At 44.8% G+C, this 144,179-nt stretch overlaps 3 protein-coding genes across 7 annotated transcripts; 1 reads left to right on the top strand and 2 right to left on the bottom strand.

Moving 5' to 3' along the window:
- Positions 1–75,501: 75,501 nt before the first annotated feature.
- Positions 75,502–94,275, bottom strand: ATPSCKMT (ATP synthase c subunit lysine N-methyltransferase). 3 transcript variants are annotated; one of them, XR_008662144.1, is made up of 6 exons: positions 93,939–94,275; positions 89,789–90,075; positions 85,285–85,422; positions 84,007–84,057; positions 81,508–81,744; positions 76,296–76,434 (listed from the first exon to the last, which is right to left on the bottom strand). XR_008662144.1 is itself a non-coding variant. In XM_055307960.1 (5 exons), exons 1-5 carry the CDS (start codon positions 94,036–94,038, stop codon positions 76,234–76,236), a joined length of 777 nt encoding a protein of 258 aa, XP_055163935.1. In that variant the 5' UTR covers positions 94,039–94,052; the 3' UTR covers positions 75,502–76,233. The 3 variants fall into 3 exon arrangements, 1 of the variants encoding a protein (XP_055163935.1); XR_008662143.1 differs by having other exon boundaries at positions 76,327–76,434; positions 81,436–81,744; XM_055307960.1 differs by lacking the exon at positions 81,508–81,744 and having other exon boundaries at positions 75,502–76,434; positions 93,939–94,052.
- Positions 94,276–94,349: 74 nt separating this feature from the next.
- Positions 94,350–107,487, top strand: CCT5 (chaperonin containing TCP1 subunit 5). The gene is made up of 11 exons (XM_055307959.1): positions 94,350–94,526; positions 97,116–97,176; positions 97,667–97,831; positions 99,316–99,514; positions 101,124–101,316; positions 101,396–101,545; positions 103,879–103,998; positions 104,659–104,844; positions 105,418–105,555; positions 106,031–106,211; positions 107,210–107,487. The coding sequence occupies exons 1-11, from the start codon at positions 94,422–94,424 to the stop codon at positions 107,335–107,337; spliced, it is 1,626 nt and encodes a 541-aa protein (XP_055163934.1). The 5' UTR covers positions 94,350–94,421; the 3' UTR covers positions 107,338–107,487.
- Positions 107,488–111,799: 4,312 nt separating this feature from the next.
- CMBL (carboxymethylenebutenolidase homolog) lies at positions 111,800–135,003 on the bottom strand. Of its 3 annotated transcripts, none has more exons than XM_055308333.1 (6): positions 134,840–134,995; positions 121,857–122,090; positions 119,737–119,844; positions 115,757–115,899; positions 113,572–113,663; positions 111,800–112,548 (listed from the first exon to the last, which is right to left on the bottom strand). In XM_055308333.1, the coding sequence occupies exons 2-6, from the start codon at positions 122,069–122,071 to the stop codon at positions 112,369–112,371; spliced, it is 738 nt and encodes a 245-aa protein (XP_055164308.1). In that variant the 5' UTR covers positions 122,072–122,090; positions 134,840–134,995; the 3' UTR covers positions 111,800–112,368. The 3 variants fall into 3 exon arrangements, with proteins under 3 accessions (XP_055164308.1, XP_055164309.1, XP_055164310.1); XM_055308334.1 differs by lacking the exon at positions 134,840–134,995 and adding an exon at positions 124,773–124,796; XM_055308335.1 differs by lacking the exon at positions 119,737–119,844 and having other exon boundaries at positions 134,840–135,003.
- Between the last annotated feature and the right edge of the window lie 9,176 nt (positions 135,004–144,179).

Genomic DNA, 144,179 nt, shown 5'->3' with positions numbered 1-144,179 from the left:
CTAAGCAAAACCCAGCCACCTGCCTGTCATTCTACACTGATAAGGATGGCAGCGAGCTCTGTGGTTAGGAAGTCAATGTTTGCGTCCTCCCACCCAAGATTCTTATGTCAAAGCTCCTACCCCCAGTGTGTCTGTCTTCAGAGTCGGGGCTTCTTTTTTTTTTTAATTTTTTAAATTTAAATTCAATTTGCCAACATATACTATAACACCCAGTGCTCATCCCATCAAGTACCCTCCTCAGTGCCTGTCACCCAGTCACCCCATTCCCCCACCCACCTCCACTTCTACAACCCTTTGTTTTTTTCCTAGTTAGGAGAACTCTCATGGTTTGTCTCTCTCTCTAATTTTTCCCCACTCAGTTCCCCTCCTTTCCTCTGTAATCCCTTTCACTATTTCTTATATTCCCTGTATGAGTGAAACCATATGATTGTCCTTCTCCGATTGACTTACTTCACTCTGCATAATACCCTCCAGGTCCATCCACATCAAAGCAAATGGTGTATATTCATCGTTTTGATGGCTGAGGAATATTCCACTGTGTATATAGACCACATCTTGTTTATCCATTCATCTGTCGATGGACACCGAGGCTCCTTCCACAGTTTGGCTATTGTGGACATTGTTGCTATAAACATTGGGGTGCAGGTGTCCCGGTGCTTCACTGCATCTCTATCTTTGGGGTAAATCCCCAGCAGTGCAATTGCTATTTTTAATTCTTTGAGGAAACTCCACACAGTTTTCCAGAGTAGCTGCACCAGTTCACATTCCACCAACAGGGCAAGAGGTTCCCCTTTCTCCACATCTTCTCCAACATTTGTTATTTCCCGTCTTGTTAATTTTCACCATTCTCACTGGTGTGAGGTGGGATCTCATTGTGATTTTGATTTGTATTTCCCTGATGGCAAGTGATGCAGAGCATTTTTTCATGTGCTTGTTGGCCATGTGTATGTCTTCTTTGGAGAAATTTCTGTTCATGTCTTCTGCCCATTTCATGACTGGACTGTTTATTTCTTGGGTGTTGAGTTTAATAAGTTCCTTTTTTTAAAAAAATTTTATTTTTTCATTCATGACAGTGAGAGAGAGAGGCAGAGACACAGGCAGAGGGAGAGGCTGGCTCCATGCAGGGAGGCCGACATGGGACTCGATCCCAGGTCTCCAGGACACACCTTGGGCCAAAGGAAGGTGCTAAACCACTGAGCCACCCAGGCATCCCTAATAAGTTCTTTATAGATCTTGGATACTAGTCCTTTATCTGATATATCATTTGCAAATATCTTCTCCCATTCTGTAGGTTGTCTTTTAGTTTTGTTGATTGTTTCCTTTGCTGTGCAGAAGCTTTTCATCTTGATGAAGTCCTAATAGTTCATTTTTGCTTTTGTTTCCTTTGCCTTCATAGATGTGTCTTGCAAGAAGCTGCTGTGGCCAAGTTCAAAAAGGGTGTTGCCTGTGTTGGAGATGGGGCTTCGAAGGAAGCATTTCAGGTTAAATGAGGTCATAGGGTGGGGCCCTGATCTCACAAGATCAGTGTTCTTATGAGAGTCACTTGGTTGCTCTCTCCCCACACACATGCTCACAGAAGACAGGCCAGAGTGAGAAGGTAGCCACCTGCAAGCCAGGAAGTGAGCTCTCACAAGGAATAGAATCCACTGGAACTCTCCCAGGCAGGCCCTGAGTGGGTCTAAAGCAGATTCTTTATTAAGAGACTGTTTCTTCAGGTAAGGGCCCCCAGAATCTTAAGTAGTGAATGGGAGTGGGGGAGGCAAAATGCAGATTCCCTGACTCCCCAAAAGGTTCTTCTGATTCAGTGGGCCTGGATGGCATCCAGTCTGTCCGTGGCTAACCAGTCTTCTACCCTGGTGATTCTGATGAAGGGATCTCCCCAGCACACTTCAGCCAATGGCAAAAGTAAGAAAAAGGAGCCCAGGAAGGAAATCCATGGAAAGTGAGTTTCTTGGCTCCCAGCCAGAGAGTGTGTGGCCCTTTGCCCCCGCCTCCACACTGTCCAAGAAGCCTGAGGTAAGGCAGGCCAGGGCCAGTGCTTTGCCCCAGGAGATCGCCAAGGAACAGAGAAGAGCATCCTCTGCCTTTTCTTCCACCATCCCAAGCATGAAGCTTTCACACTGTGATCACAAGATGGCTGCTGCACCTCCCATCATCTTGCCTGTATTCCAAGCAGAAAGAAGAGGCATTGCCTTCTCATCTGTTCAGGATTGCCCTCCTATGGGAACTCTGCCTGTTGCTTTGAGCGTGTAACCTTCATCACATGGGCAGCCCTAATTGCAGAGGATGCTGGGAGATCAAGTATTTTTATGTGTGGATATAGCCAACCCAAATTAATTTGAGTTTTTTAAGTAAAGAAGGAAAGAGAGAAGCTATGTCCCTGGCATGGTGGCCACAGGTCCATTCTCAGGTACATAACAGATTTTGTTGCTATCATGAGTGGGGTTATTTTTTCCTATTGTAATTTCTAATTAGTTATTGTTAGCATAAGAAAAATTACTGATCTTTATATGTTCAACTTACATTCAGCATTCCTACTAAAGTATTGACTAATTATTTACCAGATGATTCATTGGTATTTCAAATTTAACAATTTAACATCTGAGCATACTAATAGTTTTGTTTCTCCCTTTCCTATTTCTTTTCTTGAAATTTGACTAAGATATGTAACAGAGCAGCAGTGACTTTAATCTCGTTTTATCATTAAAAATGGTGGCTCCTATAGGGTATATATTCTTTATTAGTTCAGGGGGTTCCCTTTGATTCATTTTCTGGGTGTTTATATGGTGAATGAGGTAGGGATGGGTACCATCTATTGTTAAAATCATGGATTTATTTTCTTCATTTAAGACAGTTAAACATACTGATAAATATTCTCTCCCAAACCAATCCTACTCAAGATGTATTATTCCATTAATAAACTGTAGGATTCAGTTTGCTAATATTTTCATTAGGGCTTCTGCATGGATATTCATAAGTGTAATGACTGTTTGGTTTTTTTCTTCTTTTCTTGTAGAGTTGGATAATAGAGTTTTTACTAACTTCATAAAGTGGGTTAATTAGCTTTTCCATATTTTTCTTCACACTGGGACAGTTTCACCAGATCTAGGTTACTTTGTCCTTGAATTATTTTGTAGCACTGACCTATTAAACTATATAGACTCGGCACCTCTTAATTGATCTTTGTGTATCATTTCCATTTATTTTATGATTATTTTTCTCTATTCAAGTTTTCTATCTGTTTTGGGGTCAAATTTGATTATTTATATCATCTTAAGAAGTTTTCAATATCAGCTACTTTCTTAATGAATTAGTATAAAATATTCAATTCTTTAATAGTTCTTAAGGGTCAAATATATCCATAGACCTTTTCTGATTCCTTATGATACTTATCTATGCTTACTTTCTCCTACTGAGTATAATTGCCTAAAGTTTGTCAATTTCATTCATCATTTCAAAGAACTTGCTTTTGGTTTTGATGAACTCTGGTGAACTTCCTGGTTTTCTAGTTCACTAGTTTCTGCTCTTATTTTCATCTTTTTGCTTTCTTCAGACGTGTTTTGCTGTTTCTTTTGATAGTTCCTCAAGCCAAAAGCCTAGCCTATTTCTTTCCAGTCTTTCCTGTTTTTTTTTTAATTTATTTATGATAGTCACACACACAGAGAAAGAGAGAGAGAGAGAGAGAGAGAGAGAGGCAGAGACATAGGCAGAGGGAGAAGCAGGCTCCATGCACCGGGAGCCTGACGTGGGATTCGATCCTGGGGCTCCAGGATCGCGCCCTGGGCCAAAGGCAGGTGCCAAACCGCTGCGCCACCCAGGGATCCCAGTCTTTCCTGTTTTTAAACAAATGTACTTCTGCCTACAAATTCTCTTGTGAGGGCCCCTTTGGCTTTATCTCACCAACTTTATTTTTTTTAAAGATTTTATTTATTTATTTATTCATAGACACACAGAGAGAGAGAGAGGCAGAGACACAGGGAGAGGGAGAAGCAGGCTCCATGCAGGGAGCCCGATGTGGGACTTGATCCCGGGTCTCCAAAATCACACCCCAGGCTGCAGGCGGCGCCAAACCACTGCGCCACCAGGGCTGCCCTCTCACCAACTTTATATGTAGAACTTTTACAAGTCATTTGGGTTTAGTTTCTTCAAATCCTGTTTTGATTTTCTCATTAAAACATGAATTATTTAAAAGGTATGTTTTAATTTCCCAATGTACACGGGCAACATTCTGCCTCTCCTTTGTTCTGGTTATTACCTTCATTGCCCCCAAAGGATAGGACTCTATGACTCCAGCCTTGGAAACCTGTGTGTTTCTCTTTGTTGCCACGGGCTTGGTTAATTTTTTATAAATGTTCCAATGTATTTAAAAAGAATGAGTAAAATAAATAAATAAATAAATAAATAAATAAATAAATAAATAAATTTTTAAAAATAAATAAAAATAAAAAGAATGAGTATACTCAATTGGATGTCACATTAAATTCTTCAAGTCCTTGATATTCTTATTAATTATTCATTTATCTGATCTGCCCATTTTTGAAAAGTATATTTGTTGCCTGGGGCTGCCATAACATATCACCACAAAGGTAGCGGCTCACAGCAAAAAGAATTTCTCCTCTCATAGTTCTGGAAGCCAGAAGCCTGAAATCAAGGTGTCACAGGGCCACCCTCCTCCTGAGACCCTGGAAGGATCCATCCCCCACCTCCTCTGGCATCTGGCGGCAGCCTCATCCCTCGCTTGAAGCCACATCACTCCCATCCCTCCCTCTGGCTCCACATCACCTTCTCCACATATATCTGATCTCCCTCTGCTTCTGTCTTATATGGACACTTGTAATGATCCAGGATGACCTCACCTCAAGAATCTGAACATAATTACATCTGCAAAGATGCTTATTTTCCCTAATAAAGTAACACTTAGATGTTCCAGGGACTGGGACATGAACATATTTTCAGGGCCACCTTTCTGCTCACTACAGGAAGAGTGTGTTAACATGTCTTCCATTCTGGGTTTGTCAACTGCTCCTTCTAGTTCAAGGAAATTTTGCTCTACATATTACAAAGATGTGGTAGTAAGTGTCTACAGTGTCAAAACGATTATCTCTCCTTGGTGCATTTTTACTTTTATTAACATGAAATGTCTGTCTCTGTCCTTAATACCTTCCATCTTGAGTTCTAATTTATCTGTAGGTATATCGCTACATTATCTTTTTAAATTAATTTTAAAACTTCGGAATCATTTTGTTTCAGCCTGATTTTATTTCATTTTAATATCATCACAACTGATAAATCTGGGCTTATCTCTGCCATTAGGATGCATTTTTCCTCCTCATCCTCTTTCTCTAGGTTCTTCTCAACCCTATCTTCCCTATTCTTGACCCTATTCACACCTTTGCCCTGCTGACACCACAGGCTTGGATGTTTTCAAGTTCAATTACAATGACCAGGGTAGGTTTAGGTCATATGAAGAAAGTCGTAACTCTCCCCAAGGCACACGTATCACCATTCTTTCCAGTATGAGTTCTGAGAGCCATGTGAGTGACCAGTTTCATTTCTGTTTTGCCAGAGCCACTGTTATTTGCAGCCCCAGCAACGAAACCACTTGCTTATTAAGAAATTTCAGGGGAACTTGCTATTTTAAAAATGCATCCAATCACACAGCTCTCTTGTTGAATAATAATAATAATAATAATAATAATAATACATTTTAAAGTATCCTGCAGACACAGCCAAAGAACATACACTGAAGGTGAGCTGGGAAAGGTGCTAAGTTTCAAGGGCAGCAAAAGAAAGCCAAAGGAGCCCTGTCATTTGAAATTGTCATGCACTGCCTTTTTGTTAACCAAGCTGTGGCAGAACAGATTCTGAAGAGGACAGAGTTACATAAGGGGTCAGTGTGCTCAGAGGGAGCAGGACCACAGAGGCAAAGTGCATTTCTTCGCCACCCAGAGCAAGTATTCTTGGCTCAATTCACCGGCAGCTGCTGAGCTAGTAAAATCCGAGGAAAGAAGAAACACAGTGAATAAAGAAGACAGAAATGAAAGAAGAGAGTGCAGCCAAGAGAATCTCCAGATAAGGCAGAGGCATTAGAGAGAAAAGGAATTTATAACCTAGAGAATACACTTAGCTGGGGCTTTCTCACATTTCTACTATCTGTGTTAAACTCATCCGGGTTCAAATAAAAGAATGCTCTGTCCCAGTCATTATTCATGTTTCTTTTAAAGGCAGAAATTCCAGCATAGGCAATTTCGGTGGGAACTGAAACTATTTATTTACCGGAGTCTTGCTTACAACTATTGTATCCAGGCAAGCACAAAAAAGATCCAGCACACGCGGAAAGCGGGGTTGGTGTCCTTTCTCCTGTGAGTCCAAGAGGGCCCAGCCTGACTCAGAGTGAGCGCGGTTATAAAATCTCAGCAAGGCCAAGGGCAAAGGAAGGACCACTTGGCGAAGGAAGCCATAAACCAGACGGAAAGATCCCGCGCCCCACACTTTCCCAGAACATATTTTCAGGTCTGGGGTTTAAATCACTCTATGAACCAGTTTCCACATCTGTAAACAGGTGACAGGGCAGCCACAAATTCAGAGCTGCTGGAAGGAGAACCCCGTAAGGTGATGATTAGACAAACCAGCTGTAGGAAGCACTGGGTAGGCACGCAGTCCCCTCACCCAGAGACCCAGCACCCCACAGCTCTGCCCAGTGGGAATAAGGAAGGGGGTCGGGAGTCAGAGGACAGTGAAGCTCTGGGCCCTGCCTGTCACCAGGCTCCCTGAATGGCCAGGGCAGGGCCTTTCTCATGACAGGAATCCCAAACCATGAGACCAGGGACAAGCCGACACGTGCCGTCTATGCACTGGGGAGCAGAGCAGGTGCTTCTTGCAATGGACTGTCCATCTGACTCCAGAAACCCTCAGTGAGGGACAGAAGAGTAGCTGGGTAGGGACTGCGAGCTGCCTCCGTCTTCAGTAGGACCAACAAGCTAACACTACACGACACTGCTCTCTCCAGTGTGTTCTGGGCAGGTCCTTCCAGAACATTCTCCAGACTTCTCCGGGAGACCAGGCTGCCTCTGGTGTCCTCAGGGCCCAGGTGTGTGACCCCCTGCTGCCCCAGTCTCCTCTTTAGTGTCCCTACAGCTCTGCCTGGCCCCCCACCTCTGACTCCAGGGCTGAACCATCCACCTCCTTCCGTGAGGACTCGCTGGCCTGGGCTTCCATGATGGACATTAGTCATTTGCAGCAGCTAGGCATCATGCCCCCTTCCTAGTATAAGCCAGGTCTCCTTCTAGGGAAGCCCCTCTCCCACCCGCTGCCTCCCTTGTGCAGCTGTCGTAGGACAGTAAACACAGGTGCTGGCGGGTCCCTGGCTGCCCCCTCGGAGCTCTGGGGAAGCTGACAGCCAGGGCCTGGTTTTCACCAAACCCATGGGAGGTAGGAGGCCCACCTCAGTCCCTTTTGCCATCTCCCACCCCATCTGATGCAGAAGCAGCCATGGCCCAGGACTCCCCAAAGGAAGGGGCCCCGCACTCCCATGTGAATCTCGGCCGGCAGCCAGGAATGTCTCTGCTGGACTTGCACAAGAAAGCAACTTCCACTAGGTCCAGCCATTGAAACGTGGCTTTTTACTTGATACATGAGCTAAAGCTGCCCTAAGAACCTAAGGTAAACAACAAAGACACCAAAAAGTGGATGGTTCTAAGAAGGAGAATTTGTCCCACTTCATGCTGTTTTGCTTTGAACATTCCACACTGATTTGTCTTCCAGGTGTGGTAGGATCTACATCCAGTCCCCCTACCCGCCCCCCACCAAAATCTCTCCCTGGTTTTATCTGAGGTCACAAAGCCACAACCCCCCAGTAGTGCTGGGCCATGGCCTTGGTTGATCCCAGCCCTGGGGTCCCATAGGAAGGCGCCTTCCCGCAGGCCCACCCAGACCCTCTCCTGGGCTGCAGGGGCTGCCAGGACCCTCCGTTCTCCAGTGGGCCTGGGAGGGCAGGACCCAGGAGGAGGTGTTGGGGGCACCTCCACCGGGAGGAGAGGAAGACAGCGAAGGCCCCGGGCGGTCGCGTGGACCAATTCGGTCCGGGAAGTCCAGCAGCACCGCTCCTCGTCCTGCCAGGCTTCCTCACGCCCCGCGGCGCCCAGGCGCATGGCTCTCTGAACCCCTGCTCCACCAGAAGGGCCCACGGTCACCAGCAAACCACTGTGCTGGGCTAAGCCTCCACCCCAACTCCTGCGAGGACCGTACCACTGGCCTCTCTGCGAACACCTGCCCCGGACGGCTGCCCAAGTCCCGCACTCTCGCCAGCCGGCCCAGAGTCCCTGTCTTTGCCCTGAGAGACACCTCCAGCCCCAAAGCCATGGAGACCCCGGTGACGGGCAGGCGGTGCCTCCAGAACCTTCCCTGCTCTCCTGCCGCAGCCGGGGCACCGTGCTCTCAGCTCTCCGTCTCTCCACGGCCACAGGGCCCGACATCCCAAGCACAGGCCAAGGACACATCACTGCAAAGGACAACTATTTGTCCAGCTATTCTTTTTTTTAATTTCTGCATATTGATTTTGTATCCTACCACTTTACTGAACTTGTTTATCAGTTCTAACAGTTTTTTGGTTGAAATATTAGGGTTTTCTATATCATGATATCTGCAAATACTGACAGTTTTATTACCTCTTCCTTTACACTTTGGAGACCTTTTACTTCTTTGTCTTGCCTGGTTGCTCTTCAGGCCCTTCTCTGGTAAACATTTATTGAGCGCCTGCTGTGAACCAGGTGCAGTGCAGGCGCCCAGCCCCAAGGACGGTGAGGCACCCATGTCCCTGCTCTCAGGAGACTCAGTTGTGAAGGACACTGGGGAAGGCGGTGACAGCACGAGCTTTATCAAAGCCTCACACAGGGTGGGCAAGCACAGGGACAGGGTGACTGTAGCGGGCACAGGGGACCCCAAGACTCCCACACACACGGCCAGTCCCCACCTCATGTTCAGGGTGCCCGGGCTCATCACCCCTCTGCTGCCCTGTGTCATGGATTGAGTCAAGCAATACACCTCCTTGGCATGGCACCAGCACTCCCTTGGCCAGGGCCTATGGATGAGGGCTCCATGTCCCGTCTACACTCGTCCACCTCAGGTCCCCAGGCTGGAGGCACTGCTGAGGATGGCCTGTCCACTCCCTGGGCTGCCCCTGGGGTTGAGTCCCCCCACTACCCCTCGTTTCTCAAGGCGCCCTGTGCATAAGTGATGCCTTCTTACGTAGGAGAGTGTCCCACACAAATCGAAGCTTCTCAAGGCAGGTGTTTCCATCTGATCGGCCACACTGGGACAATTGCATGATATTAACAATAATAAATTCCTAGAAAAGGGAAAGGAAGAGAAAGACACAAAATACACACCCAAATATTTTATGATTGGCCTCAATAGACATAATGTCACTCTATTGACTTGCCATAAGGTTTCTAAGCACTGTCCGTTCTGTGCGTCTCACCGCAGAAAGCACAGCAGGTGCACCCCAGGGCAGCGCCGCCTCAGATCCAGGCCCTCGTCCCCTCACTCAGGAGTCGTCACCGCTGTTCTCAAGGACCACAGAGCTGAGGCACCGAGACAGGCATTTCCCCTCTGGCCCTTCAGGCAAGGGTGCTGCCCACCCTGCGCTGGCCCATCTCAGGACCCTGTGGGCCCATGCCAGCACCCCTGGTCTCCCAAGGTCTCACCTCCCTCTCCGAGGACAGTGAGAGCATTACAGCACTGGCAACAGCGACATCCGAAGCACTAGTGTCCCCAGCCCCTCGGGCTGCTGCAACTAACTCCACACTGGGTGCCTTACAACCACAGAAGTGCCTCCTCTCCCAGGTCTGGAGGCCAGGAGTCTGAAATCAAAGTGCTGGCGTGGCCCCGCTCCCTCCTTGAGGGGAGGATCCTTCCTGATCGGCCCCCCAGCTTCCTGGGGTACCCCACCATCCTCAGCTTCTGGCCACATCACTCCAAACTCTGCTCCTCTTCTCACAGCCCACTTCTCTGTGTCTATTTTTCCCTCTCCTGTCTCCAACAGGGGCACTGGATTTAGGGCCCGTCAGGATTACCCAAGATTATCTCATCTCAAGATCAACTTAGTAGCATCTGCGATGACCCTGTTTCCAAATAAGGTCATATTCACAGGTTCCTGGGGTTACAACAGGAACATAACTATTGGGGGCCACCCTTCAGCCCACTACATGGAGTGTCTGCTCTGTGCCAGACGCTCTTCCCATGCTAATCTCAGCCTCTTTAGACGTTTATAAGAAAGGACTATTGTCTCCAAAGTCAAGTAGAGAAAACAGAAGGTGCCTCCAAGGATTGGTCAGCAGAGACAGTGGGCAGCGGTAGTCCAAGGTACTGCTAGCCCATCTGGCACTTTCCCGCGAATTATTAAAAGGGACCCCCACACTTGACAGGAGGAGCACTGGGTGTTATCCTTATGTTAGCAAATTGAACTCCAATAAAAAAAATACAAAAAAAATTAAAAAATAAAAGGGACCCCCCCCTTCTTCGAGACTTCCACCAAAAAAAAAAAAAATCATCATAGTATGCCAATCATTGTTAGAACAAGGCATTTACTGCCACCTGCTGGAAAACTTTGGTAAAATACACAAATCGGCCATATCTGTGATGTGAGTGGTGCCCCCTGGGAATGGGTTACCATCGTGCAATGCACAATGTGCACAACAGTACAGAGCAGCTCTGTGTGGATGATGAGGCCAGATGAGCAACAGAGGCCAAACCAATCAGAAAAGCGGGATCCCAGGGCGTGAGGGGGCCTCTGGGTAGAACAAATGGTGCTGGTATCAGCTTCTGGCATCTTAACTGCCGGTGGAGAAGAGTGAAGCAGAGGCCCAAGCAAAAACGTCCTTTCATAGACCCCATGGTCTGAAAGACTCCATTCTGGGAGAACGTGCCGCGTTCCTGGCCTCCCCCCTCACTGCTCTCTGGCTGCCGCTGGAGCAGGGCCCTCCCTAGAGTGTGTGCACGACACCTGTGTGAGTCTCAGAAGCAAGTACAACAGTGTCATACAGAAAGCTGAGACTTGAAGGTTGTCTATCTGTTGACAAGCCCAGAATGTAAACTGCCTGGAGGCAGGGCCAGGTCCACATTTTACCCTTGTCCCCAACACATCACGAATAAAACTTCCAGCACCACCTGAGAACTTGGACAAGCAGAGCACTATCCCAAGCCCCAGACCCCAAGGACCCCTGCTGGAAGCACCTTCCCCCACTAATATTCCATTCCTCCCCAGGGGCTGAGCCTGGCCAAGGCTGAAAATGCCACCCAGGCCCACACTGCCCCAGTGAGCACCTCTCCCCTCATCTCCATGTGTCTATTTACCCCCCTTATCTGCCTTCATGTGAGGGTGACAAGATGCCCAAAGAAGTTCTCTGTTATCCTGGGCCCTGGCTGGGCTCCAGTTCCAGGAAGGTGGCCAGCCAGCAGCTCACCCCCACTAGGTGGTACCACACTGCTTTCAAGGATCACTGTGATGTCAGGCCGCTGGAAAGGCGCTGATGTGCTAATTTTGAACATTCTCACTCATGTTGAACACAAGACAAGTTCAGGGCTCTGTTCCTCAAAGGGTCACTGCTGATGGTTGAACTTGAATTGAGTGTGCGCAAGTCTATGAATTGACTCTTATCCATTGGTGTTCCCACCACACTGTAGCCTCTAGGCCACACACACCCTGGGGGCAGCTGGGGTGGAGGCAGGTGTCTTTACCCTGGCATGGAGGAGGGTCACACGAACTCCTCTGCAGGCTCTGGGTCACAAGTCAGGCAGTCCTAAGGGCTGGCCACCCCCACCTCCACCTAGGGCTTTCCAGACTATTGCCCCATAACACCGTGGAGCTCTTTTCAAAGTCCCCTCCCAGCTCCAATCAATGTGGTGACATAATTCTCTTCTGGGTCAGTCCTTTTTTTATGTTATTTTCTTTTCCTGTTAAATAACTTTTTTGGAGCGCTTTTTGGTTCACAGCAAAACTAAGCAAAAAGTTCCCATGTACCCCCACACACAGCTTCCTTCCCCATCAACATCCCTTTTTAAAATGTTTAAGTCTTCTTTAGTATTTTCTCACAAGGCAAAAGAAAATCAACAGCATGATACACTTCACAAATGGGTGCAGAAAATCACGAGAACAGCTAAGCACCTACAGTAATCCACATACACACGCGAGTTCACGCATCATGGCTAGGACATGCAGATGCTATTTTTACACACTAATAGGTTCTTGGACAATTCATGATTTAACACGGTTCACGGTTATCAGAGAATACCTAATGGGTTGTCTCTGGAATAGCTCAAGGAGGCTATTTACAAAACTTGAGATCGACTTTTTTACAGAAGTGACAGTAAATAGAGTGAGGATCCTTGGTAGCTATACTTTCCTGCATCAATGGAAGCCCCACAGGATGAGGGATGGATCCTCTGCACCAATGGGTACTCTTCTCACCCCATCCCTGGGTATAATCAACACTGTGAGATCCCATCCTAGGAATGCAGTGATAAGTGCCTGAAGAGTTCAGGACATGGTTGGAAGATAGACTGTTCTAACTACACGCTATAAAATTAGTACATTTAGTGTGACCAGAAGCAAATTACCATTCAAGTTTGACTGTGTCCTCTGAGTTAGGTTTGTATCTGTGGTCATCATCGACAAAGCACAATGTCCACCGTTGTGAGAGGGTCCCTGGAAGACAGCGGTCCTGGATGGCGTTATGCACGATGCAGTGTCATGAGTATGGGTATAGCCAGCCTGCAGTTAAGTGGGCTAGGGAACTGTGGAGGCAAGACAGGCTGCTCTGTTTCAACGCATATCGTTCCAAAGAGCCATGCTATTATGAGTAACAACTTGGGAAACTGGGAATTTTAGAGGAACGGTGCCTTTGACAATAACGATGATTGACAAGAGATGATGCCTGGAGGGAAGGAAGAATCATTAGGTGCTCTGACTGGGGAGTAAATAAGTGCATAAGTATCTCTTTTCTACCATAATTCTAAATTTTCGTTGATAAATCAATACACCTCTGTGGGCCCATACATTTTATAACACATTTTTTTAAATTTTTATTTATTTATGATAGTCACACAGAGAGAGAGAGAGAGAGAGAGAAAGAGAAAGAGGCAGAGACACAGGCAGAGGGAGAAGCAGGCCCCATGTACCGGGAGCCCGACGTGGGATTCGATCCCGGGTCTCCAGGATTGTGCCCTGGGCCAAAGGCAGGCACTAAACCACTGTGCCACCTAGGGATCCCTTATAACACATTTTTCAATCACACCGTTAATATGGACAGGGGCCCCAAAGGAATATTTGCCTGGGATCCCACACAACCTAAGGGAGGCCCTGGTAAGTACTACAGCAAATACTGTAGGGATGAGAAAAGAAATTAATGGGCTCTCTTGTGCACTGTTGATGGGAATGCAAACTGGTACAGCCAACATGGAAAACAGTATGCAAGTTCCTCAAGAAGTTAAAAATAGAATTGCCATATGATCCCATAATTTCACTATGGAACATATACCCAAAGAATACAAAAACACTAATTCAAAAGGCTGTATGCACTGCTATGTTTATTACAACATTATTTATAATAACCAAACTATGGAAGCAGCCCAAGTGTCCATAGACTGATGAATGGATAAAGAAGTGGTACACACATACACACACACACAAACACTGGAATATCACTCAGCCATAAAAACAAATGAAATCTTGCCATTTGCAGTGACATGGATGGAGCTAGAAAGTGTAATGCTAAGTGAAATAAATCAGTCACAGAAAGACAAATACCATGTGATTTCACTCATATGCAGAATTTAGCAAGACAAATGAATAAAGAAAAATAGAGAGAAAAACCAAAAAACAGACTCTTAACTAGAGAGAATTGATGGTTACAGAGGAAAGGTGGGTGGGGGGATGGGTGAAACAGGTGATGGAGATTAACAGCACACTTAACCATGATGAGCACTGATTATATATAGAATTGCTGCATTGCTGTATTATACACCTGAAACTAATAGTTAACATTCCAGTATGTTAACTATACTGGAATTAAAACTTAAGAAAATATTTTTTAAAAAGAAATTAATGGCTTCAAACATGATTGCTGGGAGAAGCCCAGAGTGTACACCAGAGAAAAGGCAGAATGAGATAATAGGAATGAGACTTTTTTCAAATAATAAAGGACTGATGGCACGCTTTCTATTTAAGAGTAGTTACATTGTCCCACATCTTATATTTTGGATGAGAAAAAGAAAATCAGCTCTATTGCTTGTCAGAAAATAAGTACATTGAGATTTAGAAAGTATACACATGGCTGGGACATTTTCTTTTCTAATAATATACCACCAACCTAGCCAACATAACCAATAGAGACATTAATATAGGTTTAAACAAGTGTATCTCCTAGGCAGATCCTTAAATTCCTTTAATTTTACACTAGGATATAAAATCGCTCATTCTAATGGGTTAGTAAATGCATAGTCCTTCAGAAACCCCATTGACAAAAACACAACATAGGCAGAGGGAAATATACTGTTATTTCTGCTCTGGCTATATTTCCATTCCTAATAACAATAATGAACTTGAAGCATTGTATTTGCATACAGATAGGTCTAGATTCCTGTTCTGCCGCGCCTGTACAGTTAAGCATGTCACTGATGTGCACTTCCCAGCCTCAAAACACAATTTAATGACCACTTTATGGAGAGTCGAATTACAGCAATGTGTTTAAGCATTAGGGCTGTGGCTTTTCCAAAAATTGTTGGCAACAGGGCAGAGTTCTATGGTGCATAAAAGTCGAACGCAAAGTTCTAAACTGTTATAGCTCATTGACTATAGTTGTTCCTTCAATTTCTTAATGTCCCCATCCATGGTTTCCTGCCACCCATTCCATTTCTGTGACACTGTTCCTTCCTTCCTTCCTTCCTTCCTTCCTTCCTTCCTTCCTTCCTTCCTTCCTTCCTTCCTTCTTTCCTTCCCTCCCCACTCCTTGCTCACACATGTGCAAACAACTGCAGGTCGTGCACAGCCCTGGCACTGGTGCAAATACAGCAACACACAGTCCCTATCCTCCAGCAGCCCAGAGTCTATCTTAGGCTGTCGGGAAGACAAATAAGCACAATACCATGTGAATACTGGTGCATTTCAACTGCCATGAGAACAGGAAATGGGATGCCTGGGTGACTCAGTTGATTAAGTATCTGCCTTTGGCTCAGGTCATGATACCAAGGTCCTGCAATCAAGTCCTGCATCAGGCTCCCTGCTCAGCAGGGAGTTTGCTTCTCCCTCTACCCATCCCCACTGCTCATGATCTCTCTCACGCGCGCACTCTCAAATAAATAAATAAAATCTTTAATAAAAAAAATAAAACCAGACCTTTGCAAACACGAGTTCAGCAGGCAAACATTGGGATGGGGCACAAGAAACGGTATCTCCAATTAGTGTCAAAATACAGAAATACATTTAAGAACAAAACAAATACACAAATATACGACTTTCCTAAGAAACGAGGCCAGGTGACAGCTGATGTGCCTGAACTGAAGGACAGGATGAGGAGCTGAAACGCGAAGGCCAGATGATGAACATTCTTTAATGTGAAGCCAAGAGGTCATCCTACAAGCAAATGAGGGCCACCAAAGAGTTTGTGTTGGGTTGGTTGTTGGTTATTGCTCTTGTTTCTTCGTGGGAACAAAGAAAAGAAAAAGAAAGAAAAGAAAGAAAGAGCAGAGGCAAGGATATCAGCTAAAAGGTCATCACTGTACTTAGGCATAAACCCCAAGTCCTGAATGAAGGCACTGATAGAGACCAGTGGCTGGCTTTGAATGACATTTAAGAAGAAGACTCACCAAAGGCTTGGCATCCAAATGTCAGGAAGAAGAGAGAAATGGCCACAAGGTTTCAACCTTGAGCCAAGAGACAAAAGACTGTTCCATTTTTTTAAAATTTGAGAATGTAAAAGAAAAAACAGAATTGGGGGGGGGTCGGAATAGTTTTTATCTTCAACATGATTTTGAACATCCGTTGGAGAGGTCCCAAGGTCAAGTTGAGGCAGATGAGGCTGTAGGTAGGCAGAATCAGCATGGGTCCCATGGAGAGAACACAACCCTGGAGTAGTGGCTTTGCCAGAGAAAGCCAACGCTGAGATCCCAAAGAGGGAGGCCAATTTAGATATCTTAAGGAATGCCAGGAGGTAGAATCCTGAATGCAAGACCTTAAAATATTTTTTAAAGAGCTATTTATTTATTTATTTATTTATTTATTTATTTATTTATTTAAGAGAGAGTGCACAAGCAGGGAAATGGGCAGAGCAAGAAAGAATCTCAAGCAGACTCCACGTTGAGTGGGGAGCCCAACATAGGGCTCGATCTCACCACCCTGAGATCATGACCTGAGCTGAAACCAAGTGTCGGACCTTAACTGACTGAGCCACACAGCACCCCTAAAATACTTTATTACTTTAAAGACCAGACATTTTCCTTTATTGTAAAATGAGATCTTCAAGATTGCTTCCCTAATTTTAAAACCCTCAATTTATTCTATCCACCATCTCTTTGGAGGTATGAGATTGAATTTTTTTTTTCAAACATCCTGTCATTCAGACGGCTTCTCCCTCAAATCCCCAAATTAGCCTGAATTGATGAGGCTTTACTATAAAAAGCAATCTTCAGCTGACATGCAGCATCGTGTAGGAGTTAAGAATCTCTACTCCAGAGTTTGCCTGCTGGAGTGAAAATTTGGCTCTATCACAAAATTATTGGGTGATTTTAGGCAAGTTAGTTAACCTCTCTGACCCACATTTCTACATCTATCAAATGGAGGTGATCGTCATAGCCCATCCATACTCCAGTAGTGAGGTACACAGATAATCTGGCTATAGGATGGCACAGAGTGAACACTCAATAAACACCAGCCATTATTGTCCTGCACTATGCCCTACAGACACTGCCAGAGTATTGTATTTGTATTTAAAAAGGAGATATAAGCTGTCTTTTTTTTACATTCTATTTAAGAAATTCTTGGGGAAAAAAAAATAAAAAAAAATTTAAAAAAAAGAAATTCTTGGGGAAATTGTTAAAAAGTAAAGTCAGTTATAAAATAAAATAAAAACATATGCTTGCTCAGACAAATAGCCAGTCCTTGTTTCTGCCTCCCTTGCTCTCTAGGGAAAAGGGAGCCATGGTGCATCTGTGCCATCAGCAGCACACTCACTGCTGCTGACTCACTGCTAAAAGAGAGGAAAGCTCATGACTCTAAATTCTGAATCTTTCAGACAGTCCCACCATTTTCCAAACATTGCACCAAAATCATGAAATACTTTAAAATCAATAAAAATGAACTTGGCAGCAGAAGGCAATTACTCATACATTATCTGAAAACAATAAAGTAAAATATACTGGCCATTCAATTTTTAGGATTATACATATTACAGGTAAGTATTTATTTTTAGCTGCCTGTCCCCCTCTTTCTCTCTTTTTGCTCCAATTGTTAGTTTCAGAGGGTCATATAGAGTTCAGTTGTATAGAGAAAGTACTAACTGCTGAATGGGTCTGTCAGGCTCCTGTATTTAAGGAGATGGAATTGCATATTACAAGAAAATGATTGTTCAGCTACCTTTTCATTAACAATTTGTCTAAAAGGAGACAGACTTAACTGCTTCCATTGAAGTTGGGAAGCAACAAATTGAATGTGCTCCATAAGGATTATGTCATACTTCAAACATATGGTAAGCTACAAACCCCAAGATAGCACACTAGGAAATGGTGGTGGGTTCACTGTTGTTTGGTGGCAGTTTAATTGAACAGCCATAAATACTAGCAAAAAATTAAAAAAAAAAAAAGGAACTTGTCATTATCTGCACAATCTCAAGTGAAATACTGTAATGATTTTCTTTTATATATATTTTTGGTCCCTGGCACATTAAAGAAAGATTTCTTTTAGGGGCCTATACTGAAGGTTATTAAGAAAATATCAGCTACTCAGTGCCCAGGTCGGTTTCCTGAAATAGCTTTCCATGTTTGAGTGCAGAGGAGACATCCAAAGGGAGAAGAGAAAACTTCAGAATGGGCCCAGGGCTAATGCATAAGGGCTTCCCTGAGTGCACCCCAACATGGAGATCCTGGGACAAACAGGTCAAGCAGGCTTGCTTCTGTTTGTCCATAGAACAGAAGTCCTGTCACTTCTCATCCTCATCCACAATGCTCTACTTTTTTTAAAAAAAGTTTTTTTAAGTAATCTCCACACTCAGAATGGGGCTCAAGCCCACAACTCCAAGAACAAGAGCCACAAGCTCCACTGACTGAGCCAACCAGGTGACCCAACAGTGCTCTGCCTTTTTAACTCGCCAAATGATGACATTACTTTAGACATTTTCAGAAATCTTTGTGTTGGTGTTGTTGTCATAACTTATATGGCTAACAAGGCAACAACAGGTAAAAGCCCCAAAACCCCAACTGTGGTTTCAAGGGGTCCAGATTTATTCTGTTGTAGCTCTAAGATCATCCACCAGGAAATGCACTCTAGCTCAGTCATGGAAATATTACTCGTTAACACTCATTGTATACAGTGTTCACATGCTCAATGCCAAAACAGCTGTTCTGGGCAGCTCAGGTGGCTCAGAGGTTTAGCACCACCTTCGGCCCAGGGTGTGACCTGCATGGAGCCTGCTTCTCCCTCTACCTGTGTCTCTGCCTCTCTTTCTCTCTGTGTCTCTCATGAATAAATAAATAAAATATTTTTTTAAAAAAACAGCTGTTCTAAAAAAAAAACAGCTGTTCTATTCTCCTACTTAATAGAAAGAGTATTACTAATTACTGCAAAGGGAAAAAATACATATATATACTAAAAAAAAAACAATTTCACAAAGAACAAGAGAAAACCATGGAGGCTGCACTGGATAAAGCTGGTTCTAGGGGTCAGGTATGGGAAAAGCAGAGCATTGCTAGAGAGAAAAAAGGAGAGGTTGCTAAAATAATATGTTGATAAAGAAGAATACAGATGGGCCAAGAGGCACATGAAAAAATGTTCAACATCATTAATCAACAGGGAAATGCAAATCAAAATCACAATGAGATCTTACCTCATACTAGTCAGAATAGCCAGTATCAAAAATATAAGAAATAACAAGTGTTAACAAGGATGTGGAGAAAAGGGAACACTTATTCATATTGGTGGGAATGTAAATTTGGTGCAGCCACTGTGGAGAACAGCATGGAGGTTCCTCAAAAAATTAAAAACAGAAATACCATATGATCCAGTAATTTCCCACTGGGAATTTACCCAAAGAAAACAAAAACACTAAATCAAAAAGATATGTATCCCTATGTTTACTGCAGCATTATTTATAATAGTGAAGACATGAAAGCAACCCAAGTGTCCATTGATAGACAAATGGATAAAGAAGATATATATATATATATATATATATATATATATATATATATATATACACATACACACTGTGGACTATTATTTAGGCATAAAAAAGATGAGATCTTGCCATTTGCAACAACATAGATAAACCTACAGACATAACATATAATTTCATTTGTATATGGAATCTAAAAAACATAACAAACAAATAAAAAAAAACAGAAACAGACCCATAAATGCACAGAACTGATTGATTGCCAGAGGGGAGGAGACAAAGGGATGGACAAAATGTGTGAAGGGAAGTGGGAGATACAGCTTTCCAGCTATGGAATGAGTAAGTCATGGGAATAAAAGGTACAGCATAGGGAATAGAGCCAATGGTATTATAATATTGTATGGTGACAGATGCTTGTGAAAACAGCATAATGTACAGTCTTGCTGCAGTGGGTGAGCCTGGGTGGCTCAGCGGTTGAGTGTCTGCCTTTAGCTCAGGGTGTGATCCTGGAGACCCAGGATCAAGTTCCACATCAGGCTCCCTGCATGGAGCCTGCTTCTCCCTCTGCCTTTGTCTCTGCCTCTCTCTGTGTCTCTCATGAATGAATAAAAAAAATCTTTTTAAAAAATTAAAAAATAAATACATAAAAATAAAATGGTTAAGATGGCTAAAATGTGGGCAGCCCAGGTGGCTCAACGGATTAGCACCACCTTCAGCCCTGGGCATGATCCTGGACACCCGGGATCAAGACCCATGTCAGGCTCCCTGCATGGAGCCTGTCTCTCCCTTTGCCTGTGTCTCTGCCTCTCTCCCTCTCTCTGTCTCTCATGAATAAACAAAATCTTAAAAAAAAAAAGATGGCTAAAATGTGTGTATGTGTGTGTAACCTAACACAAACAATTTTTTAAATAATCAACACAGGGATCCCTGGGTGGCGCAGCGGTTTAGCGCCTGCCTTTGGCCCAGGGCGTGATCCTGGAGACCCGGGATCGAATCCCACGTCGGGCTCCCGGTGCATGGAGCCTGCTTCTCCCTCTGCCTATGTCTCTGCCTCTCTCTCTCTCTCTCTCTCTGTGTGTGTGACTATCATAAATAAATAAAAATTTAAAAAATAAATAAATAAATAAATAAATAAATAATCAACACAATGTCCTAAAGGTGATAAAAGGGAGAAAATAAATTTGTGATAAATGTAGGTATGTTTCAAGACAGAAATGCTGAAAGAACACAACCCTAGAGGACAGAATGCAGGAATCAATGCTTGCTATCCTTAGAGTCTTCAAGGACATAATAGCCACAGAGGCAGGTGGACAGAGGTGGTAACTCCCTGTAAAGTTACAAGCAAAATGATTTACCTGGTGGCTGCCTTCCTGGAGAGTATACAGGGCATATCACACCTGTGCATATAGAAAACAGAGTTTGAATATTTTCACCATGTGAATGTCCCAGGTGACATCTGAAAGTCTGACCGGACCCAGCAATCCTTCAGTGGGCAGTACTGCCTCACCCACTGCAGGATGCTAAGTGCTCCTAGACCACAGTCACCTGATGCTAGCAGAGCCCCTCCCCCTCACAACACAAAATGCCCCCTCTAATTCCCTAACATAGCACCCCCAGGGAAAGCCACCCTAAGCAGAAGGCATTGAGTGTTGACAACTCAACCACGAGACCCAGCGAGAAAATCAAAGGGTAGGGCCTCTTATTTGGGCTCTGTCCCCTGCCAGTCACACAGCTCAGGCCCCACGCCCAGGCCCTCGCCTGAGGGAGACTGTCAGATGTCTCAGGACACAAACAAAGACTCCTCTTGGCAATGCCATCTCAGGACAAAATCTAGATCATGTTTTAATTTCTTTGACACTCAGTTTATGCCCTCCCCTACACATGTCTGTGTCATGGAATTTTATTTACTTAGGACTTGTGAAAATAAAGGGTTGCAGCCTCAAAGGACCAAAGCACTGATGGTGAGAATGAATGTGCTGTCCAACCAGTGGGGGAACCATCTCTGGTCTTCCTGATGATCCCCCAGTAATCCGGTGCCTGGAGCCCCCCACTCTGCCAGCACCTGGCACTGCTCCTGGATGGAATGCTATGTCCCTGCATTTTCACTTGGTGAATTGTGCAGCCCCCAGGCTGAATGGGACTCCCCGCAGCTATGATGGCACAACAGCCTCTCCAGGCTTCCCCCTCACCACCACCCGCCACAGCCTGTCCAGGGGCTAGAGGCGACAGAGACAAAGGGCCTAGAGAGGAATTACATCAAGGAGACAATGGCGCTCAAACGCTGATCAGAGCTTGTTAACATCCACATGCCCCACGTGTAATAAGGGAGACAAGGGGTCTCCTTCCCGAACTGAGGCCACACAGGAAGGATCTTGCGAGGTTCTGATGCCAGCAGTTCCCGCTGCCCTCGTGCAATAGCTTAACACTCCTGCAAAGGCGAGACCGCATCCCTCGCCCGAGCAGTTCCAACTCAGGATGCGACACAGGGGGAACTGCGGCATCTCTGAGGATCTGGGCTGGGGCCGGGAGCGGATTGGCAGCAGGCAGCACAAACGTCCTCCCAACCAAATTGCCCACGGTCGGGAGGCGATCGGGGCAAGCGGGTTTCATATGCCTGAACGACCAAGAACATTAAAAACCATAAGCAAGTTCTGTGTCTAGACAGAGCCCTGTCTAGGAACCGCGAATGAGATGCAATTTTCCACTTAGCAGAGCAAGTACACAGAATTCAGTTTGGGGGCGATCTGTATTCTATTCAGTTTCCACAATAGCATTCAAATGTAGGCAGGGACAGAGGAATCTATCTTCCCACAAATTCCCTCCCTAGGGGCCCGCTGGCTCACGGTGGGTTCAGCGCTAGCTAGATGGGCGGCAGGACAGGCGACAGCAAGAAATCACCGCCACAAATTGCCTTGTGGAAGCCCTGGTGCTAGAGCCGCTGGCTTCGGCTGGCTCCCGTAATTGCAAAACCACTGCCAGAAAAGGGATCACTAACCTGCAAGAAAAAGGGCCTCCCCAGCCACCCAAGGAGCAGGTCTTGCTCTAGTCCGGAGCAGGAAATCATCTAACGTATTTCCTTGAACTAAAACATCCTGCCATTCCATCACATTCTATCATTTCTGAGTTTGGAATGTTTTGACATCAAATTGTACAATTTAAATGGTATTTCATTCTCCTCCTCATACATACACACATGCAAATACCTTTATTAAATTGATCGTGTATTTTGCCATCAGTCATATCTTAGAGGAAATTCAGTAATTACCATGATTTAACACCTATTCTATAGAACCAGAAGCAGAAAGCGAAGCTGAGAAGCTAAGTGTTGCTTCTCACTCACATCCATGTTATCAAATGTCTTCTGTTCACATCTCGGCCACCCAGGAGTTCGGCTTCTGGAATCCCCAGGAAGGTAAGCCTTCCCAGGAGACCTGCTTCAAACCTCAGGCCCCGGAGCGACAGCGCCCGGCCACGCTCTCCCCAGGCAGGAGCACCCAGGCTCTCGGTGGGTGTAGGGTACACTCGCAGGCCAAGCCAGGTGAGAGGGGTAGTCACACCCCATGTCCAATCTTCCATTTTGGGAAAGGTGAAGCCCTGGCCACACTGGCATCTCCCTCTGATGGGGCTGGTGGACGGGGGTCATGAGTTAGATGTGCAAGGGCTAGCCGTGCGTCCCGGCGTCCCTCCAGCACTGCAGAAAGCCCGGCAGCCACCTGCTCATCCAGCAGCCAAGCTTCATCAGCATCCAGGGACAAATGGTGTATTTCTTGGAAGCAAGTGGCTGTCTGTGTTGGTCTTGGAGAGGAGGTATCGGAGAAGTATGATGACAACCTGGTCCTGAGATAGAGCCGATCAGCAGGGAGTCGCTCATGTGTGGTGGGTCTACCTCTGCCTCCCACCCTCTCACTGCTTACCACCCTTCATGGTTATTAAACTCAGTTCCAAAAAAAATAAAAAATAAAAATAAACTCAGTTCCCTCACCTTGGGACCCAAAGTGGCTCACCAAGAAAGAATCATTTCTTTTCATTGTCTTGATCCCAGAATTCATTAGAAGTTTTGTTTTTGTTTTTTCCTAACCAATCTAGGGCTTTCATGAGAAGCAGCTAAATGTGGAACAAGGTTCTGAGAGCTTTAGGAAATGCTAGAAGCATCACCAGCTGTGGCTGACACACTTGAAGAGTCCAGTGGTGACTTGAGAGCTGAGGCTTGGTGCATCCATTTAAGGACCTGTTAATAGTCTGAGCGGTAACACAGGGGAGCTGAGGAATCTCCATTCACCACAGGAACCTGTGTGAGCCAGGCATCTGTCAAAATACCCACAGAAGCCAACTCTCAAGGTCAGAAACAAGAAAGGGCACAAAGTGAAAAACCAGACATTATCAGGAAATGCAGTTTTACTACAAAGAAGCTAAAGGAATATATAAGGCTAATACTTGAGAGCCTGAAAACTGCATTGCTTCCCTGTTTTGTTTTGTTGAGGGAAAAAATTAAGTGGCAAAAACCTACATTAAGTTTCACAAACTTTGTTTTTAAAATGTAATTAATAGCATAGTGTTTAAAGGCATATATTTCATAAAATATAAAAATGACCACATGCAAGCCCATCTATGGCACACTATGGTCCTAGGTAGAGATCGGATTCTGGAATAATGAAAGGGCATTAGTCTGAGTAGAAGCTAACTGGATGTGGAGTGATCCAAGGTGCTAAAAAAGAGTGGAACCACAGGGAAGTACTTGAGGACAAAAGCCATCCACCAACTAGGAGCCCCTAACTGGGTCGCCACTTGAGTAAGAAATGAATGTCTACATGGTAAGCCCTGAAATGTAGAGCTGTCCTTGTTCAGCAGCTAGTGTGGCCCTAGTGAACACCAGCTCTACCCCTACCAGTACCTGATCTTAACAATGCTTCCTGGGTTCTCTGAGCCTCAATGTCCATCTCTGTAAGATAAAAATAATAATACTCCTTCACAGGTGTGTTGTGGTGATTAATTGAGAAGGGAATAGGGATACGAACCTGGAACACTGTAAGTCTTCAATAAAGGTTTGGATTTATTTGTTCTTTCCAAGGGATAAAGACTAAGAGTGACCAGGAGATACAATGAGGTAAATAAAACTTAAGAGCATCACTATTAACAACAAAGAGCTTACTCAGGGAGGTGCCTGGGCAACTCAGTCGGTGAAGCATCCAACTATCGACTTTGGCTCAGGTGATGATCTCAGAGTCATGAGATTGAGCCCTGTGTCGGGCTCTGCAGTGGGCATGAAGTCTGCTTAAGATTCTCAAAAAAAGAAAGAAAAATAAGGAGAGGGAGAGGAAGAGGGAAAGGAGAGGAGAACTTACAGAAAACAGATATAAGGGGGGGGGAATAAAAAATTTTAAAAAATAAAAAATAATAAAAATAAATTTTAAATTTTAAAAACATGTAAAATACGTTTAATGCAATCCCTATCAAAATACCATGGACTTTCTTCAGAGAGTTAGAACAAATTATTTTAAGATTTGTGTGGAATCAGAAAAGACCCCGAATAGCCAGGGGAATTTTACAAAAGAAAACCATATCTGGGGGCATCACAATGCCAGATTTCAGGTTGTACTACAAAGCTGTGGTCATCAAGACAGTGTGGTACTGGCACAAAAACAGACACATAGACCAATGGAACAGAATAGAGAACCCAGAAGTGGACCCTCAACTTTATGGTCAACTAATATTCGATAAAGGAGGAAAGACTCTCCCCTGGAAGAAAGACAGTCTCTTCAATAAATGGTGCTGGGAAAATGGGACATCCACAGCAGAAGAATGAAACTGGACCATTCTCTTACACCAGACACAAAGATAAACTCAAAATGGATGAAAGATCTAAATGTGAGACAGGATTCCATCAAAATCCTAGAGGAGAACACAGGCAACACCCTTTTTGAACTCAGCCACAGTAACTTCTTGCAAGATACATCCACAAAGGCAAAAGAAACAAAAGCAAAACTGAACTATTGGGACTTCTCCAAGATAAGAAGCTTTTGCACAGCAAAGGATACAGTCAACAAAACTAAAAGACAACCTACAGAATGGGAGAAGATATTTGCAAATGACGTATCAGATAAAGGGCTAGTTTCCAAGATCTATAAAGAACTTATTAAACTCAACATCAAAGAAACAAACAATCCAATCATGAAATGGGCAAAAGACATGAAGAGAAATCTCACAGAGGAAGACATAGACATGGCCAACAAGCACATGAGAAAATGCTCTGCATCACTTGCCATCCGGGAAATACAAATCAAAACCACAATGAGATACCACCTCACACCAGTGAGAATGGGGAAAATTAACAAGGCAGGAAACCACAAATGTTGGAGAGGATGTGGAGAAAGGGGGACACTCTTGCACTGTTGGTGGGAATGTGAACTGCAGCCACTCTGGAAAACTGTGTGGAGGTTCCTCAAAGAGTTAAAAATAGACCTGCCCTATGACCCAGCAATTGCACTGTTGGGGATTTACCCCAAAGATTCAGATGCAATGAAACGCCGGGACACCTGCACCCCAATGTTTCTAGCAGCAATGTCCACAATAGCCAAACTGTGGAAGGAGCCTTGGTGTCCATCGAAAGATGAATGGATAAAGAAGATGTGGTCTATGTATACAATGGAATATTACTCAGCCATTAGAAACGACAAATACCCACCATTTGCTTCAAGTGGATGGAACTGGACGGTATTATGCTGAGTGAAGTAAGTCAATCGGAGAAGGACAAACAGTGTATGTTCTCATTCATTTGGGGAATATAAATAATAGTGAAAGGGAATATAAGGGAAGGGAGAAGAAATGGGTAGGAAATATCAGAAAGGGAGACAGAACATAAAGACTCCTAACTCTGGGAAACAAACTAGGGGGGTGGAAGGGGAGGAGGGCGGGGGGTGGGGGTGAATGGGTGACGGGCACTGAGGGGGGGCACTTGACAGGATGAGCACTGGGTGTTATTCTGTATGTTGGTAAATTGAACACCAATAAAAAATAAATTTATTAAAAAAAACATGTAAAATGAGGCATGTGCTTCCTTCCATCTGAAAGCTTTTTTCCTTTGACCAATTCTTAATGTTGGGGCAATTTGGAATTGTATAGTGTAGGATGTGAAGTAGGAAAATGATTGCTTAAGACCAACTCTTCCTCTGCCTGTGGCTCACATGCTGTTCTTCCCCATTAAACTGAACACATCCTAAGAGGGCAGACAGGAACTTTCCAGAAGAAAGGCATGTGAGCAGAAGTGATACATGCCACTTGTTCCCCCACTCCCACCCTATTCTCTCCCCTTCTTGCTTGGTGGAAGTGCCAAGAATTAGGGTGACCCTGAAAGCCACATAGTGAGAACTGCAGATCCATTGTCCACTGAAGTCCCTGAGTGACCACATGCAACAGAGTTGCCCACCAACTTGAACTACTATAAAATCACTAATATATTAAAATTCTGAAGTTTGGGGTCTCTTTGTTACAGCAGCTAGTGTTACCTTAAGCAATGCAGACTTCCCTATCTTTGTATGCCCTATCTTTGTATGCCCAGAGCATGGCTCTGTTAGTGGTTGAATAATAAAAATGCAGCATCTATACCCATGAAGCAGAGCTACCCAGAATTGCTCCCAGTCCTAGGAAAAACAAAATAAAATTTTACTCCCCATTATGAGGAAAAAAGGTCATAAAGAAATGAAAACACTGGAGTCAGCAAGTATCTGGCCGGGCCATCTGAAGTGCACATACAATCTGGAAAATATCAATCCATGAATGCGTCATCTGCTATTTCCTCCTCCAGCGTTACCGCTCTTTATTCAAGTTACAAAATTCCAAAACGTCTTTACAAACCACACCTCCACCGCTCAGCTCTGTGGTTGAGACTGACTCCACCTTCCCTGCCTCACCCCCAGACTGGCAGACTGGCTTAAGTCAAATAGCTTATTCAATCCCCCTAGGCATGGAGATTGGTCTGGGCAAGATCTGGGGCGCTAGGGTCTGGCCGGGGTATTGAGACTAGAATTGAAAGCATGAATTCAGTCTATCTACTGAGATAGCAAATGTGCAAAAGATATTCCTGAGATACGGTCACATGTACGCGAGCAAAACCCCCCCGTGGCTTTCCCATGTGCTCAAAGAGGCAGGTCCAAAATTTATCAGTCAGTGCAGCCTTCGTGGAGTGATCTACCATGTCAGGGAGGCCTGGGGCCCAGAATTCACCACTTTGTACTATGCAGTTTGGGGCCACATCAGCAGACAAGACCCTAAGCATTGCCATGAAGAGACTACAATACAGTTAGCTGCGTACTCCATGTCCCATGTCCTACGAGTCATTGAGCCTGCAGGAGGCCAGGTCAGGGCCCACCACAATCCACTCTTTTGTGAAGATCTAGATGGACAATTCTTGTGCTCCGCCGTGTTCTGCTGCTCCCAGTGACACAAACAAGTGTTACCAGGACACAATAGGATATTGCAAAAAAATAATAATAATAACCCCAAACTCCCAAAACTAAATTAGCATGTGCTATTACAGTGTAAACCCCTGTTGTGAATGGGTCAATCACACAAATCCACCAGTGAGCATATGGACTCCAAAGTCCACTGGGGTGTGTGAATATCACTGACAAAGAAGTCACAGTTATGTGGCATCACCTGCAAGGCAGCTCTTCAGGTTCTCCTAATCAGACTTCTCTCAGTGGAACCCACTTTCAAAAACATGTGCTTGAGACCATCAGCCCCACGGAAGCTGCAGCACTTCTAGGATAATGGTGCCACACAATGTGCAATAGGCTCACATCTGGTTTGGCTGGGCCAGCCCATTCACCCCAATATTATCTGTCTCCTAAGGAAACAGCTGGTGGAAATCACCAGCTCTACCCATGACAATTCGTCTACCATGAGAACTCTACTTCACGGTCCTTGCCGTCTCTCTGGCAACCAGGATGTAGTAGGTTAAATAGTGAAAAAAGTCAGGACTACTCCAAAACTAGAAGGTGACCTTTTTTGGACAAAAGGGTCTTTGTAGAAGTAATTAGTTAAGAATCCCAAAATGAAATTATCCTGGATTGGGGGTAATCCCTAAATCCAATGACTGGTGTCTTCATAAGTAGAGGAAGGACACAAAGACTCCCAGGCCTCTGTCCCCATTGAGCTAGTAGTCAAGGGTCCTCCAGGTCTCACTTCTGGGACCTCTTTTAGATCAGCCTCACCTACATCCAGTGATGGCTGGAAGATGACAAGCTAGATGACCAGGTGGCTGGCCCCTTCACCTTGGCAGACCACCCACCACCACATGCCCTAATGCCTCAACAGAGGATCCTCACAGGGCTGGATGCTCAGAGCCACCAAACACCCTGGGCTCCAGGAGGCCACCCCAATATATGGGGCTCTTGCCTTTATTTCCCTCCTTCTTCATTTCCCAGTAAACTTGAAGTCGTCCTTTTCAGTCTTATTAACTATGCCGAAAACTCATCCTGACCACACCATCTATCCTGGGTTTGAACACTGGCAAGAATTAGGACCAGTCTTAGTTAAGATTGCTTTCATCATGGTTCATCAGGAAACCGGCCATTGAGCAGTGCCAAGGGCATGCATGAGATATGTCACAAAGGGTCAGGATGCCCCCCAATCCCCCCCAATTTCTCATGAAGGCACCTAATGCCAGCATCTCCTGCAGCAGAGTGAGCTTCCTCCAGGCCACAGGAGCTCAGAGCCCTTGCTTCACAGTGTGAGGCTGGCAGAGGCACCACGTCGGCACTCCAGGGTTTACCTGGCCAAGAGCATGGAATGAGTGATTGCAACACCAACGTTTCCTCTTCCACAGTCTCGTGCCCCCACTGCAGGCCCAAATGACCCCCACCAGACTTCATGGAAGTAACAGCTGACATTTAGTAGATGCTGACACATGTGTGGATTACATGGATTACATCCATGGATGTAATCATCACAATGATCATTATTACCCTACTTTTCCATATGAGGGAACTGAGGTACGGGGCAGCTAAGTAACTTGTCTATTCCAACTCTCCTTAGACTTGGAAGTTGGGGACACGTGGGTCTCCCAGACTCGTCCCTGTTGGTTTGGGGCATCCCTCAAGTATCCTGTCTTCAGAAATGTCCTTGTTCAATCCATCCTAATTTTCCAGAAGTGTCCTTAAACCTCAGGAAGTCACATCCAACACTCTTTCCCTCCTGAGAGTACAAACAGGAGTGCTTAATTCCATGAACTGCTCTCTCCCCTAAAGGAAGACAAATTTTGCTTCTCCCTAGACTATTCTGATGTCCCTTCCCAGAGGCACGTCCGACAGGAGGATGATTTGGTCCTCTGGTCTCCCCAGCATCGTCACCTTCCCTGGCAAGGTCTCTAGTGAGCCCCCTTCAGAGATGGACAGAAGGTGGCCCCGAGGCCCAGCAAGCTGTCCAAGTCTCCAGTGACTACACAAATGAAACGATGCACTGGGGTCTAGAGCAGGTGAGGCTTCTCCATGGTGGTGCTTAGAGAATGCAGTCACACAAGGGTTAAGGCTGGCCATACCCTGAGCTACTGCAGCAAGGAGTGCCTGTGCTGAGGGCCAAGGAGGAAGAGGGAGACAGGTAGCTCACCTTGAAACACTCCCCAGGGGATTCTGATGGCAACCCACGCCCATGTGAGCTCCAGGGATAAGTGAAATCTCACCTCCTAATCTGTGATTCATATTTTTTGTTTTTCTGATGACAGGAAATAGTACATTCTCTATTAAAAAGTGAGTGTGAAGTAGAAAGAGGAAAGCATCCAAAATCTGCCCCTCCCTCCCAAAAAACCTCAAGTAACAGGTGGGTGTATATCCCATAGAGCTTTCCTAGACCTATAGAAATACATAGGTATATGTATTGTTTTTAGAGTATTACTAGATTATTATTAGATTAGATGACTTCTAATCAACCACTTAGCCAAGCCATCATTGGGTTATATACAAGCAGTAATTTGGTTTTATAATATACTGAAAGTGCAAATTAATCATTTACTATATATTTAAGGGTAGGTCAGTTTTTCAACAATGCTCTGGCTTCTGGTATTTTCCTGATAATTTTCTTCACTATCGACCTCCACGTGGAGCAGAATTGTTCCTGTTCCCTCATCTCTGTGCGTAAAGGTAATATAATTGAATGACACGGTCAGATGACGCAGATTAAACTGAGCCAGTCACCTCCTGAAGGACAAGAGTGTCTTCTGAATGTTGGCATGTCACTTACCTTACCTGTTGCTTGCCTTAACAAGATGACAGTGAGCCACAGTACCTTCTAGTTGAGGACGGCTGATGGTACTCCTGGTTCCAGAGAACAGATCAGGCTAAGGGGGTGACAGAAAGCCCTAAAATCCACAAGTTCCAAGAAGTCTCTCCTTCCCCTATTAAAAGGTTCACAAAGCCATGAGAGCACGCACTGTGATGCCCAAGGGCCCAGCTGGTGCTGAGAATCAAGAGCCCACAGTGGGGATTGAGAATCTGATCAGAACACCACCATGCCCCAAGGGCAGGCAAGATGCTCACTTGTTATGCCTCAGACTCTCCCCTTGGCTGAAATAACTACAATTTCCAGCTAGGTGGCCAATTTTAGCCACCATTAACCAACTGGGTGAATATAAACTCTCTTCTAGAAAATATATTCTACATATTTTTTTCTTTTAAAATGTCATGTTGCGTAACTATCTGTGCTGGACAGGTGAGAACACTGAATGTCTGGATTCTAGTGCCAAGTCCATCACTTATTAGGTATAATTTGGTCAAGTGGCTAACATCTGAGGCTTCCTTACCTATAAAATGGGAATATAAATACCTCTCTCGGAGAGTCCTTATTAGAATAAAAGCAAGCAGAATACTTTTTTAAAAAATACAATAAAACCACATGTAAAGCTGAGGATCTATAAATCTCTGTAAATGGCAGCTTCTTCCAAAATAAAAGCATGTCCAGGAAAAGTAGGCTCAGCATTCAGGAGTAGGAACACAGAGCATGGACAGAAGATTCTCCAAGAGAGACAGCCACTCAAGAAAGGAGACACCTAGTAGCATACCTGGGAGGGCCTGCAGAGGGGACCAGCCCCAGGTTCAAGTCCCAACTCCCCACTCCACCACTCCTTAGCAGTACAACCACCAGCAAGTGGCTGAGCCAAGGCAAGCTTCCATATCCCCATCTGTAACAGGAGTAGTAACAGCACCCTCCCCTGAGGTAATTAGGACAATGACTTCAGGCCATGAATTTCAATGGCTAAAAACAATTAGCAAAACATTGAAGATTGTTGAAACTGGATGCTAAATCCAGGGAGGAGCATCTTACTGTTCTCCTTACTTTTTACACATTTGAAATCCTCCCTAATAATTTGCAACCAAGTTCTTAAAATAGTCCTCACACATAAGTGCTTACTACCCATTAACTCTTATGTAGCAGTTAAGAGAGGAAGCTGTTGCATGTGGTTCTTGGAAGTTGGAAGATCATGGACCCCTCTGAGAATGTGATGAAAGATATGGACGTACTTCCCAGCAGTACACCACCACCTATGCCCCACCTTGTACACAAAGCCTATCTGGGACCCATGGGGGTTCCACGGATCTCAGATTAAGAAACTCCGCCCTCCCATTATGGGAAAAGGCAGAGCTGCAGTAATTCCCTGCCATCCTACCCATAGTTTCCTAACTTCCCTTAGGTCAAAGTGTACTAGAAATCAGAAGGAAAAGGGACTGAAATGATGGGCCAGTCCTCACTAGGAGAACGCCCAATCTAATACATGCAATGAACATGTCTCATCTCTATGGTTGGTATTTATTTTTCTGCCTCATGTAATTTATCTGAACATGGAGTCCTTTTTTTCCAGCCAGAGTATAAAAGAAGTTTTAGCTTCATAATCAAAGGTGCTTGAAATTTTGGTATACCAGTATTACCCATCATATTCTTGAGTTGAATCTTCTCCACAGCAATAAATCTCAGAAAAAAATAAAAGATGATGCCGTATATCATTTCTGTTCAGTACTATTCCTGGTTTAACATATGATTTTTATGTCTTTGTTAACATTTTTCATCTAGCTTTGTGCAAATAGATGGAAAAATATCTAAGGTGGTACAATATTTAACTGTAATATAAAAGCTCTTGGTAAAGCTATAAGCAGGAATAATCGGCTACAAATATATCTTTCAAGTTGAATAAAATAGTTAAAGTTTTAGCTGAACTACCAATTTGGAATACAATTACAGCCCAGTAGTTAGCAGATCACTCAGAAATGGCTATTTTAGTGTTCTACTCTTCAGATTACAATGTGGAACTTTCAGCAATAAAGGGCAGTTTGAGGAAGTGAAAAGTTGTAAAATGGGAAATGTAGCACATCTCGCATGAACAAGAGGAAAGGGGAAGTGTGGGGGCATTAAATGGGACTGGGATCACTGTAAAATTCTAGGAATAGCAGTGTCTCTGATCTGAAAATCCCAAGGGGGTGGACAACAAGGGAAAGCTGGATGAGTTAAGTTTTAAAAAAAAATAGAATAAGTACTCTGAAATAAATGTGGAGGAGAGGAGCACCTGGGTGGCTCAGATGCTCTCAAAGGAGCATCTGCCTTTGGCTCGGGTCATGATCCCTGGCTCCTGGGATCAAATCCTACATCAGGTTCCCTGCGGGGAACCTGCTTCTCCTTCTGCCTATGTCTCTGCCTCTCTTTCTGTGTCTTTCATGAATAAATAAACAAAATCTTTAAAAAAAATTTTTTAATGTGGAGGAGAAAAGTACAAATGACATCAGCTAAAATCAAACTCGGGATTGTCAATGGGAATTATCAATAGCATGTCACTATGGCAACAAGTGTGAGTCCAGGATTATTCACATTACCATGTAAGAGTGGTTCGATACTCAAGAGGAGTTCATCAAATGATGATTTGTTTAAATTTGGTCAATTTCCTGACTGAAGGTACTTCCTGTGTTCCAACCCAAAAAAGACAAAGCTGAGCTCCAAACACCTCCCACCGACAAACAGGAAAAACAATGTTAGTACTCTGAGGACAGAGTCCTGAAAACCCCAAGGGAGGCACATCTCACTTCCATGGCGCTGAGCAAAGCCATCACTCACTCCAGAAGGAAATATCATCTCTCTCTTCCAAGGCTGTTGGAAGTTCTAAAAACCTCCACAGAAAGGACAGCCCAGAGCAAAGGCTGTCAGTACCTCCTTTGTGAGACACTCAGAATCACAAATGATATTTACAATGACACAGACTTCTCTTCACCAGCATCAGATGTAGACAGACAATGGAATAATATCATTGAAATGATTTTTAAATAAATAGAATTTTATCCCCTCAAAAGTAAAGGCAAAATAAACATATTCTTAGAGGAATGTAACCTTTATGATGGACCTTCTCAAATCTGGGATATAATCACAAAGAAACTGAAACTTAACATCCATTTTCATCTCATTTTTGCTTTAAAACTACTGGTGGACAAGTTCCTCTTCTACTTCTAAACAAAAATACAGCCCCATAAATGTCCTGGTCATTGTTAGATTACAAAAATCTAAAAAGGCACAAATCACAAAAGATCAATATCACTTTTTAAATATCAATTCTCGGGCAGCCCAGGTGGCTCAGTGGTTTAGCGCCGCCTTTGGCCCAGGGCATGATCCTGGAGTCCCAGGATCGAGTCCCACTTCGGGCTCCCTGCATGGAGTCTTCTTCTCCCTCTGCCTGTGTCTCTGCCTCTGTGTGTGTGTGTGTGTGTGTGTGTGTGTGTGTGTCATGAATAAATAAAATCTTTAAAAAAAAAAAAAAAAAAGAAGAGACATAGAGCTTTCCCTCTCTCTATCCTACTCCCAACTCTCTCTTTCTCTTTCCCATGTGAGGACTGAATAAGAAGATATCCATCACATTCCTAGAAGTAAGGTTCTTAAACTTCAATAAAAGGATAAGTGCATCCCAAGAAAAGCAGTGGCACAATGGCAGTATCTGCAGGTACTGACACTGGGAGACTCTAAGTGAAATGACTATCCTGCACTCCTGCACCTTTGCCATCAAATCAACAAGACCAATCAATTTATATAGAGCCCTGATCACCCTTTAAATGCCCCATCCTTAAAAATTAACCACCAACCCAGGATCTATGGATACATGAGAAAAGGCTCTTTATTACTCCACTACTGCTCTGTTTGCAGATGATATGATCTCATATACAGGTAATCCTAAAGACTCCACCAAGAAAGTGGTTAGAACTAATAAATTCAGTAAAGTTGCAGGATACAAAACCAACATACAGAAATCAGTTGCATTTCTATATACTAACAAAAAAATGGTAAAACAATTCCATTTATGATAGCATCAAAAACAATAAAGTATGTAGGAATAAACTTAACCAAGGAGGTAAAGATCTATACACTGAAAACTATAAGACTCTGATGGAAGAAACTGAAGAAGACACAAATAAATGGAAGATATCCTGTGTTCATGGACTGGAAGAATTAATATTGTTAAAATATCCATACTACGCATAGTGATCCACAGATTCAATGCAATCTCCATCAAAATTCCAATGGCATTTTTCAAGGAAATAGAAAAAAAAATCCTAAAATTCATATGGAACCACAAAAGATCCTAAATAGCCAAAGCAATCTTGAGAAAGAAGAACAAAGCCAGAGACATCACACCTCCTGATTTCAAACTTTATTATAAAGCTATAGTAATCAAAACAATATGGCAAAAAAAATATATTTTAGTACTGGCATAAAAATATACATACAGCACAATGGAATGGAACCCAGAGCCCAGAAATAAACCCACAGGTATACAGTCAACTAATATTTGATAAGGGAGCCAAGAATACTTGATGGGGAAAGGATAATCTCTTCAGTAAACAGTGTTGAGAAAACTGGATAATCCCATCTTAAAACACTCACAAAAATTCAAAATGGATTAAAGATTTAAACACAAGAACTAAAACTGTAAAACTCCTAGAAGAAAATATAAGAGAAAATCTCCTTGACATTGATCTTAGCAATGATCCTTTGACATGACACCAAAAGCACAAACTACAAAAGCAAACATAAGTTAAGTAGAACATCTGAGAGGTTCTGACCTTGTGGAAAGTTGGAAGAGTTGACTGAGCATGTAGAAAGATAATGTCAGAGAGATGAAAGAAGACAGAAAAGGGAGAAAGAAAAATGGCAGTTCCCAATTGAAGGAACCAAACATGCACAGGAAAGGAGATAAAATCACTAAGACATAATTTGGCTCATCTGTAAACAAGATTGACATAGCTAAAGTAATGAAAACACTGACTGTATAATCTCTCCATCCCTGAGGTGGGGAAGAGAAATGTGTACGTGTGAGAGTTATGTAATAGTGTAACATCATTTAATCCTGATTGTTTTTAATATAAATTCAACAGTAATAACACGATCATCTAAAACTAAAAGTCAGAAATAGCAGTATAAGCACTATCTTTAGAATTATAGCAGTAAGGAAACATAAGAAAATAGCAAAAAAAAATTGGGGGGGAAGCATCTGCTGATGGGGTGGGGAAGGATAGGGAAGGGAATGTTCTTTTTCATTATAGATTGTGATGATTAACTTTCGATGTCAACTTAACTGGGCTAAGAGATGCTGATAGCTAGAAAAACATTATTTCTAGATGTCTGTGAGAAAAGACAAAAAGATTAGCATTTGAATCAGTAGGCTGAGTAAAGAAGATCCTCCTCACCATGGTGGGTGGGCATCATCTAATCTTTTGAGAGCCTGAATGGAACAAAAGGCAGAGGATGGATGAATGCACTCTGAACTAAGACATCCATCTTCTCCTGCCCCTGGACAACGGTACTCTTGGTTCTTGGGCTTTCAGACTCAGAGTGGGATTTACACCATCACGACCCCCACCAAGCTCAGGCCCTCTGACTTCAACAGAATTACATCACTGGCTCTCCTGGTTCTCTGGCTTGCTGATGGCAGACTATGGGACTTCTCAGCCTCCTTACCATTTGAGCCAATTCCTATAATAAATCTCTTCTATTATATATCTATATATATCCTACTGATTCTATTTCTCTGGAGAACCCTGACTAATGCACAAGTGAAACACTCTCAAGCTTCTGCTGACCTCCCAATCTTTTACAACCCATTGGTCAAAACAAGCCCAGCTTCAGAGTGGGAGAAAGGTAAAAAGTTACAGGGGGCAGGTGGGGCCATTCAGTGGGTCATTAATGGGATCAGCCTACCCAATGCCCCACTTCATGGATTTGTTGCAAAACCAGAATGAAGCTACCATAACAAGACTGGAAAGGTAGATGGATAGTCAAGAACAGAGGAATCTATGATGGGTGTCTAAGCTGAAATATCCAAGGGACACAGCCAGCCTGCTCTGGCCTCTTCTCTTAATTTTCTTTGAGCTAGAATGCTTCATATTTAGGTAAGCTTGGATTTTGACAAACACCAGGAGAACCGTTCATGGATCTAAGCCTGGAGTTTTCAAACTTTGCACTCTGTGGCCCTAGAAGTAAGAGGGAAAAGGAGGGAAGGTAGGTAGAAGGGAAGGGGATGCAGCAGTTGAAACACCTCTGTTCGACTACAAGTTTGTTTTATGTTTTGCCTTCTGGGCATCTGCAAGTGATTTGACATGATCCAAGTTCAAAATCCACTCATGTAAGTACTGTCTTTAGTGCCAGACTGTGAGGAGAAATGGAATCCACCTGTGGACTCTCCCAGTGTCGATGGGCAAGTGCCATACATGACAAGATACTAAGAGCCCCAAGGAGACAGGCTCACAGAATCTCGGAGGATAAACAACTGTGGATTTGGAGCAAAGGCTCTAGCTGCAAACTTAGTTTTCATATTTCTCTCAATAAAAGTGCTGCTACTTTAATTAATAGGCTATAGATGGTTCTAGCAAGGAAGTGAGTAGAAAGGTCAGAGAGGTACTTGTAGAAAGATGGAGGGTAGCAACTGATATAAAACCTTATCCAAATTTGTTCCTCGAACCTGGGCTTCAAATGCTTCATCACCAATCCCTAGGATGCAGGAATGTAACTGGAGGTCAATAAAGTGCTCTATCCCAAGTCCGTGCAAGTATTGCTCACCACGTAATTTCAGTCAGGAACAACTATGAAATCTGTGGGACTCAGTGCAAAATGAAGATGCAACTTTCCTTGTTCAAAAACCATTAAGAGTTTGAAGTCAGAATGTTAAAGCAAGCATGGGACCCTGTGGGACTGCCCGGGGGGGAGCCCAGGTAGCCAGTCCTGATTTCCAGACCCCAGGAAGACTTCTACTGGTGATGGGTGAGTAATAGCTTGCTGAGAAAGTGCTTACAGACTCTTATCTCCCTCCCTTTCATAGAAACACGGTCAATCCTATATCCTGGGTTTTCTTATCAAATAATTGCACAAAAACAGTAAATGAATGGGAAGGATAAACATTTCTAAAAGAGGCCACCTTTTCTCCTGCTATATTCTAGAAAAAAATCATCAACTATCTGCTGCATGTGCCCTGCAGAGAACACGAAGAGAACAAAGAGTGGCCCAGCCTTTAGTTTTAGGCCTTATCTCTAAAGGAAGCCTTTATCTCCCTTAAAGGAACCCTGGGCATCTGTGAGAAGCTGGGAGAGGTATTTTGGGAACAGGGAGTGTTCTCCCCTAAGAAGCTCTTAAAATCTTTCTCTGTAGGCAGTGACCTGCTTAGACTAGAATGTATGTCAACAATTCAGAATCACTTTTTTTTTAAGATTTTATTTATTTATTTATTTATTTATTTATTTATTTATTTATTTATTTGAGAGACAGAGAGAGAACACAAGCAGGAGGAAGGTCAGAGAGAGAAGGAGAAGCAGACTGCCCACCAGCAGGGAGCCTGATGCAGGACTCTATCCCAGGACCCTGAGATCATGACCTGAGTCGAAGGCAGATGCTTAACCAACTGAGCCACCGAGGCACCCCTAGAATTACATTTTTGTAGATCCCCACATCTGGATATATTTTTAACTGTAGGTGGACAGTTTTTATATGCACATAAATCTTCACCCTTGGCTCATAACCCCCAGCAGATGGAAACGTGTGTTGAGCCTAAGTCACAGAGGCATAACTTGGGAGTGGCTACAAGCTTCAGCTCTGGGGACAGACATACTTCACAAGCCAGCTCTACCATTTTCAATCCCTGTGACCCTGAGTAAGCTAGTTCATCTCTATAAGACTCAATTTCCTAATCTATGAAATGTGGTGAGAGCAGGCAAGGATTAAATGAGATGCTACCTGTAAAACTCATACACAGTCTGGCATGTCATCAACTCAACAAATGTTGAGTCTCATCATTGAGCCATAGATCCCACAGGGCCACTTGGTCTGATGTGACATTCTCAGGGATAGACTCAGGAGATGTAAAACACTTGGTCCCCAGATCTCCCAGGGATGTCCCTTTCTGAGTCCAGGGATGCTACTGGTTTGACACCTGCCCCTGGTCTGCACGTAGCCCCTCTGCCCCTGAGATAGCCAGCCACCCGGACCTTGAGGAAAGAGCTCTGAACTCAGCTTAGCCTGCAGCTGTGATAGTGGCCTTCACTCAGGCTCCTCTACTCTGTCACCTTGCCCTCCCCAACCCACTACCAGGCCAGACTTCCCAAAATACAATGATTACAGTTCTCTGCTCAAAACCCTATTCCTTACTACCTTGGCCTGATATTGAGGGGCTTCTATAAAACTCCCTCCTACTGGACTGATCTTATTTCTCCTTCTGCTCCACATCATCAACCTCCCCTTGGCAGCCAGTCTCACTCTGCTATGAATAGGCCAGGCTCACAGGCAACACACTTTTTGAACTTGGCCACAGCAACTTCTTGCAAGATACATCTAGGAAGGCAAGAGAAACAAAAGCAAAAATGAACCATTGGGACTTCATCAAGATAAGAAGCTTTTGCACAGCAAAGGATACAGTCAACAAAACTCAAAGACAACCTACAGAATGGGAGAAGATATTCGCAAATGGAGTATCAGATAAAGGGCTAGTTTCCAAGATCTATAAAGAACTTATTAAACTCAACAGCAAAGAAACAAACAATCCAATCATGAAATGGGCAAAAGACATGAAGAGAAATCTCACAGAGGAAGACATAGACATGGCCAACAAGCACAGGAGAAAATGCTCTGCATCACTTGCCATCCGGGAAATACAAATCAAAATCACAATGAGATACCACCTCACACCAGTGAGAATGGGGAAAATTAACAAGGCAGGAAACCACAAATGTTGGAGAGGATGTGGAGAAAGGGGGACACTCTTGCACTGTTGGTGGGAATGTGAACTGATACAACCACTCTGGAAAACTGTGTGGAGGTTCCTCAAAGAGTTAAAAATAGACCTGCCCTATGACCCAGCAATTGCACTGCTGGGGATTTACCCCAAAGATACAGATGCAATGAAACACCGGGACACCTGCACCCCGATGTTTCTAGCAGCAATGTCCACAATAGCCAAACTGGGAAGGAGCCTTGGTGTCCATCGAAAGATGAATGGATAAAGAAGATGTGGTTTATGTATACAATGGAATATTACTCAGCCATTAGAAACGACAAATACCCACCATTTGCTTCGATGTGGATGGAACTGGAGGGTATTATGCTGAGTGAAATAAGTCAATTGGAGAAGGACAAACATTATATGGTCTCATTCATTTGGGGAATATAAAAAATAGTGAAAGGGAATAAAGGGGAAAGGAGAGAAAATGAGTGAAAATAACAGTGAGGGGGACAAAACAGCAGAAGACACCTAACTCTGGGAAACAAACAAGGGGTGGTGGAAAGGGAGGTGGGCAGGGGGGTGGGGTGACTGGGTGACAGGCACTGAGGGGGGGCACTTGACAGGATGAGCACTGGGTGTTATGCTATATGTTGGGAAATTGAACTCCAATAAAAAAATAAATAATAACTCCCCCCCAAAAAAAAATAATAGGCCAGGCTCACAGCCACCTCCAGCACTGCCCCACCCTACAAAGTCTGCCCCAGTCCTCACCTGCCCAGCCTGACCTGGGGCTGCCCGAACCTCTAAGTGGGATGTCTGGAATCTATAACTTCTGGGAAGCATTAGAAAGAATACAGTTTAACCTAGGACTCTCTGTTTCCCTTTAATTCATGTGGAAATATTAGGTTGGATACCTATCACACTCATCATACCAAAATAAATTCCAAATGGGTCAAAGATATAAATTTTTAAAAATCCATAATATTGTTGAAGAACACATGGGCAAATTCCCTTATGTTCTCCAAGTAAGGAAGGCCTTCTTATGCATGACACAGTATCCAAGAGCTATAAATGAAAGATTTTTAAATCTGAGTAAACAACATTAAAATTTTCTGCATAGCAAAAGAAAAGTGCCAGCCCAGGTATATGTTTGCAGCCCTATGACAAAGGGCTCCTATAAATCAATCAGTAAAGGTGCTCCAACTTCATATAAAAATGGGCAAAGGACACAAGCAGACAAGTCACAGGGAAACAGATGATTTTCAAAAGTATGGAAAATCCTCAATCTTATTTCAGAATACAAGCTGGAAACTACAATAAAATATCAGTTTCCATTACCAGTTTAGTGAAGATAAAATTTTTGTTTCATCCATTATGCTATCACAACCATAAGGCAAGAGGCAACCTGACAGATGCTGTCTTAACACTCTCGGCTGGGGATGTAAATTGGGACAACCTCTCTGAGCAGCAATCAGGCAGCACAATTAAGATTTAAAGTTCACAAGCCACCACCTGCTTTGGCATCATAAAAGATAGAAGGGGGCTACATCCCCAGCACTCCCCCCCCCACACCCCAACCCCCAATACCACCCCCCACCCCGTCCCAGGGCAGTTCTGAGTTCCTTCTCTAGCAAGGAGCCCTTGCAGATGAGGGACACACTGGAAGGTGGGAGATTGGTGCTCCAGGCAAGCTCTAAAGACCACCCACTTGGCGCTGCACACAGAGATCCTTGATGAGAGCTTCAGAGGTGACTGGGAACCAGAGCAATTTTGCTAAGCTTGTACGGACCACCCACTCAGGGGCTTCCAGCTGAGATTGCCATTTGCATCCTCCCTGACCTTCACTGCCCTGCAGTGTTAAGGACATGTGTGCCCTCCACTCCCTTGAAAACCTTTCACCAGAACTTTTACAAAGACTGGCTTCTATTTCTCCAACTAACCCCTGTCACACATTTATCTTTGGGGAATGTATCCTACAGGTCGACTCACACATTTATGAAACCGCATATACGCCCCCGAAATTCACTGTTTTTAATAGCAAAAGATTATAAACAGCCTAAAAGTATATCAGTGGTAGATGATTTAAAATACCATGATACCCCATATGACAGCATGCCATTTCTCACCAAAAAAGCACCGTGCTTCATGTATCCATACAGATCGGACGCCAAGATGAAAAATAATTAGTTTATATTTATGCTCCCACTTGTATAATAAAAAAATTTCAAAGAGTATCACCAGGCATATACATAAGAAACCAGTGGCCATGAGTACCTCTGAGGAAAACTTTAGGGAATCAGGAATGGGAGGTAGAGTTATATTACTCCATCTACCCCTTTTACTCCTGAATGATCTAACATGTGCATATAGTTCAAACATGAAACTACTAATTAATAGTATGTTACATAATCATTACAAAATGGCAGCAAGACATCAACAGGACACTATGCTTTCTTCCCTTTCCCTCTCTTTCTGTTCTTTATTTCTTCCTGAAATGTAAAACAAATTGGAGATAGGGAACCTTCTTTCTTGTTAGAGTACTTTGGAATAATGTCTATTTGCCTTTTTGGAGATGAATTTCCTACATTCATTTATAGTATCTAACACTTTCTCCTCAAACCCCAAAGATGAGGTAGAAACTAGATGGAGTTTTATGTGCTTCCTTGTCTTATTCTAATTTAGGATTACTTCAATTGCAAATCCATGCACTTGATCTTATTGAGCTGAAGTGACTACTGTCTTTCAGTTGATAAATTCTAGAAAATGATTTGACTGTTCCATATCTTCTTAAAAAAGAATAAACAAAAAGGAGACAACAACTCAGGAAGAAAACACATTCTTTAAGTTTCTCACCATTCCTGCTCTTGTCTAGAAACGAGTGCCTTAATGGGTCCTCTCTATTAAATGGTGACTGTCGGAATCCCAATAACACTATTGAAACTGGAGTTCAATATCATGAGCCCAAAAACCTCCAGCTTCAAGTCACTATCCACACACCAGACCTCACATGATTCATCACACAATCATAGCTGATATTTTAACTTTCTATTCCAGCAAAAAAGTTCTTCCTTCCTTCTTTAGATCCCTATAATACTGTCTACAACTTAAGTAATTATTTTAGTGTCACCTAAGTTTAAAAACTGGCCATTCCATTAAGGTGGGCACTTGATGAGCACTGGGTGGATGAGCACTGGGTGTTACACTATATGTTGGCCAATTGATTTTAAATAAAACGTTTTTTAAAAAGCTGGCCATTCACCAATATATTCAAATATATTTGTGTGCTTATTTTTAAAATATTATTACTGCAATTATTAATTCCTAGACAGCAATAATGAGAAATTTTGTGGCTCTTTCTGATATTTCCATGTAATGAACAATGGCTATGTTTTATTCTGCTTTATATGTAGTACCTCCTGTCTTCCCAGCTACATGAGTCAGTAATCCCACCTCCGTTTTTTTTACTTAAACAGTTTTGAGCTGGGTCTCTCTCTTCCAAAGGTAAGTCTATGCAGCCTTACACACCTCTCCTCTGAGCCATTCTGCTAACTCAGCTCCTAATCAAACAATCCTCCTCAGAAGTCACATCATTGCTCCTTCCCTCACACCCACTCTGCTTCAGGCCCTAGACTTCTACCTCAGGGGCCTTCCCTGCTTATCCAAGTGACATTGCAAGAGACAGAAGTCACTTCCAAGAAGCTTAAGGAAAAAGACATAATATTACAAGATACTATGGGTTGAATTATATCTCCTCAAAAAATACATCCAAGTCCTAGCCCCAACACTTGTAAATGAGATATTATTTAGAACTAGTCTTTGCAGATATGATCAAGTTAAGATGATGTCATTAGGGTGGGCCTTAATCCAGTATGACTCTGCCCACCACACACACATACACACACCTTTGAGATTCTCTGCTTTTGGAAGTATTGTTGACGATCAAGCATCATACAACAGACAACAGTGCATTCTGTCCTACAAAATGTTTTAAGCTTATCTCAACTCCCTATTATAACAACATACCAGACTACATTCATAGAGTTTTATCAATGAGTTATTGGAATTATATGGGGCTAAATTCCTTGTAAATCTCATTATGCATAAAGGCATACAATGGGTATTCCCCAGGCATTATACCTTGGTTTTACAAATGTTAGCAATTCATGAGTTACCGTTCCTTGTTCCTGGTTTGTGGTTCATGTTGAAACTAAACATAATCTGAAGATTCACTGACAACTCTGCTTTCTTGCTGTCAACTGTTCATGCCCATTTCTTGCAACTCAAAGTGAATGGGACTGACCTTGTGGGTGGGAGGCCCGGGCTTGCTCTGACCAATGATTACGTATAACCCATGCCTTACTAAAGGCAACTGAGTGGAGAAGAGTGAATGGTTTTAAGAGAATCCATAGCCATTACTTTAAATTAGTTAAAGCATGTTCTTCCCACACTGATTTGATAGGGTCACCTATCAAATACAAAGAACAGCTCAGTGATTGATGGGCATCCTCTGATGTCACCTCTACTTCTCTACCTAATGAAGGACAAACTTCCAATATATTGATCATATTATACAAATACTGTGAAATTTTTGGAAATTTTCCTTCTCTTATCATTGATTAAATCAGTTGAGATAGACCGGGCTATGCCACAATAATAAACAATCCCCAAATCTCAACAGCTGTAAACACTATTTCTCACCCATGCTCATGACTATTGTCAATTGGCTGGAACTCTGCTACATGTCATTTGCATTCAGGGACACAGGTTGACAGACACTCTACCATCTGGAACATCACAGATGCTACAGCAGAGGGAAGGGGGGGTATGGCAAGCTTAAGGGAGTCTGCCTAGACAAAACACCTGTCGCTTCTGGTCACATTTCATTGGCCAAGTGAGCCACATGACAAAACCTATCTTCAAGGGGTCGTGGAAACACAACCCTCACAGCTGAGGAGTCCTCATGGTAACTGCAATCCACCTCTCTGTTCACTAAATAGCTCAGTTTTCTTGCCTTAAACAAAATTCACTTATTCCCTCCCCCAAGAAAGACAACTTCAAAGTCCCATTCCACGGATCAAGATCTCTGGGTGATGCATGGCAGTCTCTTCCTCAGGAATTGTATTAGTCTGCTCAAGCTAGCATAACAAAGTACCACAGACTGTGGGGTTTAAAAACCAAAGTTTATTTTGCACATTTCTGGAGGAAGCTAGAAGGCCAAGACCAAGGCATAGCAGGACTGGTTTCTCCTGAGGCCTATCCTATTGGATAGGGACCCCACCCTTATGACCTCACTTATTCTTAATCACCTCTTTAAAGGCCCTATCTCCAAGTATAGTCTCATGGGGCATTAAGGCTTTAACATTTGATTTGGGGGGACACAATCCAGTCCATAACAGGAGGTGATATACAGTGACTAAACTGTGCTTGGATGTGGTTCTTCTTGTTCTGGAGACTTATGAAATAAGAAGACAAGTTATCTACCTCTCAGACACCCAATCTACAAAGATAAAAAAAAGGGAACAGACAATTCTGCTGTCTGGAAAGAGAACATAGGAGAGACACAGACACACTGGTCTTTAGTAATTCTGAAATCCCCCAAACAAAGACCTTGGGGCCTAACCTCATGAGGAATATTAGCCCCTAAATATGCTCTCCTCAAGAACTCTTATTATCCATAATCCTCCATGGCCCCTGGTTTCCTTTTACAGTATGCTATTATGCTCTTTGATACCTCTGAAGTACACATTAGGGAATAGGCTCAGCTTGAAGACTACATAGCTTGCTCAGCCCACTTCCTGCCCTAAATATTTGGGACCTCCAGGATCATTTCCAGTCATTAGTAGTTACGATCTCCTGTAATTCAACTTGGTGATTCTTTTGGAAGCATACCTTTTGCAATTACATCAACCCCTTACCTGATTCCAGAAAAGTTCATCTGCTAATAGTCATGCCAATAGTTACCTGAGAAACATATCTTACTTGGATCTTTACTCCAGTAGAGAGGTTTTAATAATGCAGAGGTTTTAATAACATAGTGAGAGACAAGGAAATATAATCAGTTGAATGGTTTTTAACAGTAGGCAAAGAGGTCATGCCCTCTGCTGCAAGACTCAGATTTAACATTTTTCCATTAGCAAAGGCTCTCTCAATTTTATCTTCTGCTGTTTGGAGTCAGTCTTTCCAACATGGCAAAGCCTCAATTTTCCCATTAACTCCTGATCAAAATCCAGCTGATTCTTTTCTGACCTTGTCTCCTGTGATACATGATCAAACGCAGCCAAGAGAAAACAGCACGCATTGCTAATATTCTGTTTTCCTGCCTCTTTCTCTAGATCTACAAATTCATTAGGCATATAATCTGCCTAAACTATTAGTTGGACAATAGTTTAACCAATTTTTTTTGCCACTGCATCACATGGATTGTCATCTTTCCAGACTTTATAAGAGTTTCTTCACTGCCTATAATTTGTTGTTCAAGCCAATGACAAATTACAATTTTCTTGCTATGTTAGCACCCTGCACCTGGTAGCAGTTTCTGTTATCAGTCAAAATAAGCTAAATTAAGCTACAGTAAGAAAGAGTTTCCATGGCTAGAAGAAATAATTATTTCTTATGTTACATGTCCATTATGCATCAGCTGGTGAGGCTCTGCTCCTTATCACCATGATGAAGGAACATGGTCTGACAAAAACTCTACCATTTGGAACTATTATGGCAGGAAGAAATAAAGTAGCAATTGGCACACTAGCTCTTAAAGATTTCTGTCCACATTTTATTAACCAAGTCAAGTCATGTGGACATGCCTAAATTCAAGAGGTAGGGTAAATTCAATCCTATCGTGTACCTGGAAAGTAGAGTACCAAAATAATAGTAAAAATGTCCTTACAATTATCACATTCAGTTTTTTAGATTGAGATATGTAAGAATAAGTTCCAAGAAACTTTACAAAAGACCATACCCAAAAAGACCTCAGGAACATCTTACAGAACTAGTGTACCTTGACATATCCTTTGGGGGAAATGGCTTTTGCTCCTAATAATACAATTCAGTTAGTGAACTGATTCTGTGTTTTGTCTGTTTTTATTTCTCAGGTGAATTAACTCTAGACTTGGCTATTTTAAAGGATTCGAGCCATGAAGTCCCAAGAATCACCTGTGACTAACTAAAGCAGGGCATCTGTGTGTCACAGAACCACCTGCCACCTTCATATTCTGCATGCCCATCTCTTAGGGAGACATCTGCCACCTAGCAGGAAAAGACTGGAGGCTTCGTGTAGATCATAGCCTCTTCTGCTATCTCGGACAAAGGTATGGGCACAACACTCCACTTGTCCTTCGGGTGTTCCTTTCCATAAAGACTCCCTTGTTATTCATATTAATGCAGTTTTACTCATGGCTATAAGAAGGGCTATCTACCCATTTATGTCTAGTTACCATTTTGTGTGTGACTTTAGAAATGCAAGACTGATTTACCCCCCAGCACTATACTGCATTGTGAACAATTTAACGTCTGATACACTCTCAGGAATGAGTTTGTTCTCTTCCTGTTCTCTTGCCTTGTTTACTCTGAGAACACTGGGAGCCTACTCAAGAAAGATAATGCTCCATGGTTATGTCTTCTCTGGGAGTTGCAAACAAACTCCATCAGCCTGCCAAGCATACGTACGCTATTCCAATGTGAAACAGAAGCTTTGCTGATCAGTGAACAGAACAAACCACAGCTGCTAGTTTAGTTCTGGCTTGAATCAGGTGTGACTTATGCCATCTCCAAAGGCTGGTTAAGGCTCTGATTCATGCACGAACTCCCCAGTCCATATGGGGCAAGCAAACTCAGCTTGAGCTAAAACTTTCTATTAGAATTTAATAGAGCTCAGGAAAACAGTGCCCTCATGCCAACCCATGGCCAGTTTCTGATGATTAATTAAATAGCATCCTTTAAAGCCACACACTTTTAATCTCTGAAGAAGCAATCTGACTTGCTCATAGGTAAAATCTGTGGAGAGCTACCAAGAGTTCTCTTCCCAAGCAACTACCATCTCCATCTCTTTAAATGAAGGCATAAGGGGTACCTGGGGCAGCTAGGTTGGTTAAGCATCTGACTCTTGATTTTGGCTCAGATCATGGTCTCTGGGTCGTGAGGTTGAGCCCCACATTGGACTCCACACTGGACATGGATCCTGCTTGAGATCCTCTCTCTCCCTCAGCCCCTCCCTTTCTCCCTCTCAAAAAAATAATAATAATAAATAAATGAAGGCATGAATCTCTGGAAGTCTTCTTCCTTGTATTAATATGTCCTCAGGATTAACTCATTAAGCCTACACTTCTCAAACTTCTCCACTAAGGTACATCTACTTTCAAACTTCCCTACTAAGGTAGCCCTAATAGAAGGGAATGCAAGAAGCACGCCTGAAGAGGTATAAAATTCCTTTGAGGTTGTTTCTGTTTTATCTTTTAAATGGAAATAAATTTTCTGCTCTACTCCACAGGTATTATGATTATTTTAATATCATACTGAATGCTGACTGAATTACTGTGTGACTTGGCACACATCACTTTCTCAATTTTCTCTCACCCAACATGAGGGATACCCTAAGACCCAGCAATTGCACTATTGGGTATTTGTCCCAAAGAAGTCCCTTGCAATTTTATAATTACTGGAGATTATTATGGGAAAACTCGCCTTGTATAAGCATGGTTTTTGTAGAGTCTGAAAACAACCAGACTCCTAAAACTTTTCTGGGCATCCAGAAGTAACTTAAGGATGCTGGAAGGAGGAGAGCCTTGAAGAAAGGAGACAAGAGAGAAAGAAACACCATAGGAATGGCAGGGTGCTGAAGAGAAACCCATAAAGGGCGTTAAGGTGAGAGCAGACAGGCAGAGTGCAAGAGCGCACCTGGCATTTCTGTGATTCTGATTACTTGAATGTTTCTCAATGGCTCATCTCATTAATTCTGGTGGTTGTGAAGTGCAAGCTTTGTGTGTGTGATAATCCTATGGGTGCACAAGACAGAACAGGAAAGCACAAGTTCATTCAGGGGAAAGCCAGTCTGTCTTCTGCAGTGAGGAATTAGCATCCAAGGTTGAACACTTAATCCTCTCTTCCCTCCAGGACTGTGAAAATGGGAAGTGGAAGACCTGTAAACATTGCCATCTGCCACAAAGCATTTCTTGACATCAGATTCCCTTCGTATAAATGAAATACTTTGTGCTTCTTGGCAGAATGGTGTTATTTCAGTGCAACGTGTAACTCACCTCCGTGCAGGGGAAGGAGCTGCTTCTAACTAGATCACAGAAAAGACAGGTGAGTACCAAAGGGTAGACAGTGTTTATGGCAAGACTCTGTGTATGCCATGTTGATGTCAAGATTCTTACAATTACCCCTATAACTCTCCCGTGAATTTGGTTACAAATCACTCAGTAATTGAATATCCTCTTCAAGATATCACAGCTGATTTAATGAGGGCCAAATCCATCATAACAGATTGTGTATCTGAGCTGTTGGGTTTTTTTTTTCCCGTTGTTTCATTTTCAAAGATTTTTATTATGGTGAGATATTTGGTAATATTCTTTATTAGGCTGATAAGTTTTGAATTGCTTTTCATTTTATTATCACATTAGTTCCTTCTTAATGGTTTTACTAGAACTCAGAAGTCTCCCAAGTTTTAATAACCTCTCTTTTTTCAGTACTTATAGTCGTAGAATTAATTGAATAAAATCATGATCCTTCACTGAATGTGTCACTGGGCCAAAAGAAGAAAACTCAGTAGGAAGAATCAGACCTTGAAGAGTGAATGACAATTCATCTTGCTACAGATTTTTCACTTGGGGACTTTCATTTGCTAACAGTAACACAATTTCCTTCCTTTCCCCTCTAAGAATACCCTTCAGACTGAGGAATGCTTTGGAATTCTCTGAACTGAGGTTCATTAAAGTGAAACTTATTAGATACCAGTGGACTTGTTTAAAGTATATGAAAGGACATCTTTTTATTCACCTACAAATACTCTCTTTATAGTTGGCTCTGTTTAAAAGAAAGATGACAATGAGATGAACTCTAAGAATTAGCAATTAGCAAATTTTCTTCAGGTCTTATTTTCATGTTCATCTTTCTTGATCATGGTAGTAGCAATTCTTTTAAAAATAAATAGCTATTAATTAAAGTCCTGAGATCAAATCACTTTTGTTAAATCAAAATTAATTAACATAAATTAATATTTTAAAAAAATGCCAGATATAACAGGCTCATAAAGAACAGAAATTTTAAATAATCTTTTGTCTTAGACTTTAGCAAACAATGAGACACTCAAGAGGAAATCAGTGGCCAGGTTTTCAAAAAGGAATAAATAATTAAATGCCCCAATAACAAGATTAAGAGTTGGGCAAATTAAAATCGCAGTTTAAAAATTTGTTATCCAAAAAGATTCACTATCAAATGAACAATTATTTTGGATGATCAGAAACTTCCACTCTCAGTTAAAGGGTTAGTATCCAAGATCTATATTGAACTTATCAAATTCAATACCCAAAAAACAAATAACCCAGTCAAGAAATGGGTAGAAGACATGAACAGACATTTCTCCAAAGAAGACATACACATGGCCAACAGACACATAAAAAAATGCCCCACATCACTTGGCATTGGGGAAATACAAATCAAAACCACAATGAGATACCACCTCATGCCAGTCAGAATGGCTAAAATTAACAAGACAGGAAACAACAGATGTTGGTGAGGATGCAAGCTGGTGTGGCCACTCTGGAAAATGGTATAGAGATTCCTCAAGAAGTTAAAAATAGAGCAACCCTATGACCCAGCAACTGCTCTGCTAGGTATTTACCCCAAAGATACAAATATAGTCATCTGAAGGGGTACTTGCACCCCAATGTTTACAGCAGCAATGTCCACAATAGCCAAACTGTAGAAAGAGCCCAGGTGTCCATCAAAAGATGAATGGATAAAAGAAGATGTGGTGTATATGTACAGTGGAATATTACTCAGCCATCAGAAATGATGAATACTTACCATTTACATCAACATGGATAGAACTGGAGGGCATTATACTGAGCAAGGTAAGTCAATCAGACAAAGACAATAATCATATGGTTTCACTCATATGTGAGATATAAGAAACAATGTGGAGGATCATAGGGGAAGGAAGAGAAAACTTAATGGGAAGTCATCAAAAAGGGAGACAAACCATGAAGGATTCTTAACTCTAGGAAATAAACTGAGAGTTGCTAGAGGGGAAGTGATGGAAGGATGGTATAATTGGGTGATGGGCATTAAGGAGGGCATGTGATGTGATGAGCACTGGGTGTTATACACAACCGATAAATTACTGAACACTACATCTGAAGCTAATGATCATACTATATGTTGGCTAATTGAATTTAAATTTTAAAAAACTTCCACTCTTACCAATATGTAACTGATTATGTACATTACAACTGAAGGCTCTCTACAGCAGCAAATTAGAACACTATCTTCATGTCAAAATTCCGCTTCTAAATCTAACACATAATAGATATGCAATAAATGTCTACTGAATAAATTTTTTTTTCAGTTAATGGTTTTAATCAGTTAAAAGATACGTGAGTTCATCAAACATAATTCCTTAGTCTAAGCTATAAATCTTGTAATTAGTCAATTATTGATGGATCTGATTTTTAACAATTTATTTGGGAAGGTGAGTTACTTCTAAAGATAATTAAATAAGCAAACTATTAAGGCAATAACCAGACTGTGATGCAAACTATTAATATATTGGTCCTTGATGTATGTAAAACTAAATATTGATTTTATTCTCTTCAATAGCATTAGGTAACCAGATGGCTTCACTGGTGAATCTATCAAATGTTTGAAGAAGACATAATAACATCAATCTTTCACAAACTCTACCAAAAAACAGAAGAGGAAACATTTTCATAACTCATTCTATGAGTCCGGTATTATCCTGACACAAAAATCAAAGACATCACAAGAAAACTACAGACCAATATCCCTTATGACAACAGGCATAAAAGTCCTCAACAAAATGCTAGCAAACTGAATCCAGTAACATATTTAAAAAATTATCCTCCATAACCAAACAGGATTTATCCCAGGATGCAAGTTTGATTCAATATGTGAAAATCATTCAATGTAATACATCATACTGATAGAATTAAAAATAAAGGCCATGTCATCATCTCAAAAGATGAAGAAAAAGCATTTGACAAAATCTAATACCTTTCATCACAACAACACTCAAAAAACTAAGGATAGAAGATTTTATCATCCTGATAAATAGTATTTATTTAAAAAACCCCACAGGTAGCATTATACTTAATGCTGAAAGTCTGAAAATTTTCCCCCTAAGATTAGAAACAAGACAAGGATGGCTATTCTCACCACTTCTATTTAACATTCTAGTGGAGGCTTTAGCCAGAGCAATTAGACAAGAAAAAGAAATAAAAGCATCCAGGTTAGATGATAGGATCTTGTGCATAGAAAATCCTAAGTGATTCATAAATGCACTATTAGAGCTAATAGAAAAGCTCAGAAATGTTTCAGGGCACAAGATTAATATGCGAGAATCAAGTGCATTTCTACACACTAGCAGTGAATAATCTGAAAAGGAAATTAAGAAAATTCCATTTACAATAGCATAAAAACCAAAATGCTTAGGAATATGCTTAACAAAAGAAGTGCAAGATTTGAAGAAACCACACAACATTGTTGAAAGAAATAAAGATCTAAATAAATGAAATAACACCCATTTTCATGACGGAGTATGTAATATTGTTAAGATGACAGTATTCCACAAACTGCTTTTCAGATTCAACGCAATGTCTATCAAAATCCCAGCTGACTATTTTTTTCTAACATAAATTAACATGCTGATTCTAAAATTCATCTGGAAATTCAAGGAGCCCTGATTAGCCAAAAGAAGTCTTGAAAAAGAAGAAAGTCAGAAGACTCACACTTCTTGATCTCAGAACTTACTAAAAAGCTACAGCAATCAAAACTGTGGTACTGGCATAAGAACAGACTTATTGATTAATAAAATAAAATTGAGAGTCCTGAAATGAAAACATACGTTTCTGGTCAATTGAGTTTTGACAAGGGTGCCATGATAATTCAATTCAGAAACAATAGTCAACAAATGGGGCTGGGACAGCTGGCTATCCACTTGCAAAAGAATGAAGTTGCAACCTTATGCCATACAATATACAAAAATTAATTCAAATGGGTCAAAGACCCAAATGTAAGAGCTTAATCTATTAAACTCTTAGAAGAAAACATGGGAGTAAATATGCACAACCATGAATGAGTCAGTGGTTTCTTAGATGAGACACCAAAGCACAAGAAATGAAAAGGCAAATTTATATCCACTACAATGGGTACAATCAAAAAGAGGAGAATAACAAATGTTGGTGAGGACACAGAAATTGAAATACTCATACATTGGTGAGAATGTACAATGGTATGGCCATTTTGGAATACAGTTTGGCAGTTCCTCAAAAAAGTTAAACACAGAATTACCACATGACCCAGCAAGAGAACTGAAAACACATGTTTTTACAAACACTTGGACATGAATGTCCATTGCAGCATTATTTATAATAGCCAAAAATGGAAACAACCCAAACATCCGTCAACTAATTAATCGGTAACAAAATTGGACAAATCCATACAGCAGAACATTATCTAGCCACTAAAAGTAATGAAGTGCTGCTGCATCCCACAACAAGGATGAACACTGAAAACATGATGTTGAGTGAAAGAAGCCAGGCATAAAAGGACACAGATTCTATGATTCCATTTAGGTGAAATTTTCAGAATTGACAAATCCATGGATACAGGGAATAGATTAGTGGCTTCCAAGAGCTGGAGAGGCAGAGGATGGAGGTCACTGCTAATTTCTGAGGTGTAGAGAATATTCTGACAGTAGATAGTGGGGATGATTGCACAACCGTGAATGTATTAAAAACTACTCAATTGTACACTTAAATTAAAAAATAAATGCTCTAACAAAAAGTACAAGTTCCTTTTTAAAAAAAAAAAAAGCATCAGATAAAATATTAAGATATGTGAGGGGCGCCTGGGTGACTCAGTCGGTTAAGCATCTGCCTTCAGCCCAGGTCATGATCTCAGGGTCCTGGGATGGAGCCCTGTGTCAGGCTCCCTGCTCAGTGGAGAGTCTGCTTCTCTCTCTCCCTCTGCTCCTCCTTCCTGCATGCCCTCTATTTCTAATAAATAAATAATCTTTTAAAAAATAAAATAAAATATTAAGATGTGAAAATGTGATTATGTCCAAAAAATTATATTAAAAGTTATAGCTCTACACCTGAAACTAATATTACACTTATGCTAACTAGCTGGAATTTAAATAAAAACTTGGGAGGGAATAAAAGATGTAAATGTTAATAAATTTATAAGTAGGAGGATTTAAAAAGTTACAGCAATTAGAATGAAAATACTAAAATTCATATTTTGCTTTGTCACATGTTTTCTCTAAATAGAGAAAAAATTATTAATACTTTTTTCTTTTTTTTTAATTCCAGTTTTTTTTCTTTTAAGATTTTTTTTTAATTTTTTATTTATTTATGATAGTCACACAGAGAGAGAGAGAGAGGCAGAGACACAGGCAGAGGGAGAAGCAGGCTCCATGCACCGGGAGCCCGACGTGGGATTCGATCCCGGGTCTCCAGGATCGCGCCCTGGTCCAAAGGCAGGCGCTTAACCGCTGCGCCACCCGGGGATCCCCTTCTTTTAAGATTTTATTTATTCATTCATGAGAGACAGAGAGAGAGAGAGAGGCAGAGACACAGGCAGAGGGAGAAGCAGGCTCCACGCAGGAAGCCCAACGCAGGACCTGATCCAGGGACCCCAGGATCACGCCCTGAGCCAAAGGCAGGCACCAAATCACCAAGCCACCTAGGGATCCCCTATCAATACTTTTCTATATCATATCATGTTGATGTAAAAATATGTCACATCATTTCTGTAAAGGCTAATAAAATGATCAAAAATCATGGTCTTTCTTTTTATCGGGATAATTCTAATAAAATATTCTGCAATGATTTTTTTTTCAGTAGGAGGTAAATCACATCCATTCACTGACTATGCTCCACCTTCTCCCTTTCCTGAATACGTTTTACCATTTTACAAAATATTTGATCAATTAAGTTTAAATAAAGTACCAGCCATGGTTAAGACTAGTATATCTCAACTACTGAGAATTATTTTTAGTTTCTACACCTTGCATGTAGTGTTCATTGATTCATCACAAATTTCACATGGTCCCTTTCAAAAATACTGTGTCTTGTGTGTTTAATATTGGAAAAACAATTGCAATCAGGCCAAGGAAATAACTATAATCTAACGTTTATTAAAAAAGGTCAATCTTAAAGGATAATTACAGAGATATGACTTAATTATCTCATAACCTCAAATGGTTTCAATTGACCTACAAATCTGAAGATCAATCTGCTATTCTTTATAAAATGGCAGTGGAAAACATTAGAGAGGCTCCTGAAGGCTGAGAACACTGGAATATAAAATTTCCATTATGTTCAGCATCATTCTAGCACAAATGCTGTGGATATGTAATAAATTTTAGAGGGCAATGATTATATTGGATTTGAATTGTAATGATCAAATCTATCAGTTGTTATCATAATAGACTTCTTAATTACAATATATTACAGCTATAATGTTTAGAACACCTTTGGTATACGAAGCCAGCTTTTCACAATTCTTTCATTAGTCATGAAAAGGGAAGGAGAAATCAGGTACTAATATCTCCATTTCATATTTTCAGTAAGAAAATGTCACTACACATTACAAACATTTTTAAGAGTAGGCCAGGTAAGAGAGAAAACAAGCACAACAAGCAAATTAAGCCATGTGGCCTCTACCGTTTAGGAACTAAAAATTATTCCTACTCTAAATCAAAGATTTTTCCAAACACATTGAGTGTGTATGAATATAGCACTGCCAAAACTAGTATGAGTCGCTGTGTGTTGGAATCACGTTTCTAAATAACTAATTCCAAGAAGGTGAAGAAAGACTGGAAATGCTCTCTTGAAACCATAGAATGAAAAAGATAACAGGGGCGCCTGGTTGGTTCAGTGGTTGAGTGTTCGATTCTTGATTTTGGCTCAGGGCATGATTTCAGGGTCCTGGGATCTAGCCCCACATCAGGCTCCATGCTCAGTGGGGAATCTTTTTGGGATTCTCTCCCGCTCTCTCTCTCTCTACGCCTCTACCCTCCCACTGTCTCTAAAGTAAATAAATCTTTTTTAAAAATAGATAACCTTTTCTACAAAACTCTATTAAAAAGTTATTCATAAGGATTTTAAATTGTTAAAAGAAGATGTTTTGAAGATAAAAGAGGTAGAAAGAAAATCCTTAGAGCTAGCTAGGCCTATCTTCTCACCATCCTATCATCTATTGTCCCTACAACTAGACAGAATTTTGCATGAATATAGCCTTACTCGGTGTCCATCAAAAGATGAATGGATCAAGATGTGGTCTATCTATACAATGGAATATTACTCAGCCATTAGAAACGACAAATACGGGATCCCTGGGTGGCGCAGCGGTTTGGCGCCTGCCTTTGGCCCAGGGCGCGATCTTGGAGACCCGGGATCGAATCCCACGTCAGGCTCCCGGTGCATGGAGCCTGCTTCTCCCCCTGCCTATGTCTCTGCCTCTCTCTCTCTCTCTCTCTCTCTCTCTCTCTCTCTCTCTCTCTCTCTGTGTGTGTGTGTGTGTGTGTGACTATCATAAATAAATAAATAAATATTTAAAAAAGTTTAAAAAAAAAGAAATGACAAATACTCACCATTTGCTTCAACATGGATGGAACTAGAGGGTATTATGCTGAGTGAAATAAGTCAGTTGGAGAAGGACAATCATTATATGGTCTCATTCATATGGGGAATATAAAAAATAGTGAAAGGGGAAAGGAGAAAAATGAGTTGGAAATATCAGAGAGGGAGACAGAACATGAGAGACTCCTAACTCTGGGAAACGAACAAGGGGTGGAGGAAAGGGAGGTAGGCGGGGGGTGGGGGTGACTGGGTGACGGGCACTGAGGGGGGCACTTGATGGGATGAGCACTGGGTGTTATGCTATATGTTGGCAAATTGAACTCCAATATAAATACATAAATACATAAATACATAAATACATAAATACATAAATAAATAAATAAATAAATAAAATGAATATAGGCTTAGGATTCAGTAATCACACCACTTTTGCACTTTTTAAATTTCTTTTGATATTTATAAAGGACGGTATATTTGTTTTAGTGGTTATCATTTTATACATACATATTTTTATAGAAAGGCAAAAGAACTGCAATAGCCAAAACAATTTTTTAAAGATTTAGTTATGTATGTATGTATGTATGTATGTATTTATGAGAAACACAGAGAGAGGCAGAGACATAGGCAGAGGGAGAAGCAGGCTCCCCACAAGGAGCCCAATGTGGAACTCGATCCCCCTGACCCCCGATCACGCCCTGAGTCGAAGGCAGATACTCAACCATTGAGCCACCCAGGAGTCCCCATAGCCAAAACAACTTTTTAGAAGATCAAAGTTGGAGAGCTCACCATCCACTTTCCAGACTTATCATAAGCTAGTGCTTAAGACTCAATGTTATTGAAGGAAAAGACACAGAGACCAGTGGAACAAAGTAAATAGTCAAGAAATAGACTCACAAACATAGAGGATGGCCAAGAGACAAATGAAAAGATGCTCAACATCACACATCATAAGGAAATGCAAATCAAAACTTCAATGAGATATTAATTCATACCTGTCAAAATGGCTAAAATAAAAAATGCAAGAAACAACAGGTGGTGGTGAGGACGTAGAGGAAAAGGAACACTCGTACACTGTTGGTAGGAATGCAACTGGTGTGGCCACTGTGGAAAATACTATGGAATCTCCTCAAAAAATTAGAAATAGAATTACAACATAATCCAGTAATTCCACTACTGGGTATTTACCCAAAGAACATGAAAACACTAATTCAAAAAGATACAGGTCTCTCCATGCTTATCGCAGTATTGTCTACAATAGCCAAGTTATGAAAGCAGCCCAAGTGTCCATTGATACATGAATGGATAAAGAAGATGTGGTATATAGAGAGAATGGAATATTACTTAGCCATAAAAAATGAAATCTTGCTATTTGCAATGACATGGATGAAGCTAGGGTGTATTATGCTAAGCGAAATAAGTCAGAGAGAGACAAATACCATATGATTTCACTCATATGTGAAATTTAAGAAACAAAACAAAGGAAGAAAAGAGAGACAAAGAAACAGAATCTTAACTCTTAACATCAGAGAACAAACTGATGGTCACTAGAGGGGAGGGGGGAGGAGATGAGGGGAGCAGATGATGGAGATTAAGGAAGGCACATGTCATGATGAGCACTAGGTACTGAATAGAAGTGCTGAATCACTATATTGTACACCTGAAGTTAATACAACACTCTATGTTAATTATACTGTAATTAAAATTTTAAAAACTAAAAATAAGCAAAATGGATTCACATATATCTTGTCAAGTGATTTTAAACACAGATGCAATGGCAACTCAAAAAAGGACAGTCTTTTCAACAGACGCTGCTTAAACAATTGCGTAGCCATGTTCAAAGAAAAACCTTCATCTATTATCTTACCCTGTAACAAAACTCAACCTAAAATGGATCATAAAGTCTAAAACTATAAAACTTCTAAAAGTAAACATAAGCAAAAATCTTTGTAACCTTAGCAAAGATTTCTTACATATGACACCAAAGCACAATTCAGAAAAGATCAATTAAATTGGACTTCATCAAAATTAAAACCTTCTACTTTGCAAAAGATGTTCTCAACTGAATGAAAAAGAAAAGCCACAAACTGAGAGAAAATATTGGCAAAACACATGTAGCATAAAGGATTTTGTATCCTAAATACATACAGAACTGTCAAAATCCAATAATAAGTAAACAAGCAACCCAGTTTTGAAAACAGGCAAAATATTTGAATAGACACCTCAACAAATAAGATATGTGGGTAGCAGATAAGATTACAGGGAGACGCTTCACAAAATGCAAATGAATACCCTAATAAGAAACCAGAACAAGTCTATTAGAATGGAGGAAAGAAAACTGAGAAAAGCAGATGCTAACGAGAATGCAGAGCAATGGGAATTCTCATATACAAGAGTCTCTTAGAAAGTTAACATACAAGCCAACAAGCCCACTCCTAGTGACTTACCCAACTTCAACAAAATTTGCGTTCAGAAAAAAAAGCCTGTATGCAAATGTGTATAGTGACTCTATTCATAATCATCAAAAACTGGAAAAAATCCAAATGATTTTCTCCTGGAGCATGATAACGTCAGCTATCATGCTATGAATGGATACATTCATCCAGTGGAGCCCTACTTACCAAAGGAAAAGTAATAAACACCTAACAACGGGGGTGAATTTCAAATGCATTACTAAGTGAAAGAACCCAGACACAAAAGGTTATATCCTGTATGATTCTATGTGACATTTTGGAAAAGGCAGACTTTGGGGACAGGGAAGAGATGAGTAGTTGTCAGGGAACAGAAGTTGGATGAGGCACTGACCACAGTGCGGTAGGTGGGAATGTTGTGGGCACTGGGGTCATTCTCTGGCTTGACCGTATGGTAGTTACGTGACCGTAAATGCATTTGTCAAAACTCACAGCGCTAAAGACCAAAAAGGGTGAATTTTTCTGTATGTGAATCCTACCTCAATTTTTTAAGTGTCTAGCTTTCCTACTCTACCATTAACACCTTAAGATGATGTTAAACATTCCTACATAGTACTAATACATGTCATTGTTATCAGCCTATACTTAGAGGAGATTTCTAGTTTCTTAGGTCAGAATATTGTCTTTTCTGAACAAAAGTTCGTCTGAAAGAAATCTATATATAAAACCCATTTTAAAACTTTGAAACTGGGGATCCCTGGGTGGCTCAGCAGTTTAGCGCCTGCCTTTGGCCGGGGGCGTGATCCTGGAGTTCCGGGATCGAGTCCCACGTCGGGCTCCCTGTGTGGAGCCTGCTTCTCCCTCTGCCTGTGTCTCTGGCTCTCTCTCTGTGTGTGTCTCTCATGAATAAATAAATAAAAGCTTTTTTTAAAATAAATAAATAAATAAATAAATAAATAAATAAATAAATAAATAAATAAAACAAGACTTTGAAACTTTCTCCTGCTGTGAGAAAAAAAAATTGTAAATAGCAAATCACTGTCCTTCATCATTTCCCTCCACATACAAATTGAGCACTAAAATCCTCTTTCTTGTTTTTAATTCCAGCAATAGTTCATTTGCTGCTGAGAAAGAATTCATCATAATCAGTCTGAATTATTTTCCTGTTTGCTAGTGGTCTGCAGGATTTGACCAACAGTCATATGGATAATTTGAAATATTTGTTTGTTCATATCCATTGTCTTCTGTAGCAAAGTAATTTTTTACAAAAAAAAATAAAAACCTTCTGTTTTTATGGAACCTTTCTTTATATGGGATCAAAATTCATGTCTTAAAAAGCATCAAGTAAAAGCCTGGACAAATAATCACCAAACTATTGAAGATACAAAATGCCGACAAGTGAACCAAAGTGTGAAGCAGAATAAAATGCAAATCCATCACGTACTTATCTCATCCCAGAGAACTGCTGAGCACTCAAGCTTTTTTCCTTCCCTTTGCCTAACTACTAAGTGGGTGGAAATGTTTTCCTTTCATTTACTAAAAACAAAAATGATGCTACATCAGCAGATAGGCTACAAAATAAAACATAAAAAAACAAGATGATGCCTAGTTAAACGTGAACAAAACAAAACGACCAGAGACTTCATTAGGGCGTGAATTTTGCAAGCAAAAATTGCATTCAGAAAAATTAAAATGTGGAAGGAAAAGCATAAGACCCCATCAAGGACAGAAGGAGCACGGGGTACAAGGTGCAAGAGAGATGGGATAGAAAACAGGAAGATGAAGGTCAGTGGGAGGAAGAGGGTAACCAGCTCAACTGAACTTGGGGGGGGGGACTATTAAATGGAAAGTATCTTGTAAATTGTAAATAAAAGCAGAAATGTGTAGTAAATGTGAAATTCACCGTTCTATTTTGGGAACCCAGCACCTCTAAAGTACTTAGATTTTAATTGACATCTTAAAAATGAAAAATTGTGAGTAGAAAGGCATGTTCTCTCAATTAGGGCTTTTGCTAAGGAAAATTTTTCATTAGAAATTCCGAGTTTAGACTGATTTACTCAGGAGGAACCTAGCGCTGCAAGAATTCTAGTCATAAAAAGCAAAAGGAGGGGATCCCTGGGTGGCTCAGCGGTTTAGCGCCTGCCTTGGGCCGGGGCGTGATCCTGCCTGGAGTCCCAGGATTGAGTTCCATGTCAGGCTCCCTGCGTGGAGCCTGCTTCTCCCTCTGCCTGTGTTTCTGCCCCCACCCCCATGTCTATCATGAATAAATAAAAATCTTTAAAAAATAAAATAAAAAATAAAAAACAAAAGGAAATTAAAAAAAAAAAACAGGTGGGCAGCAAAACGTATCCTAATTTGGGTTTTTGTCAGCCCACAGAGAGAGACAGCCCTGCCAGTGAACTGCTCTAAACGACTCCGTGTTAGAACGACACCGCACCTGGGGAACAGACAGGTGGTATGAGCGGCCCGGCTGGGGAGGTTGGACATAGCGCCGACGCAGGTACCAGTGAGAGAGGCCATCCAGGGACCCACAGACCCACGGCTGCACCTGGGGGACCCGATGCCCGGCGGAATTGGGACCAGGAGTCGCCAAGTGCCGGGGGTGCGGACGCGGGGGCTGCCACAGCTGGGGGGCTGGGGGGCTGTGAAGTGTCAGCGCCACGGGATGGAGAAGCGCCGGGCACCTGCCCACCTGCCGGGCTACGCCCCCACGGCTCTCAGGGGGGCAGACGGATGGACGCTGCCTTCTGAGCACCAAACAAGGCACGATCAAGAAGCAGAGCAGGAGGGAGTTTGTGGAGGAGAAGCATGTGTTTGTTACCTCGACTGTGGAGGTGGTTTCAGGGCTGTGTGCATAGGTCCAAAATTCATCAAACGGTACGCATTAAACATGACCAGGTTTTATAGGAGGTTTTTGGTTAGTTGGTTTGGTTTGGTTTTTATGGTATATAAGTTATGCTTCAATAAAGTGTGAGTTTTCTTAAGAAAGAAGAAAGAAAAATCTGGGAAAGCAAGTAATGCAAGTCAAAAGAAGAAAAGTAGAGACTTCAGGAGACAGCATGGATTGCCAGGAATGAATTCTGGAATCTTTTCTTTTTAAAGATTTATTTATTTATTCGTGAGAGACACAGAGAGAGGCAGAGACACAGGCAGAGGGAGAAGCAGGCTCCCCACAAGGAGCCCAATGTGGGACTCGATCCCAGGACCCCGGGGATCACACCCTGAGCCAAAGGCAGATGCTCAACCACTGAGCCACCCAGGCGCCCCTGGAGATTTTTTTTTTTTAAACTAGTACACCAACACCACTAGGTTGAAATAAAGGGAAAACAGCAGAGCTGGACTTCAGTAAGACATGTGTCCACTCTCCCCTGACATCCTTCACTCGCAAATATTCATGGACTGCCTAAGGCATGCAGGCATCGTCCCCCGGCTGGGCACACAGTGATGAAACCCATGTGAAGGTGACATCTGGCTACACACTCATCTGCATGTCCTTACAGTCAGATCAGAGCATCACAGAGTAGAGTATAAATTAATGAACAACCACCTCCTGTGAGCACTGGCCCACGGAGCAAATGATATACTTTACAGGATAGGGAGGTCCCAGGGCTCTGTCTCATTCAAAATTTGTGGCTGTTTCTTTCAAATAACATAGATGAGAACACTAATTTCATGGTTATTGAAGTTGTATGTGGTATAAAGTACACAGAGACAAGCAAATAATTGGATGATCAAATTAGGATCCAAAATCCCTTAAAATCCTGTGGCAGCAGGGCAAATCTAACATGACAAAACTTAAAAGGAAAAGATTTAAATCTTTCACTTATTTCAAAAATATCGCACATACTTGAGTCAAAAAATAATAATAATAACTCCAGGGGTGCCTGGGCAATGCAGTCAGCTGGGCGTGTGACTTTTGGTGTCCATTCAGGTCATGATTTCTGGGTCATGGGATCAAGTCCCATGCCGGGCTCCATGCTCAGCATGGAGTGTACTTGAGATTCTCTCTCCCTTTCCCCCTTTCCTGCTTATGTTCTCTCTCTCTCTCTCTCTCAAATAAAAAAAACACAAATCTTTTTAAAACTCCACTGACACAGTTTATATAAGAATATAAGAATAGTATAGTATAGATGACTTATCAGAAGCTTAAGGAAAAGTTCCATGTGAGTTGAGTATCAAGCACCAGTCTAAAGACAAGTTCAGTGCAAGGAAGGAGTTGTCTGTTGCCCTCTGCCCTGGTTGAGCCACACCTGACTCTGTATCTGGCTCCAAAACCCACACCTCAGAAAGATAGTTTAAAAGGGAGTTCCGGTGCAGCCCGGTGGCTCAGCGGTTTAGCACACCTTCAGCCCAGGACCTGATCCTGGAGACCCAGGATCGAGTCCCCTGCATGGAGCCTGCTTCTCCCTCTGCCTGTGTCTCTGCCTCTCATAAATAAATAAATAAATAAATAAATAAATAAATAAATAAATACATACATACATACATACATACATACATACATACATACATACTAGCTAGCTTCTGTCAAGAGGAGAGTTACCAGGCTAGGGAGGGTTGGTTTGTATAAATAAAAATGAGAATGGACAGGAGAGAGTCCTCCAAATCTTTGGATTTTGGATTTCCCACAGAGGAAACATTAGATTTGTTTGGGGTGGTCCCCAGGGGGCAAAATTAGGGCCAGCATGTGGGAAGTGCCAGGGAGCCAGTTTGTAGCCAGGTATACAGAAGGCATTTCTAACAGGATGCCCTCAGGTAAAATGAGCTGCCGTAAGAGTTAGGAGTGAATCCCAGAAGGCCCCAGGAAGGGACACCATAACCAAAAATGAAATGTTTCAGACGGGAGTTGATGGTTATTTAGAATCAAGAACCTAAAGTTTCCATTCGGCACTATTTGTGTAGGTCACCTTCTAGTCTACCCAGGACGTCCTTTCTTACACAATACAAAAAAACAAAGAAGAACATGTCGTGGCTTCTAACTTACTGTTCACAATTTGGTGCTAGGCACAACCAGTTCTAAAAGTCAACACCAAACTCTCAGAGAAGGCAAGAAAGAGCAGTGAGAAAGGACGCCAGGGGCAGGAAGTGGACATGGCTGACAGCAGCCAGGGAGAAGTACGGAGGGGAGGTGTCCCGGGAAGAGGCTCTCCCCTAGAGCTGGTCACACACCCTCCACACGAGCCCACAGACTTGCCCCCACCACCCCCTACCCTTAAGTTCCTTCTAACTCTGGGGTCATGCAAGCTACTGACCTAAACCTCACAAATCCTGTGCTTCTCTCTTCCCACTTTATGATAATGATGTGTATCAGGAACAAAGGGGAAAACACACACACACACACACAAACAATATTTAACCAGTAATACAAGTCACTGGAATTCAGTTCCCCACCTTCACAGAAGTTTAGCCCTGAATGCTGACGAGTTTGACCTAAAACACACTAGCACTCAGGTGTCCCAGAGTCTGACCCACCACTGTGTGTGGTCATACCAGCTCAGCATGATCATACCAGTTGGGCATGTTCACACCAGCTCAGCATGGTCACACCCACCCAGCATGGTCACACTGGTTCAGCATGATCACACAGGCTCAGCATGGTCACACAGTTGACCACAGTCACACCCACTCTGCATGGTCACATCCACTCAGCATGGTCACACCAGCTCAGCATGGTCACACCAGCTCAGCATGGTCACATCCACTCAGCATGGTCACACCAGCCCAGCATGGTCACACCAGCTCAGCGTGATCATACCAGCTCAGCCTATTCCAGTCCCACGTCATCACTGACCAGTTCTCTCCGGTATATGCTTTCAAAAGTAGCATTTCATATGTGAACTGAAGCTAATCTCCTACCTGTACATGTGAAGTTTAAAGAATTAACTTTTTGTTGAAAAGTCATATATATGGTTTAAAAGTGCAAAAAAGATACTTTAAAATCTCTAATCAAAGGGGTCTTCCTCTCACCTCAGATCCCAAACCCCACCCACCCTCCCCAGAGGCAAAAGCTGTGTCTCATATACTCATAGATTATTTCTGGCAGGGTATATTTGGGAGAGTCGGGGAAGGGGGAGCACCATGTGTCAGCGTGTGAATGTCCCTTTTCTACATAAGTGGAGGCAAATATCACAGTCCTGCCCCTTGTCTTTTACACCTGACAACACTCTGCTCTGCTACCGCACCTGTTCCTGTAACACCAATTAACTCCCATACCACTGCTGCATGGGGAATGATGTCAGAATAGCCTGGAAGTTTCGCTGGTTTCTGTGAGGTTCTTTCTTCAAGGGGAGCTTAGCTTTGAATTATGAGAACTGTAAACTTCAATAGGAAGAGCAGTGACCCTCAACCTGTCAGTTGGATTTTTAGAAAATGTAAAAAGAATGCCCACCCCTCCCCAGAGAGGGGCTCCCCAGCCTTGCAGTCCTGGGCTCATAGCAGGTACAAGCCCTCCAGTGCTCATCTGCACTGTGTTGTTCCCCTTAAGCTGGCATTCCCATGCTGGGTTGTTTTTGTAAAATTATTATCCCCTCGGGCGGTCTCCAGAGCCACGGAGCTGCCTGCCTGGACTGTCACGTTCTCTCCCCAGACACCAATGATTGTTTCTGTTAATGCCCTGATTTCAAGGTTGCAACCATTCTGAGTGGTCTCCCATTAACCCTGCTTTTTTCCATAAGACCGGCTAGGCTCCATGTGCATTCTGGAAGAAGGCGCGTTCCAGCAGAGGAGCTCTACTGGAAATCACACATGCTTCAGTACGCTTCACTCTGCCGCAGCGTTTTGACGGCTGCTCCGTACATATATACCAACGCGTGCTCAGCTGGCCTCAGCTGACCCACCCTTAGGCTGTGTCCAATTATTTGTTTACTAAAGTGAGGCTGTAATTAACGTGGTAAGATGTTCTTATGGACTTATTTGTGGCCCCCCAAAATTCAGGTACTAAAGTTCTAATCTCCAGTACTCAGGATGTGACTGTATTTGGAGACAGGGCCTCTAAAGAGAGCTCTTTAAAGATGAAGTTAAGATGCGGTTGTTAGGGCAAGTTCTGATCCAACAGGACCAGTGTCCCTATAAGAGGAAGAGAAATCGGGGAAGCTGGTAACCTGGGGAAGGGCCCTGTGAGGACACAGCGAGCAGAGAAGGTAGCTATCTGCAAGCTAAGCAGGGGGCCTCAGGAGAGACCAGACCCGCCAACACCCTGCTCTGGAACTTCCAGTCTCCAAAGCTATGAGGAAGACAGATCTGCTGTTTCAGGGCCCGGCCCGTGCTGCTTTGCTACAGCAGCCCCAGCAGACAGTCGGACATGCAGACACCCACAGGTTGCTTACTGTCCAACAGACAGGTGATATGTTTGCACTGACCCATATCTAGGAGGTGGACCCACAAAGCATGGGATAACTCAGTTCTGCTCAGAAGATATAACTTCCTCTACCTATTTCTGAATGGAGGGGACAACTCTGAAAAATTGGCTGTTTTATCCTCTCTTGGGCTTATGTGGGTTTTTTTTTCAGAATTAAAAACATTTATGTATCAAAAGACACTATCAAATAAGTGACAAGACGTAATCAATGAAGACAATATTTATAAAGCCTTCAGTCCATTCTTTTTAAAATTTAAATTCAATTGGCCAACATATAGTAGTACCTCATTAGTTTCAGATGTAGTTTCCAATAATTCATCAGGCTTATGCTTCTAACTCAAGGACCACTCTGTGCCTATCTAAAAAAGATTTATTCTGATTCAAAGAGACAGAGGATCTAAGCCTCAAAGTTATTCAAATGTTGCTAATGTCTAAGCTACTGAGTAGATGGGATTGATTCAGAGCAGCAGAGCCTCCACACGCTTGGCCAGGCAGTGACAAAGAAGTCACACAGGTGCTACTGTCAATCAGGCCTGGGTTTGAATACCAGCTCCACTCTCTGCTAATGAGTGCATGGGCCTTTAGCAAACCCAGTACTCACTAAATGCCTCAGTTTCCCCACTGAGAAATATCATCTCTACAGTGCAGTTAGTACTACAATTAAAAATAATGTATCTAAGAGACCCAGGATTGGTAGACAGTCAACACTTGAGAGCTATCCTTGTTATCGTCGTTTCTGGGCTATGAATTTCTATTCCTAATTAACATTTTCAAGTCAAGAGAGACTCGTGATCATGGTCTGCCTTTCTGAGCTGTCTCGGAAATGCCAGTCAGGCAGTCTGGGCTGGGGTAAAAGCAAATAAAAACTAAGAATCTTTTATTGAAGAGACTGTCCTTTATCCAGTGGATAGTCTTTCCTGCTTTGTCGAGTATTAATTGACCATAGAGTTGAGGGCCCATTTCTGGGTTCTCTATTCTGTTCCATTGATCTATGTGTCTGTTTTTGTGCCAGTACCACACTGTCTTGATGATCACAGCTTTGTAGTACAACTTGAAATCCGGCATTGTGATGCCGCCGGCTCTGGTTTTCTTTTTCAATATTCCCCTGGCTATTTGGGGTCTTTTCTGATTCCACACAAATCTTCAAATTATTTGTTGCAACTCTCTGAAGAAAGACCATGGTATTTTGATAGGGATTACACTGAACATGTAGATTGCCCTGGGAAGCATAGACATTTTCACAATTCTTCCAATCCATGAGCATGGAATATTTTTCCATCTCTTTGTGTCTTCCTCAATTTCTTTCAGAAGTGTTCTATAGTTTTTAGGGTATAGATCCGTTCCCTATTTGGTTAGGTTTATTCCTAGGTATCTTATGATTTTGGTGCAATTGTAAATGGGACTGACTCCTTAATTTCTCTTCCTTCAGTCTCATTGTTAGTGTATAGAAATGCCACTGATTTCTGGGCATTGATTTTGTATCCTGCCACATTGCTGAATTACTGTATGAATCCTAGCAATCTTGGGGTGGAGTCTTTTGGATTTTCTATGTACAGAATCATGTCATCTGCAACAAGGGAGAGTTTGACTTCTTCTTTACCAGTTTGAATGCCTTTTCTTTCTTTTTGTTGCCTGATTGCTGAGGCTAGGACTTCTAGTACTATGTTGAATAGCAGTGGTGAGAGTGGACATACCTGTTGTGTTCCTGATCTTAGGGGAAAGGCTCCCAGTGTTTCCCCACTGAGAATGATATTTGCTGTGGGCTTTTCATAGATGGCTTTTAAGATACTGAGGAATGTTCCCTCTATCCCTACACTCTGAAGAGTTTTGATCAGGAATGGATGCTGTATTTTGTCAAATGCTTTCTCTGCATCTATTGAGAAGATCATATGGTTCTTGTTTTCTCTCTTGCTGATATGATCTATCACGTTGATTGCTTTGCATACCGGGGATAAATTCCACTTGGTCATGGTGAATAATCTTCCTAATGTACTGTTGGATCTTATTGGCTAGTATCTTGTTGAGAATTTTTGCATCTGTGTTCATCAGGGATATTGGTCTATAATTCTCCTTTTTGGTGGGGTCTTTGTTTGGTTTTGGAATTAAGGTGATGCTGGTCTCATAAAAGGAGTTTGGGAGTATTCCATCCCTTTCTATCTTTCGGAACAGCTTTAGTAGAATAGGTATGGTTTCTTCTTTAAATGTTTGATAGAATTCCCCTGGGAAGCCATCTGGCTCTGGACTTTTGTGTCTTGGGAGGTTTTTGATGACTGCTTTAATTTCCTTGCTGGTTATTGGCCTGTTCAGGTTTTCTATTTCTTCCTGTTCCCATTTTGGTAGTTTTGGTTTTCCAGAAATACGTCCATTTCTTCTAGATTGCCTAATTTATTGGCGTATAGCTGCTCATAATATGCAATCCTTATCAAAATACCAAAAACACAGGAAACAGACACATAGATCAATGGAACAGAATAGAGAATCGAGAAGTGGACCCTCAACTCTATGGTCAACTAATATTCGACAAAGCAGAAAAGACTATTCACTGGAAAAAGGACAGTCTATTCAATAAATGGTGCTGGGAAAATTGGACAGCCATGTACAGAAGAATGAAACTAGACCATTCTCTCAAAATGGATGAAAGATCCAAATGTGAGACAAGAGTCCATCAAAATCCTAGAGGAGGGATCCCTGGGTGGCGCAGTGGTTTACGCCTGCCTTTGGCCCAGGGCGCGATCCTGGAGACCCAGGATCGAATCCCATGTCGGGCTCCCGGTACATGGAGCCTGCTTCTCCCTCTGCCTATGTCTCTGCCTTTCTCTCTCTCTCTCTCTCTCTCTCTCTCTCTCTCTCTCTCTCTGTGTGTGTGTGTGTGTGTGACTATCATAAATAAATAAAAATTAAAAAAAAAATCCTAGAGGAGAACACAGGCAACACCTTTTTGAACTTGGTCACAGCAACTTCTTGCAAGATACATCTAGGAAGGCAAGGGAAACAAAAGCAAAAATGAATTATTGGGACTTCATCAAGATAAAAAGCTTCTGCACAGCAAAAGAAACAGTCAACAAAACTAAAAGACAACCTACAGAATGGGAGAAGATATTTGCAAATGACATATCAGATAAAGGGCTAGTATCCAAGATCTATAAAGAACTTATTAAACTCAACAGCAAAGAAATAAACAATCCAATCATGAAATGGGCAAAAGACATGAACAGAAATGTCACCAAAGAAGACATAGACATGGACAACAAGCACATGAGAAAATGCTCCGCATCACTGGCCGTCAGGGAAATACAAATCAAAATCACAATGAGATACCACCTCACACCAGTGAGAATGGGAAACATTAACAAGACAGGAAACAACAAATGTTGGTGAGGATGTGGAGAAAGGGGAACCCTCTTGCCCTGTTGGTGGGAATGTGAACTGATGCAGCCACTCTGGAAAACTGTGTGGAGGTTCCTCAAAGAGTTAAAAATATATCTGCCCTACGACCCAGCAATTGCACTGCTGGGGGTTTACCCCAAAGATACAGATGCAGTGAAACGCCGGGACACCTGCACCCCGATGTTTCTAGCAGCAATGTCCACAATAGCCAAACTGTGGAAGGAGCTTTGGTGTCCATCGAAAGATGAATGGATAAAGAAGATGTGGTCTATGTATACAATGGAATATTACTCAGCCATTAGAAACGACAAATACCCACCATTTGCTTCGACGTGGATGGAACTGGAGGGTATTATGCTGAGTGAAATAAGTCAATCGGAGAAGGACAAACATTATATGGTCTCATTCATTTGGGGAATATAAAAAATAGTGAAAGGGATTATAGGGGAAAGAAGAGAAAATGAGTGGGAAACATCAGTGAGGGTGACAGCACATGAGAGACTCCTAACTCTGGGAAACCAACAAGGGGTGGTGGAAAGGGAGGTAGGCAGGGGGTTGGGGTGCCTGGGTGACAGGCACTGAGGGGGGACACTTGACGGGATGAGCCCTGGGTGTTATGCTATATGTTGGCAAATAGAACTCTGATAAAAAAATATACAAAAAGAAAAAAAAGAAGCTAGGAATCTGACATTTCTCCATTACAAATCCATGTTTTAGTCAAATTCATATTATAGCGCTCCTTAACAAAGTGTAAATCCCCTTGAAAATAGGAATGTGGGGCACCTGGGTGGCTCGGTGGTTGAGCGTCTGCCTTTGGCTCTGGTCATGACCCCAGGGTCCTGGGATCGAGTCCCGCATTGGGCTCCCTGTGAGGAACCTGCTTCTCCCTCTGCCTGTGTCTCTGCCTCTCTCTGTATCTCCCATGAATAGATAAACAAAACCTTTTTTAAAAAAAAACAATGAGGGAATCCCTGGGGGCTCAGCAGTTTAGCGCCTGCCTTCTGCCCAGGGCATGATCCTGGAATCCTGGGATCAAGTCCCATGTTGGGCTCCCTGCATGGAGCCTGCTTCTCTCTCTGCCTCTCTCAATCTCTCTCTCTCTCTCTCTCTCTCTCTCTCCTCTCATAAATAAATAAAATCTAAAAAAAAAAAAAAAAGAAAGAAAATGGGAATATGGAATGTAACACCTAAATCAAAGGTTAGTGGACACATGGAAGGAAGGCCATGGAATGAAGGAATAAAGCATGGGTGCCTGGGACAGTTGAATGCCAGGGAGCGAGAAGGGACGATCTTTGGAAAAGCAGAAGCTCTGGCTGCCTCCCAAATGTGCTGACTGCTCACCCTGAGCACCAGCACGTACTAATGCCTTGTGACACGCCAGCCCTGCAGCTATCACGTTCCCCACGAACAGCACTGCCCAGCTATCTTTACAGCAAACCCCGCAACACCTCGCCACTCGAACATAGCCACCAAGTTTGGGACACGTGTGGGGCTCGGTGGACTTTCCCGACATTGGGATTAATTCTCATAAAAGGTCATTTCATTGCCCAATTTTTCACCCTATGATATTCCAAAAAAGAAAATTTCCTTGACTCTTCTTGTGATCAATGAGCTACTGTTTTATCCTTCTCTGGTAATATTCACACCATAATATTAAATTAGAAAAAATAAGATTGAATTTCCCTCACCAATAAAAATTATATGATTTTTTTTGTTCATGTTCAATTTGTATCAGTCCATTGGGTCACAAGTGTGCCAATTCCAATATAACCATAATGCGTCACTATTACAGGAACACTTCACTCTGCCTGAGAGGGTCCCGGATGACTCAGGTTTTCTATTCGAGTGCAGACACTCTATTGTGTTATTCAGGTGGGAGATCTCCTTACATTTATATAAATATCCATCTTTCTATTTAAATATATGGCCTGCACCATTTTGGAGGATAATGAGATCTTTGTGTTTAACACGTCATGACAAGTGCAATTTTCCTTCGTCATAAAATAACCTACTGCATAAAAGGAGTTCTTAAGGAAACACAACCCTCAACTGAGTCCTCTGAGGGGGGCTGAGATACCAGGGATGGCAAGGGCTCTGCTCCCGCCCCAGTTCCTGGGCCCTTGGCAGCAGATGGGGGTAGCCTCCTACTCCACACGACTGTGGCTTGCTCCCTGGCCTAAGCCCTTTACCCAGAGAGAAACCTGTTACTCCCTCATCTCTCATGGCCCTGTAAAACTCCTCTGGCCTCAACTTCCTTACTCTAACTTCCACTTGGGTGTCCCCAATCTTTGTGCTCCTCAGTTTAACTTCTCGGCATGGAATCTGCATGGTTCATCCCATCTCCATGGCCTTTGGCTCAGATGCCAGACTCTGGCCCAATCAGCTGGAGGAGAGTCAGTGAGCCCCGGGTCCTTATAAGACTGCTCCCTTGACAAGGCGATGGGTGGGACAGTGTCACATAGAAGGACAAGGCACCAGTAGTGACATTATTTCTCCCAGGGGCTTCAAGAATGGTCTCCTGGTTCTCATCAGAACTTAGGGAAGACTGTGCTCCCCACAGCCAAGCCCTCTGGGCTTTAACAGATTCCAGCCTTCTCCGAGCATTACCACTTCTGAGCCAGAGCTCTGATAAATCTTATTGTCATCCATCAGCATCCCCGAAGTTTCAAGATTTCGGCTGCTTTTGTTTGCTATACCAGAGTAAAAAGCTGCCCATGGCCTTCTGTTGGGGGAGGCAAAGTATGGCTGGGCTGGCGTTGTGTGAAACGCCCTCACTGCTGCAGGCCGCTCTCATGCCTAGCACTCCCACTGGGTTCAGCTCAAAGGGTTCCAGCGGTCCTGCTAAGGGTAGAAAACTCATGGTTGTTTTAGGTCATTTTGAGACTCCAGATGGATCTCTTCTACAACATCTCCACCAAGTGGCTGCCCAGTCTTCTGCTGCAGTATCTCCACTGAGAAGAAAGTAACTATGTCCAGAGGCAACGCATTCTAACTTCAAACGACTTTATTAAAACCATACTTCAGACTGATCTTAGCTTCACATCCTTTTAGCACCAACGCCAAAAGCCAAGGTCAGGCCTCAGGGCCGGTTAGAACAGGCCTAACTGCAGGTTAGTAAGTAAGTGTAGTAAGACTCTGTCCTCCTGTGTCTGCTTGTGGCTGAGCAAGTTGACCACAACTCCCGGTGCTTAGGAGAAAAATCACTAGACCGTGCCTCCTCCCTGAAGGTGAGAACGGGGTGCTTCCAAAGACGGAACATCCTGGCACCCAGTCATGTTCATGACCACTTTTTCCTTTCTTCTCCTGCTTGGCAAGCCTTCACACATTGGGAGCTCTGTTCTGTTTCCTCCAAAGCGCCTCTCATGCAGGGTAGACATCCACAGCCTCGAACTGTGCCTCGAAGGACAGGTTTTCAAGCCCCTTTACCATCTAGAATTCACTTCTTACCAACACAGCTTCCCTTGTTCCTGTAGCTCTAGTTTATACCATCCAGATTGGTTTAGGGCCAAACTGCTGAAAGCATCCCCCGTGGGACCCGGGGGGCACAGAGGGAGCCCCCCCAGGGAAGCCTCCGTGGCGGTGCCGGCCACACCGACAGATATGCAGATGGGGCTCCAGTGGAACGCGGGGGGGGGGGGTCCACTCAGCCCACCGGCCCTGACCATTACGTCAAGCGGTTAGCTTCCCGCTCTCCCCAGCTGGCACTGGAGAGAATCCTCTCGAAGCTTGGCTCCCTGCAACCTCCTTACCTCACACGGGCCAAGGAAACGATGGCTAGTCTGGATGGTGCTGGGTGTGGCTCTTCCAGCTACGGGCTGGCCTCTGACCAGCTCACTGCTTTCACAGAACACAAGCAGCTTAACCACCTGCAACCATTCCTCTCGGCTCTGGGCCTAAGAAGTCTCGGGTCACGGCAGCCGCGGCGGGGTCTGGTGCGAGGCCGCCTCCTGGCTCATGGCTGGTGGTCTTCCCGCTCACGCGGGTGGGCGGAGGAGCTCTCTGAGGCCGCCTTCGCAGGGCACTACTCCCATTCAAGAGGGCCCACCCTCAGGCGGAGCACCCTCAGCCCCCCTCCAAGCCCCGTCTCCCCGGACCATCACACCGAGGGTCAGGATTTAATCTAAGGACGCGAACTGCGGTCCACGTCACAGCAGCTCCCCTCAGCAGCCCCACCCGCCAGGAGGGCAGTCTGAGCGGGTTTTTTCCCTTCTTTTACCAATTCCTTTCTAATCCTGAGGAATTATCTTTCCCCCTGCAAAACTCCCCGGGTGCAGGGATGCGGTAAGGCTCTGTTACCCGGTCCTGCCCGTGTCCCCAAGGACAGGAGGCCCACTGAGGAGGACTCCTGCCGTCAGTGAAGGCTGGGTGTGAGTTCAGAGCCCTTCTGACTTGGTACCCCAACCCCACTCTGGGAGCGGGGCATCCCCCCGTGAGAGCTCTCCGTCCCTCCCGAATACTCCAGACGCACGTCTGACCTTGCCAGCAAGTGCATCCCCCCGCAGCGCCTCTAGACAGGGAGTGGGCCCAGGGCCATCTGCCCTCCACACTGCCAGGCCCCCTCGCCCCACTTGAGATCCACCCCCCATTTGGGTCAGGCCACCACAGGGCACAAACACCACCACACCTGTGGGAGGGCAACAACACGGGTTCGGGTTTGTCAGTCCATGTAAGATGTCCTCCCACTGGAGGCTCCGAGTCAGTTCAGCAACTCAGTGGTATCGTCAAAGACCCGCAGTCTATCCAGCTTTCTGCTCCACCAACCTCCTGGCTCCCAGCTTCACTTTTCCCCTGGTGGCTGCAAAACGGCCGTGACAACTGCAGGCATTACTGCTTTGTACAGCTGCCCAAAGACAGGGCACTGCTCACTCCTCAAGCACCTCCTTCTGTTAGCAATAAGCTCTAAGCAGATGTCCCTTCACACTTCACTGGAGGGAACTGGATCACATGCCCATGACCCAGCACCCACCGTGACACCCAGGGGATGGGATCAGACAACTGGCCCGGCCCAGTGTCCCTGACACCTGAAGGTTCTGGGGTTACCCGGAAAGAGGGCAGATGGCCATGGGATCAGAGGGAGCAGTGCCTGCACACCTTCAGCCAGTACAGGTGCCTGGGTCAGAGACCTGGAGATTCTGGTGCCAGGCCAGGTGTGAAATGCCCCACTGCAGCCCAAAGGACTGCAGTTGGTCTAGGAGACACACATTACAGCACAAGCTCAGAAGACTCCTGACCTTGAGAACATCTATGCCTTCACGGCAGCTCTTTCCTACCCCTGGCCATCAGGAAAGTACCTTGGCAGATGTGTAGTGTCCAGCTGTGAGGTTTAAACATCAGGAATCTTGCACTGTTTCCATTCTGTTTGGCTGTGACCTGTCACAGTGTATGCCATCACTCAGCAATGGTGAACACAGTGTATTTATTTGGAAGAGTCTCAGTACTTAGATCTTTTAAACTTGGTTTTATATCCTCTTGGTGGAGCATTTCAGGGAATCAGAATGCTAGAATTGGCGGAGGATCCAAGAAAGCCAACCTGGCACACGTGGGGAAGGCAAAGCTTACAATCTTGGAACCAAGCTTTTAGAGAAAGGTGCATTCAAAGGTGCTCTGATCATTGACCCCAATGTCAATGGAACCTCCAGGTCTGGTCAAACAGCTCCTGTTAGGCTATGTCACCACTAAGCTCTATTCTATTTTTGTTTGGTTATTTATTTTTTTTTAACTTTAAATTTTATCAATTAGCATTTATCCCTTATTTCAATCTGCCAGACATTTCTGAATCCTACTTGGCATCAAAAATAGTAGCTCTTACTCCCTGCCTTGTGTCGTGTGCAACTTCTATGAGAAAATTCTTACAGGTCACTTACAGGTTAAAGACACAGCTGAAAAAAAAATCAATTAAAGATCTTACAAACTCCATGAGTCTCAACACTTCTGTGAAATGGTCCATTTTATTCTGAGGTTGTGGGACCAGGCATCATCTAATTCTTGGGAAGCTAAAGGAGAAACCCAAAATGGCAAGTTAAATATGCCTTTGCAGATAGTCTGATGCCTGCAGAAATCCACCAGAAGCCTGTCTAGAAACTTACTGCTGATTACAGACACAAATACACACACATGTACACACACATACATCTCAGATTCAATAAAAAACAGTAGTCCACTAGCCTTGGAACAAATTATTCTTAATTTGTGAAATATATATTCTTAAATGTTATAGAATATGAGGACCTACGTCCTTTAGAAAGTTTTACCATGAAATAGACAAAAGACATAAATCTTAAGGATGAATGAAGTTGGAGAAAACTATAAATATACCCTGTTTAAAAAGTGCTTCTTTTCATCTGGCATTAAGTCGTATTTTTTATTATGTGAAAAGCTGTTCACATCTTCCCCGCACGTCGATGTGATTATGACTCATTCATATTTTCATGTGTCTGAGTGCATGGAAAGAAGTCAGACCACTTTTTTGAATACGCCGTGAAAGGGGACCTTAAATCTACCTGCTGCTCTTAACTTCTGTTTGTCTTCCAAAAGTTAAGGAAAGTAACAGTAGTTTTTCATTCCATACTGAAGAAAAATATACTCTTTGCTGAAGACACAGATGGAAGTCTCTATAAAATCGAAGACGGCCAACACCTGGGAAACCACGCTTGATAAAAGTCTACATTTGAGTGACTGACTGGGTGTGCGCTGGTCCTTGGGGCCTCTTGCCTCTCAGAGTGCTGATGTCATAGGCCCACACAGTATCTACCCCCTCCCCGGTGACATGGTCTGGGGTCCAGCCAGGGAAAGGGAATCGGCAGGCAATGACTCTGGCGTCATCCTCAAGTTCAAGCGCAAGTTTCTCCTTCAACCGCAGCATCTGTGCAGAACAATAGCCGTTATTTCAATAAGCAGTGAGTTGGAGGAAAAGATTCCCAAGTGTTCTTTTGCATCTTAGTGCCTAAAGATACCTTACAAAATTAGGAACTGTGGGGGTGTCTGGGTGACTTAGTTGATGAAGCATCTGCCTTCGGCTCAGCTTATGATCAGGGTCCTGGGATTGAGCCCCATGTCAGGCTCCCTGCTCAACGGGGAGTCTCCTTCTCCCTCTCCCTCTGCTGCTCCCTGCTCCCATACCACTCGTACACTCTCTCTCTCAAATCTTTAAAACAAAATTAATAATTGTAAATAAAATCCCTTCAAAGCATAAATACATTATCAAACGATCCATTAAAATGCAGAAGTCACATTAACAACAGGGGCACCTGAGTGGCTCAGTTGGTTAAGTCCCGAACTTGATTTCAGCTCAGGTCATGATCTCAGGGTGGAGACTGAGCCCCACCCTCAACAAGGAGTCTGCTTGACATTCTCTCTCCCTCTGTCCCCTCCCCCACTCTAAAAATATGAAATAAAGTACCCTTATTTAAAAATAAAGTGAGAAGCAGCTGTAAATTATCTGCCCACCTAGCATTTCAATCTACCCTGTCTCAATTACTTAACACATTTTCCCACATTTTAACATCTCTGAAATCAGGATACATGTTACGATTGACATAGTCTTTTTTTTTTTTAATTTATTTATGATAGTCACAGAGAGAGAGAGAGAGAGAGAGAGAGAGGCAGAGACACAGGCAGAGGGAGAAGCAGGCTCCATGCACCGGGAACCCGATGTGGGACTCGATCCCGGGTCTCCAGGATCGCGCCCTGGGCCAAAGGCAGGCGCCAAACCGCTGCGCCACCCAGGGATCCCAATTGACATAGTCTTAGAATTATAATTGGCAGTATTTTTTTCTTTCTCAATAGCAATGGTGCATACCAAAATTAACAGTATTGGGGCGCCTGGGTGGCTCAGGTGGTTAAGCATCTGCCTTCAGCTCAGGTCATGATCCCAAGGTCCTTGGATCAAGACTCGCATCAGCTCCCTGCTCAGAGGGGAGTCTGCTTCTCCCTCTGCCCTCTGCCCACCCCCCCCCCACCTTGTTCATGCTTGCTCTGTTACTCTCTCAAATAAATAAATAAAATCTTTAAAAAAAAAACACACACACACACACAGTATCTAGCTTCAGTGAAATATGGTATTACTAAATTGGACCATGAAAAATATACTCGATCTAACTTAAATTTAATGAAATATTTCATGATTCTTCAAAAATTTATCTTTAATGCACTGATAACTTCATAGTCAACACAACTTATAAAAAGTAAAATCCTCTTATTTATCAATTTTGCATCCTTTTATTACCAACCTACCTGCTAAAAGTATTGATGTAATTATATCAGCAAATTAACAACCACTTTAAAATTGATCTTCAGATCCTACCATCTTTACCTCCTTCTTTTGTGATTTTGAAAGAATTTCAAATTTACAGAAAAGTCACAAGAATAGAACAAAGAATTCCTATATTCCTTCACCCAAGTTCACCCATTTTTAATAGTTCGGCATATTTGCTTTATGTAATTTGCCCTCTTTCCCTATGAATACTTTTCCTAAACCATTTGAGAACAGGTTGCATACAACATACCCCTTTGTTCCTTGATACGTCAGTGTTCTCTGAGACACAACCCCAGCTCCGTTATTAAATTCAGGAAATTTAAGATTGTATTCCAATCATAATCTCAAAGTCTTCCAATTCCGCCAAATGTCCCAACAATATCTCTTATAACACTTTCCCCCACAATGTCATGCTGCATGTAGCTATGTTTCCTTTGTCTACTTTAACCTGGAACAGTTCCTCCATCTTCCTTTGTCTATCATGACAACATCTCTAGGAAGTCGGGCCATTGATCCACCAGTGGGCCCTCACCTTGGGTTCTCAACTTCTGCTCACAACGACTCGGCACACACATCTTTGGCAAGGCCCCACAAGTGGGGCTGTGAGCTTCTCAGGGCCCCACAGTCAGATGCCCATGGGGACCTTCTGCTGTGAGAGTGACGGTCACCACCCAGTTAGGGTGATACCTGGTGTCTCGGCAGTGGGGTTGCTAGTTTTCCCTTATAATGAGCAATTTGCCAGAGGTAGCCTGAGACAATTAAATATCCTGCTGCCCATTGAAATGTCCCTCACCAGATGTAGCATTCTTGGTGATTCTGGCCTAGGTTAATTTTCACTGTATGGTTTCAAAGCGGCAATTTGCTAATTCCATCATTCCTGTCAGTCCATCATACTGACAACAGGCATTCTATTGCAAGGAAGAGCTCTCCCTTCTTTCTGCCTATGTACCTATCGTTGTAAATATGAGCCCCTAGATTCCTATTCTGTACAGTGGGTTCTGATCCACTATCATCCTTGTGTCTTCTGATACTCAGACTATCCCAGCCTGGCCCCTGGGAGCCTCCCAAGTCGCCTCTCTCCCCTTTGGATGAGCCCCCAAAATACTCTGAACACTTCCTATTTGGGCTGAGCAAAATGCCCCAGGCTTTTGTTTTGATCCCCCTAAGCCCTCAGATCAGCCACCTCTCAGACATTCCTGGTTCCTCTAAATGGGAAATGATATCTTGAAACCAAGATCTGAGCAAAAACTAATCCCTTAAAAAAAAACTAATCCCTTTAAAACTAACCAAATAAATCAAGACAAACAAATCAATAGTGCTTCTATGAAGACTTTTTACTCCTGACCTCTGTCTTTAAAAAGTGGCTTGAAGAAAGTCCTCCATGTGACCTCTGGCTACAGTGAGCCAAAACTCTGATTCTTTAATATAATTAATACCAAGGTAACCAAGAATAAATTCCACTAAGGATGGGTTATTTCTACTCTTTTAACAGCCAGTAAGAGAATTCTTAAAAAAAAAAAAAAAAAAGGTTCCTTGAGGGAAAAATTAAATAGGCAAAGAATGAGACAATATGTGTTTTTTCAAAATATCAGAGGATTCTTACAGCAATTTTGTTCATAAAAAGATCATTGTAAATGTATTCATGTTATCATTATTCTTCTTTTACAGTTTCTTTTATTTCCCAATGACTGTCATATGCTAAGTCAAGATAAACCTACAAATGAAAGAAGCTATTTCAATGGTAAGAAATTAACTGAGTCAATCACACATAAATATGCAATGAGCCTGGGTCTTGATATCATGCACAAAGAGAAGCAGTCATGTGTCATGTCTGTCTAATGGAATTCAAAATTATTCATACAATTAGAGATTTCAAAGTGACACGAACTCATCATATTCTAATTACATCTTCAAAATTTTGAACATAAGTTGAAACCAACTCAAAGACATAAGCCAAACTGCCATGCCCATGAGCAGCTCTTGAAGTGTTCAAAGGCTCCCTCCTCCCCAAAACACTGGCTTCACTTGACTTCTAGTAACACCCCCCACCACGGGCTTTCCTCCTACCCAAATCCTCCTCTCAAGCCCTTTGCTGGGTGCCCCTCACTTGTCAGAGGCCAGAGCTTGGGCCTTGACCAGCTCTGCCCTGTTGGCAGGGGACCTCAGCCACTCCTGGGCTTCAGCTCCTTCCAAGAGCCCCCTCACCTCCCCAAGCCCCAGAACCCCTCTACCCACCACTGCCAACCACACATCTCCACACACATCTCAGGCTTCCCTTTTTTTTTTTTTAATCTTAATTTTGTTTGAGAGAGAGAGCAAGCGAGCAAGCAAGCGCAAGTGGAGGGAGAAGCAGACTCCCTGCTGAGCAGGGTGTCAGATGCGGGGCTCCATCCCAGGGCCCCGAGATCACAAGCTGAGCCTAAGGCAGATGCTTCACCGCCTAAGCCCCCCAGGCGCCCCCATATCGGGCTTCCTGCAGCTCTGCCTGCCTGTCCCAGCTCAGCAACAACAATGCACTTCCAGCATCTCTGCCCAAACCCTTGAGGAATGGTTCCTTTCTCCCACGCTCCAAGGGGATGCGCCGGCCCACCCTGCTGTCTCCATCCTCCACCACCTGCAGAACCAGCTTCTGCATGCTGGCACGCACCTACCACCCCTCCTGCCTGGCTGCCCGCAAGAGCGCCTAACCTGTCTCCTGGCTTCTACTCACGCCCAGAGTCCACACAGCAGCCTGGATCCTCTGCAACCCGGCAGTCCTCCGCTCCTCTGCCCAAAACCGCCAGGGCTTCTGCATCCCACAGCCCTGACTGCCTCTCTGACCTCACTCTCCTCTGGCCTTACTCACCCTCCTGCTGCCGCTGAAACCCAGCAGGACACAACCTGGGCGCCTCTGCAGGGACATGGTCTCTGCCCCCACTCCCCTGCTTTACTCCGCCCCACAGCACTCACCCCCTCCTGTTGTACCACATTTTTTTTTTATTTTTTTAAGTAAGCTCTATGCCCAGGGGAGAGCTCGAACTTATAACCCCGAGATCAAGAGTCACATGACCTACTGACTGGGCCAGCCTGGGGCCCTTTTTATAGGGACTGCCTTTACTGTCTGCTCTCCCCACTAGCACCGAGGCACCTCGGGCCAGGGGTGGTTCTCTTATTCATTCACTAAAGTACCCCCAAGTGATTAGCATGGAGTCTGGCACTTTGTGGTATTGAATAAATACTTGTCGAATGAATGAACAAAGGATACATGGTCCCATGGTGAATCATTTATCTTTATCAGAATATGATGGTAAGATTTTTGTTCATCATTTCACAACATGATTCATAACTAAAATTAAATTAGGCAGTCTTTGAAGTTCCGAAATGTAATAGCCCACCAGGAAGTATCCTTAACAGGTATGTTTCTACCATGCTCGTTCATTCATCTGATGAGGATTTCCTGAGTCACGACTGCGCTGGTGCCACCGTCCTAGGGGTCTGGCAGCAGACAGGCTGGCCCTTACTCGTGAGCCTACAGTGCAGTGTACACGGCCAACCTGACGAAGCCCTCATGTAAGGAAATGTGCGAGAACTCACTACAGAGAAGACAGAAAACAGGCCGCTGGGGTTCACCTCATTGGGCAATCAGGGATGACTTCCTGGAGGAAGGGACACTAGACCTGCAAGTGATCAGGAGGTATTCACCAATGAGGCCCAGAGCTGGACGGGATGTGAAGTCAGAAGGAAGGACACGGCTCACGCAGTGGAGTTCAGGGGCTGAGAGGATAGAAGGCTGGTGCGCAGAAAGCTGAGGGAGGCAGAGGCCACTCCACACAAGGCCTTGAGCCAGGTAGAGCGTTCACACTTTATCTTCACTGCTTTAAAGCAACAGGATGTCGCAGTTGGGTTTTAAATAAGGACACGATTGATCTGTTTCACATTCTGAAAAGAGGAGCATGAGCTAGAGTTATATGTGGGTATTTACCACACTAGGACTGGATTTACCAGATCCAAATGAGATTCCTCACCCCTGGAGGGTTAGATACCCACCAGGATTGAAATGAGTTTCGAGCCACGAAAGCACAGAGCTGTCAGGAACCATTGGTATGGGATCAGAAGTAGGGTGGATGGGGATCCCTGGGTGGCGCAGCGGTTTGGCGCCTGCCTTTGGCCCAGGGCGCGATCCTGGAGACCCGGGATCAAATCCCACGTCGGGCTCCCGGTGCATGGAGCCTGCTTCTCCCTCTGCCTGTGTCTCTGCCTCTCTCTCTCTCTCTCTCTCTCTCTCTCTCTCTCGCTGTGATTATCATAAATAAATAAAAAATTTAAAAAAAAAAAAGAAGTAGGGTGGATGATTTTTAATTCCAAGTTTCTTCCTCTCCAGCTCCCTAAGTATTCTCCTGGCCCCTTGTGGCCTGTATGGGACTCAGCTACCCCAGGAGATGTTGGCGCTACATGGGCTTCGTTGGGCCACACAGCCATGCCGGCCAGTGATCAACAAGAGAAGTGCATTTCACTAGCAGACAGCCCCAGCAGGGCGCCCCAGACTCCAGACAGCAGAGCTGGCCTCCTGACCCCCTGACACCACTTTCCTCCCCATTACTACTTTCACATAGATGAAGCTCCATGAGGTTTAAAAGTGGGACCCTGCACCGACGAACAAGCCCCTGTGGGTCCTGTGAACAAGCCACCTATGTGGAAAACTGCCCAGGGGCTGAATCCCTCTCACTCCACAGAACATGGCTGCTTCATGTTTTCAGCTATTCCCCTTTTTCTTGGGAACAGTGAAATGGTACAACTTCTTTATTTAAGGTTTCTCTGTATACAAACAAATGGGCAATAATTACAAAAGCATTCATCAAAAAAACAGGAATCTTATTTCCCCCAAGTAAACAACTCCAAAAACTGGCCATGCTCAAACATGGTAGACCCACATGGAGTTGGAGCCCACAGGCCACTGCTGCCCCATCCCAGGCGGAGCTGCTACGGCCTCAGGCCACCAGGGCCCGACCTCTCACAATGGCATGGAAGTTGCAGTAAACATCTACTTTTACTTTCTATAAAGAATGGAATTCAAATTAAACTTATTTGCTCCAAAATGCTGATTATTCGAAAGGAATGCCTGAACATCATCAGGAGTAGATAACCGTCAAAGTCCATAGCAATGCTCAGATATCAAATTGTTTCTTTTAAATGACTAGGGATCACGCCGCTTTTCATTTCTATAACAGAAGTGTGAACACCCATATTTTATCTTAATTTTGGCTTACTAAGAATTCCAAACATATAGAATCCTGCTACTTACAAGAAAATGTAACCACAGCACTTCTAAATCGACTTAAGTAAAAGTGGCATTGTACCAAAGCTCCTAATAGTAAGAAAAGATTTCTCAAACACTGAACTGTCTTATACAAATATTAATGTGTGACGAAGAAAACAAAAAAGTAAATTTCCCTTCTTTTTTAAGTTAAAAACCATACATATCAGTTACACAGTGGCATTTCAGCAAACATCCCATTTTTCCAGGATTATTATGGTCACAATCATAGACCTTGAAAAGTGAAAAGGGATTTCTTTCCATGGTCTGTAAACCAACAATTAAAAGCATCTCATCCTGGTCATCTTCCCAAAAGCTAAATTTAGAACCATTTACAGTACGATGCCACCACGATGTTTTCACTTTCTAAAATATGTAATCTAAGTTCAATACAAATCAGTCAGCTGAGGTCAAGTGACAGTAGTCAACGCTCATCCACCCTGAAAACTGCCTCACTATGAAACCAGAGGCCTGATCAATTCGAAGGGAACATGCCATTAACTCTCCCAAGTAACTTCAGCTGGATATTAAGTGAGCAACCTCGAAAATCTCCAACTACATTAGACACGGGCAGCTCATACAAGAGTTTCCAGATTGGAGTTTTTAGGGCTTAGGTAGATCATTGAGAATTTGATCTGAAGCAGAAGTTTGAACAACATGACTGCCCCTTTTACAATTATACTTTTAAGGCCTTGCAGTACTTTGTCAAGCCAGCAAGCTGAAATCTCATGTCCTCCCAGAATCTCTGGGGGTGAGGGGGCTGCTGTTGGGTACACAGGCGGGCAGCCACATGGATGGGCAGCCACACAGATGTGACCTGTTAGAGCTGGAGGGTCTACCCAAGACCTACAGCCAAACAACCAGGGGACAGGTGGGTGCATACTCACCATCTGAGGCACACCAAAAATAACGACGTTTGAGTACTGTGAAAAAGTAACCTAAAAAAGAGAGGCAATAATGCAGAGGTTAATTTTAAAAGGCCAAACATCAAGCTTAACTTTTGTTTCAAAAGGAGTAGCAATTTCCCATTTCGACAAATAGCAGGTTTTTTACAAAGAGTGGCTCCCTTTAAGATTTCACAGGAATCCACGTTTACGTGTCTGTTAACTCAATCCACTACAGTTTTCCAGACACCTCCCTTAAGTCATTCCTGTCATCCTCAAGGATGCTCCACGCAGGGTCCGCCCAGGGGTCACCTGTCGGAAATGCCAGTGACTCGTCCAGTAACCATCTGGTGGCCGCGCCAGTTGCCCTGTGCCATTGGTGCCCCAGTCCATACTTTTCTACTCTTCACCACCATCACCAAACTAGCTCAGCAAGAGCATGTGACATGGGACAACCACCTGTCTTTTATGTTTAGCCATTCTTAAAATTCTTGTCCCTCTCCTCTAAAATACTAAGTAAAAATTGAAATAAAATGATCTTTAGTTGAAAAACTGGGGGGGGGGGGGGAGTGCTTTGCCAGTCAAAATTCTTATTGTCCAATAAAAGTCTTATTTACTCTGCAGGGAGATCGTTTATGTATATACAGAATAAAAAACAATGCAAGCAAAACTCATGTGAATTTTTATAAGCTACTGATGACAATATTACAGTGGAAAATTCTTATTTAAGAAAAAACATTTTATGGAGCATTTCTAAAGCAAAATTACAGGACATTTTTTTAGAGTACAAATAAACTGGGAAGTATCTTATACATTATGAAAACCAGAAAAAAAAACATAACAAAGTTAGTAGATTCTGTCTTTTGCACTCACCTCTCTGTAGATACACATATACATATGCAGCCACACACATACATACCTCTGTAGGCACACACATGCACACACACAAAGTCTACCAATTACTAAGAACATCAACAAATTAATGCTTATAATTTATAAGATTTCCATATGAGATTTTTAAAATCTCATCATTTTGTAATAGAAATGAGAAATTTTTTTAATTGAGCAAATTCTTAAAATTCACATAACCTATCAGGTCTAAAATCTTAAGCTTCTACTCTAAAAGGGTTGGTTTGTAAATCTATCCATTTAAAAGGTGTTCACATTATGCTCTATTTTAACTATTTTTCTTTTAATACATTCTTCAGTTTTTAATCATACTAAATACAAATTACAAAGTTTTGATTGCCATTTCCTAGGACCATTCTCTGCCTTACGTACCTTCCACAAATCTGATATATAAAATTTGGCAGAGTCCTGAACCCCTTCTCGCCAAGCACGGTATCTGGAGTACCAAACTAGCCATGGGTTTAATTCATAACCAACAGCTGTGAATCCTTCTTTGGCAGCTGCTATCACCTGCAGAAAGAGGCCTGTGTTTATTCTAGGTTAAGAAGAAAAACATTAACCTACTGAATGGGAGAAGATATCTGCAAATGTTATCCAATAAGGGGTTAGTATCCAAAATATGTAAAGAACTTATATAACTCAACACCAAAAAAAAAAAAACAAATACAATTAAAATGGGCAGAAGACATTAGAAACGACAAATACCCACCATTTGCTTCGACGTGGATGGACCTGTAGGGTATTATGCTGAGTGAAATAAGTCAATCGAAAAGGACAAACATTATATGGTCTCATTCATTTGGGGAATATAAAAATTAGTGAAAGGGAATAAAGGGAAAGGAGAGAAAATGAGTGAAAATATCAGTGAGGGTGACAAAACATGAGAGACACCGAACTCTGGGAAATGAACAAGGGGTAATGGAAGGGGAGGTGTGCAGGGGGTTGGGGTGATTGGGTGATGGGCACTGAGGGGGGCACTTGGTGGGATGAGCACTGGGTGTTATGCTATATGTTGGCAAATTGAACTCCAATAAACAAATGTTAAATAAATTAAAATGGGGATCTGAAAATAAAATTAAATTAAATTTAAAAATGGGCATGGGATCCCTGGGTGGCGCCTGCCTTTGGCCCAGGGCGCGATCCTGGAAACCTGGGATCGAATCCCATGTCGGGCTCCCGGTGCATGGAGCCTGCTTCTCCCTCTGCCTATGTCTCTGCCTCTCTCTCTCTGTGTGTGATTATCATAAATAAATAAAAATCAAAAGAAAAAAAAAGGGGCAGAAGACATGAAGAGACATTTCTCCAAAGAAACATATAAATAGCCAAGACACATAAAAGATGCTCAACATCACTCATCATGCAAATCAGAATTACAATAAGATATCACCTCACCTGTCAGAATGGCTAAAATCATAAACACAAGAAACAAGTGTCGATGAGGATGTGGAGAAAAAGAAACCCCTGTGTACTATTAGTGGGAATGCCGTCACTGTGGAACAGTATGGAGGGCCCTCAAAAAATTGAAAATACAATTACCATATGATCCAGTAATTCCACTGAGTATCTACCCAAAGAACATGAAAACATTAACTTGAAAAAATTTATGTACCCCTATGTTATCGCAGCATTATTTACAATAGCCAAATTATGGAAGTATTCACCTTCATGCAGCCCAAATATCCACTTACTAGATTAATGGATAAAGAAGAGTGGTATACACACACACGTACACACACAAACACACAATGGAATATTATTCAGCCATAAAAAAAAGAATGAAATCTTGCCATTTGCAATGAATGGATGGGATCTAGAATGGTATGATGCTAAGTGAAATAAGTCAAAGAAAGGCAAATGCCATTATTTCACTCATATGTGGAACTTAAACAAATGAACAAACAAATGAATACAGAGACAAACCAGATTCTTGAATATAGAGAACACAGTTGGGAGTGGGGGTGAAGTAGGTGAAGGCGATTAACAGTACACTTGTCATGACGAGTACACCATTGTTGAATCACTATATTGTCCACCTGAAACTAGTAACAATTATACTGAAATTTTAAAATTTCTAAATTAATTTAAAAAAAGAAAAACATCAACTTACATGGTCAAATAATATGACTGCTTCCTATTTATGGTCTATAATCACAAAATGTCCAATCTCTTCTTTTATTCAAATGCCACTTAACAATATATCTCTAAAATTATGTAGCTTTATAGACAAGATAATGCTTATTTAAACTCAGTTTTCATGTTTTTGTCAAAGATTTCACCTCAAGCAGCACAACCGTCAGGTTTGTTTTGGAAAAAGCACTTTTGGATTGGCCAACCCCTGGCAGGTCTGATGAGAAGTTGCTGAAAACCCACCCTCTCTCTCCATCAATGAGAGCACAGCACCAGGCAAAATGAATCTGCCTGGGAGAGTGTTTTGTGAGCTAGTTGTGATTTACAATCAAAATGACCTGTCAATAAGCACCTGCAATTACTTACACATTTCCTCAGTATTTTAAGACCCTTCACTCAAAATTGAAAGCAAGTAAAAGGAAAATGGAATGAGTCAAGAATAGTCAACTGTAGGTGACTATTCACTCTGTACAGTGAGGACAGTGGGCTGGTCCTGGAGTCTCTGCTCATTTTGTCTCGCCAGTACTCTTCAAGGGAGCATACCTGAAGGAGCTGTCTGCCCACAGTAATTTCCCTAGTTAACTACAGTGTCACCCCCTTAAGAAGGAAAGGAAACCATGAAGATACAACTCGGATGTACAAAGCATTCAAATCTGGGTTTTAAAACTTCGTCCTGGTTCATATATAGATCTCTTGATTTCCAAAACCACAATGAGATACCACCTCACACCAGTGAGAATGGGGAAAATTAATAAGGCAGGAAACAACAAATGTTGGAGAGGATGTGGAGAAAAGGGAACACTCTTACTGTTGGTGGGATTGTGAACTGGTGCAGCCACTCTGGAAAACTGTGTGGAGGTTCCTCAAAGAATTAAAAATAGACCTGCCCTACGACCCAGCAATTGCACTGTTAGGGATTTACCCCGAAGATTCAGATGCAATGAAACGCCGGGGCACCTGCACCCCGATGTTTCTAGCAGCCATGTCCACAATAGCCAAACTGTGGAAGGAGCCTCGGTGCCCATCGAAAGATGGATGGATAAAGAAGATGTGGTTTATGTATACAATGGAATATTACTCAGCCATTAGAAACGACAAATACCCACCATTTGCTTCAATGTGGATGGAACTGGAGGGTATTATGCTGAGTGAAGTAAGTCAAGCGGAGAAAGACAAACAGTGTATGTTCTCACTCATTTGGGGAATATGAATAATAGTGAAGGGGAATATAAGGGAAGGGAGAAGAAATGTGTGGGAGATATCAGAAAGGGAAACAGAACATAAAGACTTCTAACTCTGGGAAATGAACTAGGGGTGGTGGAAGGGGAGGAGGGCGGGGGGTGGGGGTGAATGGGTGACGGGCACGGAGGGGGACACTTGATGGGATGAGCACTGGGTGTTATTCTGTATGTTGGTAAATTGAACACCAATAAAAATTAATTTATTAAAAAAAAAGATCTCTTGATTTCTTTTTTTTTTTTAAGATTTTATTTATTTATTCATGAGAGACATATAGCAAGAGGCAGAGACATAGGCAGAGAGAGAGAAGCAGACTTCATGCAGGGAGCCCAAAGTGGGACTCAATCCCGGGACTCCAGGATCACGCCCTGAGCTGAAAGCAGAAGCTTAACCGCTGAGCCACCCAGGCGTCCCAACCTCTCTTGATTTCTTAAAAACAAATAGAGCTCTGTTTTCACCGTGTCCATCAGGTCACCATGATGAAATTGCAAGGTCTATGCTCCAGGGGATGGTGAGAGGAGTCACACCCCTGCTGGTCTCCACACTAACATTTCCAGAATGTGAGCCTTTACTACTGCATCCTCAATTTCCGAGTCATCACTGGATGGAGGCATAAGGACGGTGCCACCATGTCCATGGTGGAACATGCTCTGGTACACCCGCTGGCCTGTCAGTGGCCCTGAATCTCATAGGTTCTCAGCTGGAGTCGGTGAGCTGAGAACCCTAAAAGTCCGGTTTGGATAAGGGAGGGTTAATGCACTGGCTCTTTCTTATTTTAATGATCCCGTAGGAATTATTACGTATGTGTAATAGATAAACGTAGAAGCACACATCTGTGTTAAACTCCATGACTCAATGTGTTTCCTCTCATTATGACACCTCTACTAGCCTAAGTTTTTTATTAGAAAATTTCGTAATTACCAAATAATTGCTCCTTTTTGCCTGGCAAATCTACAGAGCACTTTCAGAAAATTTAAATCTAAAAAAATAAATTCCAATTCACACTGGAGGGTTTGATAGTTTGGCCAAACACACAAAATAAACAACTATTTTATTAAACTGTCAGACTGAGGGACACCTGGGTGGCTCAGTGGTGAGCATCTGCCTTTGGCTCAGGGCGTCATCCAGGGATCCTGGCAATCAAGTCCCACATCGGGCTCCCCACAGGGAGCCTGCTTCTTCCTCTGCCTGTGTCTCTGCCTCTCTCTGTGTCTCTCATGAATAAATAAAATCTTTAAAAAAAAAAAAACTGTGAGACTGAGTAGGTCTTTGCATAAACCTCGTAAGAAAGGTGAAGCAGGGATGGGCTAGATGGGATTCAGGAGGGCACCTGTGATGAGCACTGGGCGTTCTACATAAATCTACTCCTGAAACCAATATTACACTATATGTTAACAAACTAAAATTTAAATAAAAACTTGATACCAAAAGAGAGAAAAGAAAAGAAAAGAAAAGAAAAGAATTTTAAAACCTCTGGTTCAAAACCTTAAAGTATCTTAGCATAACTCACAATACGCCCGTCGCCACTACCAATGTCAACCAGGGATCCTCTCCTGCAGTGCAGCATTTTCACAACATTTGCAATCTGCTTTGTAGTTGCAGGTACAAAAGGCAAACAAATTTTTCGGAGGGCTGGTATTAGAAATGGTGTGGCCACAGCATACACCGCCACCAGCGTCCCACCAACAATCCCAGTAAATAAAAATCCCCAACTGCTTTTCTTCAAACTGTTGGTGCCAAGACTTGTAGGTAGAACACATCCCAACTGAGTTTCTTCAAGTATTTCAGGGGATGTACCTAGATGGGAAGCAAACAGGAAATACACACATCACACCAAATCTGAAATCCCAAGGTAGTATTTTTTTTTTCTGCAATTCTTGACAAACTCACACTGTTTAAAGAAGGATAATTTAGCTGAATACAGGCTAAGTTACAAATGTAGGATTCCATGAGTTCTAATTCCATCAACTAAATTAAAGTGTTTTAGAGAAAATTATTCAATTCTGATGGGAATCTAAAATCTTTTCTTTCCAACGTACTAACTTTTTTTTGAATCATCCTTAAGAAAACAATGTATTTGTCCCTCTTTGGTATTTTATGAATTCAATAAAAATACCAATTAATAAAGGCGTTAACCAAGGACTCTGTATTTTTATGATGTAGAACAAAACTTCACAAATATTAAAATGTCTAATTGCTACCCTATTTCAAATAAGATATAAAGAATCCACATCAAAATTGGTGAGGTATCTACAGTCCAGTCGAACTAATACAATTGTCAAATAATAGAGACTAAAATCAGGTCTCACTAAAAAATAGTAAGTATGGTTATGAAAAGATTTTTAAAGAAGATCCAAAAAGAACAGAAGATAAAATAATCATGTCAGTGCACCAGTATGGAATAAAGTGAACTCCAATCACTTGAAAACAGAGAAAGGAATGATACCAAAAATAGCCTCCTCTGGAGTTTTACTCTTTAAAATACATTCTTAAGAGGATCTCAAGTTCTGGGGGCTGAAATTGATTTGAAAAAAAATTTCAAGTTGATTAAGGAGCAAATCAGCAAGTAAGAGCATAACCTCGAGGTAAGGACCTGAGCTCTGCACCTTACTAACGGTAGGACCCTTTACTTCTCTGAACCCTGGTTTTCTCTTCTGTAACACAGAGATTACAGGGTCACTATGCAGATGAAACGAGTAGATGCAAGAAACGCACTTAGAACACTGCCTGGTATATGCTGGCAGTGCCCACCACTAGCTACATGCTGAGCCCCACATGGAACAAGGCTGCCCTGAAGCAGCTCACAGTCTAGTGGAGAAGATGAAGTTAGGCCCAAAACACAGGCATCGTGGAAAATAGAAGACAGTAAGAGAGGGGAGAACATTAGATTCTTGTCGTTGGAAGATGTTAATATCCATGGTTTCAGGAATTAGTAAACCAAAGGGCCCACTGGATTAGTTTCCCAACGCTGCAGTAAAAAATCTTAGCATCTTGCACTTATTATCATATAGGTCTGGAGGGCAGAAGTCCGAAGTGGGCTGGCAGCACTGGGTTCCTTCTGGAGGCTCAAGAGTGGGATCAATTTGCTTGCCTTTTCTAGCATTTAGAAGCTGCCCACATTCCTCAGCCAGTGGCCCCACATCACCCCAACCTCTGCTCCCATCAGGACACCTCTTCTGACTCTCCTGCCCCCTTTTCTTTATAGGGACCCTTGTGAGGACACTGGGTCCACCCAGACAAGCCATCACAAAGCCTCCCCATCTCAAAGCCCTAACTTCACCCCATTTATTTTCTTTTTTAAGATTTTATTTATTCATGAGAGACATGGAGAGAGAGGCAGAGACATAGGCAGAGGGAGAAACAGGCTCCATGCCCAATGTGGGACTCGATTCTGGAACTCCGGGATCACACCCTGGGCCAAAGGCAGGCACTAAACCGCTGAGCCACCCAGGCGTCCCAACTTCACCCCATTTATAAATTTTCTTGTGGAGCATCTGGGTGGCTCAGTGATTGAGCAGACGTCTGCCTTTGGCTCAGGTCATGATCCCGGGGTCCCGGGATCAAGTCCCACATCGGGCTACCCTCAAGGAGCCTGCTTCTCCCCCTGCCTGTGTCTCTGCCTCTCTCTCTGTGTCTCTCATGAATGAATAAATAAATCTTTTTAAAATAAATAAATTCTCCTGTGTAACATATTCACAGGTTCCATAGCTGAGGACATGGACCTACTGGTGGGAGGGGGTGGTCTGCCTACCACACCCATGAATGTGGTGATCTGCTACAACATTGTGAGGTTCAAATGTGAACACAGGGCACACAACAAGCTAGCCCACGGCAGTGAGTCATTGCTCCAAGGCAACTGACCAACCACCAGCATCTATCTCACAGAGTGGAGCTTTCTTCTTGACTTCTGAAGTCCCCTAAAATGAGTCTTAAAACCGGTTTCACAGTGGAAAACTAACTCAGAAACAAGAACAACAAAAGTCTACTGCTGGAGCTGGAGGTAAAATAAAAGTACAGATTTGGAAGCTAACAGTGTTTAATAGAAGGCAAGAGTTTTAAGAAATTTTCGGCTATACCTTTCAGCATTGTATGGCTGCTGGAGGAATGGAGGAATTTACTCGCTACAGTAAATAGTCATGTATTTGACTGCTTTTTAAAAAGTGAAAGCACCATCTGCCATGCCTCTGCAAAACTATCCTGTGGGTATCCCAATTATGCAATACAGTGGTTAAAAGGATTTGAGTCATAAAGTTCTGGAGTCACAGAACTCAACCAGTGTGTAACATGAGCTAAGTTTTGGCCAAGGCTTGGGTTCCTCACCTGTAAAATACGACTACGCTCATTGGGTTATCCGAACACTTAATGCATCTGAAGTCCTTACTGCTCTAAGTGAGAGAGAGAGTGATGACTGTTAGCTGCTAACCTTAGTCTCAACACTATGGTGGGCGGGGGGGGGGGGGGGGGCCTCCATAATCTCGGACAGCTTCGTTGAGATGTAATTCACATACCATACAATGTGCCCATTTAAAGCATATAATCCAAAGATTCTTAGTACATTCAGAGATACGCGTAACCATCACCACAGTCGATCTTAGAACGAGGTCTTTACCGGAGAAGAGAGTCCGTACTTAACCTTTAGGTGTCTCCCCTCCCCTTCACACCTTAGCCCCAAGCAACCACTCCCATTCCGACTTTCAGGGCAGCGGAGTCATCTACTATGTGCTCCTCTGCGACGGGCTTCCCTCACTTGGCATCATGTTTTCAAGATCCACGGGGCAGCACAGGAGCCCCTTGAACAACACCGGTTTGAGCTGCACAGGTCCACTGGGACGTGATTACTTTGATACAGCACCATAAACATATTTTCTCTAATGATCTTAAAGTATTTTCAGGGTATCCTAAGCACACAGTATGTAATGCGTGTAACACACAAAATATGCCAATCGGCTTCCCAGCAACAGTAGGTCTTAGTAAAGCAGTGGGGGAGTCAAGTTATACATGCGTTTCCCGCCGCTCAGGTCTGACCGCACCGGCACCCCCAACCCCCAGGTTGTTCAAGGGTCAGCTGCACCTCATCCCTTTTATAGACTATCAGGTCACCATCAGCGTCCTTAAAAGAAATGCGGCAGACGACTGGGTGACGGGCACCGAGGGGCGCCCCTGTCGGGATGAGCACTGGGCGTTATACTCTATGTTGGCAAATCGAACTCTAATAAAAACCTGCATATATTACAGAAAAAGAGAGGAGGCGAAGGGGACTTGGAGGTCAGGGTCCTCTGGAGTTGGGATCCGCGCTCCTCCCGGCGCTATCACGTCGCCCGGGGGGCTGGGCTGTCCGCGCGAAACCGGGCTAGCCGTGACGGACGCCTCAGCCCAACCTGCTAAGGGCCGGCACCGGTCTCCCCGCACCAGGGGCTCCGCAAGGGGGATTCTCCCGCCACCTCGGCAGGCAAGGGAACGACGCACCGGCGGTGGAGTCCCGTCCGCGGAGCCCCAGCCAGGCCGCGCCGATCCCCCGGCGTGAGCCGCGGCAGGCTCCGACTTTCAGGGGAGCGGACCGCGGCTCCCGCTCCCTCCCGGGAGGCCCAACCTGCACCGCCGAGCGCCACCCCACCGGGCGCCCGCCGCCCCAGCCGCCCCAGCCGCCCCAGCCGCCTCACCGCCTCCTCTCGCCATCGCGAGATTTCCTGCGTCTTGCGTCCCGAGGGGGGAGTGCGCGGGAGGAGGGAAGGGCGGAAATCCGGAAGTGGGTTCTACCATCTGCTCGGAGCCGGGGTGGGACGGAGGGAGAAAGTAACGCAGTAAGTACACGAGTTCCTCGTTGGGACGACTACCTAGAAACCGTCAACTGAACAGCTCTGGCCAATGAGTTCCATGTACTCTCGACTTGTAGGTTTGAAGTTCCCGCCCGTGTCTTCGAAGTCCCTCCCCCCCCCACAGCTTCCGGAATGATAGAAGTTTCCTAAGGCCTCTGATTCCAGAAGGTACTGTCCAGCGTCAAACTAGTCTCGAGTGAAAAATAAGTCTCAGGCGGCGTGGACTGCGCCTGCGCGCACTGTTGCGCCCTCCCGCGAGCGGAAGGCGTGTGCTGGGTTCCGGAGCGGTGTCCGCCGGGTGGGGAAAGTGAGCGCTGCTGCTGCACCATGGCGTCGGTCGGGACCCTCGCCTTCGATGAATATGGGCGTCCTTTCCTCATCATCAAGGATCAGGATCGCAAGTCTCGTCTTATGGGGCTCGAGGCCCTCAAGGTAACGGGCCGGCCGCTGGCGGAGGCTGGCGGGGGGGGGGGCGGGGACGGCCGGGGTCCGCGCCTGCGCGCGGCTGGGAGCGGCTCCGCCATGTGCTCCCGGCAGGGTCGGGCCCCGCTGCGCCCCCGGGCCCTGCGCTCCGCTCTCCGAGCTCGGGCGAGGCCGGCGTACGAGCCCGCAGTCCCCGTGTGGGGGCCGGGAGGAGCCGCGCGCGCCCTCCTGCGTTGGGGGCGCAGTTGGGTGTTTGGGCGGTGCGCCCGCCCCCGAGCGCTTCTGCAGCCCCTGCTCGTCGGCCCCGGGTTCGCGGGGCACCTGGCCAGGGACGAGCACGGCCCCAGAGAACCAGGCCCCGTGTCCCTGTCGCTCCCTAGAGGCTGTCCGTCTCCCAGCGCCTTTCTGCACGGCCTGATGCTGGGCGTGGTGTCGTTGAAAGCGCTAAACGTGTGCCCTTAGAGAAGAGAGTCCCCCGCCAGAGGGAAGGCGGACACGCAGAACCGTGACGCGGGTCCGCCCGGCGGCGTGCGGCTGCAGCCCCCCGTCGGGTGGGACCAACGGTGGGGCGTGGCTTTGGATCCGGCGTGGGGTCCCTGCTTCGAGCGTGCCGCGGGCCGCCTGTGGGGGCGGGGCCGGCAAAGGCAGGCAGCTGGGCGCGGAGGCGCCTGGCAGGCTCGTTGTCGGGGAGGGAGCGCGCAGCCTGCCTCAAGCCCTGCCGCTGCCCGCAGGTGGAAGTTGTGGAACGCCTGGCGGTCGGGGTGTTGGCCCCGGAGGAGGTGTAGGGCACAGCTGTGCGAGCAGGTGGGGTCTGGTGGGCCACAGGGGCAAGGGCGCAGTCCCGCTGAGAGGGTCATCTGGACACGTTAACAGAAGGGGGGGGCAGGGGGAGGGGTGAGGACGGGCCCTCTCTGGGGCTTGTATCTTAAACGAGCCAAGACCCGGTGCAGCCCCCTCGCTGTTGGCCTGAGGACCAGCCGCACCGCGTCCCTGAAGCTCCTTTCTCGGGGTGGGGGGGCGGTGCACGCACCTGTCGGGCTGAGGTGGAGGGTCACGGCGGTGACCTCGGAGGGGCCGCGCTTCAGAGGTGGGGCGCTTCTCTAGGGCAGTCAGCGGGAGGACCGCGTGGCATCGTGGTGTGTACGGCTGCTCCTGCGCCAGCTGTACCGTTACCTACTAACGTGCGCTATACTCCTGTCACCCTCGTGCTGAGACGGGTATTCTCTTACATAGTCGGAAACTGGCCCTGAGGTTAAGAATCTGCTTGAGGGTTCGTAGTTCATGGAGACTGGGGCCTTGATTGCAGCCCGCCTCTGGCGGACTCCAAAGCAGTGGTCTAGAGCCAGAGTTCTCAGCATTGGCACTGTTACTGTTTGGGGGCCCAGTCATTGTGCGGATCGCTGCGCAGTGTCCGGGCCTCTACCCACTCCATGCGTGCTAAGAGCAGCCCCGGCCCATTTGTTAGAACCAAAGACAGCTGTGCACATTGCCGGCTACCTCCTGAGGGACAAAATCGTCCATGGTTAGGAACTGCTGATCTGTGGTGATTATCCTTTAAAAAGTCCGTTACGCAGACAAATCCATCAATGTGTAATTTAATGGTTACCACCATTTTCATGGATCCAGGAAGTTTGTGTCTTTCCTTACCTGCCAGATGGAGTGCTGAGGAGGGCTTCACAGAACATGTGTGTTTGAACTGCTTTGAAAATTGGTCAGGGTTTTGATGAGTGGAGAGCCTCCTGTGGACCTTACTACAGGGATGGGAGACCATACTTGGGGAACAAGCATGGCCCATCAGCAGTGGGAAGGAACTAGCTCTCAGATTGTGGAGGGCATTGAAGAAGACGCCTAAGCCTTCAGACTTCAGTGTTGAGGCGCTAGGGAGTCCCTGAAGCTTTGCCGACTGGCAGGTAACACGTTTGAGGAAGATGGATGAGGTAGCTGGATGTCAAGTGAATCTAAACAGTAGGAAGTGAGATCAGAGACCCTGGATCTCTGTAGGGCGCTGTGGGTCCAGGTCAGGTTGGCGACAGCAAGACTAGGAGCAAAGGAAACGTGTGGAGGGATGAGCCTGATTCTATGTGCAAACAGGAGAGGATGCTTGCAAGAGTCTGTTACTGTACTGATACCCTTCGTACGTGACACGCAAGGATGACTTTCACATACAGGTCGTGTATTGGCTGGACCGGGTCAGAGAGGGGTACGTCTCTGCAGTGCAACTTAGCCGGATAGTTCAGGTTGCTATATACGCACATCAGACTCATCACATAAAGTTAGCATTGCTGAGTGGTCTTGCAAGGCCTGTCGGCTTAGACTGCCTGTGCTCTCAGCTGTAAAATGGGGGCGGGTAAGGGAATCTGCCTCTTAGAAGTGCTGAGTTAAAGTACTAGGTTCTGGTTCTTTTACGAAAGAATGGTCTAGTAAAGATGTAGTTGTGAAGGTTACCACACTTCTTTAGACTAGTGTGTTGCCTCTTAGATGTAGAAGCTTCTAGAGAAGGCAAAGTATATGATTAAATTTTATAACAATCAGATGCTTTTAATTATTAAAATTCCACGTAAGTTGAACATTTGTTTTTTTGTTCGTTTCATTTTTTAGTCTCATATCATGGCAGCAAAAGCTGTAGCAAATACAATGAGAACATCACTTGGACCAAATGGTAAGAGGCTAACATTGTGTGTTTTGATGAATGTTAATCAATTATAGATAGTAGATACAACCCTTTTTTTTAAAGTTGGAATGTGGAGCAGGAGGCATACTAGGCCCCCAACACTAACAAACTTGTATTATGTATTCCAAGCTTTTGACATGTTTATGATCATAAGTTTTAGGTCAGGGTTTTTTCCTCCCTCTTCACGTCATTTCATGAGCATTTTGCAAATCATAGTAGTCCTTTTTTATGATTAATACTACACTTAGTGATGTTCCTTTTGTTCCCCCATTTCTCTGGCTTTCACCCTTCAGATTGCTTCTGGTGTCTTGCTTTGTAGTCACCAAACTAAAAGAGTGCACGTGGGTACTCTTCTGTATGAGTTCTGAAAATAAGAAGTAGCTCAATGGGTCTTTTTTTTTTTTTTTTTTAGTTCTTGGTACAGATTTTATTTTTGTTCTTTTGCTTAATGTCGTGGTAAACATTGGCATCTTTTTAGGACTTGATAAAATGATGGTGGACAAGGATGGCGATGTGACAGTAACGAATGACGGTGCCACCATTCTAAGCATGATGGACGTCGATCACCAGATTGCCAAGCTGATGGTTGAACTTTCCAAATCACAGGATGATGAAATTGGAGATGGGACCACAGGGGTGGTTGGTAAGAAAGCAAAATAGGCTGATACCTTGTTTCAAAGGTGTTAGTTAAAAATCACACACACACCAAGAATGTTGACTCTGCCAAGAATGTTTACTCTGAATCTGGTCATAGGGATCCCTGGATGGCTCAACGGTTTAGTGTCTGCCTTCGGCCCAGGGCATAATCCTGGAATCCCGGGATCAAGTCCCACATTAGGCCCCCTGCGTGGAGCCTGCTTCTCCCTCTGCCTGTGTCTCTGCCTCTCTCTCTGTGTCTCTCTCTCCACCCCACCCCCCCCCCCCCGTCTCTCATGAATAAATAAAATCTTTTTTTTAAAAATCCAGTCATGAGGAGACCAGTCATGCAAATCCAAGCTGAATGCTCAATACAAGGCCCAAAAGTCCTTCTGGAAGAACAAGAAGGATTTGAGGGAGAGTTCAACAACTATTCTAAATCAATCAAACAACTAAATCTAAATCAAAGAAGCGAAAGAAAAATGGCACCCAGCTATAATGCGTGACACTTGATTTAATGTGGGTGTTTTTTGTTTTTTTAACTGTAAGGGATGTTTGGGATACATGGGAGGATATTTGGATTATCCATTACAGAGTAGTGCCCTAACAGTTTCCTGAGCATGACAGTTATATTATAATGCTGTAGGAGAATGCCGTTGTATTTAGGAGCCATATGCCAAGGTACTTAGGGGTGATGTATCAGGATTTCTGCAACTGATTCTCATGTAGTTGAATAGAATACATGTGTGCATTTGTAGATAAAACCAATGTGGCAAAATGGTGTTAGTAAATAAACTCTTCATTTTACTATTGCATTTTTTCTGAAGGTCGGAAATATTTAAGTTGAAGGTAGAAGGCTTTAATGTTCTCTTTTCTGCAGATGAGATTTGAATTCTTTTTTATTCAACAATTACTGGGTACCAAGCACTGTTGTGGATGTGCTTGGAGTATAGCAATATTAAAGCAAACAGTAGTGTTCCTCTTTATGGGTCTAAAACTTCAGAGGAAGGAAGATGGTGGGGAAGATAAATCATAAATACATTCTTGAATCCTTTACCACCAACATAAATTTGAATAGAAATCCCTGGCCTGGGAGGAGCACTTGACTGGCTCACTTCATAGAGCGTGTGACTCTTGACCTTGAGGTTGTAAATTCGAGACCCATGTCGGATGTAGATTCCTTAACAAAAAAAGAAAACTCTTGACCTGGGAGACACATGAAGTTTTTGCCCTTAGAAAAATGTTTTTGGGTTATATTCCTCGGTTACATTCTGTCCATCACTGAGAGCTAAACACCATTTATAAGGGGTGAGGTATTTGATCTTTGCTAAAAGCAGAACTAGAGGCTCTCTTTTAAGAAATCACTCAGCCTCCAAGATACTTTTACCTTTGTTCAGAACCTTCATCTTTCTAGGGTAGCCTCTAATTTGTATTGATCACATAAGCTTTAGCATTCTCCTGATATCTGCTCCTGCACTCTCCTGTCTGCAGTTCTGGCTGGTGCCCTGCTGGAGGAAGCCGAGCAGCTGCTAGACCGAGGCATTCACCCGATCAGGATCGCCGACGGCTACGAACAGGCCGCCCGCATCGCTATTGAGCACCTGGACAAGATCAGCGATAGTGTCCTTGTTGACATAAAGGACACTGAGCCCCTGATTCAGACTGCAAAGACCACACTGGGCTCCAAAGTGTACGTGGACAGTAGAGTGCCACTGTTAGCACTTGTAGAGGAAGCAGAACATGTGTGCCTGTTACTAACGGCATCCTTTCAGAGGGCCGCTGGGAGCCTCCTACTGGCTCTGTGCACTGCTTTTTGGTTTGCTTTGTTTTTAATACAGGTCTAGCTACATGTGTCTGTTTTAGTTGGAAACTGAAGTTCTAGGTTTGGGTATTATATCCTCACCACAGTATATGTAAGAGATACAGTTCTTTCATTTAACAGGTTAGGTGGTGTTAGAAATCAAGCAGAAAATGGTCCTACTTGAGGAATGTTAACTTTCAACACACTTCTTACCGTTTCTTTGCTGGGAAGCCATTTGGGGTTAGGGGTTCCACTTTCCACTTATTGAACAAGCAAGTTACTAGTCCAGAATTTTAATTTAGTAAGAAGGGACAGTCCTCAAATTGACTTATATTGGGTGTTTTCAGCATTTGCATAATGCCTGCTATTTATCAGGCCTGCTGCCTGTCTTGAGAGCACAAAGATGCAGTTCCTGTCCCCTGGAGACTCAAAGCAGCCTCCACCAAGAGACACACTTATTTGAACAATAATAGAGATTTACTGGTTCTTGCTGTGATGTAACATAAAAATCAAACCTGAGGTGCTTTTATTACACTGATTATTTTGAATCAAGATCAGTGTAAGAAATGTCTTAATTTTTAATTTGTATGTGTGGTAGTTTTAGCAAAAAGAAAGACATAGTCTTGACTCAGATGTCAGGAGGAATGCAACAAAAATTGTTGCTCCCTTTCCCCCAAGGAGAGACCTCTACCGCAGTGCTGTACTCGAGTGTGCTGGGTGCCTCCTGTTGTACAGGTGCTGAGATTAGCTGTCTAGAGGAATGGCCTCTCACAAGTAGAGTGCTGTTCTCCTGGAAGGAAACTGTTACCCTTGGGTGAAATGACAACAACAAATCTCATGTTATTAGAGCTCTATAAATTGACCTTGCTTTCTTTGCAGGTCTTTATAAAATCCAAGGACGCATAGGTCTTTACTACAAAAAAATGTTTGGAACAACTAATATATGGCCAAATATATTCGGCATAAAACAAAATACCATAAATCCCTTAGTTAGGATTTAATAACACTTTTAGAGTGTCGTGGTTATCTTTTCTCTAAACTGACTCGGGATTTCAGGCATTGTGTTTGAAGTACTAAATTTCCCTGCAGTTTTTCCAGAACCAAAGTAATTTTATTGAGCAATCTGTTCAAATGTTTCTAAGGTTTCAAAAAAAAATGCCACCGCTCCCTCCTCCCCAATCTGTAACTGATGTTGATGGAAGTTCTTGAAAAGGTGCAGCCCTGTCAAGGCTTCTTGCTTCTAAGTGCTGCACCTCATTTAAACAAGATGTGATTTTTTTTACTCCATCCCCAGTACAGTTCTCTTTTGGGTCCATGGATCCCAAATTAAGAAGTCCTGCCCCAGACTGCTGAAAGTGCAAGTTCTGGTGGCATTGCTCTCTGCACACTGAGCAACCTTAACTTTATGAAGTATCTGAGTTACCACGTCCTATTACATGCCCTGCTTTGGTTACAGCAGTCGTCAAGGAATGTGAAAGGTTTGTTCTGTTTTCACCAGGGTTAACAGTTGTCACCGGCAGATGGCTGAGATCGCCGTGAATGCAGTCCTCACCGTAGCCGACATGCAGCGTAGAGACGTTGACTTTGAGCTAATCAAAGTGGAAGGCAAAGTGGGCGGGAGGCTGGAAGACACTAAACTCATTAAGGGTGTAATTGTGGACAAGGATTTCAGTCATCCACAGATGCCAAAAGTAAGTCTGTGCCTTTCAACCTCAAACTGTTTTTTCATTCTTAAATTCACCAACTTAAGGGTTTTCTTTCTCCCCACAGCAAGTAGAAAATGCTAAGATTGCAATCCTCACATGTCCGTTTGAACCACCAAAACCAAAGACCAAGCATAAGCTGGATGTGACCTCAGTAGAAGATTATAAAGCTCTTCAGAAATACGAAAAAGAGAAGTTTGAAGAAATGATTCAACAAGTAAGTCTTACTGTAGCTCTTAGTAAAATTTAGGCTCTCAAGGGATACAGTTAGCTGTAGATCTGTGGATGATAAATAACACATGGTGCTACCTAAATTGTCTCAGTACTTCGTTATGTGACTACAGAAAACGTGTTAACAAAAAAAAAAAAAGAAAACGTGTTAACAGTATGAGCTGCCTTATTTCACTTTTGAGTTATAAAAGTAATGTTGACAAGAAATCAAAGAGCACAGAAAGGCTTAAGGAGGAAAGAAATCTGATTTTGTCTTAAAATGGTAATGCGCACAGTGCCTAAAAGAGTGGACTGGTTACTTTATGCTGTGCTTTTGATTTTACAACACTTGTTTTCCTGGACCCCTCTAAGCTAGTATGCTCAGGGTTTGGACTGACTTCAACATAGCTTTAGCACTAGCACGTGTTCCAGACATCTAAATACAACCTGTAGGGAAAAGAGTTACTGAATAACAAGAATTTATTTTTTTCTGAATAGCAAGAATTTATTTTTTCTGAATAACAAGAATTAAACTAGAATGCGATTATAGTAATTCTAGTTCATTGCTCTTACAAAAGTATTATAAACACCTGTCCCGTCTCTGGCTGTTAATATTTTGTGCATGCATACCCTGACAGTGGCTCCTCTTTGGAACTCTGCCCTTGGGAATTTACAGCATCAGTACTCCATGAACATGGGTATCAATTAAAATATAACTTACCTTAAAACATAACAGACTAGAAACTGTCTTGATGTCTGTCTTCCCAGGAGTAGTTGTATTCATTTACTCCTACACGATCTCTATCTACCTACCATATATCAGGCACTCTCATAAGTACCTGAGACACAGCAGGGAATAAAGCAGAGCTCTTGATCTTGAGGCACAGAATAAGGAGAAAGTGGGTGGGGCTCTATTCAGGACAGTGGTTGAAGAAAGCCTCTCTAGTAAAGTCTTTTTAAAAAGGAAAAGAAGGCCTCTCTAAGGCAGTGACGTGTGGCCAGAGACTTAAGTGAGAGAGCTGTGTATCTGTGAAGAGCATTCCAGGCTGAGGTAAGGTGGCCATGGGCAGTATATGCAAAGGTCCTGAAGCAACACATGGTTGGCATGTGCAGGGAATAGCAAGAATGAGAGCCTGGAGTGTGCTGGCAGGAGTTTGTAAATAAAAACCCATTATCTGGGCTACAAGGCTGCCGTGGAAATGCCAGCCGAGGTGCACTGGGCCAGAAGATGGCAGGAACTAACAGGCCAAAGGAGTTGGATGGATCGTGTTGTGTTGGTGGATGTACCGGGTCCTGGGAACAATGGGACTAGATGCTAACATTCTAAATGAGAATGGCCAAAAAAAAAAAAAGAATGACCCAAAGAGGAATGTTGACAGTAGCTGTGAGGACCGAGAAGGACCCCTCTTATTTTGAGCACATGGGAAGGAAAAACTAACCATTTGAGGAGAGAGAACTGAGGCAAGTTGGTTTCAGGGGACATGCTGTTCACAGCAGGAATGTGCCAGAAGCAGTGCCAGAATGAGTGGGCTGCTCACAGACTGAGTTCAGAGAGCCAGTATGGAAGACTGAAGAGGCCTGGGTGCAGACAGTGGAGAAATGGACGTGGGGTGTGACCCGGCTACCACAGGCGACCGCCGAGGGCAAGATGCACAGACAATTTGGGTCATGGTTGCCTTCCCAGGACAGGTGGCTGAGCCATTTGCAGGGGTGAGCGGCAGGATCGGCTCTGGGGGCCTCGCCTGTTAATCCACAGAGCTCACTCAGGAGAGTAAACCACGTTGAGAGACATGTGTATCAAAGCTGCTGCTTCTGTTAAACACATGAATGAAATTGTCTCAAGGGTATTTGTGGTGAGACCCAGCTGTCACCCTGGGACCCGGTGTATGCTAAGCCTTGTTGACACGTCTTTGTTTTTATTTCACTGTAACCACAGGGTTCAGTGTGAATTACTGACTCTTATAACTTAGTTTACAAACTGAGGTGTTCTAGGGGCGCCTGGGGGGCTCAGTTGAGTATCCATCTTGATTTGGGTTCAGGTCTTGATGTCGGGGTCGTGTCGGTCTCTGCACTTGGCTCTGAGTCCACTTGAGGTCTCTCTCCTCCCCTCCTGTGCTTGTGCCTACATGCTCTTTCTGTCTCTCAATTCTTTAAAAAAAATTTTCAGGTGATTCCCATTGGTGCCTGTTCATTATTTGGAATTTGGGCCTGACAGAAAGTAGACCCTTGGGTGTTTCCTCTTTTCTGTTTTAACGCGCCCCCTTAAACACCCCACTGTGCATCCCATCTTCCGAGCACAGGGGACACTTTTATTAACATGATTGGCGTTTTTCTCCCCAGATTAAAGAAACGGGGGCTAACCTAGCTATTTGCCAATGGGGCTTCGACGATGAAGCAAATCATTTACTTCTTCAGAATAACCTGCCTGCAGTTCGCTGGGTAGGAGGACCTGAAATAGAGGTAGGAAGCTCCGTGTGAAGAGCGCTCTGAACGCAGAAGCTGAGCCTACGATGCCTGTGCATATGGGGGGCGGTAGGGCTGCTGTGATAGCACTCACCTTCAGTAACCTCGTTGTGCCCAGGCTCCATAGACTAGAGGAAGAGGAGTGGGGAGACAGAAAAGTGCTGAAATCTTTATTTGTAAAAATTTATTTTTTTTCTAACAAAAGTGCAGTGTATTTCAGGTGTTCCAGGGTACTTAGAAGTGCTTTCCCACTTGGCTCTCTGAGGCAGGAAGACCTGTCTTGCCCACTTCTGTGTCAGCCACATGCTGGCAATTGTCCCAGGTGTGGTCATGTCCAGACATACACGGCCCCTGGTCCTTACTGCCACCAAGGTTCGGTGAGAGGCCGCTGCACACGGCTCAGTCCAGTCGGTAGAGGCAGTTAAGAGCCATGGGGAGTGTTGCAGGGTAATGGGGCCAGACCCAACACCACCTCTCCAGAAGCATGCTGATTGGACATGGCTTTGGGGTTGACCTTGCCATTTGGGGCTGGTGTGGGTTAGCACTTGCATGCAGCAGGTGGTCCTAGGTGGAGCTTAGCTCATCTGCAGTCTAAAGTAGAAAGATTGGGGTTCACCAGTGTCCTCTTCCCTTTTCCACCTAACCCATCCCACCTAGCTGATCGCCATCGCGACGGGAGGACGGATCGTCCCACGGTTCTCAGAACTCACTTCTGAGAAGCTGGGCTTTGCTGGGCTCGTAAAAGAGATCTCCTTTGGGACAACTAAGGACAAAATGCTGGTCATTGAGCAATGTAAGAACTCCAGGGCTGTGACCGTTTTCATCAGAGGAGGAAATAAGATGGTGAGAATCTGCTTCTTTGTCCAGTATTTGTTCTGCTCTTGGTATCTGATTTGCTTTGCCCATAACATATTTAACTGAGATATACTTGCTGGGTGTGTTTGGGGGTTTTTGGGTTGTTGTCCCCCCCCCCCCAAACTCTGTTGTAAAATTACCAAAGACCACAACCTAATATTAATTCTGCAAGGCACCCTGGCCTCTGAGTCGCTTTGGTGAAAGTTAGGGCCTAAGGACATAACCGCTGGTAACCTCTTCCTTGTTGGAGAATGGATACTTAGTGCATCCTGCTCTGTTACACTCTGAGGTTCTTGGTCGGCTTCGGGTTTGTTGGCCCCTTCCCTTGGTTGTGTGTCACACCCAGAATGAGTCCCTGGCTGCCTCTGCCTGGTTTTAACTACAGAGAAAAGGGGGGTGGTAAAGATAAAAACCACCTGGTAATGAATGTTCTGGCCTGTTATTTCCATTTGTTCTTAACCAGCACAGTTTTAATTGGGGCAGGGGTGGGGGTAGGAGTATTTGACTCTAAAACAAATAGATTGTGATAACAGTAATTTAGGCAAAGCTGTCTTCCCTTAGATCATCGAGGAAGCAAAGCGATCCCTTCACGATGCCCTGTGCGTCATCCGGAACCTCATCCGTGATAACCGTGTGGTGTATGGCGGAGGCGCTGCTGAGATAGCTTGTGCCTTGGCAGTTAGCCAAGAGGCGGACAAGGTAAGGCCTGTGGGGGCTCATGACAGACTAAGGCATTTCTGGACCGGGGTGGGTGAGGCAGTGGTGCTGAGAGCAAAGGTGGGGGAACCTGGACTCACGTAAACAAGGCACCATAGCTGTGGGTGACCAGCGCCTGGTCTGTGGGTCTCACCCACATACTCAGGTACAAGTTACCAAATACTGGCATTCTCGGCCATTGCAGCCTTGACAGTAACTCTGCAGTGTTGTTATGTTGTTTGAAGTTTAAAGTTAATTGAATACGATAACAAAATAGCTGATTTGAGACTTCTCTCACATGTATACCTTTTCCTCACTGTGTGGCAACATTTAAATATTCTGACAGATTAAAAATTAACCTATTCTTAGAATTCTTCATGAATTAGGTTTTCAAAGGATGTGATTTAATTACATTTCCAAGTTTGCTGGCTAATTGTTTTTTGCACAGCACGCTAACCATAACCCTATACCCTTCTAGTGCCCAACCTTGGAGCAGTATGCCATGCGGGCTTTTGCTGATGCCCTGGAGGTCATCCCCATGGCCCTTTCCGAAAACAGTGGCATGAATCCCATCCAGACTATGACCGAGGTCCGAGCCAGACAAGTGAAGGAGATGAACCCTGCTCTTGGGATTGACTGTTTGCACAAGGGTACAAATGGTGAGGCGCTGTCACAACTTGGAGGGCTCTGTTTGGTTCACATTGAGTAATTTCATACTGGCTATACTGTGTAGTGCATTGTGGGAGCATCTCCTGTCTTTTTAAATACGCGCTTAAGATATTCAGATCCTGAATATTAGAATGTTTTATTACCTTAGGAGTTGGCTAGTCTGTTAGTCCTGGCAACATAGCCCCATTTTAATGACTAAACTACAATGTGCTGTTTCATACCAAAGATGGCTTCCATTTTAATCTTTGGTTTTTAGAAAATCATTCCTATCTTTTTTTACACAGATGTCTATCAGGTAGGTTCTGGGCATCATGGGAAGCAGCTCTGAAACGGACTTCTCCCACTCAGCTGCTTCTGGGGTCATGTCCCCGAATCACGGAGTGTTCTCCTCTCTGCTGCGGCCGCTCCCGTAGTTTAAAGGCTGGCCTAGCTGGGGCTTGTTGGACAGTGGTGTGGGTGATCGCTGTACTCGGGTGTGCCCAGAGTTTCACACTTCTCCCCGACCACGGGATCAGGATTTGTGCTTTCGCTTAGAATGGCAGCTGTGCTCTGGGCTTTAGTTCATGGCCAGGGATTTTAATAACCATAGCCACTCTTCATCAGACAAATGTTTAAATTTTTTTTTTTTACTTGAATGCCTGGTTCTACTGAACTTTATAATTTTTAGGCCTTTGGAATTATTTGCATTTCAGGTATAGTCCGGTTTTTTCCCTTATTTTGGCCTTAATGATGTTATTAGTGACTACTTTTTGTGGGTGAGAGGTCTCTGAAGGCCTTTAGCTAGTCGCCCAGCACTTGAGCTTGTCATTGAAGAGGGGTCCCTGCCTCCCACAGCTTTCTGGGCCCTGGGTTCAGTCCTGTTCCTCTGAAATTGTAGCTGGGACTGAGGGATTCTTGTAGATTGGTATTTTTAAGTTTTGGCATGATTGTATACATGAGAGCAAAATTATGAATAATAAATACATTTAGGGTAATCTGTGTTTTCCAGATATGAAGCAGCAACATGTCATAGAAACTCTGATTGGCAAAAAGCAGCAGATCTCTCTTGCGACACAAATGGTTAGAATGATTCTGAAGATTGATGACATCCGAAAGCCTGGGGAATCTGAAGAATAAGGAAAAATGGAGAATAAGATGTAGTAGTAAGACCTACTGCTGTGACTGAATAAAGGGATGTCCTGTGACGCATCTGCAGTTATTTATTACTGTCCTTTTTCAGACACTGTAGATGTGACAGTAAATAAAAATAGCTGTTTGGTAACCATGGTTTTACTTGTTCAGAGATGTTCAGTGGTGGGGGTGCTACCTCAGAAGCTTTTGTATTCATTCCATTAAAGTCATCCCTTTAAACAACTGTTATCTCCTATTCAAGAAACACCGACTGTACCGATCAAATGCCTTAAGGGGTTTGAGTGGATCTTTTTTTTTTTTTTTTAATATGTGGGTACTTTCAACAGCTTAAACATTTGAGTTCTCAAGATTTATTGGATGACTATGGGCTTGATGCTATAACATACTCAAATGCTGCACCTCTGAATAGATGGTTCCTGTGATCGTAGAGACACATCTGAGAAGAGTGTGGGAAGCCACACGAGGTTGCAGGGTGTCCTCAGTGCTGCTAGGGTACAGCCGCATGGGGAGCGTGGACCAGGAGGGCTGAGGCCAGCGTGTATCCTGGCTTCACAGATTCCCCCAGGCCCTCCCCAGACAGCCATCATGCCCAGAGGCCAGGTGGGCTCAGGGCCCAGCTGGGGCCTCCTTCAACGAGATAAAACGAGTGGAGGTTGGAATGGGTTGAGTGGAAGGAAAGGTTTCATCACTGCATGGGTAGACCTGTTTCCTTCCTCAGGTGACGGGCTAACGTGACGCAGCCCTTAGCACAGAGCAGGCCTTGTTCTGAGCCTGAGCTGGACCCTAATGCTGCTCTCACCACCCTGGGAGGAGATGTTCTCTCACAGCTTCCAGGAGAGCCTGTTGTCTGCTGGCTCTGAGCAGCCTCTGAGCAGCAGAGTTGGGTCAAACCCAGGTGGTCTGGCCCCCGGGTCTGCTCATTCCCTACGCTGTTGTGTCCTATGCATGGTTCTCTAGATTCATTTTTCTGGAGAACCGTGATAGAGTTTGAGTGCCTTCAGGGGAGAGAATTTGCTGACAGGACTAGTCCAATGATTATAATTAGGTGAATTGTTGCTGTCCACATCAACCTCTGACCATTCAGAGTTTCGTTCTGTGAACCTGGATGGTAATGAGTCCTGCCAGGGTCCTCATTGCTTCTCTGAACGCACTGGTGGTTTGGTGAAGTGAGGCTCCTGCGGCTTAGCTATTCTGTAGAATGTTGTGGAATAGCCAGTCCAGTTTTGAAAGCTTAAAATTTCCTGAATGCTGGGCTGCCTGGGTGGCTCAGTCAGTAAACTTGTGCCTTCGGCTCAGGTCATGATCCAAGGGTCTTGAGTTCGAGTCCTTTGCCAGGTGCCCTGCTCAGCGGGGACTCTGCTTCTGCCTCTGCCCCTCCCCACCTGCGTGTTCACACGCTCTATCAAAGGAACAGATGAAAAAAACAAACCACATAGAACCTGGTCTGTTTCATTTTCAAATGTATCCTGCACTATTATCACCTGTACTGCTAGGCTTGGCACGGCGTCCAGGTGCGTCGGTTCTAGATCTGGGGTCCAGTCCTACAGACCCTGCTTACAAGGGCTTACTCCAGCCTGCAGACAGCACAGCGGCTTGCTGTGGACCAGTCCTGCCTGAAGGGGTTCAGGACTGCATGAGAAAAGCCACAAAACCACCCGTCTCCCAACATGGGCCTCACGTGTTCCCAGCGGCATTGGGGGTTGAGAGAAACCACGTGGCCCATGAACAGGAAAACTAGAGATGTTTCACAGACTTCTGATTTTGCTTCAGGTAAGGACCTCTCCAAGGCAGCGTGAGCTTTTTTACTCTGGTTACAATTCTCTTGTCAAGTTCTATATACATAGTGCCAAGAACCTTTATTTCAGCACTGTAATGAACATTAGGACACTGGGTAAAAGAAACCAGTCTTCTGTCAGATGGAGAAGCTCTGGAGTCCTCAGTAGCCCAGATTGGGACCCATGACACCAGGAGTGCAGTGTGGGACACGTGTGTTTTGCCTTCAGCTGTTAACTTTCCGCCTGACACCAGCGTTTCTCCTGATGGCCACACAAGTCCCAGAGAGCTTCCTCACAAAGTGCAGGATCAGTCCCTGTGCTTCGACCGACCACCATCTGTGTGGCAAGGGCTGAAGGCACGTGTCCCCGAGGCCAGATTCTCACGCAGGACAGCGGACAGCACTTGCCTGCTAGTTCTCAACTCCTATGCTTGCTGGGTTTATTCCATGTTCCGAAACAGCCTGGCCTTTAGTTATACGCAACCACTGCAGCTGCCTCTGGAGGGGCCAAGAAGCTAGTGTGCTGTGTGCAATGGGTTCTGTATCCTCCGTCCTTCTCTGTTCCCGGTGACCCAGCTCCACTAAAGGACCGGGAGTTGGGCCAGGGCAGGGTGCGGCATGGTAGTAACGAGCTCACCGTAGGCATGGAGAGGTGCTGCTCCACCCTAGGTGCTGCTTGGAGGCGGCCTGCGCGATAGCACACCTAAAGCACCACAAGAGAGTGAAGCGGGGGCCGCCACATGGAGCATCTCCAAGGTCCACCAGCGCAGGAGGAGGTGACCACAGAGTGAAGGTGTGTGAAGCACTTGGTGCTAAGCACTGTTGTATGTGTTTTACACAGATCCTGGCAGCAGTTTCACGTGTGGCCCCAGACTCCTCAGGTCCTGAACCGCCTCGGGTGGCCATGAGGTCCCCAGCACTTTTATACGAACGAAGAGCTTATTTGCCTTTCCCAGCGTTGCCCGCGCTCCTTCAGCAGCACCCAAGGAGCAGCAGCCGCTTTGCCAGAAGGCGGGCATCGCGAAGCAGCGCAAACACACAATCCTAGCTCCCGGCCTGGGGCAACAGCTTTCTGACGTTCTGTGCCAGAGTGGAAAGCACATCCGTGTGGTCGTGCCAGCCGAACTAACCCTTCTCACAAACACCGTTGGTCCTGGAGAGGATGACCTTTGACCTGGTTACACTTGGATAGATGACATCTTCCCAAGAAGGATGCAGTGAGCCACAAACGTGGATAACTATCTTAGTTCTAGCTCCTTGAACAAAATTACCACAGATGGTGGCTTGAACATTGCCTTCTCACAGTTCTGGGGGCCTGGAGTCCCACATTAAGGGGGGAGTCTTGGGGAAGAGTTCCACCCTCGTGAAAATAGAGACAGGAAGAGAGCCCTTGCCCTCCCCCTGCCCTGGCTGGTGCTGTGAGGCGGAGCCCAGAGCCCTGCTGCCAGGAGAGGGCGCAGAAGGGCAGGGCCCTGAACCACTCTTGGAGCTAATTAGGAGTGTTGTCGGGGAGATGTCCCCGTTAGTCTCTCAGCCACTGTGCACTGGGGTATCTGCAGCCCAAACACCAGACTTCTGATGGACCCAAACCAGACTTCTCCCTACAGCCCGGCCTCTCCATCCCGGATAACCCCTGAGCAGGCCTCAGATGGCTCGCTGTGCCCTCCCTCTTCCCCTCCTTCCTCTCCGGCTCCCTGCCCCAGTGAGGCCCACATCACTGCTCCCTGTCTCCAGGGGGGCCCGTCTCATCACCCGTCTGTCCTCACAGGAAAGAATGAAGACTGTAAGTCCCGTGGACACCCTGCAAACCCAGCCACGGAAGAACGGGTGGGTGTGGATCCCTGAAGCTGCAGGGACCCTTCTTGTCCCTGTCTTCAGGGCAGATGTGCCATGGGTCTCCCTCCCGGAGCCCCAGGACTGATTGGAAGTAGTTCCAGGTGGGCCGTGGCACCCACCCTGGGGTAGGAAGCACCCCCCCAACCTCCTTGCGGTCCCACCGACGGGGGCAGGGGGCACACGGGGCCCAGGCCTGGGCAGCCGGGGAAGCAAGCTGCCCTTTCCAGATCGGCAGACCTGGGGCCAGTGGGAGTGACCGCTGCCAGCCTCGGCTTGCAGTTTGCAGTGAGGATCCTCGGGGCTCGCCTGAGCAAGACCACCTGCAGGCCTGTCACAGGGTAGTGAGCAGGGCGCGGCTGGAAGGAAGAGCCTTTCCTGCACAGGCCGGCCCTGCCCCATACAGCTCCCACGGGCCTCATGTGGCCGCTGAGCACGGCTGTGGCTAGGGCTACTGAGGAGCCAAACTGTTCATGGGATTTAATATGAATTAATTAAAATCTAAAAACTGGGGGCGCCTGGGTGGCTCAGTGGCTGAGTGTCTGCCTTTGGCTCAGGTCATGATCCCAGGGTCCTGGGATCGAGTCCCAGGGGCTCCCCACAGGGAACCTGCTTCTCCCTCTGCCTGTGTCTCTGCCTCTCTCTGTGTCTCTCATGAATAAATAAATAATAAAATTCTAATAAAAAATTAAATGAAAAAATAAAATCTAAAAACTGAACCCCGACCCTGTGCACCGCCATCCTTCTGAGTGAACGCATGAGTGATTTCCGATGCAGGCCCCGGCCCTGAGCCCCGCGAATGCCCGTGTTTTGGAAAATCACCTCCTAGGAAACAGTCGGTGTAACCCATGGTTCTTTATTAGCTTTTAGAAAAAGCCACACATTCAAAAAGTAAGCTTATGGGCTTGATAGAATTAGGTCAATGAAACCCTATTTTAACCTCAGGATCTCTCATAATGAAATTTATGAACACCACAGATTCATCTGCATTGAGACAGATAAATGCCCAATTAAGCTGGGCTTTGAATCTGAGTTAATACTTCATGTTCTTTATGGCTTTGGCACGTTAATCATTTTAAAGGATGTACTTAATTAAAAATCATGAAGTCCACACCGGAGCTGTCAGCTGGTCCATAAACAGCCCTAGGTTTTTACTAATAGTTAGGATATTACTCTATCATCCAAATTCTTCAGGTACTGACCTGGTTTGGGGGTTTTTTAATGCGTTAAAAGTTAAATTATACCATGCATTGCCATTTTCTACTGAATGTATGTTTCAGACGGAATAATGAGTTTCAGGATTCCTTGATGTATTTTATATAAAGTGAAAATTAAATCAAATGACCCCAGCATCCCAAAGCAAATTTCTGAATGCAAACTATTTTGAGGAAGTTTATACTTGGCCGCGGCTAAACGTACTTGTGCAACCACTCAATCAAATTCCTTCTTGCTTCATCTATATAGGGCTTGTCTTCTGCTGAACAATCTTCTCTCTTCCGATGCACGAAGCCATGGGTTTGCCCAGAAAATGTTTTAATTTGATATTCCACTTTGCAGTGTTTTTTCAACTTCTGAGTCAACAAAGAGACCTGATGTACAAAAGATATGATAGTATGATTTTAACAATCTAGTCATATTTCCCATCCTCCAAACACTCTCTGAATGCTCATAAAAGAAAGTTAACATCAGTGCCTTAAATTCTGTTGCTATCATGAATTTTTTTTCTTTTAATTTTATAACTAACACAGTCCTTACCTCTGGCAAAGGATAGGATTTTGAACATATAAAAATGATACAACACCAGTTATTTGAAACTGTATAAATATCTTTTGTATAACATTCAACAAAATATTCAAGTATATTTTAAATTTGTATTAATATAACATATTAATTATGAATAACAACAATAATTTCTCAACGATTGCTTGTATGCCACAGTTCTGCTTTTTTCTTATCAACATGCTGGGGGTTTAACACGTCCAAGTCTTTTTTTTTTTTTTTTTTTAAGTTAAGCTGTGATCCCCAATGTGGGCTCAAACTCACAACCCTAAGATCAAGAGTTGCAAGCTCCACTGACTGAGCCAGCCAGGAGCCCCCACACCCACGTCTTTAGCGACACACACTTTATCTTAACTCGTGGGTTCCACATGGGATGATGGAGAGGCAGGGCCTGCTTCTATGCCCAGTAACTAGGCCAGACCTGGAGCACTTTGTGGGGGTTATGGCCCTTAAGTCCCCAATAACACCCACCTTTAAAACTTTAATGTTGAAAAATATTTGGAGCAACAAATGAACCCTTTGGAACATTTTCCCTGAAAGGTCAGATCATGTTATTAAATACAGAAATGAGAAGAGGAGGGTCATCTGGGTGGCTCAGTCACTTAAGCATCAGACTCTTGATTTCAGCTCAAGTCATGATCTCAGCGTCTTGAGATCGAGCCCCGGGTCCAGGTCTGGGTCTGGCTCCACGCTCAGCAGGGAGTCTGCTGGAGGATTCTTTCTCCATCTTCCTCTGCCCCTCCACCAGCTCAAGCACACACACTCCCTCTAAATAAATAGATCTTAGAAAGACAAGGAAAGAAGGAAAGAGAAGAGGAAAGAGGTCAACTTACTTGCTCAAGAGGAATCACAGCATCATTTTCAGCAAAAATGAACAATGTGGGGTTCTTTAAACTATGCACGTCTTCAGAATCCTTGATGATGCCTGGAAGATGAAGACAGGAACACGGGGTAGGACTTCCATTCACGGGCCTCAGAAATCTATGTGGGTTTGGTTTGATTTTTCAAAGTAAAATATGTGCTTTGGTGTTTGGCTCATTTCCTTTTTAGCAATTCCACAGATATGGCGTGGCCTATAAAATTCATCTCAAAGAGAAACTGATCTCATCAGACCTTCCCGCTGTTCCCTTCCCTACGAGTCAGACCATAAATAATGGAATAGGACCCTGCTGTCTGCTTGGCTTGCAAAGAGACAGGAGCAGCCCGAGAAATGCTCCCTGTAGGACCTGCCTTCAACTACCAAGAGGTGAGAAATGTTCACATCGGGACCATCTGCCCTACTGTTCTAGAAGCCTCTCACGGTCCATGAGCCCTGCAGCCTCTGACCTCAGTGTGCCCAGTGACTTCATTCCCAAGGTGGGGCGGCTGTTTCATGAGGTATCTGTGCTCAGACAAGACCATGTTTGTGACGTCTCGTGGGTGCCCCCAGGTCCTCACAGGCCGTCTGTAAAAGTTCCCTGGCGTCCTTCATTTCAGAATTTTAGCGAGCATTTGGTCAAAGCCTGTTTTGCCTCGAGGATTCAGACTGCAGTGTGCCCACTGCTGGAGGAAAACGGGCCAGAGTCTTGCACTCCAATGCCATGTTAAGGTAAGAGCTGCGTTAAAGGGTCATTCTGACGCTCGATAAGGGAGTTTTATTCAACAGGGACCTCTAAACGGGGTTTTGCTGCAGGGGAGAGAGGTCACTCAAGCCCAGTACCCCAAGGACAAGTGGGGATTTAGGGTCGAGGAGCAGGGTCAGGGCAGTGGATGGAAAATCTGGCTGGATGATGCGCAGGATTCTTGCTGCCATGAAGGGGGGTTTGGGGTGAGGGATTTGGTCAGACAACCCATGTGGGGGGTGCTCGCTAAACTGCCCCAATGGGGAAGGACAGAGCCCAGCCGGGGCCCCGTCAGACCACTCACAGGCGAGCCTGACTCAGGTGTGGTGGGGACAGGCCCCGGCCGTGGGAAGCAGCAGCGGTACCTCCTGTGTCCAGGTCCCGGGCAGCACAGCCGAGCTGAGCAGCCCGGAACCGCCCCTCACCTGTCCTCACCTGTCCTCTCCGGGAGGTGGGCAGCCACAGGAAGGCCCGACCACCAGGCTGGACAGCGCCGTGGAGCCTCCAGCCTCCCAGTCCGCACAAGCCCCGCAACTCGTGCAGGGCGTCCAGGAGGGGGCGCCGGCGAGGCGTCCAGGAGGGCCGCCAAGGCTAGATGGGGGGGCACGGGAGCGGGGGGGGGGGGGGGGGGGGGGGAGGGGGGGGCAGCCCACGGGGGGCAGGGGCCTGGGACAACCTTCTCCGGCGCCCAACCGCACCTGACCCTTACTAGCTTGCCTGTAAGTTCGTACTTAAAGGATTTTTTTAATGCTAAAAGTAACCAAAAACACCACAGCAAGAAACCATTAGTCCAAATAAGAATCCTTAGTACCATCATGAAAGAAAGCCAAATTTCCTTTTTTTTTTTTTTTTTTTGACATTTTTATGGTCTGCTTCTCGATCATGAACTTAGTATGCCATTTCTATATACAGGTATGTTCTTATTTCATTGCTATGATACCGGGGTTGATGCTGCTACTTACATTTTAGAGTCTTTTCCTTTTCTTTCCTTCCTTCCCTGTGTGTGTGTATATGTATATATATGTAGTGTATACCTAGTTGAAAATAATGCATATCTTGGGAAAATATGTTCATAGATGTTCCTTATAAAAAATAGTGCTTGATATTAACCATTACCACAGAAATAAATGTCACCCTCTTCACCCTAGGTGAAGAATCAAGCCCTCGGGTTAGGTGACCTTCCCAACAGCTGGCTCTTGGGACCCAGATGCCACAATCCCAGTGACGTCCTCTGGTCACTGTATTACGAACCTCCACCTCTACTTTCAGATTTTAAAGCCAATTTCCTTAGGTTGGGCCATCTCTGCACCATGGGGCTGTGTGTTGCTCTGGAACTGTTAGCTTGGGAAGCAGCTCAGGGCCATCACTCGACCACTCCTCCCATTTCCATTGTGTAAAATGTACAAGGTCTACTCACCGTAGACGGACACCCCTGCCCTGAATTCTGGGTACTTCATCATCACGTGATGGACGGCCACGCCACCCCAGCAGAATCCCACAATGCCAATTTTCTGGGCATGACACTGTTGTTTCAGATACTTCAAGACGGCATCAACCTCTCTAGAACAGAAAGTTATTCAAGAATCAACAGACAGAGATCACTTATATGTGGAATCCAAACAGCCAAACTCAGAGAAGCAGAGTAGAGTGGTTACCAGGGGTGGGCCATGAGGAAATGGGGAAAGACTGGACAAAAAAAACACAAACTTACAGTTAAAAGACTGATGAGTTTGGGGTTGTAGTGTGCAGCCTGGTGACTAGAGTTAATAATACTATATTCTATACTTGCAGGTTGCTAAGAGGAAAGACCCTAAGTGTTCACACCACAAAAAAGAAACAGTAACTATGTGATAGGAAGAGATGTTAGTTAAGGCTGTGCTGGCAATCATTATGCAAAATATAAATGTATTAAATCAACAGGGTGTACACCTGAACTTTACACAACATTATGTGTCAACTGTGTCTCAGTAAAAGCCACGGGGGTGGTGGGTGCAGACCAAAAAACATCAAGAGATATTTTACGAGTCCTGGGGAGTGCGCTGGGCAGCAAGTGCTCTGCCGATGGATGGTAACAGGGCTTCAGCAGCAGCTAGTTCTTCCCTGAGGTTCTAAGATTCCGACTTTTGGAGCTCTGTCCTCACCACAGGCACATCTCCCCACGGGCCTCTCTAACCAAGCACAGCCTCTTCCAACCACCTGACAGGGCTGCAGGCTGGCTCTTTGCAAACCACAAATCAGACCAGCTCACATCCCAGCTGAAAGCTGAGCCCCGGCCTTCCACAGCCTCAGGATAAAGGCCAAAGCCCTAAGCACAGCTCCTAAAACCTGATCCCAAGATCCGCCCCCATAGAGCACCCCAGCCTACTCTCCCCTGACAGGCACCAGGCCCAACTGGGCACCTCCCCAAACTCTCTGACTTGGCACATTCACTCTCTCAGCTAACATCCCAACTCTGTACCGCCTGTCCCTTCCTGTGCCCAAACAGCAAAGCAGAATTTGGAAAGCCATCAGCACTATTTAAACCAGGAGAGGACCAAGAATAGTGGCCCTGTCTTTGCAAATGGTTCATTTGCAAATTGGTTGCTTGGAATTCGGTGCATTTCCAACTAGAAGCAATACACCCAAATGGAGGTAGGGAAGCGAGGCCAGCCAGAAAGTTCTGATAAGGAAGAAATGCTTACAATTTAAAAAAGAAAACAAAAGCCTTTCTATTGCACTTCCTTTCCCTTTTAATCATAGCATATCCTTGAGCACATTTAAATATATGTATCCTACCACTGCATACAAGCAGTTATATTCATGACATGAGCAATAATTAATTCTGCAAAATAACATGGAAAAAGCAATAGTTCTTGACATTTGTGGCTGTAAATTTTCCTCGAATGCTTTGATCTTAAGAATAACGGCCTTAATTAGAAGGGACAGAAAGGAAGAGGCCATTTCTATAAAAATACTTTAACTCAAGTGAACATGTCTTTGCTTGTGTTGCTCTGCATGTGTTCCCCACTTTTCAGGGAGCATCAGGGTTTAGCTTCTTCCCCCCACCTCCCCTCAACTCCCCCCATCTCCCCACACCTTGGAGGACTCTGCCCTCAGTTCCAGGAGTGAAGTGTGTGGCTCAGGCTGACCATCAGAGGACTGCAATCTCGTAGCAATGACCAGTCCAAGGATGGACCTGCGACTGAGCCATACCATCAGGGCAAAATGAGAATTTCGTTGGGTTGCTGGAAAAGAGACCAATGAAAGGCTGGAGCTGCTGCAGCCATCTTGCCACCCAAGGGCAAAAGCTGCCCGAGAATGGAGCCAGCCTACGGGCAATGAAGCAGAGAAATATTGGAAGGCAAGTCCTGGAGATAGTTTCTGCACTCTGAAACCAGCCCCTGCTTGAAGCCAGAAACTACCTCTTTGCAGCTCTACAAACCAAGAAATCCCAGGACTGCTGAAGCAGTCAGCATTTAAGATTTAAGATGGGTCTTCTGTTACTTACAAACAAAAACACCTGACCATATAAAGGTTTTCAGTCTCCCTTTCAAAGTTAGAGTGTCTGGTTTTTAGGTTGTGTTTTGTTTTTTGAAAGAGAGCACACAGGCGGGGGGGGGGGGGAAGGAGGGGGAATCTTAAGCAAGCATGAAGTCCAATGTGTGGGGCTCACTCTCATGATCCTGAGACCATGACCTGAGCCACAACCAAGAGTTGGATGTGTAAACCACTGAGCCACACAGGCGCCCCGGTGATTCTGTTTGATGTCTCATTTTTATTTAAAATGCGTGGCTCTCCTTTTCGTCCGTGGAAGAGTGCCACCGGGCTGCTCCAGCACCTGCCAGAAATGATCCCTCTGCTTTGTATTCACAAATGGAAGGCAGACCCACACAGCTCCTCATCAGAAGGCAGCAAAACATCCTATTCTCCCCCACGCCAGCCCCATGGCAAGCTGGACTTCACATCCACACCCCAGTCTCTGTGGCTCTCTTGTGTTTCTACCTCTAACTTTCCCTTCACTTCTTGCTTCATTTTGGTTTCAGGGGGTTGCAGGTCCCCTGGGAGGGACCTGGAAGAGGTAAGTGTGCAGGAGGGTGATTGTCGGGAATCTCAGGGCCCCCTTCCAACCGCAGAAGGGGCAGGAAGGGAGCAGGGCCGGGCAGGGGGAGAAGACAGCTGTGGCACAGTGTCCACATGGGCCTCAAGCAGCTTCTCAGGGGAGCTCAGAGCCAGGGTGGCCCCTGAGGATCTGCCTGACTTGAGGTGGGGAGCCAGGCCTTCATACCCCTGTAGGGAGGCTCCTCAGGCTGGGGCAGAGGAAGACAAGGTAGCTGACATCCCAGACGCAGTCCACAGGCAGCTGATGGACTGGTCTCCGGCCCATAAGGCCCTGAGGTGACCCGCTGGTTAACACGGCCCCGGGTGCAGATACTCGACCATGCCAGGAGGCCTGCCAGCAGGCTCAGGGGACAGAGGGGCCAGCAGCCCTGGGGTCAGCTCTGACGGTGGAAAAAATGAGCAGAGAGTTAGTTCCAAGGACCAAGAGTCCACAGGCCAAGGACCACATTCTTAGCAGCTTCCCCAATCTGGGCTGGGGGAGCAGCTTATCAAACCTCAGGCCCATGTCAGGCAACAGGGAAGGAGAGTGTTCAGAAGGATAAATGGCCAACGTGAGTCACAGCTGGTGTGGGGGGAACCCTCCATGCTTAGTCCAGACCCAAAGAGGGAGTCGGAGTGGCAGCTGAGCGCTCTGATCCAAGCTTCTGGGCCGCTGGAGCTAATTCAGTAAAAGGCTGAAATCCCGGGGGATCCCTCTCATTTCTTCACACTGCTCCCTGGGCCCTGGCAAGACCACAGCCCTGGCCTGGTAGGTCTGGTGTAAAAACCCAAAGTCCTCTCAGAGGGGCAGGTGGGGTCCGGTCTAGACAAGGGGTGGGCGTGGCCCAGTGGGTTTCCAATCATCTGGGCAGTAAGGGGCTGGCCCTGCTCTGGTTTCTTTTCTCTGCCCCTTGTCTCGGCTGGTTCTGCAGCCAGTACAGGAAGGAAGGAGTGTTGATCCTCTGGATCCTGAAAGCCTCCCTGTAAAGGGAAATTGCCCACCCACACTGTGGTGCATCGACCAAGTTCCCTTGGCAGTCATGCATGAAGCTTGGGGGAAGGGGGGGTGGCAGATGAGCCTGCGGAGGCAGCAGGAGTGCTTGCTGGCAGCCCACCTTCCAGGCCACCCACGGCACTAAGTGAAAGCAGCTGGACAGACTCCATTAGCCGTGGCCATGGAAGACCCCCATGAAGGGGGGTGAGTAGATGTCTGAACGGTGAAGCTGTACCCCCTTCTCCCTCCAGCCCCTGCTCTCCTGGGTGCCCTGGGGCAGGGAGGCCAGGGGAGGGAGGGTGACACAAACATGCGTGATAACTTACTTATCAATTTTTCTGGCATCTCTTGTTTTCAACCACTCTGGGAAGGTGGACCAGTCCCCAGAAGGATGCCAGGGTTCTTGCCCTACAAAGAAGTCTGGAACGATGGCCCTGCAAAATAGGATATGAGCTGCTCTTCATTTCGGAGCTGTGGGTATTTGCTTACATTCGTTAAGAAACTTGCTATGTTGGTGATTCTGAATCACAGGAAAAGAAAAGTGGTGGCCACGGAAGCCAACTTTGATCCCATCAAAGAGGCCAGCTGGCACCAGGCCAGGCCACTTGGGATTTCACAACAGTAGGTGCTCGGTCTCTGGCAGCCTGCTTATAGCCCAGCCCATCTGAGATGATGGGGCAATCGGCCAGGAACGCTCCCGACAAGATTCATGGCACAGAAGGGAGCCCTGGGTGACAAGGCCCTGGGTGGGGTGAGCACAGGGTTCCCCCTGCCCCACCTCCTGAGGAGTCCCATCGCTTGGCTGGCCTTTTGCATCAGCCCAGGTCAGAAGGTACACCTGCGTAGCACGTCCAGTCACTATGACCAAGCAATTTTCCCCAGCCTCCTCCCAGGATGCCAACAGGGCACAACCTCCTGTGCAGAGGGGAAGGCCTCATGGGGAGGCCTAAAAAGGGCCATGAGAGAAAACAAGCTGGGTTCCTGAATATGTGTCCATCCTCCATGCTAGTCAACCCTGGAGGGTGGGTCCACACCACTCTGGCCAGAGACTCGCTTCCCAAAATAAAGGCCATTGCCATGGATGGAGGAACTGAGCTCTTCCTGTCAGAAGGGAAGGAACATCTGGGTCAGAAGAATCCAAGTTCAAGTCCCAGGCCTGCCCCGTCTGCCCTGTAACCCTAACAAGTCACTTCCTCACTTTTAGCCCCATTTTCTTGGCTGAACAGACTGCACTCTGCACCGCCCACCCTCAGAGGATGATTGTGAGGGCAAAGGAGATCAGTGGGAGAGAGGTTTGCAGGCACAGGCTTATTTGGTCATCTTTTATGTTCTGCCTCCAAAAAAATGAGCCACAGTGAGACAACGGGAGCCACGGTCCCGTGCAAGCTGCCTTCCGGCTGCAGTGGGAGCCTGCAAGCTCTACCTGGTGGCTCAGGGCAGGCCCATCCTGGAGCGGTTGTTGGGAGGATGAAGGACAGTTACCCCTGTAACGCCCTAGCTCAGGCTCCGGCAGAGCCAGAGGGCCACCAGGGTTGGCCAGGGAGTTTATTACTGGGCTTGCCCCTAGAAACTTACGTTGCCTCGCAATCCACATGGAATCTGGGGGCATGAAAAAGTGGTAACTCCAGTGGAAATCCTCTGTTCGGTCAGCACTAGCTTTGCATCATGTGACACTGGGTGTGCTTTCAAAGTGACCTCTCTTGTAGGAAAATGAAGTAGGTGCACACTTTGATTCGCAGCTTTTTGAGCCAACGAAGGAAACAGGGGTGCGCCACACTCAGGGCTGGCTGGGTCTTCAGCTTTCTGAAGCTGGAGGGAAGGAGTGGCTCGTCCTCTTCTCCGTGTTTGCTGACACTTTGCAGAGACCTGGTGTGGTGGGGAGCAGACAGGTAGGTGTATCTGCCAAAGGCGAGCACGCCACTAGATCTGACAAGGGCATAACCTTTGGGAGAGGAGTGAGGCCTCATGGTTTCAGTTCTGGAAGCCCCTGTAACTCAAACAGGACAGCCTGTGTTGGCACTAGGATAACCCCGGGCGCCCTGCTGAAATCTGACCTGGGCTGAGATGCATCGAGGGCCAGAGGAGCAGATCCAGTTCAGAGCTGGTGAGTCTGCCCAAGGCGTGCATTACCTGTGTCCAGGCAGGACCCCACATCGGGAAATAACTCTCTCAGGGTCCGACAAGTCTATGGGGCCAGGCACGCCAAGGAGAAACTGAAGCCCCAGGACTGGGTTGGGAGCAGTGGCTTCCTCTGGACGCCAGGTGGTGTTCTGGGTTCACTTGACATTCCCCATTTATCTGCACCCCAGAGAGATAAGGAAGTAGGTAGCCTAACTTAGAATGCAGTCGAGGTTTTTTGGTTTGGGTTTTGTTTTCCCAGAAGGGAACAAAAGAGATCACAGAAATTTCCATGAATTTAAGGAAAGCAACAGAACTTCATACGTACGTGTATCCATTTCCTGCGATCATGTCAGCCATGTATCGGGTATTGGGCAACTGCCAGCCAAAGATATCCTGGATGACAATCACAGCCTTGCCCGTGTCAAAGGGGGGTTTGGTGACATAAGCCTTGATGTGCTCCACTTGAACTTCACGCCCCATCCCTCCATACTCTAGCTTGTGGCCAATGTCACACGGACAGGGATAAGCCTCGTTAGCCATTGGAGAGATTTAAGTTGGGCTACAGAGAGAGAAACATGCATTATTTATATTCTGAATGGTGCAAATCCCAAGATTATATACAGTAAGTAAAACCAGGAGTATAGAAAAGAATTAATTTTAACTACAGTCATAGGGTATTCATGGAGGAAATCGCTGGTAACTTGGGATTCTGATTGGAGCTAATAGGAATCCATTCCCATTACAAACACTAGAAATACCAGAGTGAACGTAACCAACAGACAAAAATTAAAATGGACCTCATAGGAAAAATGGGCACAACCCTGAGCCAGCATTGGAAAGGAGACGTGAAGCCAGGTTCAAGGTGGCATGAGCAAATACAAGGGGAGCCTGGGGACGCTGGGGAGCAGGCAAGACCCAGGAATAAGCAGTGACACAACCCAGTGCTTAGGATTCTGTGTCCAGTGAAGCCTTGGGACCCTATGAGATGGGGGTTTGTGACTGAGACCCCATACAGTGTCAGAGCTTCCAAAGGATTCTATTTAGTGGGGAAAATAAAAACAAAAACAACAAAAGAAAAAAAAAGAAAAGAAAACTCTACCAACTAGGACTAAAACCATGGTTAGAAAGCCCAGGGAGGGGAAGAAAGAAACCAATCCCCCAAAATGTCCACTACCCTTTCAGAGTAGGAATAGATTATGCAATTAACTGAACAACTGGCCCTGGGCAGAGAAATCCCTGGGCACAAGGCAGAAGGAAATGCAAATCTACTTAGAGCAAGACTTTCACAATCCATGACCAGAAAAACACTACCCATTGAAGACGGACGGTAGGGGGGAAAGCCTGAGGGTGGCTGGGGTCTGGAGAGAATTTGCAGGGAAAGCCAACTATTTTTCTGGCAGATGGCACATGAAGGGGAATGAGGCAAAGAGGAGTCCGTGAAGATGTTTTCTGTCCAAGCAACTGGAAGAGGACAGAGTGTTTTTAAATGAGAAAGAGGAGATTTGGGAAGAGCAGGTTTGAGGAGGTAGGGTCTTAAATGTGGGGCAGTAAGTCTGCACTGTCTGTCAGACAAGCTCAGTGGACAGCTCATAACAAGAATTTCAGGGCAGGGGTCCAAGCTGAAACTATAAATTTGAGAACAGTCAGCAGTCTACAGCCAAGCCTCGTTTTTTTTGCAGATTCCATGCGCATGAATTTGCCTAGTTGCAAAATTTACTTGCAACTCCAAAATCAATATTTGCAGTGCTTTCGCCACCATCCACAGACTTTTGTAAAGCAGTGACAAGTCCGAGTCACTGACACGCACAGTCCCAACCAAGGTCTAACAAGGCCATGCTCTGCTTTCTCATCAGCTCCCACTGCAAACAAGCATCCTGTTTGCCTTCTGTTGAGTGCCACGTTTTCTGCATTTCAGTGCTTTTTGCTGGTGATTTCGCTATTTAAAAATGGACTCCATGCATAGGGCTGAAGAGCTGTCTCATGATCCAATGGGTACGAGGGCTGCAATGTGCCTCCAAAGACAATATGTACAGTAGACAAGCTTAGTTCAGGTATGTGCTACAGCTGCTCATGACGGGTTCAATGTCAATAAGTTAACTGTATATTAAGTAAGGCGTATTAAACAAGGTTATGTACTGACCAGTTGACAGAAATGTGACCAGAGGCTCACAGAAACCTACTGGTATTTCCCTCGGAGCAGTGGTTCAGGATTTGCTGGTCCACTTGTCCATGTGACTTCACAAACATGACTATTGCTGGCCCTCGAACAACACAGGTTTTAACTGCACAGATCCACTTAAACGTGGATTTTTTTTCAATAAATACAATCCAAGACTGTAAACGTATTTTCTCTTTTTTAAAATTTCTTAACACTCTCTTTTCTGTAGCTTACTTCATTGTAAGAATGTGATACATAATACGTATAACACGCAAAATATGTGTCAATCATCTGTTTATGTTACCAATAAGGCTTCTGGTCAACAATAGGGTATTAGGAGAAGTCAAAAGTTATGTGCAGATTTTGGATGCACGGAGGTCAGCATTCCTAACCCCCATATTGTTCAAGGGTCAACTATACTGTGAATAATGAGAATCAGCTGTACATAATATTTAAAACCTTGAGAGTGAATGACATAATGTAGGGAATGACAGTAGACAAAGAAGAGAAGGATCTAGAAGATGGAGCCCTGGAGCCTTCACCATTAAAGGTTTTGGGAAGGTAAGAAGCAACAAGCAAGTGAGCCTGAGAAGAAATAGCAAGCGAGAGGGGAGGAACCCCCAGTCATGAGCCTGGAGTCACATGAAGACAGGGTTTCAAAGAGGCAGAGTGTAGACCATGATGTTCTACAAGAGGACATGCCCTGAGAGACACAGATGGTTGGCTGCAGGGTTGAGCAACGTGGAGGTAAGGGTGACCTCCATGGGAACAGGTTTGAAGGACCAGGATGAGCAAGACAGCAGCAGGCTGGAGAGAATGAGAGGAGAGAATCAGAGTGAATACAGAAGCTCTTCAAGGCTTTTGCCAGAAACAGAGCAAAGAGAGTGAGCAGAAGATGAAGGGAAGATAAGGCAACATGTCTATTTTTTAATGGAAGAAATCTCAGCACATTTATATGTGATGAGAATGGTACCTCACAGAGGAAAAGAAAGCAAAACCAAACCAAACCCACGGTGAGAGGGGCGCAGGGGAATGGTCTCTAGCTAGGTGATAGGGAACAGGGTCAGCACATGGAGAGATCACCTTCCTAGGAAGCATGGAGGATCCTCCACAGTCCCAGGAGGTAAGGTGGAAGGCTGGGTGGCATCGGGGCAGGAGGCTATGGATGCTCCCTACTCACATCTGCTCAGAGACCTGAAAGCAGAGTCAACAGTGAGGGTGAGAGCAGGCGGGAGGTTGGATGGGTCAAGAGAAGTGAGAAAATGAAAGACCAGGGAAATGTGCACGGTCCCTGAGGCTGATCCCTCCAGCCAGGTCCAGCAGCAGGATGGTGGTGTGAAGCTGGCACAGAGATGGAGTAGAACAGGACAGGGCTCTGGAGGTCATTACAGGGGCAGGAGTGCTTGGTGGATCCATGGCGGGAAGATGGACTGGCCAATAAAGGGGATAAAATTGGACACTGAGTGACCCAGGCAAGTAAACAGATCACAGTGGATCCCCACCTACCACGTAGCAGCCCTGCCACATGGTGAGAAACCTGAGTAGGAAAGCAAAAGTCATCTGTTAGAAGAAAATAGGAAATACAGGTTTCTTCAATCTTGGAGTAAAGAAGCATTTCTTACATGAGACCCAAAAACATAAACCATAAAGAAAAGAATTAATAATTTCATTAAGTACATAGTAGCCTGCTCAACTTCCATAACAAAATACCACAGGCTGGGCAGCGTACACAACAGAAATGTCTTTCTCACAGTTCGGAGGCTGGGAGTCCCAGATCAGGGTGCTGGCGGGGTCGGGTGCTGATGGGGACTCTCCTCCTCACTTGTGGACAGCCTCCTTCTCCCTGTGTCCTCACACAGCACAGAGAGAGAGAGAGAGAGAGAGAGAGAGAACAAGCTTTCTGGCCTCTTCCTATTAGAGCACTAATCCCATCAAGGGGCTTCACCCTCATGACCTCATCTAAACCTAACCACTGAAGGCACCCCCTCCAAACACCATCACATTGGGGGTTACGGCTTCCACAGATGAACATAGGAGCAACACAATTCAGTCCATAGCAGTAGTCAACTGTAAAAATCACTTGCAGGACAACTGGGGAAAATTGAACTGACCAGAATTTGATGGTATTAAGAACTATGGTTAATGGTGGGGAAGGGGGGGGGGGGGGGATAACACTACCACAGTGATGGTTTGTGTGTGTGTGTGTGTGTACACAATCCTTACCTTTTATAGCTACATGCTGCTGTAAATACAGATAAAACTACTACATGTCTGGGATTTGCTTCAAAATAGCCCAGGGGGTGGTGGTGGTGGGTAAGTTATTGTTATTCAAGATACACTTCTCAAAGCAGAAGACTTAGCATCTAGGTACGATATAGGAAGAATGTGGGGCACCTGGCTGGCTCAGTTGGTTAAGTGTCTGCCTTTAGCTCAGGTCATGATCTCAGGATCCTGGGACTGCACCCCATTCTCTGCTCAGCGGGAAACCTGCTTCTCCCCTTCCCTCCACCCCTCCCCTGTCTCTTTCTGTCTCAAATAAATAATTAAAAATTTAAAATAAAAAAAGATATACAAAGAATTCTTATAAATCAACAAGAAAAAAACCCAAGAGAGAAATGCTACAAAGATAAGAACAGACAATTCACAAAATGGTACACTTGAATGGCACATATACTTATGCAAAGATGTTCAACCTCACTGGCATTTAAGAAATAATACTATTTTGTACATAAAACAGATACTATTGTGCATCTTGCAGATTGGGAAACGTCTGTTAGCACCAAGAGACGGTGTCCATGCAGGGAAAAGGGAGAGAATGTGAGCTGACCCAAACTCTGGAAAGCAGTCTGACAAGGTCTAGCAAGGTCAAAGATGCAGACACCCTGCAACTCAGAAATCCCACAGCTGAGTGTATTCCCTAGAAAAACTTACACCTCTGTGTGCACGTGCACACATGCACACTTGTGCACATGTGCTGAGTATGGAAGGGATGCTTTCGGCAGCACAGATGTGATGGCAGTAACGGGAAGCAATCTGACTTTCAGGAGAACAGGATAACTTGTGATGTATTCATTATTGTGGCTTGACTTCTTTCCCCCAAAAAAATACGTTCAAGTCCTAACTCTCAGAACCTATAAATGTGCCCTTATTTGGAAATAGGATCTTTGCAGAGATAATCAAGTTAAGATAAGGTCAGGGCACCTGGGTGGCCCAGTCAGTTAAATGTCTGACTTTCTATTTCAGCTGAGGTCATGTTCTCAAGGTTGTGAGATGCGGTGGGGGGGGAGGGGCAGCCCCCAACCCACATCAGGCTCCAGGCTCAGCAGGGAGTCTGCTTGAGATTCTCTCCCTCTCCTTCTATCCCTCCCCATTTCAAATAAATAAATAAAAATATTTTTTTTTAGTTAAGATGAAGTCATACGGATTAGGACGGCTACTAACTCAATAACTAGTATCCTTTTAAGAGGGAACTTTAGATACAGAGGCACACAGGAGAGAAGATCACGGGAGGACACAGGCAGAGATCGGAGTGAGGCATACCAAGGAACACCAGGGAGTGCCGGCAGCCATCAGAGACTAGGAGAGAGGCAAGGAAGGATTCCCCTCTGTAGGTTTCAGAACAAGTATGGCCCTGCTGACACCTTCATTTTGGCCTTCTGGCTTCCACAACTGTGCGAACACATTCCTGTTGGCTTAAGTCACCTGGCTTGTGCTAATTTGTTGTGGCAGCCACGGGAAACAAATACAATTTGTACACAAATACACGTACAATCATAAAAAAGTATTGCAAAAAAAAAAAGAGTATTGCATAGCAGTTCAGTGAGCAAGCTACATGTATGCCAACCAATGTGATAAACCTTAAAATATAAGGCTATATAAAAAAGACAATGGCATTTTTGATGCTAAAAAAATATTAAAAAACACATGGGACTAAACACACCACCAGTGGTTACTGGTGAGAGAGAGGGTGAAGACTGCTGGCTTAATTGCATTTGTTACATTTTATTTCCTAAGAAAGTTTTGATAAAGGACAAAATGTCCACATTTTGTAAGCCTGGGTCACGTGAATATGGGTGGCTGTTATATTATTTCCTGTACCTTCCAGAATATTCTAGAAAGAAAATAAGTAAATTTTAAGGAAACACAAATCAAGAGTCACTTACTCAAAGAAAATTTGAAACTATTCCTCATGGTTTTGTTTTCACAAGCTTGGTTATAAAACTATTAATAGTAGGAGAAGTCACAGCAATCCAGTACCAACAGTAGCAAATTATATGTCCAATACACTATTTGTGGACAGCCGGATTCCTTAGGCTGATTTCTTTTTTTTTTTTTTTAATTTAAATTCTATTTCGTTGGCATACAGTTCAACATTGGTTTCAGGAGTAGAGTTCCGGGGTTCATCATTTACACACAACACTCAGTGCTCATCACAAGTGCCGTCCTTAATCCCCATCACCCATCTAGCCCATCCCCACTCACCTCCCTCCATCAATCCTCAGTTTGTTCTCCACAGTAAGAGTCTCTCATGATTTGTTTCCCTCTCTCTTTTGCCCCCTCCCAAACATTCACCTGTTTTTTAAATTCCACATGAGTGAAATCATATGGTAGTCATCTTTCTCTGATTGCCTTAGTTCACTTAGCATAATACACTGGCTCTCTCCACATCATTGTAAAGATTTCATTCCTTTTGATGGCTAAGTAGTATTCCATTATATAAATATAAATGTGTGTATATATATACATACCATTTCTTCTTTACCCATTCATCAGGCAATGGACACTTGAACTGTTTCCACAGTTCAGCTATTGTTGATAATGCTGCTCTAAACATCAGGGTGCATGTACTCCTTTGAAGGTGATTTTAGTATCCTTTGGGTAAATACTAGCAGTGCAATTGCTGGATCATAGGGTAGCTCTATTTTTAATTTTTTGAGGAACTGCCATACTGTTTTCCAGAGTGGCTGCACCAGCTTGCATTCCCACCAACAGAGTGAGAGGGTTCCCCTTTCTCTGCATCCTCGCCAACACCTGTTGTCTCCTGTGTTGTTAATTTTGGCCATTCTGACAGGTGTGAGGTGGTATCTCATTGTGGTTTTGATTTGTATTTCCCTGATGATGAGTGATGTTAAGCATCTTTTCATGTGTCTGTTAGCATCTGGATGTCTTCTTTGGAAAATGGCTATTTATGTCTTCTGCTCATTTCTTAACTGGATTATTTGGTTTTTAGGTGTTGAGTTTAATAAGTTCTTTATAGATCTTGGATACTGGCCCTTCATCTGATGTGTCATTTGCAAGTATCTTCTCCCATTCCGTAGGTTGCCTTTAGTTTTGTTGTTTCCTCCACTGTGCAAAAGACTTTATCTTGATGAAGTCCCAATAGTCCATTTTTGCTTGTTTCCCTTGCCCCTGTTGAGGTCTCTAGTAAGAAGTTGCTATAGCCGAGGTCAAAGAGGTTGCTACCTTCATTCTCCTCTAGAATTTTGACGGTTTCCTGTCTCACATTTAGGTCTCACATCCATTTTGAATTTACTTTCATGTATGGTGTAAGAAAGTGGCCCAGCTTCATTCTGCTGCATGTGGCTGCCCAGTTTTCCCACCATCATTTGTTGAAGAGACTTTTTCCCATTGGATATTCTTTCCTGCTTTATTGAAGATTAGTTGACCATATATTGTGGGTCCATTTCTGGGTTTCCTGTTCTGTTCCATTGAACTCTGTATCTATTTTTATGCCAGTACCATGCTGTTGTGATGGCTACAGCTTTGTAATATAGCTTGAAGTCCAGAATCATGATGCCCCGAGCTTTGCTTTTTCAGGACTGCTTTGGCTATTCAGGGTCTTTTGTGGTTCCATATAAATTTTAGGATTGTTTGCTCTAGCTCTATAAAAAATGCTGGTGGTATTTTGATAAGGATTGCATTAGGGATCCCTGGGTGGCACAGCGGTTTGGCGCCTGCCTTTGGCCCAGGGCATGATCCTGGAGACCCAGGATCGAGTCCCACGTCGGGCTCCCGGTGCACGGAGCCTGCTTCTCCCTCTGCCTGTGTCTCTGCCTCTCTCTCTCTCTGTGTGTGTGTGACTATCACAAATAAATAAAAATTTATTAAAAAAAAGGATTGCATTAAATGTGTAGATTGCTTTGGTAATATAGACATTTTAACAATGTTTGTTATTCCAATCCAAGAGCATGGAAAGTTTTTCTATTTCTTTAAGTCCTCTTCAATACTCTTTCATAGGTATTCTATAGTTTTCAGAGTATAGATCTTTTCCCTTTTTGGTTAGGTTTATTCCTAGGTATCTTACGGGCTTTGGTGCAATAGTAAATGGGATTGATTCCTTGATTTCTGTTTCTTTTGCTTCATTATTGGCATATACGAATTCAACAGATTGCTGTTCATTGACTATATCCTGTGACATTGCTGGATTCATGTATTCTAGCAAGTTTTCAGTAGAGTCTTTCAGGTTTTCTACCTGAAAAGAGTATCACGTCATCTGCAAATAGTCAAACTTTTTCCTTGCCAATTTGGATGTCCTTGGGCTGATTTCTTACCTGAGTTGTCCTATGGAGACCACAAAAACCCTGGCCATTACAAAGCAGCCTCAAGCCTGAATTTTTTTACTTTATATTCAATTGATACCCACTTTCCAGAAGGAATGTGTATGGCCAGGAGATCCACCATCTGGACAGATCTGCACAAAGGGGCAATGGCCAGGAGAGCCTGGGTGTGGAGGGCTGGACTCCAGCCAGACCCATCTGCAGCACAGCAGCGCAGGGTGTGCTCAGGCCAAGGCCACAGGGCAGGCAGACGTCCTGCACAGACTACACCCACTGTGCTCCCAGGGAAAGAGCCTCAGAGAACACACCCTGGCAGCTCTACTGACTGGAGGATACATAAAATTTCTGCACATGCCTTTTGGGATTTTTTTTTTAAAGATTGTATTTATTTATTTGACACACAGAGAAAGAGAGAGCACAAGCAGGGGAAGCAGCAGGCAGAGGGAGAGGGAGAAGCAGGCTCCCTGTCAAGAAGGGAGCCCGATGTGGGGCTTAATCCCAGGACCCCTGGATCATGACTTGAGCTGAAGGCAGACGCTCAACCACTGAGCCTCCCAGGTGCCCCCCTTTCAGGATTTTGGCTTTGCCCTGCTCCTCCCCCAAAAGACACATTTGTTAAACGAGAATTTTCAGAAAACAGTAAAACCATGACTCTCATAAGATTTTTTAAAAATGAACACATTACGGATTTTATTTTATTCATATAAAAGGAGAGAATGAGGCAGATGTGACAACTGGTGTGAAGGGAGAAGGGAAAAAACACAGATGTGTTTGGAGTAAAAGCACACTGCGATTGCAAAGGGAGAGAAAACAGTTTTCCACAGGTGGGAGGAAGCCAATCGGTTCTCCACCAGGTAAGACAGAGCTGACGGAGTCACTGGTTACCAGTGACTTACAAAGAGTCGCAGTGGTGCCAAGACAATGAAAGGGCCGGAGTCAGAAGACCGGAAAGGCTGTGCCACAGATGACAGAGGCTGTTCCACTGAGGCACAAGGTTCCTTCTGCAAGACATTCACCGTGAGGTCGTTCATAGGCAGCAACAGGTTTCCTCCTGCGGGGGGAGGGGACTGTGGCCTGACGTCCGGTGATGGCCTCATGTCAAGAAGGGCTCTCTGGGGTACCTGGCTGGCTCAGTCAGTAGAGCATGAAACTCTCGATCTCAGGGTTGTGAGTTTGGGCCTCACGTTGGGTGGAAAAGGTACTTAAATCTTGAAAAAGAAGAAGGAGGAGGAGGATGGGGAGGAGGAGGAAGAAGAGGAGGAAGAGGAGGAAGACCAAGGAATAAAGAAGAGGAGGAGGAGGAACGAGGAGGAGGAGGGCTTTTCTGTTTCACGGCAGGTGGGCCTGGCCACCCCAAAATCAGATCTGTGGTCTCCACTACCGAAGCCTCTGAAAGGCAGAACCCTCTTCACGGCACCAAGAATAACCAAGACGCACTCCTGCAAAGGAGGCCCTGACTGGCACCTTCCCTGGCGAGGCCACACTGGCGCTTGGTGCTAACGCTTATGATCCACCATGACCTTCATGCAAGATGCCACAAACATGTGAATGACCTTAAGGCCCCTCTCCCAAATTGACCTCTACAGTCCCTTACCCAAGACTCTCTCCTTCACCGAGCTCCTCTGAACTCTCCTCAAATAGACCCTGACCCTGGTTTCTGATGGCATCTCGGCCAAGTCCAGTTCCGGTAAGAATCCCGCCAAGTCAGTTTCGCAGAATCCCTGACCCTCTAAATCTAACCTGGCCCCTCATCCTCCCCTGTCCCCCCGCCCCGGGGGGGAGGCCTGACCACACTGGCCTGTCTTCTGCAAGAACCCTGTTAGGTCAGTTTTCCAGAACTCCCATTCTCTGTGATGTTTCCTCTTAGCCACTTCCCATCCATTGTCCCCTACTCCACTCATTGGCCGTAAACTCCCACTTTCCTTTGTTTTTTCCAGAGTTGAGCCCAATATCTCTCCACTCCTATAAAACCCCACTTCAGTGGTCCCTACACCTATCCTGATGATCCTGAATAAGGTCTGCCAACCATTCTTTAACAAATGCCATGAATGAATGATTTGTTCTCTAACACCCCACAGCCCTGCTTCACACACCGAGCGCCTCCACATCAGCACAAGACCCAGGGCATCACTGGTGCTATCTGATCCGCCAATTCCAGGAGGCTACCCTGTCCTGCCCCCTCTCCTAACCTGAACCTTCCTGAGGCATTCCTTTGCCCCATAAATACCTGTGCTTCTGGACTTCTCTTTTGAACCAGTTATAACATCTGCATGGTTCCCTCTTTCATGAATAAAATAGAATCTTTAACATGTGCTCATTTAAAATTTTTTAAGGCAATCTCTACACCCAACATGGGGCTTGAACTCACAACTCCAAGATCAAGAGACGCATGCTCTACCAGACTGGGCCAGCCAGGTAGGTGCCTCAACATATGCTCATTTTTACATCTGTATGAGAGTATGATTTTACCCTTCGCTGAAAATTTTCTTTTAACAGTGCAACTGAACAACATTTCCTTTTTCTCACTGGAAGTCAAAAAGGCGAGGAACGGATGGTAAACTAATGGTCCAGCAAGTATGGATTTCCTGCTTGCATACCCTCAAGTATTTAAATAACTCAGAAGTTAGATTTCCCAATGCAATGAACTTCTCCAATAGAAACAGAGAAAACAGATTTCAGTGAGCAAAGGGAATTGGCATCGATGGGACTGTAACCAGCAAAGAAGTCAAGGAACAAATCACTAGAAGCTTCAGAGATTTGGAAACCATCAGCAAGCAAAACAAAGGCTGAGAGATAACACAGGAAGGCTGTGGCTAATGGGGAAGGCTTGGTGTTTTCCATTTACTGAGTAAAACACTGCAGGAACTTGCCTGGTAACTGATTTTTGATCATGCAGCTGGAAAGGCTCAGGCACAGCCCTACTTTTCCGTCTAGCCATCAGTAATCTAACAACACCAACAACTCCAGGTATTTGTCAGCAATCATTTTTTTTAAAGACTTTATTTATTCATGAGAGAGAGAGAGGCAGAGACATAGGCAGAGGGAGAAGCAGGCTCCATGCAGTGAGCCCGACATGGGATTTGATCCTGGGTCTCCAGGATCACGCCCTGGGCTGAAGGCAGGCACTAAACCGCTGAGCCACCCAGGAAACCCGTTTGTCAGCAATCATGCTTGTATTTTCCATAGAGTACAGGTCTAGGTAGCATTAATTAGAAAGGTAGATGTGAAGAGTGGCCTTCAAGCATGCCAATCACATGGCTGCCTTTGGCCTTCTCTCAAACTCTTCTGAGGCCTGGATAGCATTTCCCCGGACACCTGTCCGGCTCACTTCTGACCACCTTGCTTTAAATGGACTTTGAAAACAACAGGTTGTATCTTCCAACAGCAAGTAGATCAAAAACATCTCCAACCCACATGACTGTGTGTGTTACTTGTACAGTCTTTCCAGGCAACACGTATCAAGTATCCAGCACTGAGGATGCCTCTCTTCTAGAACCTCTCTAACCACTGGGGAAATACTGCCAAATGTGGATAATGATTTTTGAAGCCAGTGTCCATCATGTCAGTTCAGATGAAAGAATGAACATGGGAGGCCCTATCTACCCCAGGCACAGCCAGACCACTTAAGGAATTTGTAGGCCTAGGCTCAAGGGATAAGAATGCTTGCTTAGGGCAGCCCGAGTGGCCCAGTGGTTTAGTGCTGCCTTCAGCCCAGGGCATGGTCCTGGAGTCCCCGGATCCAGTCCCACCTCAGGCTCCCTGCATGGAGCCTGCTCCTCCTCCCTCTCCCTGTGTCTCTGCCTCTCCATGAATAAATAAATAAAATCTTTTTTTATAAAAAATGCTTGCTTAAATTTCTAACATGAGGAATACAGACATTTTCCAGATTGCAAGCCACCTGAGATGAAAAAAGACCTCCTCCAGGGCACCGGACAAAGTAGCATGAGTTCACCTGCTAGTATGAACCCATGGGCCTCCAATCAACAGTGGCCACCTTCTCAGGAGACCCCTTCCCCAAAGTTTGCCCTTAGAAGCCCTCATTTGCAAGCCACCGGAGGATTCTAGACTTTCGAGCATTAGCTGTCCAGTTCTCCTGGGTGGCGCCACGCCAATACATCAACTACCTTTCTCCTCTGCAAAAGCTTGATTGTCAATGTTCGTGGACTTGCTGCACGTCTGGTGGACAAACTCCCACTCGGTTCGGGTACCTTTTGATGCAAAAATGCTCACTTCTCCCCACAGGTTTATTTTGGCAAAAACTACGCGACCCAAACGTCCCACCTCGGACAGTAATCACAAAGAGTGTTCAATGGCATGAAAGAAAGACCCAGACATTGCGTTAAATGGAAAAACTAAACACGAGTCTACGTACAGCACGACTTCAACTACGCTTTTCAAAGACGTGGTTAAACAGGACAGGGAGACGGCGGCGGGGCTGCCCTCCCGCGCCCACCACCTCCACCGCGTGGGGCGGAGCCCGGGTTTGAAAAGGGGCTTCGATGGCTCCAGACCCGCGCGGCCTCGGCCTCCGGCCACCACGCGCGCCAGTCGGGGCAGAGCGGCGGCGGCCCAGCGCCCGCGGAGCGCACCTACCTGCGGCCGAAGCCGGCGTCCTGCCCGCGCGCTGCCCGCGCCCTGCCCGCGCCCTGCCCGCGCCGAGGCGGCCCTCGAGCCCGACGGTCGGGGCGGGAGCCCGGGGCGGTCGCTCGGGCAGCGGGCGGGGAGGGGGGGACCGGGGCAGGCGCCTCCCCCTGGGGCGGAAGTGGACGCGGTGACGGAGGGCGGCGGCTCCCCGCGGGCCAGTGGCGGCCCGGGATTCCCAGCCTCCCGGGAAGGCCGGCGTGGAGGGGAGGGGCGGGGCGGGGAGGACAGAGGGCACGGGGTGGGGGGGGGGCGGGGAGGGGAGGCCTGGAGGGCAGGGGGTGGGGAGGAGGGGAGGGGAGGCCTGGAGGGCAGGGGGTGGGGGGGCGGGGAGGGGAAGACTGGAGGGCAGGGGGTGGGGAGGAGGGGAGGGGAGGCCTGGAGGGCAGGGGGTGGGGAGGCCTGGAGGGCAGGGGGTGGGGGGGCGGGGAGGGGAGGCCTGGAGGGCAGGGGGTGGGGAGGAGGGGAGGGGAAGACTGGAGGGCAGGGGGTGGGGGGGGCGGGGAGGGGAAGACTGGAGGGCAGGGGGTGGGGGGGCGGGGAGGGGAAGACTGGAGGGCAGGGGGTGGGGAGGCGGGGAGGGGAAGACTGGAGGGCAGGGGGTGGGGAGGCCTGGAGGGCAGGGGGTGGGGGGGCGGGGAGGGGAGGCCTGGAGGGCACGGGGCGGGGGGGCGGGGAGGGGAGGACGGAGGGCACGGGGTGGGGGGGCGGGGAGGGGAGGACGGAGGGCAGGGGGAGGTGGGGAGGGGAGTGGGAGAGGAGGTCTGGAGGGCAGGGGCGGTCTGCAGTAGGGGGCGCGGAAGGGGGACTGGGGAGAGGAGGGGGGTGCAGGGAAGGCCGGTTGCGGTGGAGGAAGCCTGGAAGCAGGGAGAGGCCCCCAGTGAAATTCACATGTGCGCCTGGCTCCCAGGACCTGGGGTTTACTGGTTGTAAATCTAGATTAGGCTATTTTTAAAAATAAATCGTTACATAGTCATAGCTGCCCCCTCCCCGCTCCCGCTCCGTGTTTTGTCTGCTCCCCTAAAGTTGTCATAACCAGTTCAGCTGGCTCCAAAGATTACGGCAAGAGGAAGAACGTGGCCTAGGAAAATCTCTAACGGTGAGAGAGGAGTAGCAGCTTCGTGAGGTCGCAAGAGTTTAACCACAGGTCTTCTGACTCGAAGAGACAGAACCTTATTAATTCAGACGCTTCTAATCGATGTGTGACTCCAGATTGAAGATGATTTTTGCCTCTGGGATCTTCTCTGCAGAGAGGTGGCAAATCAGTAAGAGAAAACGAGGACGGGAGTAAGGTTTGTGAGACAGATGATGGGACTGTTCAACGGTAATATTCAAGGAAAGGTAAAATCATTGTGTTCACACACATGTAAAAATGACATGTGTTAAAGATTTTATTCCACTCGTTAATTAATGAAAAAAACAGGCAGAGGTGACAACAGGTTCAGGGGAGCTTGGGTGGCTCAGAGGGTTAAGTGTGGGACTCTTGATTTCACTCAGGTCCTGGTCTGAGGGTCCTGAGTTGCAGCCCTGCATGGGGTCCTGCTCAGGTTGGAGTCTGCTGAGTTTCTCTCTCTCTTCCTCTGTCCCTCCCCTGGCTCATGCATTCTCTCTCCCCCTCTTTCTCAGATAAGTAAATAAATACATACATACATAAATAAAATCTTTTAAAAAAAAGGTTAAAAAATCAGTTCAAAAGAAAGGTGGGGAAAAAAGTACACATTTACATTTATTTTGAGTAAAAAATTGTCAAAAGGAAAGTGCAGATGGAAGCAAACTGGCTTTTTTCCTGGGGTGGGGAAGGAGGGCAGTCACACAGGACAGTTTGTCTACCGTTTACCTACAATTTACACAATTGTCAAATGTCCCCAAGACACTGAAAGATGAGAATCAACCTGGAAAGCATCCTCCAGAGAAGCATAGTTTTCCATCAAAACACAAAATTGTTTCTGTAAGGCTGTTTTTAAGCATCTTCCAGCATCTTAGAATTACCATATACACAGAAAGACTGAAGATGAGCTACACATCATTTTTCTCTATTTGCTAATCTCCCCAAGCATTACTACTTATTTTATAACACTGTTGTTAATATGAGACAATTCATAACCACAAGACTCTATGCCTTGCTGCAGTTTGCTAGCTCAGTGTTAAATTTATGCATGTACTTAAAAGTCAAAAAAAAAAAGTTGCCTCCCCATCAGTCTCAATTGGCAAAATGTGCTGTAGATTCAAATTTTGCAAGACAGCTCTATATATTATGAAATAGGTCTCTGCCACAGCATTCAAAACCAATTTATTCCTGCCATTTCCTACGTATTTTCCTTAAAGTGTCCAGCAGATCCTTCCTAAGGTCTCGTTCATCATCTTGTACCTTTCGCTTGAGGGGAGATGGACTCCTTCTTGCCCTGCGCCTTCCTTTCTGTGGCTTTCCCACCTTGGGGAGAGGGCTCCTCTCTCTCTTACTGTTTATGAGAATCATCTCCAGCTTTTAGAATTCTTCTCCATGAAGCTTGCTTGAGTGTTACAACTCCTTTTTTTTTTTTTTAAGATTTTATTTATTTGTTCATGAAAGACACAGAAAGAGAGGCAGAGACACAGGCAGAGGGAGAAGCAGTCTCCATGCAAGGAGCCCGACGTGGGACTCAAACCCAGGAATCCAGGATCACACCCTGAGCCAAAGGCAGACCCTCAACTGTCAAGCCACCCAGGCATCCCTACAATTCCTTTTTTTTTTTTTTTTTTTTTTTTTAAAAGGAGGGATCTCTGGGTGGCTCAGCGGTTGAGCGTCTGCCTTCGGCTCAGGGCATGATCCTGGAGTCACAGGATCAAGTCCCACGTCAGGCTCCCTGCATGGAGATTGCTTCTCCCTCTGCCTTTGTCTCTGCCTCTGTGTGTGTGTGTGTGTGTGTGTGTGTGTCTCATGAATAAAGGAATAAAATCTTTAAAAAAAAAAGATTTTATTTATTTATTAGAGAGAGAGGGAGGGAGGGAGCACAAGTGGGGGGAGGGGCAGAGGGAGAGAGAGAGGAGCAGACTCCCTGCTGAGCAGGAAGCTTGACATGGGGCTCCATTCCCAGACCCTGAAATCATGACCTGAGCTGAAGGCAGGCACTTAACCAGCTAAGCCACCAGGCGTCCCTCTCATCTAGGTTCCTAAAGAACTATGCCTTTGGCATTGTGTACTGTAAACACGGTCACTGGTCAAGTATCATCTTCTAGTGGAAGAAAGCCTTGTTTACACAAATGTGGTAACCCGAGGTTTCTCAAGACAAAGGTTGTGAGTGTTCTCCCCTTAAAACACCAGAACTTGGGGTACCTGGGCCCCAACTACAGAGCCTCTGATTCACGGGGTCCAGGATGGACCTTAGGAATTTCCAGGTCAACAAGATTCTGGGCGACGATGCTGGTCTAAAGACCACACTGAGAACCACTAGACCAAAATCACAATGACTAGCAAACCAACTTGGCTGATCATCAAAACCACTTAGGAAATTTGTAAAGGGAATTCGAATGTCCTGGGCTCAGATCTCCTGACCAGAAGCTTCGTAAGTGGTACAGGGGAATTCATATTTCAAAAAAGCTTCCAAAAAAACAAAAACAAAACAAAACAAAAATAGCTTCCCAGATGACTCTTAGAGTGGACAAAATTTAGGACCCAATTGAACCAGATAATCTGAACAGGTCATGTCAGTGTCAACTTTCCATGGTTTTATATTATGAGTTCAGCAAGAAAAGCCCAGCTGGAGGAAGACAGGTGCAACTCTCAGGCTAGGATATCCCTTGTAGCTCAAACTGGAAACATACAAGAAAAGGGATTTCTGGGGGAAATGGCTTAGTCCAGCCAAGAGGACACATTGCCAGCCCATCACACCAGTCTTCCCCATTGTGATACACTGATTTACTCAAACAGGTCCCTTCAGATCCCAGTCTGAAATATCTGTAATCAAATTATTTTACTGCCTTGGAATTTCTCCAAAATAATGAGTAGGGTTTTTTTTTTTAACATCTGAATAATTATTCAATTATCACCAAGAAGCCACCAAAGTGCTATCACTAAGAACAAACTGAGGGGGGCTGCCCTAAACATACATTTTTGTTTTCTATTTTAAAATGCACAAATCTCTTATGACATCCAATATGGAAGTTTTTCAGCTTCCACAATGTTAGTTCCAAATTCCCCTGGAAAATTCATCACACAAGTTAACATTTAACCCAGGCTCAAAAAAAATTTTTTAAGTTACATTCTTACAGAAATGCTTGGTGTAAATGAACACTAGGATTTCACGGAGTTCCTTAATAATGAAAGAACTGTGACTCAACAGACGCAGCTGGTTATCCTTCCAAAGTTGTTTTAGTTTTCCTTATGAAATAAGGAACAAGAGAGTCCAGGGATTGAATGAGCCCAAGCTGAATTAACAGAAGGGGCAGAGGCAAAGTTCAGCAAGACTGCTGACTCTGCCAAAACCCTATGATTAACGCTGACCTTGAAGGCAAGGTCATGAAAAGTATTCCGTGGAGCTGTTCCTCTAAAGAAATTTTGGAACAGAATCTGAAAAAGTGCTGGTGTGTTTCAGAACATCTCAAAATAATACCTGAGGGAGAACATATTCCAGCTCATCTGTTACCGTTTATGGGGCCACACTGCTGACTCAGGCCCCACCGCTAAATGCAGCTGCAGGGAGCCAGCTGGGAAAGCGCTGTGCCTTGTGTGCAAGGCAGGCATTGCTGGTGAAGACAGGTCAGAAGGCTGGGGAGGAAAGAAAGTAACTGGCTTCTAGAGGATTCTTAGCCAGTAAGCCATCTTGTCACCCCCAGAGAGAAAGCCTAAATATTGCTGCATTTTTTTCATCACTTTTTTTGCTGAAGTATGTAAGCTATAGACCACGTGACATTGGGCCCCTCAAAAACTTTGTGGTAGTCAGCCTCCCCGATGACGCATAATGGTCCCCTGCCTCTGGGAAGTCATACCCTCATGCAGTCTCGTCCCACATAATGCCAGGGTCAGAGAATACAGAAATAGTGATGGTATGTCTCCGCTGGTATTAGGTGATAAAAGACAGCGTGGCTTCCATCTTGCACTCTCTCGCTCTCAGATCACTCTCTCTGGGAGAAGTCAGCTGCCCTGTCATGAGTAGCACCATGGAGAGGCCCACGAGGCAAAGAAACCCCAGATCTACAGCCATGAGTCTGGACCACTGGGGATGTGTATCCCCCAGCTCCTGTCAGGTTTCAGATGACCACAGCCCCAGCCAACATCTTGATGGTAACCTCATGAGAGACCTCGTACCAGAACCAAGTGGCTAAGCCACTCCCAGATTCTTGACTCTCACATGCTGCAAGAATAATAATTTCTAGGGGCGCCTGGGTGGCTCAGTGGTTGAGCGTCCGCCTACGGCTCAGGTCGTGATCCTGGGGTCCTGGGATCAAGTCCTGCTTCGGGCTCCCTGCATGCAGCCTGCTTCTCCCTCTGCCTGTGTCTCTGCCTCTCTCTCTCTCTCTCTGTCTCTCTCTCTGTCTCTCATGAATAAATACATAAATTTTTTTAAAAAAGGAAAAATAATTTCTGTTGTATCAAGCTGCTAAGCTAACTGGGGCTAAATTGTTACATAGCAGTAGATAGTTAATATATACTTTTTAAAAAAATATTGCCTCACGTTTGTTTGGGGGCTTTTATCATTTTTCTTTTCAAATGTTCTGTGTGCTGATATCATGTTGCTTTAGTTATCATAATTTTATGATACTGAAGGTCTTCTCTCCATCTCCAAAGCTCTCTTGGCTCTTTCTGACCTTTTACTTTGCTATATTAATTTTGGAATCTTACTGTCAGTTTTCATGAGAAATCCCTAATAGGATCTTAATTAACCTTTTGGTTAAAATGGCACTGATAGGCTAATAAGTGATTCACATGATTCTTGACCGTTTTCCCATGTACTGAACACTTGTCCTCATATGGGGTGAAGTCCAGAGCCTAGGGTGAGCTTCAGTGAAAGGGCCATCCAGGGAGTGATTGTTCCAGAGAAGACAAACTGCTGAATAGGGCAGGGGATGAAATCGGGTCAATTATTTTTCCCCTTCCAATGGGTTAGTTGCTGTTCTTAAAACCCCTTCTTGATATGGCTTCTTCTCTACCTTTAGTTGTGGAATTTGTTCTGCCAGTTTTCAGGTCAATTTCTGGGTTATTTAGGATTTGATGGTCATCTAGTGGTAGCTGGGAAGAGGCCCGCGGCGGGGGGGGGGGGGGGTCCTCCCACTCGGCTGCCATCTTGCCGTGCACTCCCTGCATACACATGCCAGTAGGATGCTGTTGTTACAAAACCCCAAGATGTGGGTGTGGCTCTGGGCCGTGGGCTTTGTTGAGAGTGCTAGAGAGAGCCTGGAGTGCCATACAGAAGCTGTTAACAAAAAAGCCCAGGTGTCTAAAGGTTCAGGTAAGAGCTTACAGGAGACTGAGGTAACTGTTATCAGGCCCCGGAGGGAGAGGACCTGGCAATGCTGCTGCCTGCAGGGATGTGGACAGAAGAAAATGCACCTATGGACTCATGATCTAGGTAAGGAGATTTCATGCCAGAGTGTAGGAAGTGCTTCCTGGTCTCTTCTAAATGCTTCCAGTAAGGTGCGAGAGCAGAGGGGTAAATAAAAACAGAAAGAGGCTATGACTGGATGGTTTTGAAAATTCTCAGCCTTTCCAGATGGTGAATTGTGCTAGAAGTAAAGAATGGCTTCCAAGGCAGGGCCCTGCCGGAAGCACTGTGGTCCAAAGGGGAATCCCAGGGTGTCTGTAGGGCCACTGGGAAGAGATTTCAGAAAAGAGAAGGCAAGAAGTACCCCCAGAGTACTGTTCTCAGACAACAGACCCTCTAAAGACATTAAAGGTGTACCTTGGGGATCCCTGGGTGGCTCAGCGGTTTAGCACCACCTTTGGCCCAGGGCATGATCCTGGAGTCCTGGGATCGAGTCCCATGTTGGGCTCCCTGCATGGAGCCTGCTTCTCCTTCTGCCTGTGTCTCTGCCTCTCTCCTCTCTCTTTGTGTCTCTCATGAATAAATAAATAAAATCTTAAAAAAAAAAAAAAGGTGTATCTCACTGCTGTCGCCTGAATGCCTGTGTCCTCTCCAAATTCATGTTTTGAAATCCTAATACTCAGGGCAGTGGTGTTAGGAAGTGAGGGTGTTTGGGGTGATTAGGTCGTGAAGGTAGAGCCCTCTGAATGGGACCAGAGTCCTAACAAAAGAGACCCCACAGAGCCACCCGGGCCCCTGCCACCATGTGAGAAGTCCGCATCCTGGAAGAAGCCCTTCACTCAACCATGCTGGCACCCTGATCTCAGACTTCCGGCCTCCAGAACTTCAAGGGATAAATAATCTGTTGTTTATAAACTGCACAATCTGGGGTGTTTTGTTATAGCAGCCCAAACGGACAAGGATGCTCACAGACCCTGTCAGTCAAAGGGCCGTGCTCCTAGAACACGTAGTCACACGGACCCTCACCTGTCTGCAGAAGCCCAAGGTGGGGAAAGGTTCATCTCTGAGACGTTTGTGGGTGTTGGCTTTGCCTGACAGAGTAGATACTGAGGAGATTCACAGAAAATTCGTAGTTTTTAAGAGAGCTACATGTACAGAAACACCACCAGCTCAGACTGGAAGAGCAGACAGTACAAAGTAAAAAGAGGCCTTTAGACCCTCAAAAGTCTACTGGCAGGAGGCAGGCTGAGAAAATCACTCAGCTGCAAACACATGATACCTTTCACAAAAAAAGAAAGGATGACTCACAGGGAAGAACTAGGAGCCCAGAGGGCAGAGTCCAAAGGCTTGGAGTAGAGCTCCTACTCTTACAGTATTTGCCTGACAAGACTCTAGAATCTACACGGCCCAGCAACTTCTTCCTGGCTGTCATTTTCTCCCTTTTTGAGGAAGAGTGTCTAGGGTGGTTATTCTATTACTGTCCCATTATATGTTCAGTGGGAAAGGGTGTTATGGATTGAATGTGTCTCCTCAAAATTCATGTGTTGAAGCCCTATCCCCTCAATGTGATGGTCTGTGGAGATGGAGCCTTTAGAGGTAGTTAGGTTTCGATGAGGCTGTGAGAGTAGGGTCGTCATGGTAGGATTAGTACCCTTATAAGGAGACACCAGAGAGCTAGTTCTTTCTCTCTCTGCCATATGATATATCAAGAAGGTTACCAGATCCAAACAAGGAAGAGAGTCCTCACCAACACTTGACCATGATGATACCCTGATCTGTGACACCCATGTAAGTATCCGTTGTTCATAAGCCCCCAATCTATGGGATTTTGTTATAGCAGCCTGTACTGATTAATACAGGGGGTGTGGGGGATCCCTGGGTGGCACAGCGGTTTGGCGCCTGCCTTTGGCCCAGGGCGTGATCCTGGAGACCCGGGATCGAATCCCACGTCGGGCTCCTGGTGCATGGAGCCTGCTTCTCCCTCTGCCTATGTCTCTGCCTCTCTCTCTCTCTCTCTCTCTCTCTCTCTCTCTCTCTCTCTGTGACTATCATAAATAAATAAAAATTAAAAAAAAATACAGGGGGTGTGGAGGGCAGACACCTTGTCAAGAACCATACTGGAAGAACTGTATTTAAGGAAATATAATCACACCCAAACCTGATTTACATTGTGAGATTCTGGACATAGAGCAGATGCTGAAATGGCACGAAACTTCCGGACCCTCTGGAGGCGGTTGACTTAATTTGCACGTGGGAAGGATGTGAATCTTTGGTGGGCTGCAGTAGTCTGCAAGTTGGCTGGCACCATCTCCCACCTCTGTTACATTTGCCCACAACTGCTCCACAGTTAGTCTGTGTGACCCATGGTATACAGCGGAAGAGATGGTACTGCTGATGTTAACTTATTTTTCAAGTGAGGCTTACCTTTCCCTCATCCTCCCTCTGTATCTCTCTGTCTCTGAGGGAAGCCAGCAGCCCTATCAAGAGACACACATGGTGACGAACTCAGACAGCTGATCCAAATCAGCAATGAGCCAGAGCTTCTTTCCAACACCATATGCCTAGGCTGTCGTGGACACAGAGCGTCCAGCCCCAGGCCAGTGTCAGATGACCACGGTTCTGGCCAGCATCCTGACCACAACCTCCTAAGAGACCTGGACGAGAGGCACCTGACTAAGCCACTCCAGATCCTGGCCCTCAGAAACTATGTGAAATAATAAAAATAATTTAAAATCACTGTGTATAGTAATCATTTGGTCCTGATACTTTGACATCTGGAGCCTTGCTGACCGTGGAGAGATGGTCTTTCCAGGGCTAAGCCAATTCCCAAGGGG

The sequence above is a fragment of the Nyctereutes procyonoides genome, unplaced genomic scaffold, assembly GCF_905146905.1.
Source record: "Nyctereutes procyonoides isolate TBG_1078 unplaced genomic scaffold, NYPRO_anot_genome, whole genome shotgun sequence".
Taxonomy (NCBI): domain Eukaryota; kingdom Metazoa; phylum Chordata; class Mammalia; order Carnivora; family Canidae; genus Nyctereutes; species Nyctereutes procyonoides.
The sequence above is the reverse complement of the archived record's forward strand: the minus strand, read 5'-3'. Positions and strand labels throughout refer to the sequence as shown.

Coding starts and splice junctions, on each gene's coding strand:
- ATPSCKMT (XM_055307960.1), bottom strand. CDS start 94,038: ATGGTAGAACCCACTTCCGGATTTCCGCCCTTCCCTCCTCCCGCGCAC. Junction 90,076..93,938: donor CGCGATGGCGAGAGGAGGCG/GTGAGGCGGCTG, acceptor CTTCCCATCTAG/GTACATCCCCTGAAATACTT. Junction 84,058..85,284: donor ATATATCAGATTTGTGGAAG/GTACGTAAGGCA, acceptor TCTCTTTTTTAG/GTTACTTTTTCACAGTACTC.
- CCT5 (XM_055307959.1), top strand. CDS start 94,422: ATGGCGTCGGTCGGGACCCTCGCCTTCGATGAATATGGGCGTCCTTTC. Junction 97,177..97,666: donor AACATCACTTGGACCAAATG/GTAAGAGGCTAA, acceptor GCATCTTTTTAG/GACTTGATAAAATGATGGTG. Junction 104,845..105,417: donor TCAGAGGAGGAAATAAGATG/GTGAGAATCTGC, acceptor GTCTTCCCTTAG/ATCATCGAGGAAGCAAAGCG.
- CMBL (XM_055308333.1), bottom strand. CDS start 122,071: ATGGCTAACGAGGCTTATCCCTGTCCGTGTGACATTGGCCACAAGCTA. Junction 119,845..121,856: donor ATCGCAGGAAATGGATACAC/GTACGTATGAAG, acceptor CCTATTTTGCAG/GGCCATCGTTCCAGACTTCT. Junction 113,664..115,756: donor GGCAGGGGTGTCCGTCTACG/GTGAGTAGACCT, acceptor TTCATCTTCCAG/GCATCATCAAGGATTCTGAA.